General features: G+C 42.7%; 2 protein-coding genes across 2 annotated transcripts in view; one reads left to right on the forward strand and one right to left on the reverse strand.

Moving 5' to 3' along the window:
* Positions 1 to 21,191: 21,191 nt before the first annotated feature.
* On the reverse strand, positions 21,192 to 71,618 carry AMD1 (adenosylmethionine decarboxylase 1). The gene is made up of 9 exons (XM_050951426.1): positions 71,151 to 71,618; positions 39,112 to 39,198; positions 32,982 to 33,108; positions 29,750 to 29,852; positions 27,347 to 27,389; positions 27,105 to 27,249; positions 25,771 to 25,863; positions 25,519 to 25,674; positions 21,192 to 23,405 (listed from the first exon to the last, which is right to left on the reverse strand). The coding sequence occupies exons 1-9, from the start codon at positions 71,279 to 71,281 to the stop codon at positions 23,268 to 23,270; spliced, it is 1,023 nt and encodes a 340-aa protein (XP_050807383.1). The 5' UTR covers positions 71,282 to 71,618; the 3' UTR covers positions 21,192 to 23,267.
* A 35,228-nt stretch (positions 71,619 to 106,846) lies between these two features.
* The window catches only part of CDK19 (cyclin dependent kinase 19), a 188,012-nt gene continuing 155,202 nt past the window's right edge, over positions 106,847 to 139,656 (forward strand). The window contains exons 1-2 of the mRNA XM_050951418.1: positions 106,847 to 107,503; positions 115,648 to 115,666. Coding sequence (XP_050807375.1) covers positions 107,376 to 107,503; positions 115,648 to 115,666 — 147 coding nt within the window. The 5' untranslated portion in view covers positions 106,847 to 107,375. The remainder of the gene's footprint in view (positions 107,504 to 115,647; positions 115,667 to 139,656) is intronic.

The raw sequence follows: 139,656 nt of genomic DNA on the forward strand, positions 1-139,656 counted from the left end.
AAAGACACCTAATTCAACTCTTTGGAAGTTTTGCCTATGAGGGGACTGCAGGAGGATCACTAAGCTTTCAAGGATATTGGAAAAATAGTTTTGAGAATCATTTGCAATTTGCTGCTAATCAGTTCACAGGTTTATTAACAAAACATCTTGTTTCTGTTTCTAAGGACTGAAAACTTGTTCTTTAGTAGTGTTAAACAAAAAAGATGCTGAGGCAGGTTCATTCTCATGGTTAATCAAGTACTTTCAGCAGTTCCTGCTTCTCTGGGTATGTCTACACTACGGGATTATTCCGATTTTACATAAACCAGTTTTGTAAAACAGATTGTATAAAGTCGAGTGCACACGGCCACACTAAGCGCATTAATTCGGTGGTGTGCGTCCATGGTCTGAGGCTAGCGTCGATTTCTGGAGCGTTGCACTGTGAGTAGCTATCCCGTAGCTATCCCATAGTTCCCGCAGTCTCCCCCGCCCATTGGAATTCTGGGTTGAGACCCCAATGCATGATGGTGCAAAAACAGTGTCGTGGGTGATTCTGGGTAAATGTCGTCACTCATTCCTTCCTCCGTGAAAGCAACGGCAGACAATCATTTCGCGCCCTTTTCCTCTGGATTGCACTGGGAGACGCCATAGCACGGCAACCATGGAGCCCGTTCAGCTTTTTTTTTACTGTCACCGTATGTCTACTGGATGTTGCTAACAGACATGATACTGCAGCGCTACACAGCAGCATTCATTTGCCTTTGCAAGATACCAGAGACGGTTATCAGTTGTTCTGTACCATCTGCCATGCCACTGTAAATTGGTGATGAGATGGCGGTTATCAGTCGTTCTGTACTGTCTGCTGCTGTCATGGGTGCCCCTGGGTGAGGTCGGCTGGGGGCGCAAAGACAAAAATGGGAATGACTCCCTGAGTCAATCCCTCCTTTATGGTATCTAAAAATAGAGTCAGTCCTGCCTAGAATATGGGGCAAGTGTACTAGAGAACCAGTGTACCAGAGAACCAGAGAGCACAGCTGCTCCGTGTCAGATTCTGCAGAAATGATGAGCTACGTGCCATTCTAGGGGGTGCCCCTGCAAAAACCCCACCAGTTGCTCCCCCAGCCCTCCTGGGCTACCGTTGCAGTGTCCCCCCATTTGTGTGATGAAGTAATAAAGAATGCAGGAATAAGAAACACTGACTTAGTGAGATAAAATGAGGGGAGGCAGCCTCCAGCTGCTATGATAGTCCAGGCAGGACATTAAACAGTGCGGGGGAGAGGAGCCCAGGATCCTGCTGCTATGATAGTCCAGGCAGTACAGAATCTTTTCTTTACACATAAAAGGGAGGGGGCTGATGGAGTTCAGCCACCAATTGCTATGATGAAGACAGTTACCAGCCATTCTGTACCATCTACTGGGAATGACCGGGAATCATTCCTATTTTTACCCAGGCGCCCCTGGCCGACCTCACCTGAGGTCAGCCAGGAGCACTCACAGGATGATGACGAGGACTTCTACTAGTCCTACTGCACTGCACCGTCTGCCACCGGGGAGGGGAGGGGAGAGGATACTGCTGTTCACTGCTACAGCATTGCGTCTGCCAGCAGCATACAGTAGACATAGGGTGACATTGAAAAAAGTCAAGAAACAATTTTTTTCCCTTTTCTTTCACGGAGGGGGGAGGGGGGTAAATTAACGAGCTATACCCTGAACCATCCCGGACAATGTGTTTGACCCTACAGGCATTGGGAGCTCAGCCAAGAATGCAAATACTTTTCAGAGACTGCTGGGGACTGTGGGATAGCTGGCGTCCCTCTAGTCTATATAAGCTGAAGACCCTGTAAACATTTTCCATCCTAATTTTACAGAGATAATTTTTAATTTTTCTTTCTTTAATTAAAAGCTTTCTTTTTTAAGAACCTGATTGATTTTTTCCCCCTTGTTTAAGACCCAAGGGGATTGGGTCTGAACTCACTATTGGATTGGTGGGGGGAAAGGAGGTGGGGGGAAGGTTAATTTCTCTCTGTTTTAAGATCCAAGGAGCTTGGATCAGTGTAACTCTCAGGGTAACCCAGGGAGGGGAAAGTCTGGAAGGGGGAATGGTTTATTTCCCCTTGTTTTAAGATCCAAGGGGTTTGGGTCTTGGGTCCCCCAGGAAAGGTTTTGGGGGACAGGGAGTGTACCAGACACTGGAATTTCTGGTTGGTGGCAGCGCTATCAGATCTAAGCTAGAAATTAAGCTTAGAAGGGTACATGCAGGTCCCCACTTTCTGGACGCTAAAGTTCAAAGTGGGAAAGATACCTTGACAGAAGCAATCACCAGTGGCCTGGAAACAGCTCAGCACTGTGTTTACTATCATTTGGGTTTTGCCCTGGTATAGAATTCAGAAGGGTCTGATTCTGGACTCATGGGGTTTTCCTTTGCTCACTGAAGGATTTGTGTAATATATTAGATGGATTTTTAGGTAGTGCACTGATTTGATATATTCAGAATAGCAAAATCTAGCAGCTCAGCCTCTTCTGAACTTCATTATTTGCCTTCTCGGGGGTATACTGCTTACTTTTAGAATAATCTTTCACATCCAGCTGCAAGACTGATGACATTGTGCCTTCCAGGAAAGGATTTAATTCAGGAGTTTCTTTATCTGCTGTAGTCCTCAGAACCTGAATTTCTCTCTAGATTACCTGATTTCCAAAACAGCGATCTTGCATCGCTGTTCTTTATATAATCTCTAGTATAACATGACCAGCTTTGCAACATGCTGGTCCACTGACTTCATTCTGATGTCCACATTTTTTATGTTCTTATCTGACTTCTCCAAGTGAATTCCAGCTCAGTGACTATCTTTTTTGTTTGTTTTCCATCGAAGTGAGAATTCTTGTGATGGACATCTGACTTAGAAATAATTAGCACCAATCTGGTATGAATCAAACTTTCATCAGAATCAGAAGTGGAGGGAAAATTACATACGATGCATATTAAAATGGTGTAGCTTCTGTGAGATGTTTTTGAAGCACACTGTTGGAAAAAGTCTAATTGGATTTTGTTCTAGCCTTTTGGCATCTTGTCTCTGTGTGAGGATTAAAAAAAACAACCACCTTCTTCTTGGCCAATGTTTTTTCCAGTTGTAGAAACATCACCAGCTCTTTAAAATAAGGTATAAAAAGGATTAACTGTCTAAGTGTGTAGGAATTGTGTTGACACATGTTCTCAGGTTGTGGTGAGACTCCCCTTTTGTACATTCTTTTGTAACTAATTTTAACTCTGCTCATTGCAGTCTTTCCCATGTGAGCAGGTCATTTGTTGTAAATCATGCTGAATAAAGTATGGGGCATTTTGTGATACAAGTTACTGTTCTTCAAATGATTGCTCATGTATTCCACAATAGGTGTGTGTGCTCACCATGTGCACTGGTGCCGGAAGTTTCTCCCCTAGCAGTACCCGTAGGGGGGAGCACCCCTGCGACTCCTGGAGTGGCGCCTGCCTGGCGCGGTATAAGGGGATCTGCGCACTCCCCTCGCCCTCAGTTTCTTTTTGCTGCCAGTGAAGGTGCATCAGAACTGCTCTGCTCCAGCTTTGCTGTAGCTCGTCCCCAGAACTGTTCATTCGTTTAGTACCTGTAGTTAGTTTAGTTTAGTTAGTGATCTCAAGCCGGGGCATGCCCCGAGCCCTGGGATTTATGTCATGCAGTTCTTGCTGGCGTTCTATGCCAAGAAGCGACCCGCACACAGACTGTTTGCGCTGCTTGGGAAAAACCCATATCAGCAAGAGGTGCAAGATTTGCAAATCGGTTAAGCCTCGGACCAAAAGAGAAAGGGACATTAGGCTCCAAGCCATTCTGGTGGAATTGGTGCTGACCCTGACCCCAGCACTCCGCTCCAAGCCAGTACTGGGCACCATGGTGTCGGTACACGGCGATCCGCCAGTGCCATCGACCAGTTGGCACTGCTCCCCGTCCACAGAGCACACCAAGAGGGCCAAGAAGACTCCCTCTTTGCAGTGGCACTGAGGGAAGTCTGGGACAGAGGCTAGGTCCACATCGGGCAGTCCTTGATTCCCACCGGGCCATAGGCCTCCAACTCACGTAGAGCAGAGTAGCCCTTCGGAACAGGCCTCTCCAGATGCCATCCATGCCTGAAGCCCTCCAGGCAGCCCAGGGTGTCTTGTCCATGCCGGCTCCCAGAGCGCCGCCGATGTCAGCCCAGCGCTCCAGAGGCAAGCCACTGCTGGGATCTTCACAATTGCCCCCGGCTCAGTACTGTTCTTGGTCGAGGGAATGTTCCTGATGCCGATCACTGCTCAGTGTCCGCTCGGGGCAGGGGCCATGTGGATCGCCCTCGACACTGACCAGACTCTCGGGCTGGTTCTGTCTGGCCAGGACTCGCGGCATCTGTCCTCCTCAGAGAGTGGACATTGACGGGACCGCAGTGGACGTCGTCGTTGGTCCTAGTCCTGGAGAAGGTACCACAGTCGGTCACGGCACGGTCATTGATACCGTTCCCACTTGGGCTCTTGCTCCAAGTCTCCACCAAGGCACCGCAGCCCCGGGCGTCGACTGGTGACGCAGCTCTGCCCGCCAAGGCCATTCGCGGAGCACGTATTACCGTCGGTACCAGTCCTCCACATCAAGATCACGGTCCCATGACCGTTGCAGATCCCGGCACCGCCACTCCTATCAGTCGAGAGACAGCAGCGGATCCTACGCCAGCCCAGTTTCCATTCATAGCCATCCTTCGACAGGCCAGACCGGTCAACCCAGGCAGCCAGCCCTGCTGGTGCCACAGCAGGTGCAGTGGCACTGAGCGTTATGGCTGGCCCAGTGGTACCAATGGGCACTGTGGCCTCCGGTGCAGCCCCAGATGGGAGCTTGCATGGTGACTGGAGCTTTGGAAGCACTGTCAGCCTCCCCCTTCAGACCCCCGACAAAAGAGTCGGTGGGACACTCGTCCTCAGTACTGCGCCCGGAGTCCCATCAAGTGGTGGATCCTCCAGGGCTGGCCAACACCCAAACCACCGCACCGGCCTCTTTGCCCCCACCCTGAGGTGGCGATTGCAGCCCTGCCTCCCTCCATACTGCAGGAGGACTTCAGGGCCCACCAAGAGCTCTTAAAGAAGGTGGCAGCAAGCCTCCACCTCCAGACAGAGGAGATGGAGGAGCCCTCGGACTCCTTATTCAACGTGTTGTCCCCATCAGCAGCGGGTAGGGTGGCCTTGCCACTCCATGAAGGGGTGGCTAAAATTTCAAATGCCCTGTGGCAAACACCAGCCTCATTGGCCCCTATATCAAAAAAGGCAGAACGCAAGTCCTTTGTACTCACTAAAGGGTATGAGTACCTATATACCCACGCAGCGCCCAGCTCCCTGGTCGAGTCGGTCAACAATAGAGAACAACAGGATCAGCCAGCCCCAACCCCAAAGAACAAAGACTCTCGGAGACTGGACTCTTTCGGAAGAAAAATGGATTCATCTTTGAGCTTCCAGTTACGAGTGGCAAACTATCAAGCCCTCTTGGGTCGGTACGAATTTAATCTATAGGGCTCTCTGCCTAAATTTGAGGTCTCCCTCTAGGGATGCGATAAGAAGGAGTTCAGGGCGCTGGTGGAGGAAGAGGCAATGGCAGCTCGGGCTTCCCTGCAGGCTGCCTCGGATGCTGTGGACATGACTGCATGTTCAATGGCCTCCACGGTGTCCATGAGACAGGTGTCATGGCTCCTACTCTCTGGGCTCTCCAGCAAGGCGCAATCTTCCATGCAGGATCTCCTGTTTGATGGGAAAGCTCTGTTCATGGAGGAAACAGATACAAGGCTGCATGGCATGAAGGACTCCCACACAACCCTCCAGACTCTGGGTCTCTATGTTCCGGCTCCAGCACAACCTAAATTCAAGCCGCAGTAGACTCCGACCCCAGCTGCCCTCCCGAAATATGAAGCCACCCATAGGAAGCAACGGGACTATAAGAGATGCCCTCACAGGCAGTCTCAGCCTGCCCCCCAGCCTGAACCCTCCAAGGGCAAGCAGGCAGAGAAAAGGTGATTTTGACGGGATGCTCAGGGGCAACCCACCAGTCCTTGTCAGGGATCCAACCCCAGTAAAGCTTCCCTTCTCCAACCGGTTGTGTGCTTGCCTCCTGGAATGGTCTCAGCTCACTTCAGACCGATGGGTCCTCAACACCATCTCCCAAGGTTACACCCTCCAGTTTACCTCCTCCTTGCCCAACTACCCCCCGCCTCCATCCCTCCTGGGGGACCCCTCACATGAAGCTCTGCTTGAGCAGGAGGTGGGCCGGCTCCTAGGACTAGGAGCGATAGAGGAGGTACCCATGGAGTTCATGGGCAAGGAGTAGTACATTATTTCCTTATCCTGCAGGCCAAAGGGGGTCTCAGGCCCATACTGGACCTATGGGGTCTGAACCAGCACATGGTGATGCTCAAGTTCTGCATGGTCTCCCTGGCCTCCATCATCCCCTCCCTGGATCCTGGGGACTGGTATGCTGCCCTTGACCTACAGGACGCGTACTTCTACATCCATGTATTCGGGGGGCACAGGCGCTTCATCCATTTTGTGCTGGGACAAAATCATTACCAATTTACAGTCCTCCTGTTTGGGCTGTTCACTGCCCCCAGAGTGTTTACAAAATGTATGTCGGTAGTAGCAGCCTACATCAGATGGCGGGGGTGAAGATATTTCCCTATCTGGACGATTAGCTTGTCAAGGGCACCTCCCAGTCGCAGGTGAGGGATCACGGGGCACTCCTCTCGTCCATGTGCACCCCCTTGGGCCTACTGGTAAACAACACCAAGTCCATGTTAGTCTCGGTCCAATGCATAGAGTTTATCGGGGTGCTCCTGGATGCAGCATCAGCCAGGGCCTCCCTCCCGCCAGACAGATTTGAGACCCTGAAAGATCTCATCGACTTGGTCACAAGGTTCCCGGTAACAACAGCCAGGGTTTGGCTGCAGCTCTTGGGTCATATGTCAGTGTGCTCCTACGTGGTCTGTCATGCCAGACTCAGAATGAGGCTCCTCCAGCTCTGGTTGGCCTCAAATTTCTCCCAGGCCATGGACAGGATGGACAAGGTCCTCACCGGGCCGGACACTGTGATTACTTCCCTGTGATGGTGGTCCACCCCGAATAACATGCTCCAAGGGGTCCTGTTCAGGGACAGCGCCCTGTCGCTAGAGCAAGTGTCTGATGTGTCAGACCTGGGTTGGGAGGCCCATGTGGGGAGCTTTCAGACCCAAGGCCTGGGGTCAGCTCAGGACCTGACCCTACACATAAACATCAAAGAGCTCAGAGTGGTGCGGCTGGCGTGTATGGCCTTCCACTCGCACCTGGAGGGCAAGGTAGTCTGAGTCCTCACGAACAACATGCTCTCAATGTTCTATATCAACAGGCAAGGCAGGGCCCACTCCTCTGCCCTCTGCCTTGAAGCCCTCAGGCTGTGGGACTTCTGTATAGCCCATGACATCCACCTAAAGGCCTTCCACTTACTGGGTGCCCACAATGAGAGGGCGGATTTCTTGAGCAGGGACTTCTCCTCGCAACATGAGTGGTCCCTCCACCTGGAAGTGGCCCACTGGCTCTTCCGAAGGTGGAAACTCCCCAGATGAACCTATTTGCAACTCGGCTGAACCAGTGATGCCCCTGGTTCTGCTCCAGGGGTGCCTGGGGAGGGGTGCTATCTCCGATGCCTTTCTCCTGTCCTGGTCAGGCCGGCTTCTCTACGCCTTCCCCCCATTCCCTCTAATCAGCAGGGTCCTGGTGAAGATAAAGTTGGAAAAGGCCCAAGTCCTCCTGATGGCCCCGGCGTGGCCCAGGCAGTATTGGTACAGGACCCTCACAGACCTGGCAGTAGCTCCACCGTGGCCATTGCCACTTCACCCGGACCTGCTCTCCCAGGACCAGGGCTGCTTCCTCCAGCTTAACCTAGCGGCTCTTCACCTCACGGCGTGGCTGCTCAGTGATTAGGTAGAGAGGAAAGGATGTGCTCAGAGCAAGTTCAGCATGTCCTCCTTGAAAGTAGACGGCTCTCCACTTGCTGCACTTATTTGGCAAAGTGGTCCCGGTTTTCTAGGTAGGCAGCAGACCAGGGGGTCTCCCCGGTGACCACCCTAATCCAGCTTATCCTTGATTACCTCCTCTACCTGAGGGCCCAGGGCCTGGTGCCCTTGTCCGTCAAGGTACACCTAGTGGCCATATCGGCCTTCCATCCACCGATGCGAGGACACAGTGTTTTCCCATGCTATGACTGGCTGGTTCCTTAAGGGTCTAGACCATCTTTTCCTGTATTCTAGACCCTCAGTTCCACAGTGGGACCTAAACCTGGTGTTGGCTCGTCTCACGGGGCACCCGTGTGAACCACTGACCATGTGCTCCTGGTCTCACCTCATGTGGAAGGTGGTTGCTATCGTGTCAGCCAGGTGAGTCTCAGAGCTCAGGGCCCTGACCTCTGAACCGCCATACACGGTGTTTCATAAGGACAAGGTCCAGCTCTGCCCACACCCTGCGTTCTTCTCAAAGGTGGTCTCTGCCTACCAATCAGTCAGGACATTTTTCTACTGGTCCTCTGCCCCAAGCCTCATGCATCCAGTGAGGGATGCCATCTCCGCATGCTCAACATGCAGTAGGCTCTGGCTTTCTACCTTGAGCAGACTAAGCCGTTCAGAAAGTCCTCGCAACTGTTTGTTGCCTTCGCTGAGTGTGCGAGGGACCAGCGGATTTCCGCGCAGCGGCTTTCAAATTGGATCACTTCGTGCATCCATTCCTGTTATGAGCTGGTAGGCATTCCCCCACCCCCCATTGTGAAGGCACACTCAACCCAGGCACAGGCCTCATTGGCTGCCTTCGTGGCCCACGTCCCCATCCAGGACATTTGTAGAGCTGCCACGTGGTCATCGGTTCACATGTTCACCTTGCACGATGCGATCGTCTCCCAAACCAGGGATGACACCGGGTTCGGCAGGGCTGTCCTCCATCCTGGGAACTTGTGAATTCCTACCCACTTCCAACAGATATAGTTGGAATCACCTACTGTGGAATACATGAGCAATCACTTGAAGAAGAAAAGACAGTTACCTGTTCCAAAACTGGTGTTCTTCAAGATGTGTTGCTCATGTCTATTCCACATCCCGCCCTCCTTCCCCTCTGTTGGAGTTGTCTGGCAAGAAAGAACTGAGGATGGGGGGAGCACGCAGCTCTCCCTATACAGCGCCAAGCAGGTGCCATTCCAGGGGTCCCAGGGGCACTCCCCCTATCGGTACTGCTAGGGGAAAAACTTCTGGCACCAGTGCACGTGGCGAGCATGCACACCTATTGTGGAATAGACATGAGCAACACATCTCGAAGAACACCAGTTTCAGAAAAGGTAACTGTTTTTTCATTGAATGATGTGGCAGTTAAAAGCCACAGGACTCAGCTGGAAATGCTTTGAGTAGGATATTAAAAATGCAATGATGTGAACTATTTTATTCATCTGGGTTTTTGCACTCTATTGAATGCTGCAAAATTGTAATGCAAACTAGTAACCTCCACCTTTGAAGGGGAAAAGAAATTAGAAGACATGACTCCCAAGCTTAAACCACCAGATTTGTGTTTGGTTCTGATTTTGCTTTTTGAACCTGCTTGAAGGGATGCATCTGACATTGCAAATTTTGGGCTTGCAAGCCTTTAGTTAAGCCAAAACTATTCATTAATCGTGCTAGTCTAGATCAGTGATACTCAAACTGTGGTTCTCGGGCCACAAGTGGCTCTTTAATGTGTCTTCCGCAGTTCATTACAGCATGTGATATTAAAATACTGTATGATTAATTAACAAATCAAGATGCTTTTACTATGTTATTAATCAATTAGAGTTGCTAAAATAATACTTGATCAGTCATTTTGCTGTGAGATTAATAAGTGTAATGTCAATTTTGCCACAGTATTTTTATATATTTCCCGTCATATGGTTTAAAAATGAATATATAGTACTATAATAAATGAAACAACGAATTCACACTACAGTGGCTCTTTTGGCTATGTTTATTGCTAATTTGGCTACTGAACCACTGAGATCTGAGTATCATTGTTGTAGTCTGTCTAAAAGAAATTAGAATGTGTACCTACACAATTTAAAATATGATCTCAGATCTCCACTTTAGATTAAAACTGTTGACTTGCATTAGCTCAGATGTTTTGTAATAGTTGGGCCTACAAATTTACCCTAATTAGGAGCTCAACTGTGAAAAGTAAGTGAAAGTTCATGAAATGTCACAATAACCTGTAACAACAAATGTTGATGGGAAATGGTGCAGAAGGCAAACAAAGAGTGAACTAGTCCAAATAAAAAGACCTACTGATATAATTGAAGGACTGTGTTAAGATCATACCTGCTAAACAAGAATGGTGCGACACTGAAAAAAATCAATTAGCGAGAATTGGTGTGTCAGAAATAATGAGGGGATGGGCTATTTCACCTTTCAGGGTTCTTAAAAAAGAGAAACTTTCTGTGGAAAATAGACAATCAGATGGAGGCTGCCACTACACCAGCTGACTCAAAGAAAGGGAGTGAGTTTTGCAATCATGACTGCCACCTTGATCATCTCCTGGGACCCAGACCTTCTGTATTCCAATCCTGGGAGATGTCCTGATGGGGCCAGGCCAGAGAGAAGGAGCCAGATGACATCATCAGCTCCAGCTGAATCCTGAATGCTGCCTGGGATGTAAGACACTGTCTCCCCGCCACTTCCTACCAAATGTATCTTTCTTTCTTTCCTACCTTATTTCTTCTCTTTCTTATCCCTCTCCATTTTCCCTCCTGTCTAATAAGAGTCTGGTGTAGCTGGCCAAGACTGCATATTTTGCAACACTGCTGTAAGCCTGTGACCAGCAAGGGGCAATTAAAAGCAGTCCTGTGACCTAAACAGCCTGATGCTGGTACAAGCTTGCCATGTCTTGGAATGGCTAAGCGGTGTGCTGTGCCTGTGTTTTTCCAGCAATGAGGTTGCAATTGAAAGTCAACTCCAAAGACAGAATCTGCATTCTCTCTCTTTGCTATTCTTTTCTCTTCCCTTTTGTGCGTTTGTCATGTTTTGTCTTCTAGGGAACAGGACTGGACTTTAACAGCAGTCTCAATACTGGTCTCTTCTCCTTTCCCCCCAAAAGACAAGTATTTCTAGCTTTGATACCATCAAAAAGCCTGTTAAATAAGGGGCTCTTACCTTTTAAAAACTCCAGTTAAAGGGAAAGGGATCAACAAATGTTAAAATGAAAGTCTTAATATTTGACATTTCAAATACTTTTTGAAATTTCAAACTTTTTCATTTCTGTATTTTTAATAAAAGGTTTAAAAGGATCTTAACGGTGTGTGCACTATAGTACTAAGCAGGCTGAGGTCTCTGAATATCAAACCTTGTTTGCTGTTGGATGGTGCCTTTGGCCCATATATTCCATCTAAATGAATACAACAGGCGCTAGTCGAAATAGTGTTCATCAATTCATTTCATTTTAATATATTTTTCTCATAGTAATTTTTTTTAAATATTCAGAGAGTTTAACAAACCACTAAAATGTCTGAGATATATATTCTTTGATACTAACATAGCCTGTCCTTCCATCTTGAGTGTTTAGGCCAAATACAGAATACACCCATTCCACTCTATTAAAAGCTGTTTCTTCATCACAAACACAAGTTGCCCTTGTGCCGTACAAAATCAAGTACTTGCCTGCTTGTGTATGTGGGCAAGTTAGAACTCTCTTTGGATAAAGCCTGCTTGATTGGACTGAATAATACCAGGAAGCACAACATGTAATCTATTGGCCAGCACTTATGCCAAAGTTTTATAGTCAAGCTTGATTAATGAAAGAAGTTGAGAACAGACACAATGAGATGGTGCTTCTCCAGGTTTCAGAATAATCAGGATTAGAGCCAGTTAGATTTTGGTGGATGAATGTCCCTCTAATATGACAAATCTTTTATTACAAAACACAACACAATTAGCCTATCAAAGAGACATTACTTTTAATCCTGCATTTGTTTCAGTAGTTGGTTTTTCACTTGCATGCTGTGTGGTGGTGTGAGTGAGAGGAGCTGGAAAACAAAATAGAAATCAGTGTCTCTAAATGGTTGCCTATTGAGCCTTTCTGCTGGTCTGCATAACTTAAATATTTCAGGAACCAAGTTGTCACAGGTCATACCTGTGCCTACCCTGTAGCACCCACTCCTCACGTAGAGTGTCAGTGCAGGTACTTCCTTCCTCAGTTTCTCTTCTCTCTGGGCCTCTTAAGAACTGTACAGTGGAAAGAGACTGGGTCGGAGATGGTCAGGCCTAGTGATCAGAGCAGTAGTCAGGCCTTATGGTTGGAGCCTGACTGCTACAGCCAGGGGTCGATACAGGGCCAGAGCCAGGAATCAGAGTGGATGGTCAAAACCAAAGTCCAAATGCCAGAGCCAAGGGTCAAGACAGAGTTGGATTCTGGAATCAAAGATGAGGGTCAGAGCCAGATTACCAAGAGGGAAGGCAGGAGCAAGCCTGGGACAGGATGGGTACAAGGCTGGCTGGAGGGCAGAATCTGTGCTGGAGCAGTAGGGCCTGGCAAGAGAAGAGCGCAGAGTCTCCGTGGGCTTGTGTGTTGAGCAGCTATCGAGCTACTGCTGAGTTTAAGAACTAGCTTCCTCAACCAATCTGACAAGTAGCCTAGCTGGCTTGTACTGAACATGTGCAGCTCCAGGGCCTTACTCCTGGCATAGGCCAAAGGGAAGTGCAAATTTCCCCTATGTTATTAAATTCAAATAAACGTGAAATAAAGTCTTGCCCCTTGGCTCAGGGGTTGGACCGCCCTGCTTAGGACCTGTGGTCTGCTGGGAGCTCTTCTCCCTTAGTTGAGCTCCTCTTTCCGTAAGCACCTCCTTGGAGCTGAGACCTGAGAGCCTTTTATCAGGCCTCCAGGCTTGTTATTTAATTAACTTCCTGGATAGACTCCCTTCTCTTAAATTAGCTTGTTGTTGCTAGTAGCCAGTAATCCCATGACACGAGTATTAGGGGACTGGGATGTTAGGAGAGTAGATCTTTCTCTTATGTAATGGTCTATAGAATGAAAGAGTTCGAGATACAGATATCGATTGTTTCGCATCTCTGTTCATGTAACTTAATACAGAACAGCTGCAAATACAACTTTTTCCAAATCTTAATGACATAAACAGCATACAGTTACAGTGCCCTCCCAAAGTACGTTGAAGAAATTAAACACTAACACTTAAAAAAATAGCAGAAGTGTACTGTATGTTATGGTATTTGGCTGTTCACTTATTAATCTTCTACTACCTCTGCTTGCTTTAATTAGTACTACCAACATCCCACTCAGTCTCTTCACCAATTTCTAAATACTGTTGCTTCAGCTATTACAAAGCAATTGCAGCCACTCTGTATGTTGTCTTGCTCTTTGCGCCTGCCAGGTTTAGATTCAGGTGTGCACTATGTGAAACAGCATTTTTTCCAGACAGTTGGACAGGAGGAGCAATTTTTAAAATTTTATTTCATTATATTTTTTCTTCTACAATGTTAGAATATAATCTAAAATATGAGAATAAAAGACAATTATGTATATTTAAATCAGCAGCCTTTTTGAAGTCCCTTTATAGCTCAAAGTTCACTGAACTCTAGGCAAAAAAATTAAAACTGAAGATTAGCAACTACAGTTTGTTAGACCTTCAAATGAAAAGAACCACACTTTGTACAATACACCTCTACCCCGATATAATGGTGTCCTCGGGAGCCAAAAAATCTTACCACGTTATAGGTGAAACTGCGTTATATCGAACTTGCTTTGATCCGCCGGAGTGTGTAGCCCCACCCCGCCGGAGCACTGCTTTACCGCGTTATAGCCGAATTCATGTTATATCAGGTCGCGTTATATCGAGGGAGAGGTGTATTTGAATACACATATATGTCTTCCTTTTGGCATAAGGTGAAAAAATGTATGTTGAACATTTGCCTCTTCAGTCTCATCTCTTTAATTCTATTGTCTTCAATAAAACAACAGGTAGAACTGAGAACAGAATTTAGCCTTGCAACTGGACTTCACAATTTTGTTGATGATGCACAAGCCAGAATAGAATCCAGCTCACTGTTTTTAGTCCTATTGGCTGTGCAGCTCTAGCAAGTGTAAAACAAGCAGTAAATACTTATTTTTGTCACTAAAGTAAGAGGGTGTGATTCAGTACATACAGGGAGCAGATCAGATGAGTAAGCAGCTATTTTTAATGTTATTTGCAAAATCAAATCAAAGTTTTAAGTATTTCTGATGCAAAGATGCACATATTGATCAAGTCTGGAATAAAAGACCAGTGACCCTCTAGAGGTCACTTGTGCACTGAGTTCCATTTTGTTGTTAAATAAGGATGTAATCACTGAGTGTATGTAAACTAGGAAATAAAGTTTTCACAGAAATGTAAAGTATAGCATCCAACTAACTGTCTACTGTTTAAAAAGAGTATATACAATAATTTATTAAACATAACTTGTGTGGTGATCCTCACTATGCAAATAAGTGGTTGATTTAGATCTTAACAGTATAATGTACAGTATAATCATCTGTTTATTCAACCTAAATGCTTAAAATTCTTAACAGTAAAAAGCACTTCTGAGTTAATGTTGCTCACAATCATCTTGCTAAAAAAACATACTGTCATTTTTCACATTGACAGTATAGAAGCTTTATGTAAGGGTTGCTTGTCTGGGCCCCTCCAGGAAAGTGGGTCCTGATGGAGCATGGGTGGGGCAGGCCCTGACCTGGCTGATCAGGCCACTCCTCAGGGGCCAGAGTGATGCCCCTGCACTGGCAGCTCAGCCCGGCAGACACAGTCACCTCCCAGCAGGGCCAGTGAGTGGGGCTGGGAGACAGGGTGCATGGCAGTGGGTCTTTGTGTGTTGGGGCACGTGGGAGTGGGTGTTCTGTGTGGGGTGCTGGGAAGTTGTGGTGTTGTGCAAGGTGCTGTGCATTTGTGGGTCTGGCGGGGGCTTTGGCAACAGGGAATGGGAGGGTGTTCTGGTGTTGGCAGGTGGGCTATGTGGCACCGCATGGGCCCACCCAAAGGGAAGGGGCATGGTGGCAGCGCAGAGTCAGGTAGGCCATTGTGCGTCTGGCAACTGCCGGCCTGTAAATACACCTCTACCTCAATATAACGCTGTCCTCGGGAATCAAAAAATCTTACCACGTTATAGGTGAAACCACGTTATATTGAACATGCTTTGGCCTCAAACATTTCCATTATTAATAGTCAGCAAATCATTTTTGTTAGAACATGGTGTATGCAACATGCTGTGCCTCCCCAAACAGCCTAGCCCCATTCCCTAGCTGACCTCCACCTACTTCCTGCCCTGACTGACCCCTTAGAACCCCCATCCATCCAACCCCCGCTGCTCCTTATCCCAACTACCCATTCCAGAGATCCCCTCCTCAACCACCCTGCACAATTTTGTTCCCATAATTAATGTAGGTGCAAGTGATAGCTAATTGGACAGCTAAAAACCTTATTGTTCCCACAACTGGGGAGTTTGGCTAAATCCTCGTTTCCATCAGCATTTAACTGTAGACATACAATGTACCTACACCATTGGAAACCAGATTGCAGTCTAATAATTTAGCTTAATGCATCTTCATGTACAGCAGCAGCAAATGGACTCCTCCTAAAATAGTCCTATTAAAGAGAGGTGTCTACACCAGTACTCCCAAAATCAAATATGGAATGAAATGGAACAAGGTGAGAAAAGGATAACATGTTAGTAATCAACAATCTGAAAGTGGAATACAGCTGCCAAAAACCTGTTTTAGGAGTGGAACAGTATGTTTTATGAAGTGAATGGTGTATTTTATGGCCATGATAGCTCTCTGTAATAACTAATTAACTTTTTCCAAATAAGTCATTTCTCTGGGCCACTTCCACTGCAAACGGGCAAACATAGTGAAAGACAGATGCAAGTCTAGGATAGTTAAGAAGAATTATTTAAAAAGCACCCTACTGAAGACTGGATAAATACCTTTCTTGGGGGGAGGTTATAAAATCATGTCAGAGGTATTCAGCCATGATGTCTACTGCAGGACTGTTCCCTAAATTAGTTTCTCATTTTAAATTACTCAAATGATGAGAATTCCACAATTTCCCTAGGACTCATGGTCTAGTCCAGGGGTGGTCAGAGACCCCCTATGAAGCAGATGAAATCTGTTTGTTCAACCATTAACCTCTATCATATCCCTCAGATGCTTCCTTCTGTGCCCTCAAATACACCTTTTCCCATCTCTTCCTTATCACTCATTCTTTGATAGTAGAAGGGTAGAGGAAGTGGTCTCTAAGAGGGCCACACAGCTGTTTTAAATGTCTCCTCTTAGGAGCTGGCACATACAGTCAGAAGGAATGAATGGTAGCTTGCAAATCCTTCAATGTGTGTAGAAGCTCATCTCTTACAACTGAACAGCTCAGCTCCTTCAAAGGGCAAGTCCTCCACAGTCTTTTGGAATCCTGATCCTTGAAATCAGGATGCTAGTCACTTAACTGCTGCCAGATCCATGACAGCAGCAATGTCAGTCGCATCTAGTGCAACTTGTGGGCTTGTCCTAGATTGCCTAGGGAAGTTGTGGAATCTCCATCCTTGGAGATATTTAAGAGTAGATTAGATAAACGTCTATTAGGGATGGTCTAGACAGTATTTGGTCCTGCCATGACGGCAGGGGACAGGACTCGATGACCTCTCGAGGTCCCTTCCAGTCCTAGAGTCTATGAGTTCTGGTTACTAGCTAGTATACCACAATTTGTCAGTTTTGTTAGACAGGTTGTCTGCAAAGGCAAGCAGTCTCTTATGGGTGTGGAAATCATACTTGGCCAATACAGTATATGTTTGCTGAGAAGGCTTTCTGCCCAAATAAATCTAATTGTGGTGGGTTTCGTTCTCAAGTGTGGACTGGAGTTTGTTTGATCTTTTCGTTAGCTGCTCTGACTACATAGGAATATGGAATAGGGTGATAGTAAAAATGTCACATGCTTGGGAGGCACCTAATATTTCCCATCTACCTTGGGAGACATAGGCATATGCCACAGGGTTTTGTCTAGGTCCAAAATAGCCTTGTTGAGAGGGAGTAAGTTTTCTCACCGAAGCTTGGAAAATGTTCACTAACTTCTGAGTCTGTGCGCAGAGCCCCTCAATAGATTTGAAGGGCCAGATATTTTTTAAATTAAATCTTGGGAACCTTTGTAGGGGTGGTGGTCGAACTACAGCCTCAGAAAGGGACAGGGAGGACAGGATCACTAAGAAGTCACCCTCTGGTTTTTGTTTCTCTCTTCCTCTTGTACCTGTGGTTCTGGGAAGGACTGTGGGACCAGGACCATCAATGAAGCAACCCTGCTGGAGAAGTTAGTCCCTTAGGCTAAAGGTGGTCTAGGCAGAGCAGGATGGTCCCCCATAGGGTATGAGCCTGGGGGCCAGGATACTGGGACTCGTGGATCAGGGTTGCACAGGTCACAGTAGCTGTCCTGTGAAGACTGGCTGGACTTTCTGTATGACATGAAGGGTTATAGCAAAATTTTGCATGAGTAAAAACACAATTGGTATTTATCTTCCCCATCCTCTGACGTGGCAGAAGATGCTGAGGAGAATGTGTAACTCAGATCCAGTGTACCACAGGAAGGATATTGCTCTGGAGTGCGCTCTATTTTGGTCATCCAAAAATCTCTTTTTAAACATGCTAGCTTCAAGAATGTGTGGCAACAGCTCAAGAGCTGGTATAAAATTTCATTTACTTAAGTTAAAGATTCAGCCAGACTGATGTCATTTTTCATCTAAAATTACCTGTAACCAAACTTTTACATAATAAAAACCTTCTTTGGATACTAGGATCCATAAGATGAGTTTCACAAAGCTCAAGCTTAGTATGATATAAAAGAACCATTGTCAGGTTTCATTTTGAAACTGATCTTAAGCAATAGAGAATGAGGTTTAGGTTAGCAATACCAAACATTTGCGTAAGGGCTTTTTAAAGCAGCTTCCTAAAGCCTACTCTATCAGATTATCTAATCTAACATTCCCTTCCGTTGTTGGTTCCAATGGTTAATCAACCTTATTGTTAAATGTGTGCTTATTTCTTCCTTGAATATCTAGCTTTTACCTCCATCCATTGCTTTATACCTTTCTCTGCCAGACTAAAGAGCTCTTCAGTACCCAGTATTTTCTCCCTGTGAAAGTACTTACATACTGTAATCAAAGTCACCTCAATCTTTTCATATAACTCAATTATTTTAAGTCTCTCAGGGTAAGGGCATTTTCTCCAAGCCCTTAAGTTGTTGCAGCTGCTCTTCTACACCCTCTCCAATTTAAATTTTTTAAAAATATGGACACCAGAACTTTATGCAGTATTCTAATCAGGGCCAACAGCAGGAAAACAAAAAACCCACGATCAGCAGCAGCTTCACCGCACCGCTTTCTTCTTTGGCAGCAATTCAGTGGCAGGTCCTTCCCTCCAAGATGGACCCGCCCCTGAATTGCCTGACTTGCCGCCCCTTCCCCTTGGCCACCCCAAGCACCTGCTTGCTGAGCTAGTGCCTGGAGCTGGCCCTGATTCCAATATCACCAATGCTATACAGATGTAAAAGCACCTCTACTCCTACATTTCAAGGTGTGGTATTAGCTAACACATGGTAACAGTATTGTAGACAAGGTATACTACCTTTAATACAAACTAAACTAGCTGAGTTTAAACCTACCTTCTCCCTTAGGCAGATAATAGCTAAGATTAAAGCATCTAACACAATAAGGCCCCATTTCTGACTGGAACTGTTGTGCAATACAGCTTAGTGCTAATTAAGTCAATTGACCTGCAGTCCTATATGTTTTAGGGTGTACAAAGGCTTCAGGGACACCACCTCAAGGAAAAGAAAGAATGGGGACATTTTACTAGAATTGTAGGTAGTGGACCACACTGTGGCTGTGAAGTTCAGAAATGGATTAAATACTAAGTGTACAATCCTACTTTGCCAAACTCCTTCTGCCCTTTCCACACCAAAGAATGGAAATATGCATTTACCAGCCTGCAAGGTCTATCACTATTATCAATCCCTTGCATAGTGCACGCCAGTTTAGGAAACCATATAGATGAGTGCTTATACTTGACAAGGGTATGTTGCTTCAGATTCTGATCTGACTGGATAGGCCAGATTGCACAGTAGCTAGACACAATGAGGTTCATTACTGGGGCTCACAGACTAACTGAAAAGCTTACTATATTGTTTAAGACCTCCCACATACTGAAGATAAAGTTAAGGAATCAGAACAATCAGCTAAGTAACCATTGTGTATCCAGTTACATAACAAGTCTGGTTGAGCACAACTGAGCCACAGTCCCAATACTCATTTCTATTTGATTTATATGCAAAAATTAAGTTGCTATATAATAGCAGCAGTAGAGTATTACTATGAAAACTTCAGGCAAAAATTCTAATTTCAAGGTCAGTGGCTGGACAAACCAAATGGTTCACATTATCGATTCCTAGGATCTGTAAAATATGAAGCTTTTGGAATTAGATTTAAAATGTTATGAATGACAAGATGAAACATGTATGTATCAAATATTTAATAGGGTTAAAATTAGTTAAGTTTATGGAGGACAGATCCATCAATGGCTATTAGCCAAGATGGCCAGGGATAACCCCATGATCTGGGTGTCCCTAAACCTCTGCCAGAAAATGGGACTAGACGTCAGGCAATAATACTCGATAAATTGCCCCATTCTGTTCATTCCCTCTGAAGCATCTGGTAATGGCCCTTGTTGAAAGACATTATAAGGGGCAAGATAGACCATTGTTTTGACTCAGTATAGCCATTCTTATGTTATGTTCTTAAGTCCGCCAGAGGTAAAATATTTAGTGTTTTAACTGTAAACCTGTCAAATAAAATGGGTACATTTAATCTCAGATTGTAGTAAACTACAGAAGTGCCAAAGAGGAGAACATATTGCTTAGACGAGGTTACCCCAAGAATTCAGCTATCTTCAATATTTCTGAAGTTTTCAACAGTGGAAAACAGCTCAAAATGCTCAGATAATTTAGAGTGATATTCAGACCTCAATAGTTCAGGAGTCAAATTAGTGGTCAACATTACCCGAAAGAGCCACAGTGTGAATGACAGGGAAATATTTAGTTGTTGTATATATTATTCTTGCAGCAAAGTAGTTAATAACTTAGTGCCAGTTGATAACTTGGTTAACAGCATAGTTAAAGCATCCTGATTAGGTTAATTAAATCAGTGTTTTATTATGTGCTGCCAAGAGCCACAGAAGATACATTAAAGAGCCACAGTCTGAGTATCACTGATCTAGACTAGCACATGATTAATGATTAGTTCTGCTTTACTCACACAGTATAAACTCAAAAACTATTTAATGTTAACTTGTACAAAGAACATTTTAAAGACAGTTTAAAGATCCAAACCATTTCTATATGAAACATGATTAGCAAAAACTTTGACAGTAAAAATTTCATAGATACTCCTATTTAATCTTTGTAAGATGATGCTTTCGGGATTCACATTCCCTAGAGAGCTCTCCCATGGAGATTAATTGAAAGTTCAAACAAATGGCTTCAGGACTGTTCATAAGAAAGGTTAGACAATTTTATGTTTAAGTGTAGCAATAAGAGCAGCTGAAAACATGCTGAACACTACCCACTAATTTCTGCTCCTTAGGATTGTCCTGAAGAGGAGACTTGTCTGCATTACCTCAAGAGATAGTACACTAGATTTAAACTTTAGCCAGTAGTCTGCAAAGTCAGTCTGATGAGCATACTATTGAAACTATCATGAATGCTGAGGAGTTAACAAAATCTGCAACATTAAGGGGCTTGAATTCCAAATTATATTTCATGGCATGAACTTCCTAATGCTATCAAGCATATATGGATTGGACAATAGGGTAGACAGCAGAGGAGAAACTGATATTTGGTTAATGTGGTAAGTATTTATTTGGAAAGAATAGGTTAAACCTTTGTAACAGCAGCTTAACATCTCATTTGACTTGTTTTGGTGTACTGTCCCTTTAGGCTATAAGTATATATTCTGTTCAATGTATACAGTGCATTTCCCCAAGTAAATTCAAGCTAATAAATACATTAATCTGATTGATATTTCAGCTAAGCTCTACAAAAAAGCATAATAAGTGTGATTTGTAACATACTGGATCATCACTACAGACATTTTATTAAGCAAACTTTTATTGAAGCATTAAGTTTTGTGGTACAGATTATCAAAGTCTAACACCATAGAGAAATTATAAAACCATACTTCCCCCTCTCCTGATCACCAAAGATAGTTCATTAATAATCCATTCAACAGCTTTCATTTTCTATCTAAGGCGTGTTTATATAAATTTGCATTTTTTTCAACTTTACTCAAAGATTTTCGGTCTGTCTGTATTATAGGACCTCAAGCCAACAATGTCAAATCAGTTGGAACAATGTTCAAGAACAAAACCACTTAAAATATTGGTCCTCAAAATATAAAGCACCTAAAAAACACTGGGTGCCATCTACGGAAGAAAATTGTTAACATTGGTAGATAACTTCTTCAATGAAGTCTTCAATCATCAATATGGTTAAAATAAGTCAAAATAATGTTCCAGCCACTTGATTTCCAACCAAGCAGATTTTAGTTTAGAAACACTAAAAAGGTGCTTCATTTATAAATACAGAAGGAACAAAAAACATCACTGCGTCAATCCAGAAAGTCAAAACTATGTTGTGAGGACAAGAGGGAAGTCTCAAATTTGTAGTTATTAACTTGGTCTCATCTGCTAAAATCCCACAGTATTTGCAAACATATCTGAAAATATGCCAACTCTTGAAAGCCTGCATCTGTCAATAGACACTAAGTGACTGAATTACACATTTACTCATTTTCTATGAATAGCATTTTAATTTCACTGTGTCCAGGTGTCCCAGACAGTTCTTATTCTATGCATTCACTTAATGCCATCAAGTCATGGCCAAAGGAACCACCACATTAGTTAGGAGGAAAACAGGTGAAGTCACAACACTGTCGAATACAGTATTAGTCACATGCACAACGCCACAGGACTTTCAGTCACAAGATAAAGGCATTGATTTTGTTTGGAATGACAAAACAGACATTTAGACCAGTTTATAGCATATTTTCTCAAAACTGGAAATGAAAAAGTTTATGTTTATGTTTAACAGTTTATTGAGAATGACCCAAGCTTATTAGCATTGCTAGTCTGATAAATCCCACCATCTTTTTTGCTAGGTCCATCTGCAAACCAATTTGAGTGCACCAGCTTTAGTAAGTTAGTCTTAAAAACATGTAGCTTGAGTAGATTACAAAAGGTGAAAAATAAGCAACAGTAACAGCCTTGCAAAGCACCAGTTCAACTATGCTAAAGCATCTGTATCCTGACGAATTATTTCCTGGGCCTCCTCTGAATGTACACTACCCCACGAGCCAGTATCAACTTGGGCAGTAAATGGGATGAGACCAAACTTGACCTAAGCTAATATTTGAACCCAAGTCTCTAGAAGTGAAAGGCTAGTGCATTATCCCACAGTGCTTTAGCATATTGCCCTTTAGTCTTTCTTGAACAAAATCCTATGAGTTTAAAGGACTAAAGCTATGAATAAGAGTAATTTTTATTGTATCTCAAATAAGAAAACCACATCCCTATCAGTAGTAGTCTTTACTTCTTCTCAATCTTGCCAAATTTCTATCAAGTGCAAGAACTTTGATTCAACCATTGAAATGAGACTTAGAAATCAATTTCATTAGAGAACACACAAATTTGTCAAGAAATGGTCTAAAGATTGAAATTACAGCATAGATGAAAAAATCTGGCAGCAATTTAACAAAAAAACTGTCCAAGATGAGAAGGCTGAAGCCAATGTCTAATGAGGACGAAAGCCTTGTCTGTGGGGAATTTTTGGTGATACCTGGAGAAAAGCTATACTGTGTGAAATCCTAATTGAGTTGTTTTTACAAACTTTGTAAAGTCTCATACAGTAACATTTCTCTACATGCACTTCAATTTCACAGCAAGAGTGGCATAGAATACCTAAACACAGAAGTGAGCATTCATGCAAGATATCTAACTCCTTGATATAATAATGCATACAATTCAAAATGATTATACTATGATTACATCTAGGGCTTTCTGCAACTACAAGGTGGTAGTGGAAAGCATGGCCCCCTGAATCATTAACTAGAAAGCAGCCACCACCTTCTATAAGGGATCTCTTTTTGCGTTTTTTCTTCATTTTTCTTAATCAACTATGTTGCTGCTGCTTCTTGGCAAAACTGGTAAAAACAAAATTGTAATCATTGAACTGAGCAATCTGGCGATCAACACGTTTAAACCCTTCAATCTTCTGGGCAGAAGAAAACACTGTGCGACATTTAGAACTCTAGAAACAAAAAAAATTACATTCTTACATTTTCTGAATTTTCTTACTTAAATTAACATTCAGCAGATACAAACTTCTAAACTAGTTTGCGTCATGTTCTTGGGATGCAATTATCAATGTGGTTCTTTGAATGAGAGTGCTGCAGAAAGCCACTGCAGTCTCTTAAGAAACAATTCTGTTTCCTACCCAGCCCCGTAGGTCTTTCATATTGCTTCTGTAGCAGATATGCAGGTTAGATGACCTGATCAGCACTCAAAGGCAGTGCTTCTAGAACTGCCAGTTGTGACCAAGAATCAAGCTCTTATTTACCGTATATAATTGTTCATAAGCCAAATTTTTTTAGTAAAGGGAAGCACTAGAGAAGGGGGTCAGCTTATGAACAGGTATAGAGAGGGAGAGGTGGGACAGCCTCTCCCCCCCCAACAGAGGGAGCAAGAAGAGGCAGCAGAACTGAGTCTCTCCACTTCTGCTGCTCTGCCCCCAGCCTCTGAAGCAGCTGCAGCTCTGGGCCACCAGAGCAGGCTGCAGCCCTCCCCAGTTAAGGTGGGAAGGGATTTGATGGGGACAGCGTGAGGGCCCTGGGTTAGGGGTGGGGTCATGTGGGGGGTGGTCACAGGGGTTACTCCCCCAACTCCCAATTTCTCCCTCCCAAAAATTTCCCCACCAGTTGCTGTCCCCACCCCTCAGGGTAAGCAGCTGGTGCACCAGGACACTTTACTTAGGTTTACCTCTGTGCCTGCAGATGCTCGAGATAAACAAATCATCTCAGCCAACCAGCAGCTTATCCTGATGGCCTGAGAACCAAAAAGTTTGCTGACTCCTGAATTATAGGGACAGCTTATGGATGGGTTATAAAAAAAATTTCCATTTTTACTTATCCATCTTGGGGGTAGGGGGTTGGCTTATGATCGAGTACATACAATAGGTACACCTCTACCCCAATATAATGCGACCTGATATAACACGAATTCGGATATAACATGGTAAAGCAGCACTCATGGGGAGGGCCTGCACACTCTGGTAGATCAAAGCAAGTTCAATATAATGTGGTTTCACCTATAATGCAGTAAGATTTTTTGTCTCTTGAAGACAGCATTGTATAGGGGCAGCAGTGTATATCCACAATGTCTATTCAAAAATGACCAGAGAAAATTCTAAAGCTTGATTATTCCTGTATTTTAGCAATTTCTTAATGAAGATATATTAAGAGAGCGCTGGCTTGAAGTCCAGATTAACTGACTTCTAAGTTTTGTGTTTGATATACAGTAACTCCTCAGTCATCCTGCTTCATGTTGTTACATTGCCGATCAATTAGGGAACATACTAATTTAAAGTTGTGCAATGATCCACTCTTACATTGTTTGGCTGCCTGCTTTCTCCACAGCTGGCAGCCTCCCTATGACCCCCTCCCTGCAGCAGACCCCACAGATCAGTGCTTTCCTTTACAGCGTTTTGGAGGAAGGGAGAGGACTCAGCATGCAGGTGCCCCCTCCCTCCCTTGCCTCCCAAACACAGCAAGCCAGCTGATTGCCCCAGGCAGGAGGGAGGGGGGAGAAGCAAGGACTCTGCACACCTCCCCCCTCCCTTCCCTATATGGCAATCAGCTGTCTTGTGTTGTTTAGAGAGGAGGGGAGGGAGGAGCCAGGATGCAGCATGCAAAGTAAAGGGGGAGAAGGTGGGGGGTAGAAGAGGCAGGTCAAGGGTGGGAGTTTGGGGGAAGGGGTGGAGTGGGCAGGCTGAGGGTTGAGCCCCCCACCCCCGGTGCCTGCAGAGTAGTGGAAGCTGCCCTGGAACCTAAACCCTCCCCCTCCCACATTTACATTAATTCTTATGGGGCAATTGGATTCGCTTAACATCATTTCACTTAAAGTCTCATTTTTCAGGAACATAACGTTAAGTGGGGAGTTACTGTATGCCAAAATTATGAAGACTGGACCCCAACGATTGCTTCTTCTCTTTAGCCCAAAGCAGCTACTGTTCAAATTAATGTAAATGGAAATTATAGGAAATGGAGAAGGGAAATAAATGATTTTAAAGCAAGGAGATTTTATTTAGTTGGCATCTATGTCTAAAATTACCTTATTTAGTTGCCAGCTAGCGAAAGGAGACTTACCTGATTAACAAAAAGGGTGGTAACAAATTTTCCTGGCTTGAAAACATCTACAACCTTTCTAATCAGCTCATCATAGGATGTCTGACCAACGTTTGTTTCAAAACTAACGTAAGAAAACTCTGGTTCTGGAGTGATGTGAATAGTCCAATAAGTTCCCTGAGGAAGACAGAAAACGTTAATTAGAATCATTCATAGAAACCTAACAATGCTTTAGGTGTCAATACTCGATAGCAGAAAAAGTATGAAACTTACATCCGATTTCATCCCATTCATTGAATACCCACAAGGATTGAACATTGTAGCATCAATGACAGAACCTGGTATCAGGTCACGAATTCCACTCACCTGAAACGCAGAAGTAAAGTTATAAAGTGCAAAGTATGTACCAATGAACTTCCATACTTTGGTAACCAGATTTGTAGAATACAAAGTCAGTGAACTCCAATTTAAGAGACCAGGCTCAGAAGGGATGTCAGAATTCTTGCTCAGACATGGAAAGAAGAAATTTATCAACTAGAGGCCCATTATACAAAGACTTGCTTTCTTTCTAGCCCTAGTCCTGTAGGAACACCTGCCCCAGAAATCAAGGTGGCCTGACCCCTTTCCCTTAAATCTTTAATGTATTTTCATACTAATTCTTAGTGCCAGTTGCATGTTTCACTGAAAAGCAATTTAAGGATGAGGGTGTAATTGACAATTACAGCTATGACTGCAACAGATAAAAATGGAGTTTAATAGTCCCAGCAGTCCCAAAGTGGGTAATGAGGACTGTTTGGATTTGCTTTGAAATCTGAACAACATTCTCCCCTATTCGTGTTCTAAGGGAAGGGTTCTATTTCACTGAAAGTACAGGTCTCCCAGACAGTACTTGCACTATATAGTCATTCACTTAAAAGCCATCTGTTTAAAGTCCTATGAATATTTCAGTGAGAAGCAGTGACTGTCTTTTTACCAGAGTCAAAAATTTTAGGAGGGATGTAAGGGTCACAAAAGATGGAATTAATACCTAAATTTTGTTATCAGAAGGGGTAACTTCAACTTTCACCTTAAGAGGATTTTTTTTTTTTTTTAAACTTCCACAGTTCTAGGGGAGAAGTTTTGTCTGAGTTTTAGACTGACAGCCATATGGTTCAACTAAAATTAAACTACTGACTTATCCATTCTTTTTATTTTTGCCAGTCTCCATCTCTTCAGTTTTACGTTCTGTCTATTTCAGTCTCATTCAGTGGGTTCATATCCTTTTTCTCCTAAGGAACTCTTTCACCTCTTTTCCAGACCACCAGTAAGAGCTTGCCATCAGCAATTTCCAACAGATGGTACAATGCTTTCAGTGACCTGAAATAGGGACACTAGAGGGGAAAGGTGCTCTTCTGCAAAAATTAGTTGTCTCCAGAATTCAACTTCTTTTGGCTCTGGGAGAGAGAGTCTGAAGTATTTGTCTGCCATGGCATTTTCCCTATTAATCTTTCCCTACCACAGGGAGCAGATTATGAATCAGCAAGTGCTAGGTCAAGCTACAGTTGCTCGGTCAAGCTACAGTTGCTCAATTCTGACCATCCTATATAAAATTTAAACTCCAGACTTACACGAGTGACATCATTTGCAGTAACACCGTCTTTCATGTAGAACTGGTCCATAACTACTGGATCAAGCTCGCTCATCAGAATTTCCAGTGTCTGATCTGGCTGATTGGTTACCCGACTTTCTGGGAAATCCAGAGTGTACAAATACCTGTTTAAAATACAATCATTTCTGTATTATACTAGCAGCACTTCATACTGACCTGTACTTTAGAAAACAGATTTCAAAATCTTAAAAATATACCTACCAGCAATCAGAATTCATACGCCCCATGCAATAAGCTGCTCCATCTATTTGGGACAGAAGAAAAGTCTATTTATAATGCACCACAGCTGATTCCCTTCTCAGTGAAGGATTAACCTAATTTCTATTTTTAACAAGGACAATGCAATAATCATTTATGGGACATTTAAAATGGTCTATTACCCATCTATTTGGCACACTACACCTGTTCTTGTAATCCTATAGATAAGGCCACTCTACATATAGTATCAGAGGTAGTTGAGAGAGTTTATTTTTCTCTTTTCTAACAGACTGTCACACAAACCCATCATTTCTGTTTTAGGTCTAACCTTTCTGGAACATCTTTAGTACGTTTTATTTATAAGGGCAATGGGAATTAAAAACAGACCTGTGACCCATTAGGATACACAGTTACAGGCTATGTCTTTAAACAGCAGGCTCACAAGCTAGCTGTTCACTATAACAAAACATACCTGAAGTACACTAGCTCAGCAACTGAATACGTTAATATAAGGGTGTATAGTCTATCATTCAGGATCAATATATTAAAAAGTAAAAGGAGACTAGAAGTTAACTGAGAATATTTAAAGTATTTTCAAAGCATTTTGAATTTTGTAAGCTACCTAGCTTAGTACATCTGTGGTTCTACTTTGAACAGTGCAAAACTGGCACCTTTTACTCCCATTTGCTCCCTGGGTGCATTCAGAATGTCATCTAACATTAATAAGATTACACTGCTTTCTGTTTCTGAAACCTACAGAGCCACCACCACTAAACGTCAGCTCGATTCTATTCTATCTTTTAGGTCAAAAGCATTGTTTACTACTTCCCACTCAATTATTCTGCATACCTCACCTCACTCACGACAGTGGGGTGTTACAAGTTCCCAGCTGGACGTATTGTGGGCTATAGAAGCTTGCCAGTGGTGACAAAGAACCTAGCTCAATTATCAGATCCCAGGCTGAGTTTATGATGCCAGCATGTTCCACATCAAACATGTCATTAACAGACAGCATGGAACCTCACAATGAAAGATTTAGAGCCCCTTCAGTGTAAGACTAAACCTGAATGCTTTTTTTAAAAAGTTACTAGGACCTTAGAAATATACAGTAGTAGCCACCTTGCTGTAGTTATTAGGCCGGGTATCCTCAGTGGCCACTTGTTTGAGGAGCTCTAAGATTTTAACACTGATGGCTTAAGCATATCAAAACTCCACAAATCACAAACATAGGACTGGAAGGGACCTCAAAGGTCATCTAGTCCAGTCCCCAGCCCTGAAGCAGAACTATGCATTATCTAGACCACTAATGACAGGTGACTGTCTAACCTGTTCTTAAAAATCTGACAGATCCCACCACCTCTTAGTTACCTTGTTCCAGTTAGGAAGTTTTCCCAATATCTAGCCTAAATCTTCCTTGCTGAAGTTTAAGTCGCTTACTTCTTATCCTGTCCACAGCGAAGCAGCTATATTCCCAGCCAGTAGAGCAGCACTGTGGGTAGGCATGCCAAGGTCTTTAATCCTGAAGTACTACCAGTTCAAAGTTCAAATTTATGTTTTCTAGGTTATGCAATCCCTAATGTACCCTAGGCAGGAAATCAGCTGGTACAGTCTTTGGTTCAGAGGTGGAGCAGTCTGAGATAGCCTGTACTGACTGTGAAAAGCTACAACGGGGTGGGCAAACTACAGCCCGCCAGCCGTTTTAATCCGGCCCTTGAGTTTCTGCTGGGGAGCAGGGTTGGGGGACACTCCATGCAGCTCCTGGAAGCAGTGGTATGTCCCCCCCTGCAGCTCCTCACGTAGAGACAGCCAGGGGGCTCTGGTTTGCACACTGCCTGCACCCCAAGCACCGCTCCCACAGCTCCCATTGGCCAGGAACCACAACCAATGGGAGCTGAAAGGGTGATGCCTGCAGATGGGGCAGTGTGCAGATCCACCTAGCCATGCCTCCGCGTAGGAGCAGGCGGGGAGGGGGTACGGGATAGACACACAACATACCTCTGCTTCCAGGAGTCACTTGAGGTAAGCACCACCTGGAGCCTGCATCCCAAGCTTCCCTATATGCCTGAACCCCAGCCCTGATCCCCCTCCCACCCTCTGAATGCCTCAATCCCAGCTCAGAGCACCCTCCTGCACCCCAAGCCCCTCATCCCCAGTTGCACCCCAGACCCCAACTCCAATTTTGTGAGCATTCATGGCCTGCCATACAATTCCTATTCCCAGATGATGCCCTCGAGCCAAAAAGTTTGCCTACCCAAACTACAATAATGTTTTCACAACTTAGAGCCACTCAGCATGTGCAGGATGTCATGACTGCAACAGGAAGAATCGGTAATTTATTTGTCAGACTTAACTGAATACATAACATATGCTCTTAATACACAGACAATGACAATTCCATTAACTCACTTGGGAAAATTTCATTAAGGAACTCTACTTCTTCCTGGAAATTCCTATGTGGGTACTCCTGGTGGGAAGGCTTCATGAAATTCTTACGTGAGTAAAAGAAGCTCTGAAAAATAAAGTCAACTTTGATATTTAGTATGCCTGGGTACTATTCTAGAGATTTTTACATTCTAGTTGGACAGCAACTAAGAGGATAATTAGATGCAAAACGCTCACCATTACTAAACGAATCAGTAAAGAAGAGGTTATTCATCTTAGAGTAACTGCAGTCCCTTGAGATGTCCCCCCCCATGGGTGATCCACTTTAGGGTGTGCCTATGCCTCTCGAGCCCTTGAGCAGAGATTTTTCTGCCTGCAGTGCCCATCTGGCCTCTGCCCTATGCCTTCTCATGTCAGAGGCTATACAGAGATGTGCAGGCAAACTTCCTTCAGTTCCTTCTCCACCTGAAGGTCTCCACAGAGAACAAGCAAAGGGGAAAGCAGGGCAGGTAGTGGAGCATCCATAGATGCACACATCTTGAAGAACTGCAGTTACTGCACAAGATGAGTGACTATTACTTTGAGTACTGCTCCACTTCAGGTGACTTCTGAGCAGTTTCCCCCAAAGGGAGGGAGGCAGCTTTGGAACTAGATCCACAAGTAAAGATACTACTGCAATACCAAGAGCCACATCGCATCTGACAGCATGGACTAAACTGAAGCACAGTACTTCAAAAATGTTTGTACTGAAGCCCATGTAACAGCCCTACCTATCTCAGACACTTGTACATTCTTAAGCAATGCTGTGGATGTTTGCTTGTGACCTGGCAGAATGTGCTATCACCCCTTCAGAAGGATGAACATCTGCAGTTTAACAAGAGACAATACATCTAGATATCCATCCTGATAGATCCAAGGTATCCAGGATTTCTGCTCAGACTATTTGCAAAAGACATGAACAGCCTGAGTGACATTCAAAATTGCTTGGTCCTATCTAAGTGAAAGGACCAAGAGCCCTTCTAACATCCAGGGTATGGAAACAGGACTCCTGCAGAGAGTTGTGGCTTGAGGAAAAACATTTGTATATGAATAAATTGGTTATTAAATAAGGCAGAACTCAGAAATTTAGGTAAGAAAATAGGATGTGGGCATAAACAAACTGTATCCTTAAAGAATACTGTAAAGGGAGAAATCTCCCCAACTCTACAGGCTGACAAGATGGCTATTAAAGAGTCTTCGCAGACAAATGCAAGAGATCAGTTTGCCACAGGTTTGAATGGATGTTGCATAAGGCAGTTCACTACCAGGCTGAGGTCTCAGGTCGAGGTGAGGTCTCCGGTCTGGGGGTAGAGATTTGCCAAACCCTTATTAAACTTAGAGACGGAATGAGAAAATATAGAAAGCCCCTCAGCCAGATGCAAAGCTGATATTGTGGCCGAATGGACCTTAGTTGAGTTGAGCTAAAATGTAGTGAGTCCTGAAGTACAGGGGACAGTAGCAGTCTGGAGACTGAGGTTTCAGTATCAACAGACTCAGTACCCACAAGGAGCGGGGATTCCCGCTCATCTGTTATGGACAAGTCCCTCGCATATCTGAACTCCTGCAGGTCTGAGTAGGGAAAGGAGTACTGACACATTAGTGGAGGACATGGTAGCCAAAGCTGATGGTACTGCCAATGGTGGGCATACTGATGTAGGTGCTGATGGAGTCTGTTCCACTGCTTGCTTGGTACTGAGGGTGCAGAATGGGTAGATACCAATTGAAGGATGAATTTGATGGTACTAGACCAGGATATTTATGCTTGCCAACCTTGTCCCCAGAACAGAATACTGAAACCCTGTAAGAGCCATGTCTCCCACTAGAACTCCAGGGCTTTCAAACTCCTCTAGTACTGGAGGAGTCATCCTTCAATGGTACCAAATTGAGAGCTCAAGGATCTGGAGACCACAGATCTCACAGGGGACCTGAGCCTTTTGGAACAGGGTCCTTCAGATAAGAGTTGGTACTCCTCTCCTCTTTGGGGGCCCTCTCAGAATCATCCAATGACTCACTTCTTAGGGGAAGCCTGCTTTGGATCTGTCTGGAGACAGATGCATGGAGGGGAGGGATCTCCTGACCTGACTCAAGACAATGGTCAAAGTAACTGGCCTATCATTAACAGTCTGAGCTTAATCTCCCTGTTCTTTATCCTCAACTTGAGGGCTAGTGAGACACTGCACTTCCAGAACATGTGAGATTCCCTCAAGCAAGACACTTGGAGTGGCTGTCACTCAAAGATATAGCCTCTCAGCAAGAGAGACAGCATTTACATCTGGGAGCCAGGCATGCCTTGCCAGGAAGACAAGCTTCCCCAAGAGAACAGACTTTTTCTTCTAACACTTATTAACTAACTATAACCGCTAACAACTAACTCATCTTAACAAAACTATAAGAACACAAAATTGCTGAGGCACACTAGAGCTCCATTTCAGGCCAAGGTGGTAAAAGAACCGAGGGCAGTTTACCTGTGCATCCCTATGCAGCCTGATTGTCCAGCATAAGGAGGCATAAGGCACACATACAGGTCAAACAGACACTGCTAGTAGAAAAATCTTCAATGAAGACCTCAAGAGGCGTATGTGCCCCTGAAGTGGAGCACCCATTTGGAGCTAATTTATCAGGTTTCCTATACCAAATGAGGCAAAAGAGCATTCAGTCAATACAGATCTTTGAATAGCTACTTTATCTGTTAATTTTTTTAAATGTAAAAGGCTAAAGATTAGACTGATGGGCCTCAAGTTTTCACTTCTGCTTTCTTTTATTGTTTGCAAATTCCATGTGATTCCTCTACACACCCCCACTCTTAAAAGGAGGGAGAATCATGTAGAATCTAGAGTTTTCCTCAGAGCTAAATCCACATAAGCAACATCTTAGCTCTCACTAACAAATTTACAATAAAATCCAGTGAATACACAAGGGAAAATGTTTCTTAAAGACTAAAGAAGCAATCTTATTTCAAATTCTGAGTTACATTTGAGAAGTATTAAGATAATTTGACCATGTCCTTTTTAAAAAAAGGAACAAAGTTAAAAAGTACATACAGGATTTATGAATGCCATCTTGGTACAGAAAGGTATGAAAGTTATAGGAGAGGAGATCACATCATTAAAGGAAGTAGAGTTCATGGAAGTTGTGAAAGACTACATGTGAAAACGAATTCAAAGGTCTTTAGTACTACATTGCACCAAATCTGTTAGTTGTATTTCTGGCAGCTTACCTGAATTGAGTCAAACCCACTGTACTCCCTAGCAAGCTCCAACAGGGGAACCAGTGCTTGCAGTAAGAGGGTGGTACCACATGTCTTCAAAATGAAACGTCTCTTGGAGACAAACATGCTACTCTCACTGAAAAAAAGAAAATGTCTTATATTAAAAATGGATTGGTGGTTTAGATCTTTGTGCAGCACCTTCAACAAGGGTTACAGTAAATACACATTAAACTTATGTACAAAATAAACTTGTGGCAGGATTTGGAGAGCAATGATTAGACCAGGGGTGGGCAATAATTTTTGCAAGGGGCCACTCCATGAATTTTGGTAAGTTGTCACAGACCGCACATTACTACTATATTAACTGAGGGAGTACGGAGTCTGGCAGAGTTTGGTGTAGGAGGGGACTCCAGGCTCGGGCAGCAAATGGGGGTGCAGGGTCTAGGAGGGAGTTTGGATGCAGGAGGGGGTTCTGACCTGGGGAAGGGGTGTGGGCATGAGATGCAGGCTCTGGCCGCAAGGTGCTTACCACAGGCAGCTCCCAGCCGGTGGCGCAGCAGGTCTCAGGCAGGCTACCTGCCTGCTGTGGCCCATGCTGCTCCTGGAAGTGGCTGTGGCCGGCTACTGCTGGCACATCTCTGGGCACCCCTTGGAGGGGAGGGGGCCAGTGGGTCTGTGCACTGCCCACCCCCACAGCTCCCATTGGTCAGAAACTGGCCAATTGGACACGCAGAGATATGCCAGCAGCAGCCAACTGCTTCCGGGAGCAGTGTGCGGCCACAGCAGGCAGGCAGCCTGCCTCAGCACCCCTCTGTGCCGCAGGACTTTTAGCAGCCTGGACTCAGATCACAAAGGGGCAGAGGAGGCTGGACAGAAATGTTAGATGAGCTGGATCCAACCCATGGGCTGTATTTTGCCCACCCCTGGATTTTACTAATTCCATCACACTAGAGCCAAGCTTATCAATGCTAAGTAGGTAACTACAGTGTACAAAGCCAGCTGCTGCAATAGGTCTTTGCACCACATATGACAAATCAGAGAAAGATTTCAGCCAAGATTTCCAGATGTGGCTAGTTATTTTTGGGTGCTCAGACTTTCTAGAAAGGGCCTGATTTAATCAGAAAAATCAGGAACAATCTGAAAATCAGATTTATTCAAGATATCAACTTGAACATCCAAAAGTCAGTCACTTTTTGAAGTCTTGGCCTGAGATGTCGATAAGAAATCAAGATTCTTTAGTTCAAGTGTGTGGAATTTGCGTTCACAACTGTGAATAATAGTTATGCCTTTTCTGGATAAGCACGTACCAGATACAAGCAGCAGCTGGATAATTTACTGTTTACTTGCTGCAACTGCATATGAAAAAGCATTAACAAAAATAGGCAAGCATTTATGTACAATTCAGTATTTGAGCATTCCAAGACGCATAATATATACACAAATCTTGATTAGTAAATACAGCTATCAGAAAACAATGTCAGCATTCATGTAAGAAGGCACCAGTAAATCTCAGACTGTTCAATTTGACTAATCAGATCCATAATGCCCATGTTCTCAGTATTTGTTTCAGGTTATATTAGTTTGACCACTGTATCTAATTCATCTTTGGCTAAAAAAGTAACTTTCCTTGCCTGAAAATGCTTTGTTTCTTTAGGAAACATTTTTGGCTGGTTTCATTATTATTCACTATAACAGTGGGTGAAATGTCTTGCTACCCTAGAAGCTAAGACTACAGTACAAGCAGTCTATACATTTTCCCAGAAATTCCAAGTACGGAATTTGGACTACAGCTTTAATTAGTTACCGAAAGGCTTTCCTGAAACAAGAGCAATTCCATTTTAAGACTAATTAGCTTTATATACAGGCACTGAAGAAATGAAGTGGGCCAGAACAAAATCTCACTGCTTTTTATAAAAGTCTTAGATTCCAAAGCCAGAGGGATCATTGTGATTGACCTAATCTGCACAGGCCACAGAACTTGCCCAAAATTATTCCTGTTTGAACTGGAGCATGTATCTATCAAAAACATCCAATCTTTATTTCAAAATTGCGCTTGGTGGTAAATCCACTACAGCCCTCGATAAGTTGTTGCAACTGTTAATTACCCTGTTAAAAATTTACACCTTGTTTCCAGTCTGAATTTTGTCCACGTTCTTCCAACTATTGGATGTTCTTATACCTCTCTCTCCTACACTGAAGATCCCATCATCAAATATTTGTTTCCTTCTCTAAGGCATCTGGCATTTGCCACTGTTGGAAAATAGAATACTGGACTAAACAGACCACACTGGTCTATAATTTTTGAGAAGTCGTCTGCTTTAGACATAAAATGTGATATTTATTATGTATTTTGATGTGCTGAATTCAAATATGACAATTAAAACAACTGATTGGCTACTGTTTCTAAGATATTTAAGTTTTTACATTTTATGTCTATGTATATTGTGTAGATAGAGTTTTAATCATAAATTGTAAGCCTAGGTCTTTTCATGTGTTTATGGTTGCTTTACATGATAATTTCACCTGTCCTGTTTGTGTAACACTTTAAAAATCAGCAAAAGGGTTCTAAAAATAAAATTTATTATGAAACAAAAGGCAAAAAACTATTATGTACATAGTTTAGTCCTATTCAGTGTCTACTCAGCGTTTCTTGGCTTGTCTCTTGTATTCATTAAATGGAGCATCTCTTCTCACTGTCCAGCAATAGTCTGCAAGCATTGATGGGCTCCATTTGCCCTGATAGCCCGCCAGGAGATTCCACCGCTGTAGTCTGGAGTCCAACAGCTCTGCCTTACTCTTGGGTAGTTCCAAATCCCTGACAAGGTCATTCAGTTCACCTTGTGTTAGGAGGTGTGGTTCAGAGGAGGAGGATGGGAGAAAATGTGGGTCCTGTGACATTGATGGTTCAGGACCAGAAGTTTCATCCTCTTCCTTGTCTGACTCAAGTGAGAATGATTCTGGTGCATTAGGAACCGGCAGTCCTTCTCCATGGGGTATTGGGTGTATAGCTAATGGAATGTTTGGATAATGCACAGTCCACTTTTTCTTCTTTGACACACCTTTCCTAACTGGAGGCACCATGCAGAAGTAACAATGGCTGGGATGATCTGTTGGCTCTCTCCAAATCATTGGCACTGCAAAAGGCATAGATTTCCTTCTCCTGTTCAACCACTGGCGAAGATTTGTTGCACAAGTGTTGCAGCATATGTGTGGGGCCCACCTCTTGTCTTGATCTCCAGTTTTGCAGCCAAAATAAAGGCGATAGGCTCTCTTAACCATAGTGATTATACTGCGCTTTTGTGATGCAAAAGTCACTTCACCACAAACATAGCAGAAGTTATCTGCACTGTTCACACAAGTACGAGGCATCTCTGCTCACTTTGGCTAAACAAAAAACTGTCCCTTTGCAAAATCAAACCCTGACAAATAAGAGAGCACAACACTGATTTCTAGAGCTGATATAGGGCAATTTGTTGAGCAGAGTGATGAAAGCTTCGTTATGACTGCATCATCCATGACTTCTAGGAATAACATGATGCAATTTGTATAATGTATGACGCAATACCAGCTTCAGTTGCATCATTCATTGTTTTGCCTAAAAAGCAAGTACTGTCCAAACCCAGTCATAGATTTATTCATAGATCCAGTCAAAGATGTATTTTAGTCATTTCTGGTTTAAATTGAGATCCCTTCCCTTTATAACTCACTTATCCTCTGCCATTCCCAAGTCAAAGGTCATATATACCGACCCAATAGCATATCTTGAAAACTAGAGCCAATCAACAATTTTAAGCATCATTTTCGTTCAGTGACCCAGAATTAGTAAAGTTGGACTACATTTATTTCAGAAACATTTTGGCTGTAGAGCAGTGCCATTGGTCTGACCCAGTATGGCTATTCTTATGTTTATGTTCCTATATATGACTGCCCTATCCTCATTATTTACCACTTATAGGCTTATACAATTGGTAGGATTTCTTGTTTCCAATATACTTTAGAAACTCCTCACTGTCCCTAGCCCTTCCAACCATGGATTTTTCTCTGAAGACTAGCTTTTTATCAATATTATATACCTACCAATTGCTGCTTATTTCCCAAGCTAGATAGGAGGAAGTTTGTATCTAGAACAGTGCAGATATTTCTGTGAAGAACGCAGAGACTGCACAGCCACCAAAGAGAACAGACTGTATACTGTCTTCAAGGCATGGTTTGGGCAAACCTTGTATTTTCATTTACACTATGGTCTCCTTTAAACTGCTCTAGAAGTTCAAATGATGCCCCTTTAAGCAGCCACTTATACTCCTCTGGCACTCGTATACGTGACAATTTGGGCCCCACACATTTCAGCTGAAAAAGCAAATTAGTGAAAAATTAGATCAAGGAAAGCAGAGCAGCCTGGACAGAACTGTATTTTACGGTATCTGCCAGTGAATATATAGTAGCCAGAAGGCTATAGATTAGTGTCTGTCCATAGTGACATTCCAGAATTAGGAATATATACCTAAAGATCATCAATATACCTTTAAACAGAACCATGGGTTAAAGAAGCTGAATATGAAAACTAAATTGAGAACTGGACATTTGTCAGCCACAATGAAAGTTAGTTCAAATGGCATATACTAATGAGATGCTGCAGCCTTTAATCATGGATAAATTTACAGAAGTTTCAGTTACTAACCTGGTCTGATCCTTTGGATTTAAGATCACACTATCTGACAAATTAACCTTAGAAAAAAACTTGCAGAATCTGTTAGCCATGCTGAACAAGTAAGTTGCCCTTTCAAAGTAGTTTGCCAGTTCCAGAATTTGTTCTTGAGTTAAATACTATTTGGAGGCAGTCTTCTCCATTTCATAATCAATTAGTAAGAATTCAGATTGCCTCTTAATTTATGGCATGAGATGTGTTATGTAAGATGCCCACACAGCCAACATCTGTGTTTAAAGCCACATGTTCATTACAAATCAGTGACTACTGACAGACTTGAACTTCAGTGAGTCAGATACTCAAGTACACTGTTAGATGAACCAGGAGATATAGTGTTTAATACACATTGGCTATATGTTTATTACTCCCTTCTGCTGGTGCAATGTCAGACCTCTTCAAATATTTGTTCTCTGTGGATGGCTCACTTATGGAGAGTACTATTATTGTAGATTCATTTTTCCTTTAAGAGACAAAAGTAGGGGTTATGCTGTGTGCACAGTTTAGCTAGTTGTGTATTTTCTGCAGCCATGGATTCGTAACAGATTAAACAGCACTGAAGTACAAGACTGCAGATGCTGAAGGTTTTCTAATACAATTTCTTCAGGAGTTTTTCACAAGCTATTTTTTGATTAATATATTTATGAAAACTGAAACTTGTGTACTGTGAAGGACTGCCTCCAAGGTGCAGTTTGTGGTCCTTGTAGTGAAATGAAAGAGTGAAATCAACCTTTATTTCCACACCTTTCATTTGACTAAAAAATTTAAAAAAGTTAAAATCTAGAGTTATACACAAAACAGGCAGGCAAGTGTTTTTGCCTCTCACTTTTTGGAATGTGTGGCAGCAGCTGAAAGCAGAGAAAGTTCAGAAGATTTGTCTTAGTATAAGTCATTCAAGATTCATACAGCACAGCTGCAGAAACCAGGGGGGAGGAATTCCAGAGATTTCAGGGAATCTGAAGATTTGTTTACAGATGTCCTTAGTTCAGCAGCTATACTTGCTTTCCAGAGCAATTAGCCTGATTTCTATATTTCATGTAGATGCAATAAAGCTAGCTTTGAAATTAAGTTTTCAGTTAGTCTTCCCACACACTGCTGAACATAATCCTTGTACATGTTTCATGAACCCTTAATGTGGGAGATTTCTACTGATCCCAAGTCAATGTCTACTGATCAAGTAAATTCATCATAGAACTAGACAGATATAAAGCTAGTTCCTTAATCCTTTGAGATGCAGAACAAGACAAGCAGTAGTGCAAAACCTTTATAAAATGATTCATGATAATTGAGCACAAATGTGAAACATGTTTACAGTTGAGACACTGCAAGATGTAGACATCAGATAAAAATCTGGAGACTAGAACTAGGAATGACTACTTCTTAGAATATAATTATGTATATGCTTGTGTAAAACAGTTTGTTGGAATACTGGCTTACCTGAGTACATAAGCTTCCTGCTTGTCAGTTTTTGTCACACTTATGATCAAACAATGCACATTCTCCAAAAGTTTGTCCCACTCAAACCTATAAAAGAAATCAGTAAGTTAAATCTAATTTAAACACCAAGCGATTTCTGCCACAGAATTCAATTTAATTCTATAGTTAAGGTATGGTATCATTTTTATGATGAAGACTTTATATTAAAACGGTAAACCACAAGAAATATCACTTCTAACACCTTCACATTTAGTTTTGGTAAATGGTAGTTTACTGCCCCAGTTTGAGTTTACACATCAGCTAGCTGGTTTCCACCAGTTTTGTTTTTAAGTCTCCATGGCTTAATTGACACTGCATATGGATTTAAAGCAATCACAACGGCTTCTTCCTCTGGAGAAGTATACAGCCACACTTGGTTAATTAGTTGCTTCCATACTTGGCTAGAGGAGATTCATAAACCAATTCCCTTACATTTTTGCAGCAGGTACTCTTCAGCTCAGCTAACCACTCATTCCTCCACATCCAATGGCACTAGTTCCTTGTAATTTGTAGACAACACCCTCTGGCATTAACTGGTAGTCAGGAATCCTTTTCTCACCTGCTAATTCACCATGGCATGTCACAAACTAACAGCTTACACATCTGTTCAACAAGACAGTTTAGCTACCCAATTGTGGTTTCAAATATTAACACTTCAGACATTCTTGGAGATGAAAGATGAGGAGTATTTATTTGCTTGTGCACTGTAAATATTGACAATCCTTCCATTCCCATTTTACCAGGAAATAAGACAAGAAGCAACATCGAAAACGAACGTGTAAAAATACCTGCAATGTTTTTATGTTATAATTAAATTATAGAAACTTCCATTTATAGTCACAGCAACTACTTAGCAAACTTGACTAGTTTGATTAGAGATGGACAACCTGCATTTGAGCTACAGAAGTTTCAGTTAGAGCGCATTTCAAGCAATATTCTTCATACAAAGTTCCAGCTTCCTTGAGTGTGAACAAGTGCTATAAACTTCTGAAGAACCATGGTCTAGACTAGAGATAAAAAACCACTAGGTTGTTACTAAGAAAAACCAGCCATGTAACCTTGGGCAAGTCATTTAATCTGTGCCTCAGTTCCCCATTTCACAGAAAGGGGTATATTTCCTTTGTCTCAACTGTATGCTCTTTGGGGAAAGGACTGTTTATATATCTGGACAGAGCTTAGAACAATAGAACTCTGATCATCATTTCAAATGAGATTAACATCTAGTTTTAGTGACATGATCCGTGATAACTGGCATACAGGAGTAGTACAGGATGTTGTTGTCTAAATCTCTGTGAACAAGCCATTGGCTTTTTTTTTTTTTTTTTTAAATAAAAACCAATCCCCCCCCCACCTTGTCTTACCACAAATCAAGTTTTTTAGTGCCACTTTAAGCAGCTTCATGACATGAACATTAGTAACTTATTTAGGTTAACCTTCTGTGGGGCAGGATTAAAAAAAGTGTAATCCACATAGGATAAGCCACTGGATTATAATGCCCTGGTAACCACAGGATGATGCACTAGGACAGGTTGTGTCTCCACCCCAACACACTAACGAGTTTCAATGAATAAAGTGAACCCTGGTCAATTAAGACCGAAATTTAACTTATACACCATATTGCAGAGAATATTTACTATTAGAACACTATTTTTAAGCTTTAGCACAAAAAATATACTGGCCACTGGTACACATTGCTGATCTCTAAACAAAACGTCATACTAAAACTTTAGACTCCCAGAACTTCTCCTACATTTATCTCATGCGTAACTTCCATGGAAGTTGGATTTCAAATAATGCAAACCACAAAAAAAAAGGTGTTAAGATCCATAGCTACTGAAACTTGGTAAAGCTAAACATTTGATAGCTTCATCATAAAAAAGCTATGCATCCATATATATAAATCTCTTCTATAAGTGATCAGTGTTAACTACAGCCACCACTAAACACCAACTCGTTTCTTAATGAATGACAACATATAAAAATGTAACCGGCAAGCCACCACACACCATTTACTTCACCTGACCGTAACACTGAAAACTTGAATTTAATGGCAATAAATTGAGTAATCAGAGGATGGTGGCACACTGAAATAAAGTGTTTCACAACTATGAAATTAATGCCAAATTCCAGTTTAGCAGTAAAAACCCATTCATCTATGTATAATGCCAGTACAAAATTGAACTCAAATGAGAAAGAAGCAGGAAGTGTGCCACTGAAGAAAAATTAATTTGAGAATTAAACCTTTAAAGAAAAGAGCAGTAACTTTCAGTTGAACTCTGAACTCGGCACTAAACACTTCCAGCAACCCATTTTATGTAGTCTACCATCTATATTACTTCAGTCTTCTATAATCAATTATCTGAAATGAAGGAATCAAACGCACAGCAGGTGTTTATTTTTTTGTTTTTGTTTTTAAAGTCTAAGGTGATGAAATATCTATAAAAAACTAGAAAACAGACTTAATTTAGTTCCTCAACTGAATATATTAATCTGCATCTCCTGTCAGTTACTTATCTAACTGCCACTCTGTTCATTTTCTGGTCTAGGTGCCCCTTATTACCACTCAAGAGATCAGGCCTTGTGCCTTTACCTCTCTTGGGTGGATTTCTGCTGCACTCTCTCTCAGATCTGGTTGCAGTACCCTGTGTAACAGTGCTTACCCAGGTTCTGGCACCTGTAGTTCTTCCCTCAGGGAGTCTCACCAGTTGTGTAGAGTGACAAAACAGCCTTCTTGAAGAGAAAGTTATTCTGCAATAACACTTAAGGCATGAGGGAAAAGAGTTTTAAAACAAATGTTCTTCATGCATGTCCATTTTACACTAAAGACTAATCACCTGATGGTACCTTAACTTCTGACACTAGTAGGCGCTTGCCTCTTAGGCTAGGAGCACTACAGCAGCACCACTGTAAGTAAGCTCTGTAATGTAACCATTACCTAAGTCTGCTTGCTCCATATCTCCCCACTACCCAACACCAACAGTCTTACTTTGAAACAACTCTAGCAAATTTAAAAATTCCTATGTGCAGAGGACATTATGTCTTGGCACTGCCTCAATCTCCCTCAAATGTTCGTAGAGAAGGGGATTATCTAGGGTCATTCTTCCCTTCCTGCTTATTTTTCCTTACAAACTTCCTATTACACTTAACCAATATATTTATGCAGTAAACATCCCAACAACCAGAACACCATTCAGTATTTGTAAGTTTAAAAAAGCAGCTTCAATTCCATCAGTACTGCTTTAGGGCACATTTAAATTAAACAATTTATTAAGAAAATGCTACCCAATCTATAAAATTATGCTGGGCTTCTTGGTTAAACTATATCAAATTAAAATGCACATTTCTGAATATCCTTGTAGCTGCCAAGCACAAATTCTAGGAAGTCCATTACTGTCTGACAGGTAGTTTAGCTGACCAACTTCTCTCCCACCTCCCACTTTGCTCTAGACTGCTAAATCCTCACAGTTTAAGTTAACAAGCTTTGACAATCCATAAAATTGTTTTATGAACTTTTAAAACAATTATTTCTTGGTTAACCAATCTAAAGATATTCCTAAATCTCAGTGCATCTCATAGCAAGTTTTGAGTAGTGTATGCAGGGTGGATTTGGTTTAAATCAAACCAATTTAAATCACTAGTCAGGAAGACTCAATTTAATCACTGATTTCTACATAAGAATGCATTCCTGTTGGTTATTAACCTAGATACATTTCTTCACAACTCAGAGAGAGATGTAGGTTTCACTTTTAGAAGGTACACACTATACATTTTTTAAGTGATTGATTTTGAAAACTTTTCAGATTAGTTTTACAGCTATATCAGAAAATGAATGATTGGTTATTTCATTTACCAAAGTTAACTGAAGCAGATATTTATCAAGTCACTGGGAGGTGAACTTCTCCAATTCAATGGGTTAATCGTTAATATTTGCAGGACTATCTTGCCATGCTGTATTAGGAGAACATCACCAGACATTTAAAATATTTTATTTAACTAAAATGTTATGTATTTTACTTCTCTCTTCAACAGCAAAGATTTTAACAAAACAAGAATACGAATTTTTGAATTTAGTTAAATATTCAAATTTTTAACATCAGGTTAGTTTTAACAAACAAAAATAGTTAAACTAAATTTTTAAAAACAAATTAAATCGACTGTCAGTCAGGTCAACATTAGAAACTTCATATATTGGCTTCTGCAGCTAACTCAGTAATCTTTACCTTCATTTTCCTGTTTGTTTATAATCTGGAAAAGAAAAACAAGCTTTCCTGCTTTTTCAGGTCCAAAATGATCTCTGAATTTGGAATGAATTAGTCCAAAGGAAGAAAATATTTCTACACGAGCAGAAGAAGCTACTGCTGTTAAAAGTGAGAGTATCACTTAACCGTCTCTGAATTCAAGTGCTTAAGCGACTTCCACCAGTTCACTGGTGTGACTCTTTAAAATATCAGCAGCAAACATTTCTTGAATGGTTCTTATTCCCAAACTAGGTCTCTTTACAGCCTGCTGCCATTATAGGTTTTCCCTTCAGAGAATCCTATGGTAGATCTCAAATCAATGAAAGCTACACTCAGAAAGACTAAGATTTCTGAAACATGCTGCTCAAACAGTTTCACTTTTGTTTCTACTGCCAGTACCCCCTTCACATTTAACTCCAGACTACACCTCTACCCTGTTATAACGCCACCCGATATAACACGAATTTGGATGTAACAGGGTAAAGCAGCGCACGAGGGAGCGGGGCTGCACACTCCAGTGGATCAAATCAAGTTCGATATACTGTGGTTTCACCTATAACGCACTAAGATTTTTTTGGCTCCCAAGGACAGTGTTATATTGACATTTTTGCTGTAAGCATGCTATCTCCGGAGACAAATCCACAGTCTGAGAACTGCAAAACTAAGCATCTCTGACGGTATCTTCTAGACTAAGCACTGAGTTCCATTGGGTAGATAGAAAGATTAACCTAGATCTATACACAAGCCCCTGGGGCCCCAGAAAATTGGGTCCCTAATCCATGAACTATTGGAAATCATTTACAAAACTTCTTAAACATTACATGAATATATTCTCATTCTATAGAATTAGAATTTATAATCCCTATTCCATTATATGAATGAGATCTTTGAGCTACAATGCATCTTAATTAAAACTACCTTTAAGATGGATTTTTTCCTCAAAACACACTTTACCAAAAAATCAGATTTAAATAAAATCTATTGTTTTAAAAAAAATATTGATTTTTATCCACCCTGTATAGTAGTTGCTTGAATAAGAAATCCTGTACTATTAAGTTGGCTGTATGCCTACAGTATCTGCTGTGCTTACTTTTTTTGCTGTGTTCTTATACACTCAAAAGATAGCACAATCTCCTTCCACCTCTTAAGTTTACCAGGTTTTTCAGATTTAAAAAAGTAATATTGTTTCAACATGCTGTTTATATCATACTGTGATCAAATGCAAACAAACTGGCCTTGAGAAGACTTGATGCAACGAAATTTTAAGAGGAATAAAAAGATACCTGGGTATTTAATAAAATATTAAGATTCAGGAGTACACTGAAGACAGACTGCATCTTCCCCCTTTTGTGCAGTTCAAGTGACAAATGAGATTGGCTTTTGTATTCATCTATTTTACCCAAGTGAAGGATTTTTCCCTTGACTCCCAAAGTGGTATATTTAAAGGCTTTTTAAAAAAATCTAGGCAATCTATTCATTGCTGATCAGTGCCTACATTCTGATGCTAACAGTGTTAAGTGTTAAAATCATACATATATTTTCTGTTGGCTGAGTGAAGTGAAGCCTTACACTCCACTTGATGACTGATCAATTCTAAAGTTTCAGGAAACGTTCAGGGGAATGTTCAAAGCAAAACTACTGATTTAATTGAAAGCCTGACAGCCAGAAAAGCCTGGTTTTCATTAAGATCACTATATAGTCACTAGTACAGGGATGAGGCAATGATCTCAGTGTTAGAGAGAGCGACAACTGGCCTGCCTGGGTGTACAGCTCAGCTAAGCATGCAACCCTCTAGTAATTTAATACTTAAGTGACTACTGCTCCAAGAAAAAAGTTTCTGAATGTGGGTATAAAAAAGAAAATCTGGCTGTGGCTTAGCGAACAGGAGCTGCTAACAGGGAGTTTCGCAAGGGAGTTCTCCAGGTGAAGGAGGAGCACATACAGCATCTGTGGGGTAAGTGACTGTCTGCAGTGTGTGTGTTTGTGTTTGGGGGTTACTTGCTGTGTGCTGAGCTTGTGTTTGTCAGTCTGTTTGGTGGTTTGTTTGTTTGAAGGACTGTGTGCTGTAGCTGGCAGTTGGAGGCGGAGCTACCAAGGAAGGTTTGAAAGCTAGAAGCCTCTGGTAATTGACTGAGCCTTAACCAGTGGGCGGGGCATTCACTCAGGCCAGGGCTTCATAAAGCTGCGCACAAGTGACCAGGAGCTGCTAACAGGGAGTTTCGCAAGGGAGTTTGGAAGGGGAGTAGGAAGGGAGTGGGGGTCCCTTGTCGGTCTCATCTGTGACCCATTGGTCCCCTGAACCTATAAACCAAGCCACATCCAAAACCTTTCTGTTGAAAGCAGAGCAGAGCGGACAGGGAGCTGCAGATGGGAATTTTGAGAGAGTCTGACAGAGGGAGGCTTACGATGGTGAGGAGGACCCACAACACCTGTGGCAGCACTCCTTCTGTCTCCTCCACCTGTGCCTGTAGCCAGACAGAGCACCCAAGCATGGATGCTTTTACCCAGATTCTGGTGTGGGCTTGCAAAGACACTAACTTGCAATTTCCACTTACTGATATCCAGGCTGGGGGTGGCATCCAATGTGAAAGGTGCCTACTGGTGGAATCTCTCAGGCAGCAGGTGGGAGAGCTACAGGAGGAGGTGGCTAGGCTGAGGAACATCCGTATCCATCAGCAATTTCTGGACAGTATCCATGTGGAGACAGCTGACGTAGCTGTCCCAGTTCCCAGGACTACTGACACACCAGTGGAGGAGGAGATGGCTCAGGGTGTATCTGACACACCAGTGGAGGAGGAGATGGCTCAGGGTGGACACTGGCAGCTGGTTACTTCTGGCAGCAGGCAGTGCTGCACCCCTGCTGCAAACCCTCCTGTTGTGATAATAGATAACCGTTATGCTCTTCTTGATACAGGAGAGAAGGAATCACCCCCAACAATTAAGGAGGGGAAGCCTCGTAACCCTAAGGCTGGGAGGTCTGCTGCCACCACTGGTAATAAGAAACGTAGAGTAGTGGTGGTTGGAGACTCTCTGCTGAGGGGGACGGAGACACCCGTCTGTCGCCCTGACCGTTCATCCCGGGAGGTATGCTGCCTGCCAGGGGCCCATATCCAAGATGTTACAGAGGCATTGTCGAGAATTATCCGGCTTTCTGACTACTACCCCACGCTACTCATCCATGTGGGCACAAATGATACTGTGAGGTGTGACACTGAGCAGATCAAGAGTGACTACAGGGCTCTGGGAGTACGGGTTAAGGAGTTTGGAGCGCAGGTGGTATTCTCTTCGATTCTTCCTGTCGAAGGTAGGGGCCCGGGCAGAGACAGATGCATCGTGGAGGTGAATGCCTGGCTGTGAAGATGGTGTCGCCAGGAGGGCTTTGGCTTCCTCGACCACGGGATGCTATCTGAGGAAGGACTGCTAGGCACAGATGGCGTTCACCTTTCGAGAAGGGGAAAGGCCTTATTTGCTCACAGACTGGCTAACCTAGTAAGGAGGGCTTTAAACTAGGTTCAACGGGGACAGGTGAGCAAACCCCACAGGTAAGTGGGGAACAAGACCTGGGACATGAGTAGGAAACAGGAAGGAGCATGGGCTATAATGGCAGAGAGAAAGGAGGGTCAGGGCAAAGCTGGGAGGCAAGATCAAACCAGTATCTTAGATGCCTATATACAAATGCGAGAAGTATGGGTAATAAGCAGGAAGAACTGAAAGTGCTAATAAATAAATATAACTATGACATTGTTGGCATTACTGAAACTTGGTGGGATAATACACACGACTGGAATGTTGGTGTGGATGGCTATAGTTTGCTCAGGAAGGATAGACAGGGGAAAAAGGGAGGAGCTGTTGCCTTATATATTAAAAATGTACACACTTGGACTGAGGTGGAGATGGACATAGGAGATGGAAGTGTTGAGAGTCTCTGGGTTAGGCTAAAAGGGGTAAAAAACACGAGTGATGTTGTGCTGGGAGTCTACTACAGGCCACCTCATCAGGTGGAAGAGGTGGATGAGGCTTTTTTCAAACAACAAAATCATCCAAATCCCAAGACTTGGTGGTGATGGGGGACTACAACTATCCAGACATATGTTGGGAAAATAACACCGCGGGGCACAGACTATCCAATAAGTTCCTGGACTGCACTGCAGACAACTTTTTATTTCAGAAAGTTGAAAAAGCTACTTGGGGGGAAGCTGTTCTAGACTTGATTTTAACAAATAGGGAGGAACTCTTTGAGAATTTGAAAGTAGAAGGAAGCTTGGGTGAAAGTGATCATGAAATCAGAGTTTTCAATTCTAAGGAAGGGTAGAAGGGAGTACAGCAAAATAGAGACAATGGATTTCAGGAAGGCGGATTTTGGTAAGCGCAGAGAGCTGATAGGTAAGGTCCCACGGGAATCAAGACTGAGGGGAAAAACAACTGAGGAGAGTTGGCAGTTTTTCAAAGGGACGCTATTAAGGGCCCAAAGGCAAGCTATTCCGATGGTTAGGAAAGATAGAAAATGTGGCAAAAGACCACCTTGGCTTAACCACGAGATCTTGCGTGACCTACAAAATAAAAAGGCGTCATAAAAAATGGAAACTACGTCAGATCACAAAGGACGAATATAGGCAAATAACACAGGAATGCAGAGGCAAGATCAGAAAGGCAAAGGCACAAAATGAGCTCAAACTAGCTATGGGAATAAAGGGAAACAAGATGACTTTTTATCAATACATTAGAAGCAAGAGGAAGACCAAGGACAGGGTAGGCCCACTGCTCAGTGAGGAGGGGGAAGCAGTAACGGGAGACTTGGAAATGGCAGAGATGCTTAATGACTTCTTTGTTTCCGTCTTCACTGAGAAGTCTGAAGAAATGTCTAGTATAGTTAATGCTTACGGGAAGAGGGTAGGTTTAGAAGACAAAATAAACAGCAAGCAAAAAATCACTTAGAAAAGTTAGATGCCTGCAAGTCACCAGGGCCTGATGAAATGCATCCTAGAATACTCAAGGAGTTAATAGAGGAGGTATCTGAGCCTCTAGCTATTATCTTTGGGAAATCATGGGAGACGGGAGATTCCAGAAGACTGGAAGGGGGCAAATATAGTGCCCATCTATAAAAAGGGAAATAAAAACAACCCAGGAAACTACAGGCCAGTTAGTTTAACTTCTGTGCCAGGGAAGATAATGGAGCAGGTAATTAAAGAAATCATCTGCAAACACTTGGAAGGTGGTAAGGTGATAGGGAATAGCCAGCATGGATTTGTAAAGAACAAAACATGTCAAACTAATTGATAACATTCTTTGATAGGATAACGAGCCTTGTGGATAAGGGAGAAGTGGTGGATGTGATATACCTAGACTTTAGTAAGGCATTTGATACGGTCTCGCATGATATTCTTATAGATAAACTAGGAAAGTACAATTTAGATGGGGCTACTATAGGGTGGGTGCATAACTGGCTGGATAATCGTACTCAGAGTAGTTATTAATGGCTCCCAATCCTGCTGGAAAGGTATAACAAGTGGGGTTCCGCAGGGGTCTGTTTTGGGACCGGCTCTGTTCAATATCTTCATCAACGATTTAGATGTTGGCATAGAAAGTACGCTTATTAAGTTTGCGGGCGATAAACTGGGAGGGATTGCAACTGCTTTGGAGGACAGGGTCAAAATTCAAAATGATCTAGACAAATTGGAGAAATGGTCTGAGGTAAACAGGATGACGTTCAATAAAGATAAATGCAAAGTGCTCCACTTAGGAAGGAACAATCAGTTTCACACATACAGAATGGGAACAGACTGTCTAGGAAGGAGTATGGCAGAAAGATCTAGGGGTCATAGTAGACCACAAGCTTAATATGAGTCAACAGTGTGATACTGTTGCAAAAAAAGCCAACGTGATTCTGGGATGCATTAACAGGTGTGTTGTAAACAACACACGAGAAGTCATTCTTCCATTCTACTCTGTGCTGGTTAGGCCTCAGCTGGAGTATTGTGTCCAGTTCTAGGCACCACATTTCAAGAAAGATGTGGAGAAATTGGAGAGGGTCCAGAGAAGAGCAACGAGAATGATGAAAGGTTTTGAGAACATGACCTATGAAGGAAGGCTGAAGGAATTGGGTTTGTTTAGTTTCGAAAAGAGAAGAGAGGGGACATGATAGCAATTTTCAGGTATCTGAAAGGGTGTCATCAGGAGGAGGGAGAAAACTTGTTGACCTTAGCCTCCAATGATAGAACAAGAAGCAATGGGCTTAAACTGCAGCAAGGGAGATTTAGGTTGGACATTAGGAAAAAGTTCCTAACTGTCAGGGTAGTTAAACACTGGAATAGATTGCCTAGGGAAGTTGTGGAATCTCCATCTCTGGAGATATTTAAGAGTAGGTTAGAGAAATGTCTATTAGGGATGGTCTAGACAGTATTTGGTCCTGCCATGAGGGCAGGGGACTGGACTCGATGACCTCTCGAGGTCCCTTCCAGTCCTAGAGTCTATAAAACCAGGAAGTACTGGATCAAACTTATAGTTCATTTACTGAACGTTTTGGAAAACAGAAGAATGACTAGTAAATGAGCTGAGAGTCAACACCTGCTTACTTAAAATTGAAAGTAAGGCCATGTCTACACTACCACTTATGTCACCAACAGGGATGTAAAAAAACCTGGGTGACAAGTTTCACTGGCATAAGCGCTCGTGTGCACACTTATGTCGGGGGAGAAGCCAACATAGCTACTGCTGCTTATTGAAATGGTTTTATTATGTCAACAGGAGAGCTCTCTCCTGTTGGCACTGATCTGCTACAGCTGCACCTCTAAGTTCACTAGTGTAGACATGGACTATGTTGCTGAATACCATGCCTGCGGACATTGTAGAGATGTTTCACATTTTTTAGGTTAAATCAATGCAGTGATGCCGGTGTCAATCTGCAGATATACTGAAACTAGCTCAGAAGCATTAATTGCCCCCACTTACCTCATTCAAGGCCCTGTGAACATCAAGATTCTATGGCCAGGAAACCTGGCATTTTTGGTGGAAATGGCACACTTACCATGGGAGTCTATTTTTCTGCAGCCAAGTGCTCAGTATTATTTTTCACTTTTCTTCCTCCTCTCCAGTTTTCTCCTCAATGGAACCAGATGACATTATATTTTTCCTGCACTGTTCCATGAAGCCAAGCAGCAGAGCAGACCCAACAGTTCCTTTTCCCCCCATCATTTGTGGATCTGCTACTTAAAGCCTGACCTTCCTCTGCTGAGCCCAAATCAGAGCACATCAAAATGCTTGTCAGCTGCCATAATACTTCAGAGTTGTCAGAGCAGCCCATATAGGATTCTGGGACAGGCATATGGTTAAAAGGAAAGAACAAGCCACCTGGATCCTGCCACTCACCTTTGCAAAACAAAGCACTCTGAGCATTATATTATGTCACTGCAAACAGCCAAAGCTGTCTCAAGACTCAATTGGGGAAATCCTGATTGACACTTGAAATGCTGGGTGCAATGTTTTGTTGTGTTTTGTCAAAATAGTTTTCTTCCCAATGATGCAGGCAGCTGGTGATTGTTTTATTAAATAGCTGCAAAATGTTCAGCTCTTCAGAACTGCCAATGCTTTTCAATACAAAATGAATGAGACTCCAGTCCAGCAAGAGTGGGAGGTGTCCATATAGTATGGCTGCCAGTTTCATTGTCCCAACAGGACATGCAAAAGGGGAATACTCTGAAGGAGCCAAGAACAGAGGCAGTTAAGAGAATTTGAGGGTTGTAGCTGTGCTTGAAGGTAGCAAGACTTGGTGAGTGGTGCAGTTTTGTCTAGCTTTTCTGTCTGCAAGCTGCATAACTGGGCAGAGTGCCCCCATTTCAACAACTGAGACAGATCTGTTTGTTGGTGCCTTGGTAAGGGCTGGGAGGACTGGTTTACGCTACAGTTAGGCCAACATAATGCATCTCTACGCTACCAGATCTCTTCCGCCAACGTAACTTGCCTGCTACCTTGACTGACTTACTATAACTCCACAAGTTTAGCACTTGACATAATTAAGTCAACATAATGGCATTGTAGATACTGTCTTGCTTACATTGTTTTAACTGGCCTCCAGGAGGTATCCCACAATGCTCTACTGTGATCACTTTGGTCACTGTTCTCAACCCTGCTGTCCAGTAGCTAGGTACACAGGAAAGAGCTCCTTCCCGGTAAACTTCTGAATTTCCATTTGCATGGTGAGCTTGCCTGCCCAGCTGATCATGCCGGTTCCATGCTCCAAACATACTCCTGACCGGAGTATACAGAATTGGGGTATCTCCTGGGTCTGTGGGGAGCAAAGACTGTTCAGGCACAGCTCAGATCAAGCCACAGAAGTGTGGATATCTATGAGAACCTCTCTCACAGCATGAAGGAGAAGGGCTACCAAAGGGATCTGCAGCAGCGCCGTGTGAAAGCAAAGGAGCTGCAGCAAGCATAGCAGAAGGCAAGACAGGTGAACAGTCACTCTGGTTCAGCACTGCAGACATGCCACTTTTACAAGGAATTGCATGCTGTTCTTTCATGACCCCACCAAAAACCTCCAAGAGCAGCATGGATACCTCTGAGGAGTCAAGAGTCCCAGGCCACCGCAGACAACACTGAGAGACAGATGAGCAGGGGATCCACTGAATAAGAAGAGCCATCTTGGGTCTGATCAAAGATCCATTATCCCAGTATTCTGTCTTCTGACAGTGGCCAATGCCAGGTGCCCCAGAGCAAATGAGCACAACAGGTAATCAGATGATCCATCCCTGGTTATCCAGTTCCAGCTTCTGGCACACAGAGGCTAGGGTAGGGACACCATCCCTGCCCATCCTGCCTAATAGCCATGGATGTACCTACCTGCTATGAACTTATCTAGTGCTTTTTTGAACCCTGTTATATAGTCTTTACCTTCACAACATCCTCTGGCAGGGAGCTCCACCAAGTTGACTGTTGTGTGAAAAAGTACTTCCTTTTGTTTGTTTTAAACCTGCTGCCTATTAATTTGGTGACCCCTAGTTCTTGCATTATGAGCAGGCATAAATAAGACTTACTTGCTTTCTCCATACCAGTCATGATTTTATAGACCTCCATCTTATCCCCAGTAGTCTCTTTTCCAAGCTCAAAAGTCCCAGTCTTAATCTCTTCTCATATGGAAGCCATTTCATATGCAACATTTTTGTTGCCCTTTTCTGAACCTTTTCCAGTTCCAATACATTTTTTGAGATGGGGCAACCACATCTGCATGCAGTATTCCAGATGTGGGCATACCATAGATTTACGTAACAGCAATATGATATTTTCTGATATTTTGTCCTGGAGAGCCAGGAGCTGTTTACAACCCTAGAGAAGTCCAGACAAGTGCAGAGCAGCAGCATGGCTGCGCCTGATTCCAGGGAAAGAACCTCTGCTGAGTAAGCACTTACCATAAATATCGGGAGGGGGTGTCACATCTTATGTTTGTTTTTTTATTTAAAATCCAGTTGCGACAGAGTAGCTATGTGCTTCCCAGTGCCTGGACCAGCTAAGCAGAGGGTGCCCTCAAAACACTGTGTACAGAGGGATGTCCTGGGAATCCTCCATAGAGCTCTCCGGGAAACTATCATGCAGGTACTCTAATCCATTGTAGAAGGTTTCTGTGGAAGATCGCCGTATTTCTTCCACCATGGTACAACACTTTCGCATACCACTCCAGTATTAATTTAGCAAGCATCATCGCAGTACACAGCATAAGGACGCAGTCTGTACCTGGACACTTGCAACAGCAGCTGTTCCCTTGCAGCACGTGTTACTTTCAGGAGCATATCAGCTAGGGTTATCTATGAGAGACAGTGGTAGTGTTCACTTCAATTGCTTGACCCACAAACACTAGCCCCTGTGGACTTCCTTTTGTTTTTCCAACCCTTCCTCCATGCTTGACACTACATGGCTGTAGTATGGATGGTAGGGGTTGGCACTGCCCACACAAACTGTAAGCCTAGGGCAGACAGGGTGCGAGGACACAAGTCAAGGGCTGCTCTTGGGCACCCTGTCCCCCCGCGCGGGGCAGGTAGATGCTCCAGGCCTCCCTCTGTGTCCCCGGGCTACCCTGGGAGACTAACAGTGGCAGAGGAAGAAAAGGAAAATGTTTCAGTAGCCATAGGCCATCGCATCCAGACACATCCCACACCGCCTCCACTTGTAGTTTGGAAGGGAGAATGCCAGACCCTGACCTCCAGACAATGTTCATGTTAGAAAGAGAAGGTGGCATGGTCCCCGGGAACCTACAGTTCTGCTGTGGGTCACATCGTCCCCTCCCGGCCCCCCACCCACTGCAGATGGTCCAGCTCCCTTGCCCTACTCACCATGGCTAGGGCAGCAAACAAGTTCAATGAACACCTTGTAGAAATGGAAATGTTCTGTTTTACACTTGCATGGATTCAGGGAAAGGATTTTTTTATGGCAAGTTTGCACTGACAACGATCCCTTTGTGCTGTGCCTGTTTTACAGCTGAAAGTGTAGTCTTTACACTTCCTCCACACCAGCAGAGAGGGTCTCCCAGATAAGAAAGGCAAAAGAGAATGCATGACATTTAATGAAAGGAGTACTTCTGGGACAGTGGAAACTGAGCAGAGGGAATGGAGGATTGCTCTTGCAGAAAACATGGACACAGGCATGAGGAAAAAAGCCCGTAAGAATGAGCATGGCACAGAGAAGGTGATGATGGGGATTCTGAAGGAACAAAGACATGTTGGGTCATCTGATTGACCTACAGGAGAAACAGCTTAAGGCTTGACTCCCTCTGCAGCCCCTGTAGAACTGCATTCCAACATCACTCTACTTCCCCTCCACATTCCAGTAGCTGTCGGGGGCAAATGCAATATCCCTTCCCCTCAGCCTCAGGCAAGGATGCACAGAATCTCAGCCACACACATGGATTTTTGAAGAGATGAATGTGTGCCTCTCACCATTGTATTCCCATCTTTCCAAGGTTTAATTCTTTGTCAAATTTTTTTTTTGCACAGACAAACTAAAAGTTCAGGTCTTGAAAATGAATTATTAATTCAAAGTGTGGAGAGGCAGGGGGAAACTGAGGCACAGGAGTGAGAGTCCAACCTCAGACGCGGAGTGGTGGGTGGAAGCCAGGAGTCCTGGCTCCCATACCTTCCACACTCTAAGCAGCAGCCCACACTCCCCTCACTCATGGCAGCCACTGTTTCAGCCCCCAACCCAGATGAGTTGCTGGATCAATGCATATTTCCCAGGCATCAAGTACACCCCTCATTCACCAGCAGTACCTTTGGAAGGGCCAAGGCTGAATGGAATGTTTCCCCAGGGATGGTCTTCCAGCAGTAGGTCAGGAGGCAGTTCTAGTGGTGCTAGTGAGTGGGGGCTGCAAGTTATTTTCAGAGCAAAGCAACAGGTATTTTTTCCAAGATAACGTCACTACATACACAGCAGTCACAGCAAGGTTCAGACTACTGGTAGGCACAACACAGAAAAGCACCACGCATTATTGTGGTCATTGTAAAAGGTTGTGCTCACCACCATGGCGCTTCCTGCTGGTTTCTTTGGGAATTAGCTCTGTCCATCAGCAGGGAATCCTCCTCTTGTTGTGTCTCACTTTCCACCACTGCTTCTCCACCATCTCTGGGGACCCGCATTGTCCCAGACTACAGCATCCTCTTCAGGGCACGGCCCTCCGGCTGTGCCCCAACTCTGTTATCTCCCCCTTCCGGATAAACCAGCAGTCCTTCACCTGGTTTCTTGCTGCAGTGGCAAACTGCAGCCTCCTAGTCCAGCCCCTTGCTCGGGGCACACTGCAGTCCTTTGGCTGGCCACTTCCCTTGGTGGCCAGTGTGGCAAAGGGGGAGCAGGGGCCCGCTACTCTGGGCCCCAACCCAGGACCCTATAGCAGGTGCTCACTGCTTCTTCTCTGCTGCTATCTGCTTTCCCTGGGCCACTTCCCCATAGCCCCAGCACCTACTTGGCCCCTGTATCAAGCCCACAGTCTGGGAGCCAGCCACGACGGAGCTCTGCTTGCTCCCCTAACCCTGCCTAGCACTGCTGTGTCCCAGGTACTTCTCTCTACAGACAGCCAGTCCTTCTCCCTCAAGCTCTAGGGACACTCTTCCCTGCAGTCCTCCTTATAGGATCCAGACTGGCCCTGATTGGCTCCTTCTAAGCCTTCCTCTGGTTGGTTGGGTTTTGTACAGCTGCTCCAAGGGCTGCTATTAACCCTTTGCCAGACAATGAGGGGCACTGCCCCATCAAAGTCATTAATAGAATGGGTTTTCGAAGTCTGAGATACACTGCTTCATGTCAGCAACTCTTCAAATGGCCAAAGGGATATTCAACCATTCCGCACTTGCTGAGCCTATTGTTTAACCGCTCATTGCTACAGTCCAGATATCTGGTGTATGGCTTCATGAGCAATGGGAGTAAGGGGCAGGCTGGATCTCCCAGGATCACTATTGGCATTTCAACATCAAAGGTGATTTTGCAGTCTGGAAAACAAGTCCTTGCTTACAGCTTTCTGACTAGACCTGTGTTCTTAAAGATGCATGCGTTAGACATCTTCCCAGACCATCCCACGCTGTCTGTAAAACCTCCCTAGTGATCCACCAGTACCTGCACCACCATAGAAAAGTATCCTTTGCTCTTTATGTACTCTGTGGCAATGGTGGTCTGGTGACAATACGGATATGCATGCTATCACCCCACTGCAGCAAAACCATCCAGTATCTCCTGCACATTGCCCAGAGTGACAACGCTTCGTAGGAGAAGACTATTAACAGCCCTGCATACTTGGATCATAGCAACCTGCACAGTGGATTTCCCAACTACAAATTGATTCCCCACTGACCAGTAGCAATCTAGCATTACAAGCTTCCACACAGCAATTGCCACTCGCTTTTCCCACTATCAGAGCATGTCTCATTTTAGTGTTGCTACACTGCAGGGCTGGGGAGGGCTCAGTACACAGTTCCTGGAAAGTGGCCTTGTGTTTCAAAGTTCTGCAGCCACTGATCATCCCATACTTGCATAACAATACAATCCCACCAATCAGCTTGTTCCTCGGGAGCAGAATGGCACACCATTGTGTTCAGCTGCTGCACGACTACCAACAACCAGGAATTGTTTTGTTGCATGGCTTCCAGCAAGGCTACCTGAAGGACATTGCAGTGTTCCATGCAGCAGCTCCTCTCTGAAAATGGCAGTTTCCTGTAGATTTTTACTCTCGCCCAGGGCATACTAAGGCAGTGCCTCTTGGCAATGGACTTTGCTAAGTTAGTGGCGGGACTTTCCACTGCCCCCTCGGCCGGACAAAGACACCACCCCAGGGATGCATTCTTATACACATGTACAAACAAGTTACACATCACTTCTGACGTATGAGGTACAACCCCTCTACGTAGTAAGGTGCCGCCTCTCTCCTTGTACACGTTGGTTTGAACAAAACAACTTTATTCATCATATTACCCTTTTGCCCCTGTCATTGGGATGGGTTAGTTTGTTTCTTGTTATCTGTGTGGAGTGTACAAGTATGCGAATGTTCTGTTATCTGGCGTCCAGTACCTTTTAGCTATGTCTTTTTTTGCAGCATCAGCCCTTTCCTTGCCAGCTTCTGTGAGCAGGGCCTGCCTCTGGCTCACAGCTTAACTTTGCTTTATGTTAGCAAAGTCCTGACCATTATTTTAGTTCAGGCCTTAGGCCTCATACCAGGCCTCTGATACCAAGTTATCTCAGGGCCTCCTCTTACTACAGTGCCATGTTTTCTTTCCTGTCTGAAGTCAGAAGTAATTTCCTGTGCATGAAATGCAAGTTGGTAGCTGTGGTGGAGGAAGATTCTTAGATTAAGGGGCAAGTAGAGATGCTGAGGAGTTCCTAGACAGCCAGATACAGGAAACATCAGGTTCAAGAACAAAAGGAGCTGGCCACCAAAGAATCAGAGAAAGAGAAATCAGGGGAGACCTAACAGTGTGTAAGCATGAGAAGAGGTCACAGCGGTGCTCTACACAGCTGGGGACACATGAAGATGGGCAGGCTGTGGCTACCAGAGAAAAGAGGACCAGGAGGAATTCCACACAGCTAGCAGTTCCCAATCGATACCAGGTCCTCAACGTGAAAACTGTTGAATATCTCAAGATTCAACTGGTCTAAGGGAACGTACGGGACACCATCTAACCCTGAAGATGGTAGCTCAACTCAACCTGTAAAAAAAAAGCTTGCCTATGAAGAGTTCTCCAACTGTCTAAAGATGACAGACTATTCTTGTTGGGGATTCAATACTTGGAAGAATTGAAAAAACATTCTGCAGGGCACAGGACAACAGGATGGTATGCTGCCTTTCCAGAGCCAAAACATGAGCCATCACTCTAACAATGAATAGAATTCTCAAGTTAATGGGCCAGGATCTATTCATGATGGTTCATATCATGAATGACACTGCACTGTGGGATAATCACAGATCAGACAAGACTTCACGGTACTTGGAAGGGTGTTGAAAGAAAAGAACTTCCAAGTGATCACAGTTTCTTCCTGTTGTGTGGACAAAGGAAGACAAGGCAGAAGACTTTGGAAGTGAAGGACCAGCTAGGTAAGTGGTGTGGACGTTTGGTACTGTGGAACACCAAACACCTTCTATCGTAAAAGGAGACTGCATAGTTTAGATGACCTCCATCTCAGTAGAAAGGGAACCAATCTCCTAAGAACCAAGCTGGCCAGAGCAGGCAGGAGAGCACTAAACAAAACAAGTGTAAAAAGAGGGAAGATACAAGCACTCATTTAGCACATACCCATAAAATCAATCAATCAAGGAACCCAACGATATGAAGAAATTCTTCATTTGCCTATACGCCAATAGCAAGAGCATGGGCAACAAGAGGAATCGGAACTGCTCATTGAAGAACATAAATTCAACTTTAGTATTATTAAGACCTAAATGGGAAAGATCTCCATGACTAGATTATCGAAATCAATGGCTGTAACCTATTTAGAAAGGATCAAGTGGGCAAAAATGGGAATGGGAGTGGCATTCAGTCAAAAAATGTTTTGGGAGTCACTGATAACTTTGAAGAAAAATTTTTTGAAAGCTTGTGGATCAACATCCTATCAGATACAGCACAAGATGTGTATTAGTTGGCATCTGCTACAGACCACCAAAAAATGCCAGGGAAAAGGATGACTAACTTCTTACACAATTACCTATCATGTGTAGGGAAAAAAATCTGTTATCATGGAGGACTTCAAAACATATGCTAGATACCATGCTCTAGTACTACAACACCCACAGAATTTCTAAGTATTATAGATGACAATTTCCTAACTCAAAAAACATTGCCTCCAGCACAGGGGAAATTCTACACTAGACCTCATCTGAGGGATAAAGAGGAACTAATCACACAACTACGAGCAGCAAAGAGTCCTGTGGCACCTTATAGACTAACAGACATATTGGAGCATGAGCTTTCATGAGTGAATACCCACTCCGTCGTATTCACCCATGAAAGCTCATGCTCCAATATGTCTGTTAGTCTATAAGGTGCCACAGGACTCTCTCTGCTGCTTTTACAGATCCAGACTAACACGGCTACCCCTCTGATACTTGACAACTAAGAGCTAACTGTAGTTTAGTTACAAGTGATCATAACTTAATCACATTTATAAAATACAAACAGAATGAAGTCCAAACCAGTAAAATAAATATGGTTCTTGAAAATGTCAGCTTCACAAAACTGAAAACAACTGAGCCAAATTAGCTGAAACAATTTAATAGGAAAAATGTGAATGATAATTGCAAATTGTTTAAGGACTTTACTAGAGGTCCAAAAAGCCACTCAGGGAAGATTATATTGGTTAAAAACTTAGTTTAGAAAGGAAGGGAAGTGACCTATAAAAATAAAAATATAAAATAAATGGAAGAAATGGGAAGACAGCATAAATATAAATCAGAAAACAGGAATTGTTCGCAAATTAATCAGATAACCAAAGGGACAAGGAAAAGTCTATGGCCACCAGAGTTAAGGATAACAAGGAGTTTTACTTTTAAACAAAGAATCCTAACAGCATTGATACATTACTAGATGGAAATGGACCAATTATCAATACTGAAAAGTCAGAAGTGTTCAGTAAATTTGTTTTGTATTTGGGGAAAAAACATGACAGTCATATGCCAATGCTTTCATTCTACTAGCATCTCTGGAGGATGTTAAATAGCAGCAACTAAAATTAAAAATGTTTAAGTCAGTAGGTCCAGATAACTTGCATCCAACAGTTTTAAAAAAGCTGGCTGAGGAACTTGCTGGACCATAACGTTTACTTTCAACAGCTCCTGGAACACTGGGGAAGTTCCAAAGATAGCAAAAAAGGTAACTTTGTGCCATTATTTAAGAAGGGTAAAGGAAATGACCCAGGTAATTACAGGCTTCTCAGTCTAACACTGATCCCAGGTAAGATAATGGAATGACTTATACTAGATCTGATTAGTAATGAATTAAAGGAAGGTAATAAGTAATGCCAATCAACTTGGGTTTATAGAAGATGGATTGTTTCTAACTTGTTTTTTTAATGAGAATACAAGTTTGGTTAATAAAGGTTATAGTGTTGATATAATAAACAAACTTTTGTAAGGCATTTTACCTGGTACTACATGACATTTTGATTAAAAACTAGAATGATAAAATTAACAGGGAATTCATTAAAAGCTGGCAAATTGATAGGTCTCAAAACAGTTAGAAATGAGGAATCAGCATTTGGAGAGTGTTTCTAGAGGGGACCCACTGGGATCTGTTCTTGGTCCTACGCTATTTAACTTTTTATCAGTGACCTGGAAGAAAACCAAAATCCTTGCAAGTTTGCAAATGACAAATGTTAGGGGAATGGTAAATAAGAAAAGAGGACAGGTCACTGATACAGAGCAAGCTGGATTGGTTGGCCTCAAGCAAACTATGTTTTAATATGGCTAAACACATCTAGGAACAAAGAATGTAGGCCATATTTAAAAGATGGGGGACTCTATCCTGGGAAGCAGTGACTCTGAAAAATATTTAGAGGTCATGGAGAAGGATGAGCTTAACATGACTCCCAATGACAGACTGTTGCCAGAAGGGCTAATGCAAACCTTGGATCCATGAACACGGGAATCTCAGAGCAGAGTTTATTTTACCTCTATATTTGGTACTGCTGTGACCACTCCTGGAATACTATATCCAGTTCTGGTGTCTGTAACTTAAGGATGTTGATAAACTGGAGATAGTTCAGAGAAGAGGCATGAGGATGATTAAAGGATCAGAAAACGTGGCACAGACTGAGCTCCTTGCAGCTATCACTATATCTTAAAGAGAAGGTTAAGGGGTGATTTGGCTACAGTCTATAAGTACCTATAAGGACAAAAACTATTTGATAATGCGATCTTCAACCGAGCAAAGACAGATAAAATTCAATGACTGGAAGCTGAAGCTAGACAAATTCAGACTGGAAATAAAGCACCTATTTTTGACGGTGAGAATAATTAACCATTTAACAATTTACCAAGGGTCATGGTAGATTCTCCATCTCTGAATGTTTTCCTAAGAGATATGCTCTAGAACTTATTTTGGGGAAGATCTATGGCCTGGATTGTACAGATCAGGCTAGATGATCACAGTGGTCCCTTCTAGCCTTGAAATCTATGAAACAGTCTAATATTTGGGCTGGATTGGTATTTGCACTGATTGTGCCTGAGCAACACAGCAGCCTTGTGACTAGAATCAAGTCTACTGTACCACAAAAGCCATTTGGACTTGTCATTCAATTCACCAGAAAGCTTTGGCAGCAAGCAATGCCAGCAGAACTGACAAAGGTACTTGATAAGGCTTTGAAGTTTACAACTTTCATTAGGTAAATGCATGCTTCTTCTATTTTATGAAAAGAAATGGGTACTCAGAAGCAGCTCTTCTTCCACACTGGTACTTGCTGACTTTCACAAGGCAAGTTCTGAATGGTGTTTTTAAACTCAAAGAAACAAGGATTTTTCCTTGCTGAATGTAGCTCATCCCTTGCAGAATACTCATCAGTAAAGTACTACTTTATTCTGAAAGTTTATCTGCAGAGGCAGAATATGGCATGGGTTGTCAACCTGTGATTACAAACAGGTGTTTGAGTTGTGACCACCAAGCCATTTCTATATTGCTAACTGGGAAGGAGGAGGAGTCCAGGTATGGCAAAGGTTCAGAATGACCACACTAAGGTTCAGAACGACCACACAATATAACCGCCCCCCTCCCACTACTATACTGATGCAGTACAAAAGTGATTTACACCAATACAGATCAATTTGGAGGTAAGACACTGCCGCAGGTTGCTTTTTATTTACATTATTGTAACAAATTTATTGTAGGGAACGACAATGTGCAGAAGTCTGGTGTAGACAGACCCTATGATGAATCATATCCAGAAGACAAGTTTAAGACAATGTTTCTCAGAGTTTCATTCAACTCTGTTTGATTAACTCAACTAGGCAACTGATTTTTGCTTATCCTAAGGTAGCAACTTAAGATGGATTTCACTCCATTTCATACTCTGCCACAAAATCTTGTTTATTACAGGATACTCAAACCAGATCACTTGTATAAAGATACCCCAGCCCCTTCCAAAAGTATCTTCTGCCCATCCAGAACTATGTCTTAACTAGTTCACTAGCAGGTTAAGCATGGTTCACTGGGAGAATTCATATAGAAATGACTAGGGCAGTCAGGCTGTATTGCTTTGCATTAATTGCCTGTCAGATTATTACGCTAAGCATTCAGAAAGCAGGAACATTGAGGCTGGCTAAATGAACCTTGTCAGTAATCTGATAATAGGGACATTCATAGCCAGACATTTAAAATCCAAGGTGAAATGCTGTAATGCAGACCCAGCTATCTCTATTTTCCAGAATAATGCTCCATTTACAATTATATTTTTCAGTGTGTAAAAGCTAAAGGGACATCAACTTAGAAATACCTGTCTATTGTTTTCCTACTTGATTAAAAGTAATTATATGGGTTTTTTTTAATGCAGCAACAGGTGAGATTTTTAATGTGGAATAAAGGAAAAACTATCAGGCTTAGGAAGCCCAGAACATGTAGCTACTTTATCTTATTTTAAACTGACTAGATTTCAAATTGCATGCCCCATTGAATTGTTTGTTCTATATTTTACCCAATGTTTAAAAGTCAGTTCAATCTCAAGTACTTTTTAGTTTTTTCCTGAACATGAAGTCTTCTTAGTTGATGCACCAACGTGGTAGTGTGAAAAGTGGCTGTTTTTCTCTGCATCGAACAAATGTCTGAGTAAAATCTGAAACAGAATGATGGATTTAAATACAGTAAGAATCCAGACTTTCTTCCGATTTTTTGAAAGAAGAAAAGTTTGCATGGAAGCATGTTTTGAGCTTAAGTTGCTAAACTATTTGAATAAATGCTATTTCAAGACTGTGCTCCTTTGTGGCCTATAAATGCATATTGCTACTATAGAAGCTAATTATATAGAATATTACAGACCAGTCATAGTTAAATACAAACAGTACTTAAAATTCTACCTGTACTAAGTAGTATGGACTTGTGCACAATGTAGTTAAGTGTCTTATTGCTTCAACTATAGGTTACTAATAACTAAGATTTTCCAGTGGTGTCAGATTTTTATTCTAAACCCGCAACTATTAACTGTGAGGGCCCATACTGGAATTCCCACTCATGCGAGTGGTCTATTCATGCACAAGTACACCTCTACCTTGATAGAATGCTGTCCTCAGGAGCTAAAAAAAATCTTACCATGTTATAGGTGAAACCGCATTGTATCAAACTTGCTTTGATCCACCAGAGTGCGCAGCTCCGCCCCCCCGGAGCACTGCTTCACCATGTTTTAGCTGAATTCATGTTATATCAGGTTAGAAGTGTAGTTCCACTGAAGTCGAGGAGACAACTTTCATGAGTTATCACATTCAGACTTCCATTGCCCAGGAGAAACAGCATACCTATAACAAAACTGGATACCTGTAGTTGTTCCCCTATTTCATACGCAACTTGATGACAGCGTGGACTGATTTAAACCATAATTATTTAAATTACCAATTTTAATCATGATTTCAAACAGCAAGCAAGAAACCTTGATTTAAATGAATTTTAGTTGCGTTTTACAGTTGTTCTTCAGTTATTTTTCTGAAGAAAAGTTGATTCTCACCATTTGGTAATCTTTAAAACAGGTAAAAGCAACAAAGAGTCCTGTGGCACCTTATAGACTATAGGACTCTTTGCTGCTTTTACAGAGCCAGACTAACACAGCTACCCCTCTGATACTTGAAAACAGGTTTATCTGCAACTAAATACAGACTTTACACTAAACTTGACACACCTTGCTAACCAGGAGGATGCATTGTATCTACACATGTATTTAGACCATTCTATAACAATTTACATTTATTCAGATTCTTAATTTTTACCTTCTATTCCGTTAGAATATGGTGAATGACTTCCTAGGTTTTTTTTGTGATTTGTAAAAATTTTATTTGGATGGAAATTCAAATTTGATTAAAATACACAAAAATAGCATTTACTTTAAAGAAAACTACCTTAAATGTGCTGGATACATTTTAAAGTTTATCAAAATATGTTTTGCCTTTAAAACCGATGTATTAAAGTATTATCTGAACTTATTGTTTCTGGTCACCATGTCCTCCAAGATTTTACAATTAGTACATCTCATCCCCTCAAACCTGTTTTTTATTCCTAGATTGGAAAATAAAAAAACAATCCTTCTAGCTTTATCACTCAACTGATTTCTTAACTATGAATGAACTAGTAATTGAACCAAACTGAATAAACTGAAAAGAAAATATTCCCTCAACACCTGCAGAAGGGGCAGCTACTCTGCTGTCAAAAGCTGGTTCAGCATTTAAACTCTGGTTCCAGATGCTTAGCCAACAACTTCCATCAGCAGTTCAGTGGTATAACTTTAAAACATCAGCTACGAACATGTACTGCTTAATCATTTAAATTAAACACAAAAATAGATCATAGTAAGTTTAGGCCTTAAACTGGCAATTTCAAATTAAATTTGAAATGAGTTTATATTTAGTTGTTTTTTTTAAATCCACCATGTTTGGTGTAAACAGCGCTGTTTTTAGCCATTACAGATTTCAGGTTCAAACTGTTTCATATACTGATTCAGAACTTAATTTCTTCTATTACTGAATTTATGTAAATCAGTTATGTTTGCCTGGTAGTTCAAAGGGTACCTTAGTACATACTTTATGTTCCTTACACATTATCAGAATTTAAGTTCAGGCTACATCTGTAGAGAGTACAAGAGCATGCTATGACCAACAATTTAAATCTAGAAGCAAAGATTCACTCAATTCCTCAAGCTGAATGAAGTCCATCCAAAACATTAAATGGCAGCTAAGTAACTGCTTGCTTTAAGCAAGTGTGTGCAATGCAACTCTATGCCAATTATACTTTTACTTAAACGTTACTGTCACTACTACAACTACATCATGATTTATTCTGGTATGGTTTGCTTTTTAATTTTTATGCTAATTATTCAGCTCTTAAACTGAGTATAATGCATTACAGAAGTTCTTGGTGATCAGAGAGCTGACCAGTCATATGAAGCTAGCTATTCCTTATTTCAGTTGCTAAACTGATTTAAAATATAGCTGAAAACACAAGCTTTCCTAATACTACTTTTCCATATATGCAGTTATTGTAGTTGCCACAGATATGGTGCTATTTTGAATGCGAAGAGAGGTGGACCATCTGAAGGTAAGTATGGTCCACACTGACATTCCCATCTAGTCAGACTGCCAGCATTAGTGACTTGAGAAAGAAAGTAAACTTTTCCCAAGCACTCTCTACAAGAAAACTGACTTAATCTTTACCAAAGCTCTAGGACAATTCTAAAGATGAAGCACAAAGTTACATGGGAAGCAAACTGTGTTCACTGTATTTATATACATGAAGATTTTGTACATCTCCCAGTAATCTGACAGTTTCACTTTTAGTTTCAAACCAAGTAGTGAAGACCATCATGGAATTGTAAAGCAAGCTTAAAAGTGTAGCATCACCAATGGAAAAGATCTTTCTGCAGAGAACGGTGTTGAATGCCCCAAAGTTCTTACGATTCCTGCCTATTTTTGTCTTACAGTGTCCATCAGAGCGTGAAGGGGCCAGTTTACAGTTAGTCGTAAGCATATTATAAAGTAAGGTTTTAGTTATTTGCTTCCAATTAACAACTAAAAATGTTGATATTTAACTATCATTTTAATAGAAGAGCAATGCTAACTTGTGTAATATGGATGTTTGCAGAGAGTTTGATGTAAGCATTTCAGAAGTTTGTATTCACAAATTGCCTTCACCAATTTAGTTCACATATGAAGATTTACTTTAAGGAACAGCACTAATTGTAATAGTATTACAATTAAACGCTCAGTGATCTAAATATTAAGTATATAGATTTCTTCCATGAGGAAATTTTTATTTAACTTCTTTACATGATTTTGTTTGACAGAGGAATTGGTACATATTTGGGATGTGCCAACACAAACTTAAGTATAAGGAATTTTCAATTAGAGCAAACAGTATGCAGTACTGTTCAACGTAAGATTTTAACTTATTTTCTTCCAGATCTCATGGTAATTAAGATCCATGGATCAAAGCATAGGTGTTCTTAAATCTCTGATTACATTTTAAAAAGTGAGACAACTGAGTGGCTGTTCAAAATACAGTCAGTAGCTATGATTTCATAAGTAAAAATGAGCTTTAATAGGCTCTGAATTCCTTGAAAAGCAATGAACCATATTTAGAAATGACTTCCCAAAGTTATATGCATGAATATATCATTCTGCAATTAATAAAATAAACCTCAAAAATTATTCTGGATCACAGGGTTCCTCTGGATTCCAGGGTGGGTAGGAATGGTGTCCCTAGCCTCTGCTTCCCAGAAGCTAGGAATAAGCAACAGGAGAGGGATCACTTGATTACTTCTTCTGTTCATTCCCTCTGGTTTACCTGGCACTGGCCATTATCAGAAGACAGGATACTGGGCTAGATGGACCTTTGGTCTGACCCAGTGGGGCCATTCTTATGTTCTTATCTTTACTACTATAGGTTTATGGAGAAAAATGAAGAGTATAGTATGTACTTAAAATAGATTGCAGAGTAGGGTGGATAAAAACGTTTTTAAACAATAAAATCTTTATTTAAATTGGATTTCTTTGATAAAATGCTTTTTGAGGAAAAATCCATCTACAGATAGTTTTAATTAAGATACATTATAGCTCAAAGATCTCAAATTCATATAATGGAATAGGGATTATTAATTCTAATTCTATAGTATGAGACAATATATTCATGTAATGTTTAAGAAAAATTTTGTAAATGAGTTCCAATAGTTCATGGATTAGGGACCCAATCTTATGGGGGCTCCAGGGGCTTCTGTATAGATTATTTAGGTTAATTTTTCTATCTACGTGGGAGTCAGTGTTCAGTCTAGAAGATACCAGAGATGCTTAGTTTTGCAGTTCTCAAATTGTGGATTTGTCTTGAGATAACATGTTTGATAACAGCAAAAATGCGGGTGAGTTGATGGATGGATGAGAAACAACAGACCTCAACCCTATCGTCCCTCACAAATTTGCGTACAGAGTCAATCTCTTACTTCTCTATAGAAGTGCAAGATTGTTGGGGGTGGAATAAATCTGCACAAGAAGAAGTAGTCTGGAGATAATGTGAGAAAGGGGGAACAGGCAGCAGAAACAAAAGTAACTGAGCAGCATATTTCAAAAATCATCTTCTTTCTGAGTGTAGCCATCCTAGATCTGAGATCTACCATACCATACTCATTAGAAGGAAAAACCTATAATGGCAGCAGGCCATAAAAGAGACCCAGTTTGGGAATAAGAACTATTCAAGAAATATACATTTGCTGATGATGTTTTAAAGAAAGTCACACCAGTGAACTGGTGGAATTCACTTAAGCACTTGGATTTAGAGACCATTGAAGTGGTCTGCTGGTGTAGAAAGAATATTTTCTTCCTTTGGACTAATTCATTCCAAATTGAGAAATCATTTTGGACCTGAAAAAGCAGGAAAGCTTGTTTTTCTTTTTCAGGTTATGAACAGGAAAATGAAGGTGAAGACGACTGAGTTTCTCATGTTGACCTGGCTGACAGTCTCTAATTTTTTTTTAAATATTTCATTTAACTATTTCAGTTAACCATTAACAAAAACAAACCTGATTTTAAAAAATTTGAATGTTTAAACTCAAATGCATGCTTGTTTTGTTAAAATGTGCTTGCTGTTGAAGAAAAAATCCAAAATACATAATGTTATTCTAGTTAAATAAAACAATTTAAAAATCTGTCCAGTAATGTTCTCCTCCTAACAATAGCACAGAAAGAAAATTATCCAAATATTAATGATTAACCTGTTGAATTGGAGATAGTTCACCTCCCAGTGACTTCATAAATATCTGCTTCAATTACCCTTAGTAAATGAAATAACCTATTAGTTTTACAGCTATATCAGAAAATGAATCTGAAAAGTTTTCAAAGTAGATCACTTGAAAACCTATACTGTAGGTTTAATTTTAAAAGGTACACATCTGAGTTGTGAAGAATATGCATTAAGGTTTAACAATCAACAAGAATGCACTCTTATATAGAAATATCAGAGGGGTAGCCGTGTTATTCTGGATCTGTAAAAGCAGCAAAGAGTCCTGTGGCACCTTACAGACTAACAGACATATTGGAGCATAAGCTTTCGTGGGTGAATACCCACTTCGTTGGATGCATGCATCCGACAAAGTGGGTATTCACCCACGAAAGCTCATGCTCCAATATGTCTGTTAGTCTGTAAGGTGCCACAGGACTCTTTGCTGCTCTTAGGTAGAAATCCATGATTGAGTCTTCCTGACTAGTGATTTAAATCAAATTCACCCTGTTGCAGAGTGGCTATTGAACAGACAAGGAAAAGTCAGAATATAATTCCTCTCCATTTGATGCAACTGAAGAAAATAAACCATACAAATAAGTGTGCCTATTTTCTTAATAGTTTAAGTTTTAGGCCTCTGTCTCCATACTTCTAGAGCTATAGATCTGGCAAACAAGCCCTTCTCTACATACAACTTGCACTGGTTTAATTAGTTTTACTGTTCTATTTTAAAGGTGAGATTTTCCAAGGCACTAAGAGCACTTACATGCCCAGCTAGCACTGAAAGTCAGTACCCTTGCATGCCCCAAATGGACTATGAGGGACAGGACACAGAAACCTTGCCATGGAGTAAAGGGAACTGCAATTCAGGAAACCTTGTATCTTGCCAGAGGAAACCTAAAACCAACTCATTTGTGCATGTATGTTTACCTGCTTTAACCTAAGTTATTTCTTTTTCTTAGTTAATAACTATTCAAATAGTTGATTATATGATTGGCTACCAAGTGTTGTCTTTGGTATGAGGTCTAAGGTGCAACTGACCAAGGATGACTGATCCTTTGGGACTAGGAGCAACCTGAATATCGTGATTTTTGATGCAAGGGACCATCACAAAGTAAGTTTGCCTGGCTGGCAAAACAGACCAGAGTAGTCAAGGGGTCTGAGACTCCATGGTTCAGCTGCGTACTTGGGTTTCACCAAGTAAGTGCAAACTCAAGTATAGAACTCTCAACCAATTCGGTATTTTTGCCCTACTTCTTGACAGTCTGCCCTGTGGTAGGCACACTGACCTGTGAGCTACTCCAAAGAGCTTGATAGTATGTTTTCCAAATCAGAAGCTTTTCTGCACCCAGGATGCTAGCCTGGATACAATCAATCCAATTCTTCCAATACCATTTCTGCTGCCCTCTGAACATGGGATGCCTTTCCTGAGCTGATCTGCAATGCTTCCTGTGATTCAAATTATTAAGACCTGCTTCTACTGCAATATGAAAGAAATTTGCCAACCAATAATTGCTAGATGGAAAGGAAGTTAGGAAGATAGCCATAGAACTAAGGTGTGCCAGTTATCCTGACCACTCCGCTTTGATGCTTTATCCGCCTTTTCCCCTTAAGACCATAAGCACCTCAAAACAGGGATGGTTTACAGTATTCAATATATTTTGTGCCACTATTTAAATATATGTATAAACAACTTGGATATATTCAGAGATCTGGTGCACATGTAGCATTACTTCTCTTACTGTTTAGTTCAGGCAAATGGAGATGTGTATGTAAACTACATAGAAGCTTTTTTCCACGCTCATTCTACAGTACTAAACACAAGTTTGAAATTAAAAATACATATCTACAACTAAGATTCACAATTTTAATTTCCTTCTGACCTCCAGCATCTGAAGGCAACACTTCAGTGGAAGAGCCTTCTGCTAACCACCTTTACAGTCCAAGCACTCAAAGACTACAGATGTGCAACTCTTGGCAGACACCCCTCCCCAGGCAACACAACACTGCACTGGTGAGACAACCTAGAGTAGCAGAAACCTCCTGTCACACCCAACACTTTTTTAATCAAAGACCTGTGCCCCAGCAGGTTTGTCTTAGATACTGCACTAACAAAACAGAGCAGCCACAGCTCAGAGACGCCGTTCTTACCACGTCAGGCAGAGTAGTTAGAAGCACGTGCACAGGAGAGACCCAGCCTTCTCCTCCCCCCTGCATGAATGAGGGTGGAAGAAGCGCCAGCACATTCCTGAAATGCCCATTGGGCGACAGCCCCAGACCCAAACCTCATTGGCTTGAATTTGTCAATGGGATAGGAAAGGGAGTCCGATTGGGGGGGGGGAGGGGGGAAGAGGAGACATGGGGAAGGAAGAGCCAGGAAACTCACGTGTAATCGTGGTTCCAGCCACACTTCAGCATTGGAAGGGGGCTACTCCCTACCGCCTGCCAGACCGCCCCACTGCGCCACAACCACAGACAAGGGATCCCCACGGATTAATAGCTCGTGCGGGGGAGGGAGACTATCTGAATCCGCTCTACGCATTAGAGTTGGAGCTACTGCGATACCCATCATGAGGCAACCCCCAAGGCCTGCCTCCGCAGCAAAGGAAGACGACACGATCGCCCCCTCCCTACTGCAGGCTCTGTGGGCGGAGGAAAGTAGTGGATACGCACTCTTATGAGGGTCTGGACACAGGTGACAGCCCACGCCGGTCTACGGGTAGCTCACCCCTTACTCCTCAGTCCGGTCGCTTGGCAGCAGGGGACCCCGCCATAAAAGCGGCTCCCTCCTGGGTTTCGTTATCAGGGGAAGGGCTAGGCGCCGGCCGAATCCGGACTCAAACCGCGGGTGCGCACAGGGCAGCAGCCTCTGCAGCTGCGGCCCCTCCGCGTGAGCCGGGCCGCGGGCAGCACTGCGATACTTGCCCCCGCTACACCCCTGCCCCGTCGCCACATGTTGCCAGCAGGGCCCTACGGGCTCCACGCGGTGGAGGTGGGTGTCATGGCTCCTGCGCAGAGCCCGGTCACTGACTAACACCTTCGCCGGGCCCGGGGGCGCTCTCCTAGAGCCAGCGGGACCGCGCCGCGGGCAGGCTGCGAGCGAGGCGCTGCCCGGGGCCCCTGGAGGGCAGGGGAAGGTCACACTCCGCGTGAGGCCGGCCGTGGCTCGGAGCCAGGCCGGCACCCCGGGCACGCACAGGCCGCGCCTCAGGCCGGGGGACGGTTACAGCTCCCCGCCCTCCCCAGAGCCTCACCCGGAAAAGCGACAGGCGCGCCCCTCCCCCCAGCCCAACCGCACCCCGAAGCGGCTCGCGGCCCCCTCCGGTTCCCTTGCGCCCGTCCCCAGCGCGCCAACCTGGGGATGGTGCGGAGATCGCCGGACCCCTTGCTCTGGTGCGGCTCCTGCGGCGAGGGCTGCTCCCGGGCGAACCACACCTCCAGCAGCTTCTCGGTCCCTTCGAAGAAGTGTGCACCGTTCTCCTCCATGGCGCGACAACTCGGCAACCAACAACCACAGAAATTAACCCCAGCCCGGCGGCCGCCCCGGCGGCTGCTGCTGCTGCACGGGCCGCGCCGCCGCCGGGTCCCCGGCCGCGAGTCACCTTCCAGGAGATAACGTTATGTGACTCTTCAACAAAACCAACAGCAGCGAAACCGCCCGGGTGCGCGGCGGCTGCGGCGTGAGCGCAGGGGTTACAGTCCGGGCGGGCGGGCGCGGGGCAGGCGAGGCGGTTCGGTTCCTTGTATTCCGTGTGTTCCCCTGTTGCAGAGAAGAGCGTAGAGCGAGCGCTAGCTAATGTCGCCGGCCATACTGTGTAAGCGAGGGGGCGCCGCGCACGCAGCCGCCTTTATACCCGCACAGGTAACAGGGAACTGGCCGCCGAGCGCGGCTATTGGACAGGCGCCTCTCGGCCCCGCATTCTCCCAACTCCCATTGGATACCGTACCTGCCTGTCAACTCGTCTCGGCCTGTTCGACTCCACCCTCCAGAGCAGCCCGCCCAGAGAGAGCCGTGTGAGTGGGGAAACAGGCATGGGACTGCGAGCGAGAGCGACTCGGGGAAAGCAGAAGTGTGTGTGGTGTGAGGGGCATAAGGGGAACGAGCGGTGAGAAGGTGTTTAAGTGTGAAGTATGGGGCTAGGCATGTCTCTGTTCCTGAGATTGAGAAGGGAGGAGTGTGACACAAGCTACTTGTGTGAAAGGGGGTGAATAGGGGAGAAAGTGTAGTTTTTTTCAGCTTGGTGCAAACCCCAGTGTATTAAACTAAATCAACATTAGCCAGTTGTAAACAGATGTGAGCGTGTCCACAAAGGGGTGTGCACCAGTTTAACTAAAACAATGTAAGTATGTTTAATTTAAAAATTAATTTCGGTTAAAATGGTGCAACTTTTGTATTCAGACATGGCAGGGGTATAAGAAATAACCTGTGTGAGAGAGAGAAACAACAGCGATAGTGTAAGGGAAAACGTATGTGTGAAAGAAAAAGGGGCGATTGCATGTGTGTGAGGCCTTGTCTACATACAAAAGTAGTGCAGGCTTAACTAAATCTTTTTTTTTTAAATTGATAAAGTATCAACTTAAGGTAAATTGATATAAGTCACTCTTAAACTGATTAAGTGTCCATGCACCAAATTAATGAAAGCAGTTTCTAAACTAATGTAGTTACATGAGTACAATTTTTGCATGTAGACAGGGGTGGGAGAGTGAGTGAGCATAGTACAGTACAGAGATCATCAGATGATGGTGTTACTGAGGGTACAATATTTGCTTGTGATACGGCCATTTTATGCTGCTCTGTATGTGCAAAGGGGTTGTAAAGCCGTTGTATCTTGGCAGCTGGGATTTCCTCCTGTGAGAAAGTTCCCAGGAGGGGAACTTACAGTGCTACTGTAGTTCTATGCCAATCACCATTTTTCAGCTTTTTGATATAGGGAGCATGACCAAGGGAAAGGGTGCATCGTCAGAGTGGCTCCACATTCCAGCTATCCCTGCCTGCCAGAATATCACCTTGGGTTAATAGGCAGCTGGATGCTTGCAGTCACCAGCCCCAGAATACAAGGAACACAAAGGTAGCATAAAGCCACCTTTGTCCTTGCCCATTTCTGTCCCGTGCTGAGGATACCTTGATCAGAACGAAGAATCAGTTCCAAAGAGGGAGTGATGAAAGAATGTCTGTGTTTTAGTGTGAGCAAAAGAAAACGGACAAATTCCCCATACTGTTTCAGCCCCTTTACACCATTCTCGAAAAAATATAGGGGCTGTGTAGTATGTAGAATCAACCCCTGGAGAATATTCCTTTTGTACAGGGGTTTCTCATTTTGTGGATAGCTGGTTGAATGGCTATTTTTCAGCTGCTAAGAGAAATTGTGTATCTGTGGGAGGGAACAAAAAGGGTAATGTGTTGGGTGGACGGGTTCCTCTGCTAAACACAGTTCAGTCATACTGTTGACTGATTTGCTTATCACATATTTCCAAGGACACTTTAAAAGGATACAGATAGAAAAAAACTAGTTGCTGCTGATCTAGTCTGTGCACATAAAGAAGACTGTGCACTTTCAAGACATTTGACCAGTTTCTAGGCAAAAGTGTTCGTTGTTTTTATGTATCTGTACTACTCCCAGCCCAGTGCTGCCCTCCCACATTCATCTTGATTTAGCAGCCTTGATTCTCCCATTTCTACTTACATACAAGGCAGTAATATAAAAATGCAAGTGCATAATCAATATAAATAAAGGGCTAGTTTAGTTTGATTCATGAACCTTCGAATAACCTTTTTTTCAAAAGGCGTACAAAACAATGTTTTTGGCTTAGTATGTATCCTGTTATTCAGTTATTGAAATGTCCTCGATTTGGGGACAAGCTCCCAAGGATGAAGTAACAATGAAAGATTATGATGACCCAGACAAATATAATCAGGGTAAACAAAGAAAGTCCCCAAAATCCCACAAACCTCTGACAAATATTAAGATTGATAGTTTTGTTATTAATAATAAATAGATAAACAAGTTATATAATTTAGGGTGTAATATGGAATCTTGTATTTAGTCATAAAATATTATTATGTGACAAATAAGAGGAGAGTGGTGTTGATAAAAGTATGGTGTCATCTTGGGTATAAAAGCGTGTATGGAGATGTAAGTCTTTGCCTTTGTTTATGTACACCTTGTTCATACGTACAATCAAACCTATGCCTGATATACCTCAGTTAATCACTGGGGTGTGGCACTTTGTACCTATGCTGAAATAAACCTGTTCCTTGGATGTGAACTCAGGAATTAGCAGTGGTTTTGTATGCTACAGTAAGCAGTGGTTGTCTGTTTTGCTAGGTTTCTAAGGTACCTGTGGACCTGCTTGGTTGTCCAGAAAATATTCTTACAATAACTTGAATATTTAGCTATGCCTTGCAAAATTCTGTATTTGCTGAATAGCAAAGAGAAATAGTTCTTATGTAATAACTGGCCAGTATTGTGAAAATTATACCTTAATTTAAAAAAAAAAAGTTATTGTAACCTTCCCGCAATTTACTTAAAATGAATTTATTCAATAGCTAAAAAGAAAAAAATACATAAAATATTAAATAATCACTCAGTGAAGTTTTTTAAAGGTAAATTACATCCTCAGGCCAAGAATTTCAATTTTGATGCAAGTAATATGAACTAAAAAGCTAATGTAAAAGCTAATAGATGCCCAGATGCCACAGTAATGAGTTTTACAAACATTAATTTATTAATCCTCACAACATTACTGTGATGGGTAAGTTTTATTCCTGTTTCACAAGTGGAGCTATTAAGACAGAGGTTGGTGGTCTGAGTTTCATAGGAAGAGCTATTTAAGTGACTTGTTCAATGCCTCAGAGTGAGTGCGTGAGAAGCAAAAATAAGAACTTGTGTTCTTGACTAACAACTCTGTACTTCCTTCAGCTCATGTTGCCTCTAGAATAAAGAGTGTATATATGTAAAAAATGTTAATTAAAACAATATTCATCTATAAACCCCCCTCAGAAATGGAGATTTTTAATGTTACAATAATAATAGTATTTATATTTAAAATAAATAGTATATATTTTAAAATGATGTTTTCTTATTCATATAGCACAGTAAGTGAACATTGCACTTTTACGAAGATATCTTGTGACATCTTTGTAAGAAATGTATAATTCATAAGTAAATCTTAGTTATTCTTTATTTTTCAAATTAAATTTTTCACATTGATTCTCAGCTCATCTTTGTTTGGCAATGATTGTCAACTAGGTATTCATGCATATTTGATTAATATACTGTTTAGAATGATAAATTTAGGTTTTTTTCTTTTAGCTGAAACCACTGTTCAGGAACACTTAGCTGAATAGTTGTTGCAATGTGTTCTAGTTAATAACTTTTTTCTATATACTATAAATACAGTGGAAGATCTTGGCACTGTTAAGTTGTTTTATATTTGTATGTGTAATAAAAAATCTTTTTGTAGTATGTCTCACAATCGCTCAGTTTTCTGAAAGCCTCTTATGTCAGTTAACACATAAGTATGTCAAACTTCAGCTGGAAATTATTTTTGTTAAATTTGTGTGACTGAAAATAAAGGATTTGTTTTAAAACTCTTAAACTTAAATATAGGATCAGTAGTACTTTGATACCTCTGAGATAGTTATGACTTCTAGTGACTAATACTAAATAGGAAAATTACACAGTAGACACTCCATCTGCAAGGAGGCTACATCCCATTTGGATTTGCCGCAATGATGATGATGAAAAATGCCACCTTTTAATAAGGTATAAGTTAGTTACAAATCTTCAAAGGGGGAAAATTGGGCTCATTCCCCTTTTTGTTTCTTTATGATGTATAAGAATTTAAAGTGTTTGTTTCTTTTGTTTGGTTAAAAACATAGTTACAGTCTTGGTTTTTTACACTAGAAATTCAGATTATGTCTACTCTGAAAGACACTGGTGACTGAAGAACTAGAGAAACAGGCATAGTAAGAAACTGAAATCTGAGTAATTGAGAAGGGTTTTTAGACTTTTTAGAACTCTCCCCCCTTTTCCCCCCCATTAATGCCATTTTAATTAAATGCATTATGCGCACTTAGGAGGAAACCTTGTAAAAGTTTTCAGAATATACATCTAATGGAAAGGATGGCAAACTTTCATATCTTGAGATACCCCCTTGCCCCCCCATTCTTCAGCAAACCTAGTAAAGGCTAGACTTACATGCCTGATATTTCTAAAGGTAAAATACAAGGAATTTGTTTAAAAACTAAACACATCAGGCCTTCTTTATACACATAAAGCTGCAAGAAAAGACACAAACCCAAATTTTAAAGATCTTTTGTAGATCACATTTTGTAGATATCAAGAAAACTGGACAGTGCAATAGAAATTAATTAAAGGAATCAACCCCAGATGGATGGAATGTTAGCACTAGGGAAGTATTTTGTTTACAAAGAAGAGAAAAGCCATTCGAGAAAAGCCATTCTCTTCCTTTTAAGACCTCACAGACAAGAGCTATGGTCTAAATTAATTGAAAAGGCTTCTCATAGAGACAACAAAGAATAAACCATAAGCCTTTGCTTCAGCTAAACAGCACAAAGAGAGGAAAACCCACAGCTCAACTCCAGATAGTATTGTTTCCTCTTGTTCTGAATTACACACACCTTTGTAGGAGGTAGCACGTGTTGAGTTTTTTCCATAGAGTTCACTGAAGGAAGCTAGGTGATTAGAATGCTCCATTTTCCCATCATGGTGTTCGCTTGTGCAGAGACATGGGATTGTTTATGGTAGGTTTTAACCAACTTGATTTAAGGATAATTCATCACATCAATCACAACAATATTGTAGAAAGGCTATTTATATACGGTAAGTGAATACGTCAAATTATGATAATATTGCCAAAACTAAGCATTAAAAAAAAATCATGAGCCAGGCATCAAATTCATGAGGTTTGCTTGAGAGTAATGAGATTAAAAATAATAGGTTTGAATTTTTTTTTTGACTTCTGATGTTGAATTTTTGCAGTTCAACATTTTAAATTTTCTTTCTGCAACAATGAAGGATGGAAACTTACCTTATAAAAAAACAGATGAGAGTCCCACATAGTCACATGAATCCAGGAGCTGGGTGTAAGAAAAAGATTACATGTCACAAAATTTACAATACAATCATGAGACTTGGCAACATTATGATAAAAAATTAAAGTGTCTCTGCCATTATTTTATATATTGTACAATACTTCACCTATAAATTAAATTACAAGATATTTACCATACTGAAAAGGAGTAGAAGCTGTGTGGCTTAACTGCCTAGAACTCTACAAATGCATGTATAATTAGCTGGCTTACAACTGAAATAACCTATTATACTTTTTCAGTGGCAATGTGATTTAAGTTTTACTATACCAGCATTCACTGATGGCAATGCTATAACTAAGCTTGTGTCAGCATTTCCAAAATAAAACCTCCTTTTAAATACAGATCATGACTCAGCTCTGAAACTTGCTCTAGAATTAATCTTGACAGAGAGCTTGTTTTTGACAATACAAAAGTAATAATTTAACCATTTTGGGGATAGGAGGGCAACACTTTTTCCTAGAGTTGACAAAATTGGTTCTGATCATAGAGGTATAGGAGGTGTATACAGAACATATTCTTCCTTTTTTTTACCTGATTTTAAAATCAGCCTTTTTAAAATCAGCCAATTTCATCTGTTTTCCATTTAAGTGAGTTGCACTTTATGACCTTACCTTTGGTAAATATTTCGGTAGCAATATAATCTTAACCTTCCCTCTATGTTTTCTACATTTGTTTTATCTGAGAGACTCAGTCTCTATTTGTAGCTTTGAGTTTAAGCCCAAGCTAGGCTATTTGTATAGTATGCTACAAGACATTTTTTGTCTGGACTTTCCACTAACTGAAGGTTCTGGGATCTCCCTGTGCCACTGCGCAATGCAGAATTAATGTTACCTGCTGAATTCTATTTTTCCCCGCAGATCTGTGATTTCTAAGAAAATGCTTCTATCTGGTGAGAATAATAAATTCAGCCCCACGCTTGGCAGGGCTTGGTCTGTCAGCAGGAGGACCAGCCACATGGGGCTGTCAGTGGGAGCCCCACCATGCGCATGGCTGTCAGCTGGAGGCCCAACTGACTGGGGCTATCAGCATGAGTCCCAGCTGCGCAACATTTCCTGAATCTTTATTGTCTGTATTGTTTCAGACATACTTGCTGACAGGTATTTTGAAATAAATTACCAAATAATTGCAACTGGTGTGATTATTTTGTTATTTTGACAAATAAAATATGCAGAATTTTGGATAATTTTAAAATATTGTGCACAGAATTGTTAATTTTTTGGTGCAGAATTCCCGCAAGAGTAGTTAATTTACTGCTGGAGTTTCTGTTTATAGTGAGCTACTTTTGGATGGCAAGTGTGATGGATCATGAAATATATGCTTCCTGTTGTACAGAAAAGACATATTAAGGGACATAGTCAATTTAAAAACCATGCTTTTTAAAAAATGCACAATAGCTGCAAACAACACCTAAGATAATTATACCTGAAAAATTAAAATAAATAATTATTTACCCCCGTTTGTTTTGTACATGTGGCAATATATGCATTGCCAAACTTGTTCCTGGAAAGAAAGCCTTCTGCCCTTGTAATAAGAGTAACACACACAAGTGTATGTTGTGGCAGGAGACTGAACTTTATTTCTTGGCCTAAGTCATCTGATATAGGTAAGAGTTACAAAAGGTTAATATCTGGTAAAAATGACAAAACACAGAGAGAGTCATTTTGATCACTCCACTTAGAGCCAGAACAGTAGTTGCCAAGTCCATTTCCAATAACAGAATTGGGCTTGTTTTTTAAAAAGGCCTTTTAATGTTTTGAGAGACACGGGTTGCAGTTTTTGGGGATTATTTTATTTGGAAGTAGCTTATTTGGGCTTTTTTGTAATAGGTAACTTTAACACAAAATTATAGTTTAAAAATGGTTGTAGGAGTGGTTTTGCTAATTGACTGGTGTCATAGATGAACATCATTAGAATTTTAGAATCCTCCTACTTCACTCCAGTTCAATTAAGAAAACACACCCAAATTCATGAACTTTCTGGACCACCCACTTGACACAGCCCATGTTCCAATGTATTGTCCCACACCAGGATATGCTTTAATGGTTCAACACGGGAATGTTACCACATTCAGGCAAGAGAGACCATGGAGGACGGAGAGAGCAAGGATGACCTTTTTAAATAATGTAAGTACGCACATTTATTACTGTAATATTGTAATGTGTAACTTAATGTTGTATGCAGCAAAACTAGAACTACTAAAAAAAATAGAATTTGTATAAAAGACTCTCACTCCCAACCTTTGAAATGTGTTGGATTTGTTTTGGGCTTGTGCTCCTTTTTTTTTTTTTTCATGGAGTTCTTAGGAACCTCCTCTTTGTCCAGATCTACTGAATCAAGAAATGTCCTAATTCAGCACCCCAATATTTACCTTTTAATTTGGCTCCTTGAGCTGTGGGATTGTAATTGTTGTCTGACCTTACTTTTTTGAACATAGTATAGGATATACTTCATTCTAGAAAGCCGTCCACACTGAAATTCTGATCACAAAAGTGGAAAATATTCTCAGTATGTGCACTGGATAATTTCAAGTTTCCAAGTTCTTCCTTTGTTTTGTCTGTCCTGGATTACCTGCTTAAAGGCTGAGTCTTCCCTTGTAAGTGAATTCCTCTCAGAAGTGTCTGTGTACTATTAACTTGTGGGCCATTTTAACATGTTCAGTCACCCTATGGTAAAGAGATTCTTGAAAGGACTACTTAATGCTTTTCTTCAAAGACCCTATTCTAATATGGGATCTCAACTTAGTGCTTGCTTGGTTTTTAGAGGCACCCTTTGAGCTCTCGTGAGCTCTTTGTTTCACAGGGTCTATCCTCTTTCCTTATGTAAATTTGGTAAAGGGACTTGATCCTGCATGGGGATGTATGGTTTCGGGTGTGTTCAGAGTGAATGCACTGTCATTTGTCTATGGAAAGGAGATAGCCCTTCATCTGAGAAAGTGAGAGATGGCCTCTCCCCTAAGAGAGGGATGGTTAAGGGACAGAGGCAGGTAGCGGGGAAACTAAGAGAAAGTGAGAGAGCGGAACAGAGTCTGGGAGTAAATGAAGGGAAATGGAGAGACAGATAGCGGGGACAGAGGGAAACTGGGACTGAGAGTAAATTGAGACTGACTGAGATTGAGCTGAACAAACAGACACGCAGAAGAGGTCCCTTTAGTTTAAAGTCAAGTCACTCCATGTTTGATAACATATTCCTGAGCCTCAGATTCTGAGCATCAGTTCCAGTCATCTACTATCATTGATCCATGCAGTCCCTGAGATCCAGAACAGGAGAACTAAGGGTCCTTCAGATCCTGTAGGTCTCACCTAACATGTCCCCTGCAAGCAAGCATCACTGGAGTCAAGTCCATCTCTTCAGGAACTCATGAGAGGCACCTGAGGCTCAACGACTGACTTGGTGTTAGACAGAACCGAGTGAGATATCTGGGGAAAGGGGAATCTTGAACAAAATAATAATCATAATAACCTATAATAGCCTGTGCATTCAGGGATAGATATATTTTGAGGGTTATATTTAGTTAAGTACACCGAGTAATAAGTTATAGTGTATATATTTTCAAAGGGTTATACATTTTTTTATTATACATATTCTTCATCTGTTTAATGCTATTGTAGGTGGAATCCAATTCTGTTTGTTCCTGTTTAAATAAAATCTGTGGTGTTTTTTTTTTTTAACAACCAGTTATATTATTTTGGCTACCATTAAAAAACCTTTTTATCATGGTGTAATCCCCGAACCCTCCAGCTCTTCCCTGCCTGGTAAATTTTACCACCACTGTGATGGACCATTACTAAATCTTGTTCAGTGGTTTCGGAACAAAGTGATCTTCAGATGTATTTCAGATTAAAACACAGTAAAGCTTTTCTGAGAGGTCTATTTACACTTACGAGTGATTGCCATAAAGTAAGTGAATTGCTTCTTTTGTCAAATGATGCTTCTGACAGATGATCCTCCCTTCAGCCTTCCATAAGCAAAAAGTTGTGTTTCATCTTCCTTCCACATTTCTGCCCAAGGTCACGGTTTGATTCTATCTTATCCAGACCATTATTCTCATCAGGGAGAAATAAGGCTCTATCTCTGAGATGTAAAAATGGCACTGAACTGCTATTTAGGCAGGACTACAGCATTTAGGAGGCCCATTTCAGATAAGACCCTGTTTACAACTTTTTTATATATTATAAAGGGTAGCTGTTCCTACACAATCTTGTGTAAGTGATTAGGCTATTTACAGTGCAAGCATAGAAGTTTCAAGTTCCAGTACTAGAGGGAACTGTAACTCACTGCACTAGAATTTAGCCAGGATCTATGGCAGGCCTTTGTAACGTATCATGGTAATACACAGAGCTACTTCAAGTTTGGTTTACTTGTTTATTCATTCGTGCTTCCATGACTTGGCATCCAGAATGGATGCTCACTTGAGAAGGGCAACTCCATTATCTATTAATTTAGAATTCCTCAGCCCACTTCCCTGGGGCCTGTACTGCTTACTATTTACCCCACCCCCATGTGCACCATGACTGATAATACACAGAGGCCACCTTAGTTAAAAAGAGAGGTTACTTAACAAGTTACTGGAGTCCTCAGAAAGAGTTTTGTCCCTGCATAATCACAGGATCTGCCCACCTTCTCCTCTTCCTCAGGGTTATGGTCTAAATTTTGGACTCTGATGTTCAACAGAAGGAACTTAAGCAGTTGGTTGATGCACCTATCTAATACTGTATAACCTTGGCTCCACGCGCTTGGTACTACCCAGGCCCCTTTTCAGGTACGTAGTATACACAACTCCCCCTGCAGTTTCTAAAGTCCTGTACAGTCAGAAGGTGTATCCTACAAGGGAAAATATGCAGAGATAATTTCAAAGAAGAACCTGTTGATCTTATCTGAAATGGGCCTCCTATGAGCTCACAGAGATAGTGAGTCTGCAACAAATACCATAGCTCAGATAAGTGAAAGTGCTGATTATTTATCACTAGGTCTATGCTAGACTCCCTTCCTGAACTTTTCCATTGTTCATAACACTGTTGCAGCGCCACAGGTAGTAGCAATGGTAGAACTGCTAGTTAGGGTGACCAGACAGCAAGTGTGAAAAATTGGGACAGAGGGTGGGGGGTAATAGGAGCCTATATAAGAAAAAGACCCAAAAAGCAGGACTGTTCCTATAAAATTGGGATATCTGGTCACGCTACTGCTAGTATAGACAAGGTGTCAGTGACTGCTGCATTTTCAACACCAGAACACCTGTAGTGCCAGCAGCTTTTGGAAATTGACATGATTTCTTGACAACATTGTTCCTTTAATCAAACTACATAAAGGATGCCCAGATACTATAGTAATAGGCACGGTATATATGCATGTAATAATGTGCAAATCTGTATCTAGTCTCTCACTAAAATATGAGATTTATGACTTTCCCTTGTAGTAAACAGATGATAGCATAATAGGCTACTGAGAGATCCGAGCATGAGTTCCTAGCTACCCTCTTGCTTCCAAGGCCAGTAGGGACTTGGAGCTCTGGATATTCTTAGTCACTAGCTTGTTATTCTTGAGCAAGATCTGTCTGACACACAAAGAGACACTGACAATCTCTGAAGGGAGTCATGTCCAGCCCTCCCCCCTTAGGCCTGGTCTACACTACGCGTTTAAACTGAATTTAGCAGCGTTAAACCGATTTAACCCTGCACCCGACCACACAATGAAGCCCTTTATATCGATATAAAGGGCTCTTTAAACCGATTTCTGTGCTCCTCCCCGACGAGAGGAGTAGCGCTGAAATCGATATTGCCATGTTGGATTAGGTTTAGTGTGGCCGCAAATCGACGGTACTGGCCTCCAGGCGGTATCCCACAATGCACCATTGTGATCGCTCTGGAAAGCAATCTGAACTCGGATGCACTGGCCAGATAGACAGGAAAAGCCCTGCGAACTTTTCAATTTAATTTCCTGTTTGCCCAGCATGGAGCTCTGATCAGCACGGGTGGCGATGCAGTCCCAAATCCAAAAAGAGCTCCAGCATGGACTGTATGGGAGATACTGGATCTGATCGCTGTATGGGGAGACAAATCTGTTCTATCAGAGCTCCGTTACAGAAGATGAAATGCCAAAGCATTTGAAAAAAATCTCCAGGCAATGATACAGAGTCCACAGCACAGTGCTGTGTGACAAGTGTAACGGAAAGTCAAAGAATCAAATGGACGCTCATGGAGGGAGGGAGGGGGTACTGAGGACTCCAGCTATCCCACAGTCCCTGCAGTCTCCAAAAAGCATTTGCATTCTTGGCTGAGCTCCCAATGTCTGAAGGGTCAAAAACATTTTCCCAGGTGTTTCAGGGTATATGTCATCAATTTACACCCTTCCCCCAACCCTGAAAGAAAAGGGGAAAAAAAACATTTCTCGCCTTTTTTCAATGTCACCCTAGCTCTACTGCATGCTGCTGGTAGACGGGATGCTGCAGCGCTGAACACCAGCATCCCCTTCCTGGTGGCAGACGGTACAATATGATTGCTATCCATCGTCATCATCAGCCTGTGAGTGCTCCTGGCTGGCCTCGGTGAGGTCGGCCGGGGTCGCCTGGGTAAAAATGGGAATGATTCCCGGTCATTCCCGGCAGATGGTACAGAATGGTTGGTAACCGTCCTCATCGTAGCAACTGGAGGCTGAGCTCTATCAGCCCCCCCCTTCATGTCTAAAGAAAAGGTTCTGTACTGCCTGGACTATCATAGCAGTGGGAGGCTGCGCTCCTCTCCCCCGCCACACCGCACCCTTTAATGTCCTGTCTGGACTATCATAGCAGCTGGAGGCTTCCTCCCCCTCATTTTATCTCACTAAAAAGTCAGTGTTTCTTATTCCTGCATTCTTTATTACTTCATCACACAAATGTGGGGACACTGCCATGGTAGCCCAGGAGGGCTGCGGGAGGAGGGAAACAACGAGTGGGTTGTTGCAGGGGCACCCCCTAGAATGGCATGCAGCTCATCATTTCTGCGGGATCTCTGGGGCTCTGACACGGAGCAGCTGTGCTCTCTGGTTCTCTAGTACACTTGCCCCATATTCTAGGCAGGACTGACTCTATTTTTAGACAAAACATAAAGAAGGGAATGACCCGGGGAGTCAGTCCCATTTTTGTCTATGCGCCCCCGGCCGACCTCAGTGAGGCCAGCCAGGAGCACCCATGACAACAGCAGACGGTACAAAACGACTGATAACCGTCATCTCATCGCCAATTTACAATGGCAGACGGTGCAATAGGGATGGTGACCGTCTCTGCTACCTTGCAAAGGCAAATGAATGCTGCTGTGTAGCACTGCAGTACCGCATCTGTCAGCAGCATCCAGTACACATACGGTGACAGTGACAAGGCAAAACGGGCTCCATGGTTGCCATGCTATGGCATCTGCCAGGGCAATCCAGGGAAAAAGGGCGCGAAATGATTGTCTGCCATTGCTTTCATGGAGGAAGGATTGACTGATGACATTTACCCAGAATCACCCGCGACACTGTTTTTGCATTGGGATCTCAACCCAGAATTCCAATGGGCGGGGGAGACTGCCGGAACTATGGGATAGCTACCCACAGTGCAATGCTCCAGAAATCGACGTTAGCCTCGGTACGTGGACGCACACCGCCGAATTAATGTGCTTAGTGTGGCCGCGTGCACTCAACTTTATACAATCTGTTTTACAAAACCGGTTTATGTAAAATCAGAATAATCCTGTAGTGTAGACATACCCTTAGAGAAAAGGCTGCAATGGAATGGGGGCTTTTGAGGGTGAAAATTATACAGCGCTTATTTGACGATGATGCAGAGTATTGATTTTTGTTTTGAAGTTTCCTCACAGATCAGTACTTATGGTACAAGTAGCTATTTGCAGTTACCTTAAAAACATGTGTCTGTAGCAGCATTCTTCTAGTGTCCTGCACAATAGTCACTTCAGAGAAAAATCACTGGCATGTTAGAATTCAGAGAATCCAGAAAATCTGTCCTTTACGAACTAATTGCTAGTATGGAGGCATTCATAAACAAATGTGGCTAACCAAAAATTCTTGAAGTTATCAAGATTCCAAGGAGAATTAAAAAATTTGCTTGATGGCCAAAACACACACACTTGAAATGTCTGTTTCTTATTTTGAGTTTTGATCCTTCCCACAGACACACATCAGCGTAGAAGAGGGAAGAATTTAGTCCTCTAAAGAATACATTTTAAGGCCGAGGAGACCCCTATGATCATATAGTCTGTCCTCCTGCATAATATAGGCCACTGAATTTCATCCAGCGATTCCAGCAGTTGAAGTGTTTGTTCTTTGCTACTATGCAAGTAAATACTATCAAGCCCAGTGATTTGTGATTGAACTAGAACGTCTCTTTTAGAATGACATTCAATCTCAATTTAAAGACTTAAAGGAATAATAAATTTACCAATTCCTCAGTAAATTGTTCCAATGATAGATTACCCCCGTTGTTGAAGTACTTTCACTATTCTACAGTAAAATATAAAAAGTTATTTTGAGTATGTCCGACTCTTGCAGCACAGAATCTGAGATTGGGAGTTGGTGAAAGTAAATTAAGACTCAATCCAGATCAAACTGAAGTGATATTAGTTGGAAGAGAGTATCATATTGGAAAAACAGGTAGTAGTTGAGTCTCTCTCTTCTGTTAACAGAGATATCTTCCCTTTGCCAAGATAATTCACAAACTTCGATCTTACTAAAACCATCTCTACTTCATGAGTTTCAGATAGCATTGGTGTGCAAAGGTCTGGACCCGCGGTACCTAAAAGGCCACTTGAAGCTCAAGAATGAAGACTGTGGTCAACAACTCAGCTCCTCAGACACAAGACAGCTAGCTACTGCAAAGGTTAAGCTTGTTTATGCAGGAAACAGAGGTCTCAGGGGCCATCCAAGACTGAAAAGCTCTTGTAGGATCTAAGGAACACCTCAGTCATCATTGCTCCCATTCAAAGGGCAAGGCACACTCCTTTGACCTTACCTTAATAAATGCACACAACATCCATAAAATAAAAAACAAACAAAAAGCAAATCTTTGGAGAGGAAGACGGCAGAAGAGGAGACTCACATGACAAGGGCTAGTCATTTTGCTTAATGCACTTCTAGAAGATGCTCAGATGCTACAGTGATGAGGACAGTATAAGAAAATGAATAGCATAAAATTCCAAGTTCACTTAAAGTGAGGCATGAAGAGGTTAAATTACTTGTTTAAAGTCCTCTTCAATGGATGTTTCAGAGGCAGGAAGAGCACCCTGGGTCCTGCTACAGATTAATTGCAGACTTAGGCCCCAGTTCTGCAACAGACTCTGCATAGATGCGAGGACACGTTTGAGTGGAACCAATAGCAGGATTAGGGCTTTCAGGACTAAATTTGTCTCTGATCTTCACTCAGAAAAACCCAAATGATTTCAGAGGGTGTTCTTTCTATAGTAATGTTAGGATTGACACAAGCACAACGTAACTCTAAACCACAATATTATTATAGCTATTAAACAACTGTGTTATTCAGACCATTTAAAAATAAGATAACCTAACTCCGAATGTTTTGAATATTTTAGAACCTTCTAGAAGACTATGGAAAGTATAGAAGGAGCTCACTCAGTCCAGCATTAGACCCTACTACTTCCCAGGGAATCAAACTTCACACTGCAGGAGTTTTAACAATGAACCTCCTCTTCTAGGAATCTGATTTATTGAACACAAACCACAAATCTAATCAGCCTCCTGCTTAGGGTTGCCAACTTTCTAATTGCACAAAACCGAATACCTTTGCTCCACCCCCTTCTCTGCCCTTTCCCCAGGGCCCCTGCCTTTCCCCTTCTCTGAGGCCCCGCCCCCACTCACTCCAACCCCCCTTCCCCCCATCACTCGCTCTCCCCTCACTTTCACTGGGCTGGGGCAGGGAGTTGGAGTGCGGGAGGGGGTAAGGGCTCTGCTTGGGGGTGCAGACTTTGAAGTGGAGCTGGGGATGAGAGGTTTGAGGTGTAGGAGGGGGCTCTGGGCTGGGTCCAAGGAGTTTGGAATGCGGGAGGGGGCTCAGAACTGGGGCTGGGGGTTGGAGTGCAGCAGAGGGTTCGGGGTGCAGGCTTCAGGACAGAGTTTGGGTGCAGGAGGATCTCAGGGCTGGGGTAGGGGGTTGGGGCGCAGGAGAGGATGTGGGCTCTAGGAGGGGGTTCAGGACTGGGGCAGAGGGTTAGGGTGCAGGAGGGGGCATGGGGTGCGGGCTTTGGCAGGGAGTTAGGGTGTGGGAGCGGGTTCTGACCAAGGGCAGGGGGGTTGGGGTGCGGGCTCCGGCCAGGCGGCACTTACTTCAGGTGTCTCCCGGTCAGCGGCGCAGCGGAGCTAAGGCAGGCTCTCCGCCTCTGCACTGCTCTGGAAGCAGCTGGCACGTCTGGCCCCTAGGTGGAGGTGTGGCCAGGCATCTCTGCATGGTGCGCGCTGCTCGTGCCCACAGGCACTGCCCCTGTAGCTCCCATTGGCTGCAGTTCCTGGCCAGTGGGAGCTGCGGAGCTGGTGCTCAGGGTGAGGGCAGCGCGCAGAGCTTCCCTAGCTGCCCGTGTGCCTAGGGACCACAGGGACATGCTGGCCGCTTTCAGGAGCTGTGCAGAGCCAGGGCAAGCAGGAAGCCTGCCATAGCCCCATTGCTCTGCCGACCGGACTTTTACCGGCCCAGTCAGCAGCCACCAGGGGCCCTTTTTGATCGGGCATTCCAGTCAAAAAACGGATGCCTGGCAACCCTACTCCTGCTAGGTCACAAACTTTGGTGTAGAGTACTAGCCTTGTCCCTGCTGAGGCTTTCCTCCCAGCAGACTTGATACCTCATAGCCTTCCTAGCTGGTTTCTGCTCCTTACAAATTTACACTTCCCAAGTCTCTGTTAGGAAGCTCTAGGAAGACATTATTTTCTTACACCAAAAAGCAACCCTAACTGAATGTGTCTATAGGCACCTTATAAACTGTAGCTTTGTGAAACAGTGGCTGTTCTCAGTTCCATCACTTGTGCTAAACCAATGCACTAAAGGACCTGCCTTGGAACAGGTGCCCTGGGCATATGCCTAGAGATCAATCCTCAGTTATAGATAGGTTAATGTTTCAGTTGTTGTGGAAGATCTATATTTTCATTACAACATATAAAGAATAAGAACTGAGTGTTATAGTATAGTCTGTGCAATCTGCCTCCTATGTACTTGTATCTATGGTATAAGAAATTACAAGCAGGGCTGTATGATGATTGATTAAGTTTACTTTTCTGGGGCCTAAGGATAGATTGTAAGCTCTGCTGGGTGAGAATTGTCCCTCTTCTGTATTTACACAGTACCCAGCACACTAGGGTCTCAGTACCAATTGGGGTCTTTGGTGCTACTATAATATACAAGTTTACTAGAAATACAAATAATATTTGGCTCTCAGAAACAAAGCACACACGTAACAGTGACCTGAACAAGGAGCATGCTGTTTCTTTTCAATCGTGCTGAAAGCTTTAAAAAACATTGGGCCCAATTCAGTAATATGCCAAGTGCCATTAATTACATGACATTGAGAACCTTTGACATTTAGACCCCAGAAAAATAAAATTTACTAGTTATCATATGACCCCTTGCATGTAATATCTTACGCTGGTGCTATGTGAGAGGCAGGTTGTAGAGAATATAATATGGCTCTGAACTTTCAAAATGACACAAATTAGATTAAAGAGAAATAGACAACATTAAAAATATGTAAAAGCAGCAAAGAATCCTGTGGCACCTTATAGACTAACAGACGTTTTGGAGCATGAGCTTTCATGGGTGAATACCCACTTCCTCAGATGCATGCATCTGAGGAAGTGGGTATTCACCCACGAAAGCTCATGCTCCAAAACGTCTGTTAGTCTATAAGGTGCCACAGGATTCTTTGCTGCTTTTACAGATCCAGACTAACACGGCTACCCTCTGATATTAAAAATATGCTTCTTTCTGAAATGATACAGCACTTCAGATTACGAGAACTGAAAGAAATGAGAAAAAAATCAGTTTGTTTAATGTATGTATTTAGAAGCACTTTGCATATAGTCATTTCTCCTGTTTTTGTGGGTCCTCACATACCAACAGGTACAAGGATTTTTTTTTAAATACGAGAACATAATTGTAGAACTGTAAACCTTCTCAGTTCCTCATCAATTTTTAAAACCAGAAGCAACTTTAAACTATTTTTTTAAATTATGTTTCAAGTTATGTCCCTTTAAACACTGAAATAAATCACTCAGTTTTGTCTGACTTTTCATCATAATTTGGAGAATAAGGATCTTCTACAAACACTAAGGCTTCGTCTACACCAGGGGTCGACAACCTTTCAGCAGTGGTGTGCCAAGTCTTCATGTATACACTCTAATTTAAGGCTTCGCATGCCGGTAATACCTTTTAATGTTTTTTAGAAGGTCTCTCTATAAGTCTATAATATATAACCAAACTACTGTTATATGTAAAGTAAATAAGGTTTTCAAAATGTTTCAGAAGCTTTATTTAAAATTACATTAAATTGCAGATCTTATTAGTTTAATGTGATCCTTGCTCTTGCTTTTCCTTGATAAGTTTTCCAATGTCTGGTGGCATGTATTTGATCCTTTAAACTGCACACAGGCTTCTGAGTGATCAGTTGTTAACCGTCTGGAATCCCAGATTGGCAGCGGTGAGTGGAGCTGGTGGCTGGTAGGGCTGAGCAGGGCCGGAGGTCTGGACCCTGTCTGGCAGGGGGCTTGTGCTGGAACTCCAACCAGAAGCAAGTTGAGTAGCGCTGCGGCAGGGACCCTGTGTAATAACATTTCTTCCCAGATCTGGACCTTAGCGTCCAAAATATGGGTGTTAGCATGAAAACCTCCAAGCTTAGTTACCAGCTTGGACCTGGTAATTGCTGCCACCAGCTAGGAATTATACAGTGCCTAGCTCACTGTGGTCTCCCCAAAACCTTCCCTGGGGGACCCCCAGACTCAGATGCCTTGAGTCTTACAACAAAGGGAAATAAACCCCTCCCCTTGTTTCCTTGTTACTTCCTCCCAGGCTCCCCTCCCTGGACAACCCTAGGAGATTCCCTGCTTCCAGTCCTGGAAACACAAGTACCAAGAGATCTAATCTCTCTTTCCCCTCACCCAGAGGGTATGCAAAGTCAGGCTTAGTAAATCTAACACAAAGAGATTTTCCCCCTGACTTCTTCCTCCCACCAATTCCCTGGTGAGCTGCAGACTCAATTCCCTGGAGTCCCCACTAAAGAAAAACTCCAACAGGTCTTAAAAAGAAAGCTTTATATAAAAAAGAAAGAAAAAGACATTAAATATAGTCTCTGTATTAAGGTAACAATATACAGGGTCAATTGCTTAAAGGAAAAAAATGAATAAACAGCCTTATCCAAAAATAATACAATTTAAAACATTCCAGCAACTACACACATGTAAGTACAAAAGAAAACAATATAAACCTATTGTCTTACTATCCTTGTACTTACAACTTGGAAACAGAAGATTAGAAAGCCTGGAGACAGAAAGATCACTCTCAGAGCCGAGAGAAGAACAGACCAAGAACAAAGGACAAAGAACTCACATCCAAAACTTCCCTCCACCCAGATTTGAAAAAGTCTTGTTTCCTGATTGGTCCTCTGGTCAGGTGTTTGGTTCCCTGTGTTAACCATTTACAGGTAAAAGAACATTAACCCTTAGCTATCAGTTATGACACCCTGGTTGGCAAAGGGCCAGCAGCCGGAACCCCAGAGTGGCGGTGGGCTGAGCAGGTCAGCCTGCCCAGCTCTGGGGTTTCGGCGGTGGGCTGAGCATCTCCACCCGCCCCTGCTCTGGGGTTTCAGCCGCCGGCTCCTGCCAGCCAGGGTCTCAGTGCGCTGCCAGCCTGGGGGAAGGAACTCCAGGCCAGCAGCAGGTGCTGAGTGGGACCAGTGGTGGGACCCCGGCTGGCAGGAGCTGGCGGTGGAAACCCCAGAGCGGCAGTGGGCTGAGCGGCTCAGCCCGCCCCGCTCTGGGGTTTCGGCTGCTGGCTCCTGCCATCCGGGGTCTCAGCCCACTGCCAGCTTAGGGTTCCTTCACCCAAGCCAGCAGCGGGTGCTGAGTGGGACCAGCAGCGGGACCCTGCCTGGCAAGGGGCCAGCAGCGGGAACCCCGCCCCGAATGCCATCAAAAATCGGCTCGCGTGCCACTTTTGGCATGTGTGGTGTAGGTTGCCAACCCCTGGTCTACACACAAGTGTCAATTTAACTGAAAGTGTTATTTTATATCAGTTTAGTCAAACTATTGCAACTTTGTGTATGGACACTCGTAGGGGCTAGTCTATAAACAGTTTTTGTATCACTATAACTCTCTTGGTTTAGAAACCAATATAGTTAAAGCAGCACAACTTCCTACTGCTTAATTAGTTATAGCGGGAAGGGAGGAAGCAGTAAATGTGATATACAGTATCTTGATTTTAATAAGGCTTTTGACACAGTCCCACATGACATTCTCATAAGCAAACTAAGGAAACATGTCTAGATGACATTATGATAAGGTGGACACATAACTGTTTAAAAATATACTCAAAGAGTAGTTATCAGTAGTTTGCTGTCAAACTGGAAAGACATCAAGTAGGGTCCCACAGGGTCTGTCCCAGTTCTGGGACTATTCAATATTTTCATTAATGGCTTGGAGGATGGAGTAGAGACTACACATAAAATTTGCAGATGACACCAACTGGGATGGGCTGCAAGCACCTTGGAGGATAGGATTAGAATTCAAAATACTGTTCATAAATTGGAGAACAGGTCTGAAATAAAAAAAAGATTAATTCAATTAAGACAAGTGCAAAGTATTTCACTTAGCAGTGAAAAATCAAATGCACAACTACAAAATCAGGAAAAACTGGATAGGCAGTGGTACTGCAGAAAAGGTGTGATGCTGTATGAAACATGGGAGACATTTTATGATATTGTTCATACCAATATTATAAAATTGCAAGAAATCTGACCAGATATGCCATGTAAGGTATCTGTGAAAATGTTATGATTTGCCAAGCATGATAATCTTGTTTATATGTTTGTATCATCTTTGTATTGTGAATTATAGATATGTATAATATATCTGTATTTCAAAACTTGTACTGTGTTTCTGGGTGACATCCCCAGACAGATTGGCATCAGTGCTGAGACTGTTCAATGGCCCAGCAAGGGTCATCAGCTGTTCAAAGAACCCAGGGGCTATACCTTATGAGTCAGCAGGATTTGTAGAGGCAGGCCTATGGACAGGAGACTCCAAGGTTTTTCCATGCCATGTGCTATGAAGCTTGTGTTTGGGACACAGGAAGTACAAGCCACATGGCAAAAGCAATATAAAGGTCAGCTGCATCTTCTCCATTTTGTCTTCATTCCCGCTTCTTACCTCTGGAGTAACTTTTCTACAAAGGCCTGACCAAAGGACTGAATGACCCATCCAAGCTTTGGATATGTTCCAGAGGGACTTTCAAGCTAGCAAACTCACCAATACTGCTAAGAACGTGATATATGGACTTTGAAGTCTGTAGGTATCCGATTGCTTTACCATTTAACAACTCTCTTCATGTTCTCTCTTTTTTCCTTAGAATAAACCTTTAGTTTTAGACACTAAAGGATTGACCGGCACCATGGTATTTTAGGTAACATCCAAATTAATATTGACCTGGTGACGTGGCTGACCCTTTGGGATCAGAAGAGCATTTTGTATAGTGAGCAGAGTTTTTAAATAACTTCTCACTGTACTGGACCTAGGTGCTGATTGGGAGCCAGAGAATTGGAATGCAATAAAGGGGGCTGTGTGATTTCTTTTTTCACTTCTCAATAACTTGTGGAGGGAATCAGAAGTACAGTTTGTGACTGGTTGGCAAGTTTAACTTCAGTATTAACCACCAGTTTTGGGAGTGTCTGCTCTCCTTTGCAGCCTGCCCTGACTGTGGCATTTTTAGTGAGGGCTGCCCCACGCACAACGGGTCACAAAAAGATCTGGGAATAATGGTAGATTACAAATTGAATATGAGTCAACAATCTGATACTATTGTGAAAGAGACAAATGTAATTCTGAGGTGTATTAACAGGAGTGTTGTATGTAAAACTCTGGAGGTAACTGTTCAGCTCTACTCAGCAATAGTGAAGCTTCAGCTGAAGTACTGTTTCCAGTTTGGGGCACCACACTTTAAGAATGATGTGAACAAAATGGAGAGAGTCATGAGGAGAGAAAAAAAACTCACAACCTATGAAAAAAGATTTGATATGTTTATTCTAGAGAATTGAGGGCAGAAGGAGGACATAATTTTCAAATATATAAAAGGTTATTATGAGGAGAAAGGTGATCAATTGTTTTCCAAGTCCACTGAGGGTAGGACAAGAAGTAATTGGCTTAGTTTGCAGCAAAGGTGATTTTGGCTGGATATTAGGAAAAACTTTCTAATGTTAAAGATAATTAAGTACTGGAACAGGTTATTTAGGGCTCTTGTAAAATCCTCATCACTGGTCATTTTCAAGCATAGATTAGACAAACATCTGTCAGGGTTAGTGTAGGTATACTTAATCCTGCCTCAGCACTGTGGAGGAGGAAGAGAAAGACTTGATGATCTCTTGAGGCTCCTTCCAGATCTATATTTCTATGATTCTATACCAGTATAAAAATGCTTACATTGATATAGCTAAGGTTATGGTAATAAGCTATACCAGGCGTGGCCAAACCACAGCTCATGAGCCACATGTGGCTCTTTTATAAAGTGCAGCTTGCAGAGCTTCCCTCCCCATTCTCTACCTACCAGACTTGGGGAGGGGGGAGCTCAGGGTTTCTGCCCTGCAGCAGGGTGGTGGGGCTAAGGGCTTCTGCCAGAAACAAATGGTGCCTGCTGAGAGTGGGTGGGGCACAATTTATAGGTCCCCTCCCCCAACAGCTTGAGTCATGCACCCCATTACCCTCAGTCATTCTCCTTGCAGCTCCGAGCTACTTGCTGCTGCCTTTCCCCATGGCCATAGCTTCCAGCTTTCTAGGTCCAACAGCTGCCATGCAGGGAGGGGGCCTGGTAGCACCATGTGACCAAGCACAGCCAGCAAATCCTGGCAAAAATCTGGTGGGGACATGTGACCCCCATGTGCCCCTTGTGCATTGCCTCTGGCTTCTGCCCAGCAGGGAGGCGGGGGCGCTTGGGGCTACAACCCCATAGGGCATGCCTACCGGGGCTTAGGGCTTCAGCAGGAGTGGGGCTGAAGTCCCAAGCCCAGACAGGTGCCTCCCATGGGGCTGAAGCCCCAAAACCCCCCTCCCCGCAGGGCTGAAGCCCTGAGCCTGCCTACCCTTGGGGCTAAAGCCCTGAGACCCACCATCGCGCCACAAGGCTGAAGCCCCAAGTCCCACCACCCCACTGCAGGGCTGAAGCCAAGACCCAGCAGGCGCGCCCCATCTCTTGAACTTCTGAAGATTGTTGTATGCAGCTCAGAGGGTCAGTAAGTTTGGCCACTCCTGAGCTATACTGATAAATGTACCTTTATAGTACTATAACTGTGTCAACAGCAGGAGATTGCACCACTTTTACTATATAGCTTTCTAAATCAATATAGTAGTGATACAAAACTTGTGTGTAGATAAGCCTTTACTCTGGTTTAGCTTGTGTCAGTAAACAGGCACATGCTAAACGGATATAACCAGTGTTAATTTGACACAAGAGAGTCCACACACAAAAACTACAATGGTTTAACTAACCTGACTTAAGTTAAACCAGTGCTATTTCTATGTGTAGACAAGCTCTCATTTTTGTCACTTTACAAGATTGGAGCCACTAATTTATTTCTGCCCTGGTAAATGCATGCACCTTAGTTGGGAGCTGCTTGCTTCCTATGGGCTCTTTTCTCTTCATGCTGTAGGAGCCAGCTTCTCTCATGGACTTTGATACCCTGATGGATATGGTGGCACCACTTGTTATGATCACTTGCCAAGATTTCCCATTGGTCAGGATCAATTCCAAATTCCTTCATATCTCGCTTGCATGTGTTTTTATAGTGAAGCTTGGGACGTCCTGTTTTTCTTATTCCCTCTGATAGCTCTCCATACAGCATGTCCTTGGGTATGCATCTGTCTTCCAATCTACTCAGATGGCCCAGCCAGTGCAGTCATCTTTGCTTGAGCAGGGCTATCACACTAGGTAAATTTGCCCTTTGAAGAACCTCTGCTTTGGTGACTTTATCTTGCCATTTGGTGTTGAGTATGTGGCGTAAATAACATAGGTAGAAACTGTTTAACCTTTCTCTTGATGAGCATAAGTTGTCCATGTTTCCCCAGTATACATGAGAGTGCTGAGGACGCAAGCTTCGTACACTAGCATTTTGGTCTTGATGGTAAGGTTTGAGCTGTTCTATGCTCTTTTAATTAGTCCGCTGAAGGTGGTGGCAGCCTTTCCAATGCGAACATTTAGTTCTTCATTCAGTGAGAAGTTGGTGGTCACTGTAAAACCTAAATAGCTGAACTTTTGGACTACTTCTATCTGGTTTGTTTTTAAGGTAACTGAAGGATCTTGTGGAACCTCATGTCCTAATACAACTGTTTTTTTTATGCTGATGGTGAGAGCAAATGCCTGACAGGCAATTGAAAGGGGGTCCATGAGTTCTTGTAGTAGATATTAATTGTGGACTATGAGGGCAACATCATCAGCAAATAGAAGTTTGCTGATTAGCACCTTTTTTACTTTGGTCTTTGACTTAATTTGGGACAGGTTGAAGAATTTCCCATCTGATTTTGTGTGGGGATACACTCCATCTTTCATGTCCTTAAATGCACAGTTCAAGAGTACCGAGAAGAAGATTCCAAAGAGTGTAGGGGCAAGAACACATCCTTGCTTCACTCCACTTTTCATCTCAAAGCTGTGTGAAGTGGACCCGGCAAACTGGACAGTTGCTTTCATGTTGTTGTGGAATGAACACATAAGACTTAACAGAGTTGGTGGTCATCCTATCTTTTCTAGTATTGCAAATAGACCTGCTCTGCTAACTGTGTTGAATGCCTTGGTTAAGTCCATAAAGGCGATGTACAATGGTCAGTTTTACTCTCTACACTTTTCTTGGAGTTGATGCAGAGAAAATATCATGTCTATAGTTGATCTTCCAAACCTGAATCCACACTGTGATTCAGGGTAGACATGATTCGCCAGCTGTTGTAGGTACACTAAGATGACTTTTGTGAAAGCTTTTCCTGCTACACTTAGGAGCAAGATACCTCCATAGTTATTGCAGTCTCCCTTTTCGCCTTTGTTTTTATACAAAGTGATGATGTTTGCATCATGCATCTCTTGTGGTATCTCATCCTCTTTCCAGCATTTAAGTAGCAGCTGATGAAGGTAATAGGTTGTCTTTCCAGCACTTGAGGATTTCTGCTTGGATTCCATCTTTTCCAGGAGCCATGCCACTTGACAGCAAATCTATTACCTTGCTTAGCTCTTCTATAATGGGCTCCACATCTAGCTCTGGCATGATCAGTAGAGTTGGTATTTGGTCCAGTGATTCGCTGGTGATATTTCTTTCCTGTGTGTATAGCTCTGAATAGTGTTCAACCCAACGAGACAACTGCTTGCTTTTATCTGTAATGATTCCGACGTAACTTTACTGTGCCCCACTATTTCCATAACTGGATATTTAACTCTTTCCTCTTGTGGCGGGTTTTGTACCTTGTCAACCCCTTTGATTCAGGGAGGGGGTGAGGTTAACCACACCTCCCTGCATCTACGTTAGTCTTGGTAGTCAGGGCTGTATGGCCCAATGGCTAGGGTCCCTCAAATCTGCCTCACTGGATGGGATAGCATGGCCTAGCGGCCGGAGTCTCTATAGTGCACTCCTAAGGCGCCATGGCCTAATGGCCAGAGTCTCTCAACCTCCTCTTCTCCTAGTGAGATAGCGCCATCTAGCTGCTGGAGTTTCTATAGTGTGCTCCTAAGGCAGTGTGGCCTAATGGCCAGAGTCTCTCTAAATTCTTCTTCCCTCGGGGGATAGCGTGGCCCAGCGGCCGGAGTCTGTCTACCTTCTTTGGGGGCGAGAGTGAGAGGGGTTGGTGAACTATGTCATCCCCCAAAAGGGGGGGGGTGTTAGAGATCCCTGGTAGGGGAGCCTGGGCCCACCCGCCTTCACTGGGTTCCGACCCAGGGCCCTGTTAGTGACGGTGTGATCCGCCACGGGTCAGCATGGAATCCTATCGCAACACACTGTTCTCAGAGTGGTGGGAGATACTACTCCCATCCCTTCCCTGGGTCACTTCCTACCAGTCCTGCAAATGTAGCAGTCCTTGTGGCATCAGGGTCTCCAGGTTCCTCAGCATCCAATGCTCACTGGGGTTCCCACAGCTGCCAATCTCTGGGCCTGCTTCCTGGGTCCTCAGCTCCCTCCTGTAAGGGTTGCAACTGCTCCTGGGCTGGGGCTTCTGCTGGGCATCCTCCTTCCTCAGCCACCAGTCCTGACTGAGCAGTTCTGCAGGCTTTTATGCTTTACTCCCGGTTGGAGCATGCCCAGCAGGGCCTCAGGGCCGTGGCTTCCTCTGCCAGCAGGGAAGGGTTAACTCTCTCAGTCCCAGTGCGGGGCCAGTCTGCCCCATCACACATCTGATTTACCATGTCTTTTTGATTTGTCTTTTAGCCTCAGCTTTTTGTTAGTCCAGGGACAAGGAATATTTTGCCTACAAAATCCTTGTGCTCTTTTGTGAGGTAACACTTTGTTTTTCTTACCCCCAGAATAAAGAAGTTGGCCAAAGGCAGAACCTCCTATGTTCAGGCCAGAGTACTGGATCATTCCCCAGAAAAACAGCACAAAGTTTCTATTTTGATTATGATACTTAGAACAATAAGTGAATTAAAAGCCAATGTAGGTCAGTGGATAGATCATGGGAGCAGAAGTCAAGACTCCTGGGTTCCATTCCTAGTGTGCACTCTCATTGTAAGATCCTTGGCAAGTCACTTAAATTCTGTGCTTCACTTTCCATACCTATAAAATGAGGCTCTAATACACTTTTCTACATCACAAGGGTATTTTGAGGTTAAATTAGTTAATGGCTGTAAGGGACATAGAGAGACCCTTGGATGGAAGATGCTACAGAAGTGAAATTTTTTTTATTAAAAACATTACTGTTAAAACTCACTGACACAAACTAGTTTTTCCTTTGTAACGCTGACAAGTTTACAATTTAAATAAGACATCTGAACTTATGCCACCTGATTCTGCTTTACTCCCCTTTCAGATTTTGAAGCTGATGTAAGTATGGGCAGTATTTAATTTGTAATGAAAGAGGTGAAGATGCTCAAGCAATTAGAAGATAGGGCTCAAGCAATTTTTTACTTTTTTAACAGACACAGCAAGCCCAGAGGTGCCACCAGGGCTATGAACTGCCAAGCTTTGAAGTGCTGGACCTGGAATAGATTAAAAAATCTCTTGAAAAACCTATGCTATGATGCCCCACCTCATTGCAGAGACTCCTGAAGCTTTCAGGCAAGCACCCATGAAGACCTCAGATATATTTATTATACCTCTCAGCAAAAATTTCCAATGTGTTTATATGATTTTGTTTCTTAAGTGAACCTCTATATGCTTTAGCAGCACTTCTATTTGAAGACATACACCTGCAGAGACCTCTTATAAACTCCTCCTCCTGTGAGATTTCTTCCTCCTCTATGGTTTCCATCATATATGCCAGCTTCCTTAAACTGCAAGAGATTAATCTTTTTCTACTCTTCAGGAGAGGCAGCCTCATTTTGAGTCTAACTGAAGTAAACTTTTAAAATAAGTATTTTATATAACCAATGCAATGCCCTGTCAGGTTTAGCAAAGTTGCTGGGAAAAGGCTGCTTCTGGCACTTTAAGAGTCGTAAGAGAAACTGCTCCCTTGCTGAACCTAATAGGCAAATGAATGCTTCATTTAGGTATCAGCCAGCTAAGAGTGATGCAACAGAGATGATGCAGCCTCCATTTGTGAGAGACTGTGGGTTAAGGAAGGTTAAAGAAGAGATCAGAACTTTTTGCTCTTCCCTGATAATTATATAGAAACAGAGTATAACATTTGAGAAATTTATCTAGACAACAAGGGATGGAAGGAAGTTAGAGCAAACTGCAAAGAAAAAGTTAGCATATTATAAAGGCAGCCTGCAAAGAGGAATGATTTGGCTTATGTCCTTTTCTCCTCATGTTGCATAAACAAGGTCTAAAAATTTTTAAAAGGCAGCTTTAGTCTTTACCTTAGAAATACATGCCTTGTCTGCCTTGGAAAACTATGATGAGTAAAGAATAGTGAAATCACCAAGAGAATGAAAGCTGAGCAATTGAGAAAGAAAGGGGTTTATAGTGAGACTGTTTAATACTTTTTGTGTTTAGCTTCTGTGACTTAACACTTCATTAAAAATGAATTATTTATTCCAAAGCAACATCTTTGCATCCCCAGTAAAGATGTTAGAGTGTATAACAAATATTTCTGAAGTCGGCCAATTTGGCATTCCTGATCTAAATGAATTCCTGAGGTAAGAAATAAGAAGAAAAAATGCTCTGGTGGTTTTGTGTGACTTTTAGGCCACCTTTATACATTAACAGAAGGAAAAAGAAAAGAACAGTATTTTAAAAATATTAAAGCCATTTCACTTCTAACTGGCTTAGAAAACATTGAAATAGACCCAGTTGAGACAGAAAGCATAGAGAAAATACCAATTTAGTAAAATTGAGAAACTTCTAAGAGCTGCGTGTTACTAGCATATTCCTAGAATGAAAAAGCATTGGAAATAATATTGCCCCAGAACACAAGTCCTTCAATAGTCTTCCTTCCATTCCCATTGGTTATCACTCAGAGATTCTCCAGCTTGTGTAAAACTGCTTGTGCAGCTTCCCCTCTAGGCAGGGCCGGCTCCAGGCACCAGCATTCCAAGCTGGTGCTTGGGGCGGCAATCTGCAAGGGGTGGCAGTCCCTGTTGTTTTGCCCCCAAGCAGCGCGCCGAATTGCTGCCGCAGATGGCGGGGGCAGTCCGTGTGCCCTTAGGGTGGCATGCGCGTTTCCACCGTGGTGGCAATTCAGAAGCAGCTTCTATGTTTAGCTGTCCGCAGCGGCTTCAGCTAAACATAGAAGCTGCCGCTGAATTGCCGCGGCAGCGGAAACGTGCCTGCCACCCTAAGGGCACACAGACTGCCCCCGCCGCCCATGGTGGCAATTCGGTGTGCTGCTTGGGGCGGCGAAAACTGTAGAGCCGGCCCTGCCCTTAGGAGTAAAGAGGAACAAATAGGGTCCCTTGCGGCTTATCTCTAGCTGCCCAAACCTATCTGTATTCATCCAAATGGATAACTTTTCTTCCTTTTCCCTGCCCTCAACAACTTTTCGCCAGTCAGACAGGCTAAGATAAACTCCTCTAAATATTTCCATTTTTATGGGAGAGCAGAAAATGCTAACTCATACCCCCACATCAGGAGTTGGAGGAGGAGGGGTTTTGTTGTGTTTTTTTTTTGCACCAAGTGGGAATTGAACCTCTGAAAATCATCCTTATTGGCCCTAGGGCTGCGTTAATCCCAGGAACACTTAGCCTCACATGGTAAGGCTAGAGCAGCGGTAGGTATCCGATGGCATGTGTGCTGAAGACGGCAGACAAGCTGATTTTCAGTGGCACTCACACTGCCCGGGTCCTGGCCACCGGTCTGGGGGCCTCTGTATTTTAATTTAATTTTAAATGAAGCTTCTTAAACATTTAAAAAACCTTATTTACTTTACATACAACAATAGTTTACTTATATATTAGAGACTTTTAGAAAGAGACCTTCTAAAAATGTTAAAATGGATTACTGGCACGCGAAACCTTAAATTAGAGTGAATAAATGAAGACTTGGCACACCACTTCTGAAAGGTTGCTGACCCCTGGGCTAGAAGTGGGTAGAAGCAGGAGAGCAATAGGAATTCACAGGCTTACCACAGTTATATTAAAACTCAGCTTAGTATCAGGTAGGACAGCCAGCATCATCATAGTACAACAGTTATCATGGCCACTTCCCTTTTTTTTTTTTGCTTCTCCTTGAGTTCTTAGGCATTAGGACACTCACATTTAAAGTGAGTTAACATACATTTCCTTACCTGTTACTTATACTCCAGGTTATTAAAACAAATTTAAAATATCACTTACTTTTCACTTCTTTTCTTTCTGTATCTTACTCAGTTTGGACAATGAAAAAAACTAGGCAGTTTCATTTCTATTTCTAATTGGCTTCATTTACTGTTTCTAATGCACCACCACAACGCTGCCAAAGAATGGCTTAAATTTTGAAAAAACTGCTTTCGTTTAAAACTGTAATGAAAACACTTTTATTAATACTAAGTTTTGTAACAGTTTCCTCTCAAAACATGTTGGGCAAACTGCCTGGTGAGCGTCCCTTTTAATCTGTAGACTACATTTGTAAAAAGAGTGAACAGAGGTGAAGGTCCAGAGAGAGAGTGAGCCAGCTCTGGAATGTTAATGCCTTTCCCATCACTTGTAGAGCTATTGCCTGGGAGAGCAGCCCTTTTACATGTAGGACACTACTCAAAGTTACAGCTTTACTTAAGAGTACCAGTAGGTGATCTGAAATGCTTTTAAAAATTGATTTATGATCCAAGTTCAACAGAATACATGTATATTAGGCTCACAAATTTCAAATGTAGTGTTATTAACTGAGCCTTTTTACCTGCCAGGACCTGAGGTAAAGATACTGGCTCTTCAAGAGTCCAGGAGATCATATGCTTTAAGATTTTGTTGCAGGAAAACAATGCACCCAGATCTTAGGTCTTGGCAGCTAAGTAAAGAACTGGATTTTTGTTTAAAAATTTGCAAGTAAATATAGTAGGTCTTCACATAGCTTCTTAATGATTTGGAGTCTTAAACAGGTTCTTGGCTTTCTTAGACATTTTAATTCACCTTTTAAAAACTCTTACACTTTAAAAGTTTTAGTCTTGTCTGGTTCTAGCCTCATCTATTTAATTACCCGTATTTCAAAGGTATGATTTTATTTCTGTTCCAACATTAAAGATTTTAAATCATTCCTCCTTTCATAGGATTGGCAGATACGATCAATTCTTTTCCTGAAGGGAATGGAAGGAAGTTAAGATGCAAGGAGGGCCTTGAAAATGAAGAATAGTTTGTTTGATGCAACAGGGAAAGGGGAACCAGTGTAGCGATGCAAAGAGGGATGACAAGCGAGGGAAGTGATCTCTGCAGCAACATCTGGAACGGATATAGCTAAGGCAAGCCCTCATTTGTGAAGGCCAGAGAAAAGGACATTGTGGTAACTAAGGCTATGTCTACACTACAAATTACTTCGGTCTAATTTACGTCACTTGGGGTGTGAATAATGCACATCCATGAGTGATGTAAGTTATATCAACCTAAACGCCAGTGTGGAAAGCTCTGTCATCAGGGGAGCTTCTCCCACCAACATAGCTACCTCCTCTCATGGAGGCAGGAGTTATTAAGCCTACGGGAGAGCTCTCTTCTGTCAGCTTAGAACGTCTTTATCAAAAGCGCTACAGCAGCATCAGTGCAGCTGTGTCCATGGGTGGCAGATAATAGAGGCGGGGGGAGGGGCTAAGCCTCCTGAAACCTCCACTAATACTCCTTGCCACAGCCCTGTGGGGCTCCTCCAGACTGCTCTTGGTGCCAGTGGGCCAGTCCAGGTTCAGGGCTGATCTGGGCGCCAGCTGGGGTGTGGGGCTGCGCCAGCAGGCTAACTGGTGAGAGCAGGGGGGAGGGGTAAAAGGGGGAGAGGGGCCTTGGGTGGAAGTGGCAGGGCAGGGGCCTACCCTCCCTGAATGGGGGGTGCCCATGCTGCCCATGGCTGTGCCACTGTAGCTGCTGTAGTGTAGATATAGCCTGAGATAATGACAGTTTCAGTTGTGTGGGTGGATAGGAAAGGCAGTATTTTAGAATTTTTTAGATTGACACAACCATGATGTAAAGATTTAGAAAGAATGCAAAGTTGAATGTTCTAGGTCTGAGAGACCGGGAGGATGGAAGTGTTGTACATTTCCTGAGAAAAGAGAGATTGGAGGACTAGGAGATCTGTTTTGATCATGCTGGGTATAACCTAATGGCTGCGTATGCACAAGGAAATGTCACAGACAGGCTGAGGCTTCAGTTTCGATAGAAAAAGACAGGTATAGAAAAGAAGTGGATCTGTGCGCTCTCAGCATAGCGATGAGTTGAATTTGTGTTTGCAGATTAGTTTATGCAGACATAAAGCATAGAGGGAAAAGAGAAGGAGATCCATAGTGAAGCCTTCTCCCCCCCCGAATGTTGGAGTGGGGAGTCAAGAGGATCCTCTGAAGAACATGCTGAAGAAGTGATTAGAGATGCAGGAGGAGGACCAGGAGAGGACAGATTCATGGAAGCCAAGGGAGAATAAGATATCAAAAGAGTACTATCAGTGGTGTCAAAGACAGCTGACAGGTTGAGGTGAGTGAAAATGGAGTACTGGTTCTGAGTTTAAAAGCTTTAGTGAGGCATTTCATTGGAGTGCAAGGGGTAAAGACTAGATTGGAAAGGGTCTAGGATGGATTTGGAGAGAAATTCCAGACAGCTATCATAGACAGTACATTTAATGAGGCAACAGATAAAAGGGAGAGGGATGTCAGTTGGAGAGAAAAATGGGTCAAGGGTGAGATGATTTAAAATGGGAGAGACTGAAGCATGCTTGTATTATGAGGAGAGAGAACTGGGGAAGAGCGAGAGGTTAAGGAGAAGGATAAAGGAGGAGATGAGAGTGGGTGCAACAGAGATCAGGAGGTGGGATGGGGTCAATGAAGATGCTAGCAGTACGAGCAGACAAACTTCTGTATCAGTGACAAGGAAAAATGAGTTGTAGGAGGGGAAGGAAAGGTGAGAAAAAGGTGAAGGTCTTGTTGCATTTTTGTCAATTTTTCTCAGAAGAAACTAGTGAAATACTGTCAGAGAAAAGTGGAGGCAGGAGGAGCTGGGGAGTGTTTGGAAAGGGAAACAAAGATGATAAAAAAGACAGCTGGGATTTCAGATAGGAGATAAATTATAGTGGAGAAGTTGGAGTTGCTTAGTTAGGAAGATGACAGAAGTTTAGGATGGGGGAAAAATGTGAGAAATGGGAAACACTGAAGCATTATTTTGACCACAGAGGATAACTCTGCAGTGGTTTTATTTTTATTAACACTTCTAAAGTATGTGATTTTATTTAATTATATTGGTTAATATTGGATTGATACCTCTCATTGGGCTAAATAGCAATGTAGCAGCTCAAGATCAGGCCTTATGGATTTTCATTTACCAGTATCTGCAAATAAATCCCTGCTTAGGATAGCATCCACCATTAGAGAAGTGTGCATAGTGAGAAGGCAGGCTATCAGATAATTCTGACTCACAAGTACTTGGAGCTATGGCAGAAGGAAAGCTGACTCACCTACCTTTCTTAAAAAAAAAATTATCATGTCAAAATAACTATGGTCTCCCTTTGCCACTTCAGATACAAGCTTCTTGTCATGACTTTTATAGCCCATTATGTTTTCCCGGCCATACCAGTCAGATGCAGGATTTGAATACAAACACTAACCACTATACAAAATTTGATTTAGAGGTTCCAATTAAGTCAAATTTCTTCTACTTACCTTTGCCCCAAACACTAAGTCATGGAGGCCTCCAAACAAGAGAAAGAAGCTTGAAAATAAGCAGAACAACATTTCAAAAATTAATAAAGTATTTAAAATATTTGAGAGCTCAAAGTAATTTACTCTCTAGAACTTCAACATTTAGTCTTCATGGTGTCTGTTTGAGGATTCCTTTGTAGGCCCAATATATTTAGGACTGATATTGGCCTGGGTATGAAGTTACGTTTTCACATTGTTTAGAATTCATTGACATTATAAAAGCACCAAAAAGCCCACATCAAGACTCGGGTCCATATCTTGCTACAGTCCCTGACCAGTGAACTCAGTCTTTGTTTATAATAAGAAGCAACAAGTAGATTCATTGAACAACGGATATTTCTGGGATGACAAGGTAAAAGTACAACAAGCATGTTTTGCATATTAGCCAATAATTTGAATTTACCACTGGCCATGCCTAGCCAATGTCAGTGTTTTGTAGGTGTCATGGCAAAAGTGAGTTGAGGATAAGGAGGTAGTTTTATGGATTTGATGGGGAGTTTTTTCCATGCATAATGGGAGAATTGATGATAGAGGTTGACATTGTTGACAGAGCAAAGTCCTTATGGCATTGATTTTCAGTTAAAAAATAAAGCCAAAATGGGGTCTCCTTTTAAAAAAGATGGTTATATGTGGCCGTATACCACTAATCTTCTGAGAACAGCTTGAGACATGGTAGTGCTGTAGGACCAAGATTCAACCTAAAACCTAGGATAAAACCCAGTTCGGAACATTTCAAACCATCCCTCGTTTCAGCCTGAAATGATAAATTTATACTAAATATCAATTTCAAAATAGAATTGGGAATTGAAAATATGTCTACCTTATGGAGCCTGTATCGGTATAACTAGTGCCCTACCAAATTCACGGTGCATTTTGGTCAATTTCACAGTCATAGGATTTTAAACATAATAAATTTCATGATTTCAGATATTTAAATCTGAAATTTCATGGTGTTGTTATTGTAGGTATCCTGATGCAAAAAGGGATAGTGGGAGTGTGTTCACAGGGTTATTGTAGGGGGATCATGGTATTGCAACCCTTACTTCTGCGCTGTCACTGGCCATGGCATTGCCGTCTGAGTTCGGTGGCCGGAGAGCAGCAGCTGCTATCCAGAAGCCCAGCTCGGAAGGCAATGCCACTGCCAGCAGCAGTGCAAAAGTAAGGATGGCATGGGATGGTATTGCTATCCTTACTTCTGTTCTGCTGCCTTCAGAGCTGGGTACCTAGCCAGCAGCCACCGCTCTCTAGCCACCCAGCTTTGAAGGCAGTTCAGAAGTAAGAATGGCAATACCACGACCCTCCTACAATAACTTTGCAATCCTGTGCAACCGGCTTTTGGGTCAGGACTCCCAGTTTGAGAAACACTTGTGTCCCCTGTGAAGTCTTTACTGTATAGGGTAAAAGCACACAAAAGATCAGACTGAATTGTCTGTGATGGATTTTTCATGGCCAAGAATTTGATAGGGCCCTAGGTAACTATGCTAACATAGCTCTGCTGTGTAGATGCAGCCTATAACAACAGATTTGTTGTAGGAACACCATGTCCCTGAATGACACTGGTTATTTCGACAGACGCCATCTTCTGTCAACATAGTTGTGCCTACACTGGGGTTTTGTCAGCATAGCTATGGCTATCAGGGGTGTATTTTTTCACACCCCTAACTGAAGTAGCTATTCCAACGCAATTTAAATGTACACTAAGCCTAGGACAGAAGGATGTAACTCTTCTCTTGATAAGCATGCTTGAGACTGAGTTATGACTAGATGTTTCCTCTTACAGTGCAGTAGCCTCCTGGGAATGTTGTCAGGGCGATGGTGAATCAGGCGTGCGCATGTCGTCTCTCACTCCCACCACCATGGGCTGGCCGGCAATCTAGGTTCACCTCTGTGCAACGACGTCTGGGCAAGCCTTTCGCTTTGCGACACTCCCTGAAGCCATGGTTGTGCCCTAGCACAATATCAGAGTGCAATGCAGGATTTACGTGCACACCTTGCCGGGTAGGAAAGGCAACCAAAGCGCTACCCTCTTCTGCCCGCACCTTATTGGGGGCCGAGGATGACTCATGCCCTCGCAACACTGATTGCAACTCCCGCTCCACGCTGCCCCGGCCCCCGACCCCGCTGTCCATGGACAGCTCCGCCCCAACAGCGCGTGCCAGGGCCGCTGACTGACAAGCAGGACAGCCACTCCCGCCTACGGCCGTGACAAAGAAACCAATGGGCGGGATTAGCCTTGGCCAATTGGGAAAAACAGTGTGAAGGGGGCGGGGCCAACCTTTGAGTGGCAGCTCAAGAAATAAACAAGTTCCAGGCAGCACCAGCATCCCTCCCCTGCACCCCCATAGCCGAAGGGTTGAGGCGGTAGCTGCGGCGCAGGTATGGCACACGGTCTCCCTACGACCCCTCACCCCATGCAGCCGCTGCTCCCCCTTCACCCAGGCAAAGTGAAGAGTCAGCAACTTCCCAGCGCCCGCTAAAACGCTCAGCAGCCGAGGAAGCGCAGAGCGCAGGCGCTGACAAGGACTGGGTGTTACGGGGCATCCTGGGAAATGTAGTTCGCACACTGCTGCCTGCCGAAGGGGGCCCTTGGACCCCAGCCGCCAGCTGCACTACCAGTCCCGGAATGCCCCGCGCGACGTTGCGAGCCGCCCCAGTTGAAGCGGGTGGCGGCGGAGGGGACCCAAAAAAACAAAACACAAACAAACACAAAAAACAAAAAACCACACCGCAACCCAAAACAAGGAAATGGTGCAGGGAGGGGGTTCCGGGCGCTGGGGGCGCTGATCCCGCCGCGCCCCCCTCCCCCATGGGTGAGCCATGGACTACGAGTTCAAATCCAAGCTGGCGGCCGAGCGCGAGCGGGTGGAGGATCTGTTCGAGTACGAGGGCTGCAAAGTGGGGAGAGGCACCTACGGGCATGTCTACAAAGCGCGGCGCAAGGACGGGTAAGAGGGGAGGCGGCGCTGGTGCGGGGCTCGGGGTCGGTTCCCCAGCTCTGTTGGGGCGATTGGGAGCCGGGGGCGGCAGCGGTGCCGTGAGTCCCTGCGTGTCCCTCCAGCTCCCCTGATGCGCGGCCGCAGATTCCTGGGGCACCATCTCGACCCTGCAGCTTCGCGCCGCGGGGCGGCGGCGGTTGTCTGTGGCCCCTGGGGGCAGGGGTTGGCGGTGACAGCGGGGCTGGGCGGCGCTGGCTGCCGCGCCCCCTGCCTGTGTGAATGCCCAGAAATCCCCCAACACACAGACATACACTGGGGAGCGCGGCTTGGGGGAAAGGGGCAGTTGTGGGGCGAGCCCGGGTGCGAAGGGGGAGCTGGCCATGACTCCCTGTTTGTGTGGGGGTTGGGGGGGAAAGAGGTAGGACAGGTGAGGTGTGAAGGTGAGGTTGGTTGTGTGTGGGGGGCAGTGGGAGGGAGAGAGCCAGGCTGTGGGTCAGTGGGAGGGAAGAAGAGAGAGGATAGTCCTCGGCTGATGTTGGAGTTTGATTGTGGGGGGCAGCCCTGGTGTGAAAGTGGGGAGTGTGTGTGTTGGGGGAAATTGGGGACATCCCTTGGGCATGTGTGTGGGGGGTGGTAGAAGGGAGAGTCAGGGTTTGGGGGTTGGGGTAAGGGCTTGAGGATGACCTGTGGTAGCCTTGGTATTGCTACCCTTACTTCTGTTCTGCTGCCTTCAGAGCTGGGTACCCAGCTAGCAGCCACCGCTGCTTGGTGGGTAAAGTGTGTGTGTGTGTGTGTGTGTCTCAGTGGCCCTTTCTCCCTGCAGAAGATGGGCACCAACAATTTTCCTCCCTATTCTCCACCCAGTAACTTTACTGTTTCACTTGAAGTCATGAAGGATGGTGAGGCAAAGGAAAAAATAGGCTAAAGAATCTAACTCTTGAAAAAGTTTTGTAAACTTTGTACTAAAGTACAAAATGCAGCTTTCAAAAAATGTATTTACCAAACATGACTTTGTGTTGAGGTGGGGGTGGGGAGATGCAGGTGCAACTCCACTGACTGGTACATCCGGGCTTCATATAGCTCATAAATGTGCTAATTAAGCACTTATGTTTAGGGCCCCAAGCAGGCCCTGAGTATTTTAGCAAAAATAGACAAAACTAACAAACAATGTCCTTCCACACAAATAAACCAAATTAAAGCATATTCTGAGTATATTGATGCTAGCCCAGTGTGTTCTTAGTGGAGGTCTCTCTCAAGTGGTGCTTCAAATGTCTTATTTTGTTTTTGAAAAATGTTTTCATCCCCAACCCCAGAATTGTTAAGGCTGTGAAATTTGTTAGCCGCTCAGTAATTTGGTGGTGGTTAGTGTCCCTTATGCATTTTGTGATACATTTAATAGCACAGTCTAGTAAAAATTGAGTGAGGTGGTGCTAAAAAGTTAGGTTTTCTTGTTGTCCTAGTGAGGTAATTCAGTATGTCTACTAAATGTGTGAGGTTTTTAAGTATGGAAAATCCTCTAGGGGTATTGTGTGCTTCCTGAAGCATTGGCACCTCCAGAGTTCATCAAAATTATTTTTAAAATCCAAAAGAATGACCGGCTGTGCTTGCTTCGACTTTTCCTGTCTCTGCTATGTAGTATTTTACTGTAGTTTTTAATAAGTTTGGTAATTGTTAGATGTGTATGACTTCATAGTAGCTGATGGCTAGGCCGAGAATGAGATGTGCTGCTTTCCTTCCTATGATGCTGCACAGGTGGGATGGTAGTGCCCTAGCCAGCTGTTACTATTCCTTGCTTGTCTCATTTAATTATATTGCAATTCTGTGATTAAAACTTAACTATATCTTAAGGTTTTAAAAAAAATCAAATGTTGATCTGTACTTCACACAGCATGTATATTTGCTGGAGAATATAATAATTCCAAACACCTCTTATTCAAATCAGTCAGATTATAGGAACATAGGATAGTGTTCGGTGTTTTTTTTTTTAAACAGAACTATTATGTACTCCTTATGGTGTGTGTGTGTCTGTAAGGGTGCATTTACAGAGCTGCTCTGTACATATTCAGTTTTTAAAGACACTTGTAAGTTCTTATCGTTCCACAGACTAAATCTATGTAGACTTCCATCAGTATAGTCAAGTGGAGTTTTGGAAAAGCAAAAGGATGTTAGAAATAAAAATTTATTATCTTTTAAATTTCATTATTGCTATACAAAGGAATGATTGTGAACGGTGGTTAGAGTTCTGTGCAGTGCAGTGCTGCAGAGGGCAGTCAGTTTTGGGTTCAGTTTAAACACGTTCCTCTGTGATCTCCTGGTACAGGTAAATTGCTTATTAGAGTAACCTAAATTTGCAAGACATATTAAGGCTACATCTACACTACAGAGCTTACAGTGGCACCAGTGCAGCTGCGCCACTGTAAGATCTCTCGTGTAGCTGCTTTGTGCCTACAGGAGAGAGGTCTTCTGTTGACATAATCAAACCACCTCCAGTGAGCAGCGGTAGGTATGTCAGTGGGAGAAGCTCTCCTACTGACATAGAGCTGTGCACACTGCCAGTTACGGTGGCAAAACTTGTGTCGCGCAGAGTGATGTTGGTGTTTTGTTCACACCTCTGAGTGGAGCGGTATAAATTTTGCCAACATAAGTGGTAGTGTAGACATGGCCTAAGTTAATAGGGTATAATACTGAGGCTAGACTAATAGTTGAGACAGAGGACTGGTCCAAGTACAGGACTGGGAGTCAGGAAATCTGATTCGAGCTCCAAAGCTGGCTGCTGCCTTCAGCATAAAGTCTAGTTAACTTCAAAAAGAGAATTTAAAGGAGGTTCCAGGTACTCCAGGTGACCCTGAGATCCCCTGATAATTCTGGTGATTTTACAATTACATTTTCCTTTTTTATGGCTCTTCTCATCCTTGTTACTGCGTGAAAGATCTTTGAAAACAATAAGAAATAATAGTTAAAATGACTATAAAATGACAGCGCTGTGAAACACATCATGTAAACTGAAAACATCTCTGTTATAGTAATCCTTGGAGTTACTTATAAGAATTGGTTTCCCCTCTCCCCCAAAGTATAATTTTTCTGTCTGAAACTTAAAAGTTGATTGCACACCCTCAGTTTTTCCATTTGTAAAATGGGGATATTGCTCATATACTGTAAATGGGTGTTGGAAGGATTATAAGGGACTTGTACCTAAAGCCATTAAAATGTTAGAAATGTTGGCAGGAAATAAAAATGAGACTGAACTTGGAACAATGGTAGCTAATACATCTGTGTGAGAAATGATCCAAAAACTACACTGGACGTGAGAAAGAGGAACTGGAAAGAGGTGAAGATGAAAAGGACGTAAAGGTGATAGTGGACAGTAATATGATGCCAGAAATGGCAGTATCACTTCTGGGCTGCATATCCAGAAGCTTCACTTCATGGAGCATGAAGGTGATTGTTAACCCTTTCTGTATGGTACTGGTCAGTGAGTCCACAACAGGAATGTGTTGTACAGTTTTAAGGTACCTCAGTACTAGAGATGTCAGCTGATGATCAAAAGTAATTTGAAGAGCAACCAAAATGACTATGGGGCTGGAATGACTGATTTATGGACAAAACTAACTAAAATATCTTCATAGAGAGAATGTACTCATTGCAACTAGATGTAGAGTCCTCTTGTCTAGCTACAGAAGGAGGGGTCTCCTTAAAGACGTGTGAGGAGGGAGAAGGGGAACTCCCCTTGGCACCATCCATTTTGTTCAGTGAAGTGGCAGGTCCAGGTAGGTGGAAACCCTAGCCTTACATGTGCCTTGGGTGGTGTGGGATTTATATCCTGTGTACTGCAGAAGGAACGTTTTCTATCTCAGACCAGCAACAGGCGGTCTGTGCCCATACTCATTACAGAAGAAAGATGGTTCAGGGGTAAACAGGAGTTGAAACAGATTTTTGTGGGAGGCACCTGTAGGGATCGGTCCTGGCTGGCAAACCACCAGATGATTGTTCCTTACATAAACCCTTTTTTTGATTAGTACAGCACGTTTTATGCTTATGCCGCGGAGTGTGGGAAACAAAGGGGAGAGTTTCAAGGCCACCAATAGGAAAATAATAAACAGAGTTGTTGATCATGCTAATGCTGTAACTGAAGCTAATAAAAGGGCTGCCACGCGTGACGACGGGGCGCCTTCCTGAGCAAACAAGCTGTCTGTGTCTCGTTCCTTCCCGCAGGCACCCCCTAAGGAAGTTGGGGGAAAGGGGCTTAGGACTCTTATCATCTGGTTGTGAGAATCCCCAGGGTTTGAACAGCTGTGTTCCCTCAGTTCTCCAATCTGGGGTGCTGGGACAATGATCACTCCTGGCCTGATCTCACTATTGCTTCAGCATGCAAATTACTCCCAGCTATACTGCACAGGTGCTACAGCCAGCCACCCTTGAATTACACTGCAAAGGAACATCTGCAAATTTGCAGACCCAGACTTCCCCCAGAAATGTGTGTTGTATACTGCTGAGCCCTCTCTTGGACAATACAAGCACCTATAAAGACTATCATTTTTTTAATAGAAAATGATATGCATAAATCGTGTTGTTTTAAGTGGAATTTCCCAAACACTTCAGTCCAAGCACACTGATTTAGATAAAACAGTGAAACAAGTTTACTAAATATAAGAAGATAGATTTTAAGTTATTACAAATAAAGAGGCATAAAAGTCAGAATTGGTTACAAAGAAATAAAAGGTAAAACTCAGCTAACGCCTAATCTAACAAGCTAAATGCATTCAAAGCAAAAATCTCTCAGTACATGTTCTAGCAGTCTTACTGGCTGAATTCCTTTCTGCCAGGATCCCTCCCCAGTCCAGGGATGTTTCCTTTATCCTTCAGGTGTTGTCCATGCCATGAGTAGAGATGAAGGGAGAGATGATTTGGGGCATCTGTTCTCTATTATTTATACTCTTTGAGATGAGGTTCAGGAGACAGAAGGTCCAGGAGTACAGGAACATCCAGCTGTTTCTTTGCCAAAATGTAGATTTCTCTGACACACCCTTTTTCCTGGCAAAGAATAGCCTCTTAACCAGGTGATAATTCATTTGATTTTGTTGACCCCTGGCAGAGGCATCAGTTTGGCTTTTGTCTTTTAGGAACTGGTTTGTTCCTGCTTTTCTAAACTTGGAACATGTCTCAGTAATGTTATACAGTAGTATCTTATAAGTGGACATACAGTGTTGCCACACATTTTACTAAAACAATAATGATAGCAAATCATGAGTTTTCAAATGATACCTTACAAGGCATACTTTGTAGAAAATTTATCACAGTCTTGTAAAAAGGGTGAACACAGGGATATAGACTCACACTGGTACAGTGGGGAGACAATCCTCACCTTTTCCCCAGCCCCTCCCCATAAGCCTCAGACAAACGGAGCGTGGCAGCATCCCAGCAGTGCCTGCTGGGACCTGGCTCGAAAGTGGGAGGACTGACAGCAGCCGTCCAAATAAATGACGAAGGAAATAAGGACAACCTGCATGGTATGATTTATTGCTGGATATAGTGCCGACTTTCTCCTTTCCGTGTGGGTGCTCTGCCTGAGGCCCCACCCCTACTCTGCCCCTTCCCCCATGACCCCAACCTCACTCGGTCTCCTTCAGCTCCACTCTGCTTCCTTCCCCCGTAGCTGATTGGCAGGTGGTTGGTAGGTGCTGAGCACCCACTATTTTTTCTATGAGTGTTCCAACCCTGGAGCATTCACTGCTTCCTGCAGCTCCCATTGGCTGGGAACGGCGAACTGTGGCCACCGGGAGCAGTGGGTGGCTGTGCCTGCAGATGGTCAATGTAAACACTGTCTTGCGGCCCGCCAGCAGGTTACCCTGATGGGCCACAGGTTGCCCAGCACTGCTCAAGAGGCTGAACATGTTCAATACTCTGTAGCTCTGCAAACATTCTACACAGAGTTTGTCATTTTGTTTCATGAGATGTATAAATCAGATTTTTGAAACAGTAAAATGTTATATGGCACTTGTCAAGCTGTTCCATAAAGTGCTTGTAAAAGTGGCTGCATTGCTCTGATTTTGATCTACTGGGACATGAAAGGATTCTAGACAGGGCATTTACTGTGTTTGACTTCTTCAGTACGTGGTGGCATGTCTCTAGTGACTTCATCATTTTCTGGAGAAGTTAAGCTTTAATAGGAAAAAAAGAGGGCCAAAATCATTAAACATAGGTGCCTAAATATGTATTTAATGAAAATGGGCTTATTTTTAAAGGTGTAGAGCACCAGCAATTCCCATTTACTTCAGTAGGATTTGTGTGGCCTTCAGCACCTTTAGAAAAAACATGTCACTTATTAGTTGCCTAAATATGCATTTGCCTAAAGTTAAGCCAGAATTGTCCAAATGTAGGTACTGAAGTCTCTTAGGCTGTGAAGGCAACCATCTTTATCTGACGTGATGCAGTACGTTCTTTCGAAGTCTGCACACTAAGTGAACCGATAGCTCAGAAGGATAATCCAGATGTTGATAGGTCTGAAATCTGATTATTACAATTTAAATGTCAATATTAACTTTAATTTTCCAATCACATTAATGGAAACATCCAGTAACTGGGAGTTTGACTAGAGCTCCGCTATGACACCATCACTTTCTTCTAATTGTGACCCCTTAACAATTCCTTTTCTCCATGAAGACCTCTCTTCTCAAATGCTTATTAATTTGTGCCGCAGCTGAGAGACCCCGTTTAAAATGGCTTGTTCACATTTGTCCAATAAGAAATAGATTATATTTGTTGAACACTTCCCAACCACACATACAAAGGTGTGACTAGTACACTTTGTCTTGCACTGATTTTTTTTGCTTCCATTTTCTTGTTAAATTCCTTGCAATGTCTTGATGAGACTGTGAGCAACAGTGGTGTGCTTAACTGTTGTGAGCTTCATAAATAAGGCTTCCCTCATAACAGGGGAGAAAACTTTCAGGATGTAATAAGAATTTGGATTTCTAGTTTCATCATATGACTGAAAAGACTATTATTTTACACTTCAAGAAAGATCAATTTAAAGCCTTTGTTAGTATGGGTAAATATAGAGTGCTTCTATTCCTTTCATGTGGTTTGTCTAGCTCCCTTTGTATGGTCAAACCTATCACCTAGAACAGGGGTGGGCAAACTTTTTGGCTTGAGGGACACATCTGGGTATAGAAATTGAATGGTGGCCCATGAATACTCATGAAATTGAGGTTGGGGTGCGGGAGGCGGTGCGGGCTCTAGGGTGGGGCCAGAAATAAGGAGTTCAGGGTTCAGGAGGGGGCTCTGGGCTGGGGTGTGGTGGTGAGAGCGCTGGCTGGGGGTGCAGGTTCTGGGTTGAGTCTGTGGATGAGGGCCTTGGGGTGCAGGAGTGTGCTCCAGGCTGGGACCAAGAGGTTTGGAAGGTGGCAGAGATCAGGGCTGAGGCAGGGAGTTGGGGCATGGGGGATGGCTCAGGGGTGCGGGCTCTGGGTGGGTCTTACCTCAAGCAGCTGCCGGAAGCAACAGCATGTCCCTTCTCCGGCTCCTATGTGGAGGCACGTCTAGGCAGCTCTGCTGGGCACTGCCCCATCTGCAGGTGCTGCCCCTGCAGCTCCCATTGGCTATGGTTCCCAGCCAATGGGAGCTGCGGGAGCGTAACTTGGGGCTGAGACAGCATTCGGAGTGGAGCCCCGTGACTGCCCCTATGCGTAGGAGCCAGAGGGGGGATATGCCGCTGCTTCTGGGAGCTGCGTGGAGCAGCACTGACCCTGCTTCCTGGCTGGAGTGCTGGAGCACGGAAAGCTTCAAACCCTGCTCCCCAGCAGGACCTTGAGGGCCGGATTCGGGGGCCATAGTTTGCCCACCCTTGTCTTAGAAAGATACTGTTGTTAATCCTTGGACCAATCAAGACAACAGGAGGAACAATGGGATTCACAAATCAAATAGACACAGTCCATGCCGTTTTTAGCTTTGTAGTAGAAGTAGCAACTACAAAAGCAGAAATTGATGCTGAGGATTTCAAATAAATGTAATCTTTCTAATCATGGTCAGTTCTGATCACCTTTACCCAAACCCAGTGTCTTGAACTGGCTTGCTCTCTCCGAAGCTGTGATGATGTTGCATGTTCTGAAGTACTTTGCTTGGTTGCTCATTAACTGCCTTTGAACAACTTCTAGCAAAGATAATAGTGATTTTGTTTTTATCAAATAGTAATTACTCTTTACTTAGCATTTTTACACAAAAGGTCTCAGAGCACTCTATAAAGGTGAGTATGTACATTATTCCCATGTGATTGTGACTTGCCAGAATGGATTTAAACTACCAAGTGGAAAGCCTTGATTTAAATAATTTTCTATTTTAACTTTTCTATTTGTACTTCAGGTATTTTCTAAAAAAAGGTGCATTGGTTGGCATAACCATAAAATATGTTAATTTACAACTAAATAGCGCCTTTACACTAGATTTGGAGGGTATACTAACTATATACATTTATTTAAGCAATTGTGTAGCTTAATATTTTCAGACTCTTATTAATTGTACATTTTTAGTGTTGGGAAGTGGTGAATGATATTGCTCATTTACTAGATAATTTACTGTTTGCTTATGGTTTGTGTCAAGCTGCATTAGGACAGTAACTAGAATTTACTTAAACATGCAGCAGCAGATTTTTTATTTAAATGTTTTAACACATTGTAAGAAGTTTAGGCCTTACCATATTTTGTATTAAATTCAGATATCATTTTAAACAGGTTTATTTAAAAAAGAAAAACGTATTGTAATTTAAATAATTAAAAAATCCAATTTAAATAAAAATAATATTCTTTTTTCAAAAAATCATTGATTTTTATCCACGTTGTGACTTGCCTAGGGTTGCCAACTTCCTAATTGCACAAAAATCTACACCCCTGCCCCTCTCCCTCTGAGGTCCCACCCTCCACTCCAGCCTCCCTCCCTCTGTTGCTTGCCCTCCCGCACCCTCACTCACTTTCACTGGGCTGGGGCAGGGGGTTGGGATGTGGGAGGGGTGAGGGCTCCAGCTGGGGGTGTGGGCTCTGGCGTGGGGCCAGAAATGAGGGGTTCAGGGTGCAGCAGGGAGCTCTGGGTTGCGGTATGGGCTTCGGGGCAGGGCTTCGGGCTGGGGCAGGAGGTTGGGTTGCAGGCTGTGGGAGCCCGTTTGAGTATGGGAGAGGGTTCCGACTGGGGGTTGGGATGTGGGTGGGCGGGCATGCGAGGTGCAAGGTCTGGGAGGGAGTTAGGGTGCAGGAGGGGGTTCCGACCTGGAGCAGGGGGTTTGGGGTGCGGACTCTGGCCGGGTGGCGCTCCCTACCTGTCCTGCCCCTCCCCGCTGCTCCTGGAAGCGGCCAGCGTATCCAGCCCCTAGGCAGAGGCATGGCCAGGCAGCTCTTTACAATGTACACTGCAGGGGCCGCCCCTGCAGCTAGAGTGACCCGACAGCAAGTGTGAAAAATCAGGATGGGGTGGGGGTAATAGGCATCTATAGAAGACAAAGTCCCTAATATCGGGACTGTCCCTATAGTATTGGGACATCTGGTCACCCTACCTGCAGCTCACATTGGCTGCGGTTTCCAGACAGTGGCAGCTGCGGGGGGTGGGGGGTGCTCGGCATGAGGGCAGTGTTGGGGAACTTCCCTGATCGCACTTGGATCTAGGGGCCACAGGGACATGCTGGTCACTTCTGGGAGCTGCGTGGTGTCAGGGCAAGCAGGGAGTCTACCTTAGCCCCGCTGCGCCGCTGACCAGTGCTGACTGGAGCCGTCAGGGTACCATTTCGAGCGGGTGTTTTGGTGAAAAAAAAAAAAATTGGACACCTGGCAACCCTAGACTTGTCTAAAGTCATACCCCAAGTTACAGAAGAGCTGGGAATAAATTCAGACTGCACAACTCACCCACATACTGAACGGCTTGTGCTGTTTGTCTTCTGATGTGTTGAATGTGCAATGCCATGTACTTTATAATAGTAAATTTCTTGTTGCTGCACGAAGTATATAAGTTTACATAGCATGATAAGTGTGGAGCACTACTGTTGGTTTCTTAGCCTGAAGCAGAACCTGAAAATTTGTCACTATAGTTTGTGTAATTAAAAAGAAAAAAAAATCCATATACCCCGATAATAAAATGAATTTGTACAACTTGCTAGTTGCAAAACACACTGAAAAATCATGAAATAGGAATTAGATAGTTAGTGTTGTCATGATTGACAACTGTGAATGAAATGACATGACAGAGCTGGATATGATGATGCAGCTCTACTTTCCAGCAGGACAAAGTGAATGGTGATGGACACTTGCTGCTCTTTCCTTAAGACATTCATGTGCAGAGTTTTTCAGAGATCTATCATGCCTCCTCCTTCTTCAGTGTCTGAGACCTCTTAAAGACATGAGATGCTCTGGACTCTGTTGCCCACACTATGCAAATAGCACACCATTATATATGAGTGAAGGGTTTTTGTCAGGGGAGTAGAGAAAACTGGACTGACTGCATAAGAGGACCAATTTTCATAACCTAATGAGAAAAAACTGGCAAGATTTAGTGATTGACTTACTGAAGAGAGAGAATGGGAGCTCACAAGGAATGGATAAGTTGCCATCCCATTGCACAAGGAGGACAGTGGATGTTAGAGAAGGGAGAAAGAGAAGAGTGTTTGGGAGGAAAAATGAGTTCATTTTTGCTGTAAGTTTTAAACCTGTGACAAGTGGATATCAGGAAAGGTGTTTGAGAAGCGGGACTGACCTGGGGGTTGTCAGGAGCTGAATAGTCTTTCCATAACCGCTCTCCCTTCCTCCCTCAATTATAACTCAAACACTGAATGGGAAAATGAATCATGTAAAAAAATAACAATTGTAAACTTTGCTTTCTACTTCCCAAAGATGTATCTTCTTTTGACCTTGCTTGCTAACATTCAGGAATTCAAACAAAACCTGCATTTTTTTTTAATATCTCAGATTTCACCTTGGATGAAACAAAGTAGTAATTGACCTAAAAAGATTGTTTCAATAGTCATGTATTTGACTGAAAGAATGCTGAATCCACTTCAGGACAGTTGTTTTCACAAAAGAATTAGCAAACAGAAGGAGGGTAGTGTGGATACCAACAGCTGAGTTAATTACTGACGTGGCTGTAGGTTGACCTAAACTAAGTCAACCTACTTTTATAGTATAGACAAGTCTTAAGCCATCCTTACAAATTTACTTCTGGTTGTATACTTACCTCTGATAAGTTAAAAGGATACTATTAATGGCAATCTAATAATTTTTTAAAATTTATAGTAATTTTAGGTAATACACCTGATCCTAAGTCCCTCTCCCAACTCCTATGATTTTAAAATGTCATCTTATTTTTTTTTAAAACTTTTCTCTCATATTGGTGTGTGAAATATACCAGGGGTGAATAGTGAAGTTGAGTATCTACAGTAGGGGTGGGCAAAGTTTTTGGGCCGAGGGCCACATCTGGGTGGGGAAATTGTATGCAGGGCCGGGGCAGGGGGTTGGGGTGTGGGAGGGTGTGCAGGAAGGGGCTCAGGCAAGGGATTGGGGCAGAGGAGGGGTGTGGGGTGTATGAAGGGGCTCAGGACCGGGGTGCAGGAGTGGTGCGGATTGCTGGAGGGGGCTCAAGGCAGGGGTTTGGGGTGCAGGAGGGATGTGGGGTGCAGCGGGGGCTCAGGGCAAGGGGTTGGGGTGTGCAGGGTGCAGCAGGGGGCTCAGGGCAGGGGGTTGGGGTGTGAGGTCTATGAGGGGGCTCAGGGCAGGGAGTTAGGGTGCAGGAGGGGTGTGGCAGGGGGTTCAGGGCAGAGGGTTGGGGTGCACAGGGATGCAGGGTGCAACAGGGAGCTCAGAGCAGGGAGTTGGGGTGCAGGAGAGGTGTGAGGTGCAGGTAGGGGGCTTAGGGCAGGGAGTTGGGGGACAGGATGCAGGAGGAGTTCAGGCTCTGGCCCAGTGCCACTTACCTAAAGCGGCTCTGGGGTGGCAGTGGCGTGCACCAGGGCCAGGGCAGGCTCCCTGCATGCCTGCTCTGGCCCCACGCTGCACCGCTCCATGAAGCACTGTGGCCACTGGGGAAAGGGGGGGGTGCAGGGCTCTGCATGTGCTGCCCTTGCCATGCCTCCAGGTACCTCCCCTGAAGCTCCCATTGGCCGCGGCTTGCCCACCCCGATCTACAAAGTGTTGTTAAATGAAAAGTAAATAAATTGAAAACTAAAGATTTTAAAAGATTGGAGAAATAAACTTTGTGTTTCTAAAGATAGTAGGCAAAATTTTCTCAGGCAAGGTCTTCAATACAGACTTGTATCAGTAAAACTAAATTGCTCAGTGGTGTGAAAATCCACACTCAAGCAACCTTAATTCTGCCCCATAGGGAAACCATGGGAGAAAAGTTTTAATGTTTTTAAAAATCAGTTTAATCCATTATGGGACAACAAGCAGTTATATGATTCAGTTATATAATTTGGGATAATTGCAACATATTCTTCAATATTTGTATCCTAAATCGTAATATATACTCTTAACCTTAACTCCATATTAATATAGTTTTTCATCTGGGCATTTAGGAATGAAAGTAAAAGGATTTTAAATTGTGTACTGTACAAGTATAGTATCATAGTCTTTTGATAGTGCATGATAATGATGTGTCAATTGCATACATCAATAATAATTTCTAACTGTAGCATGCTTAGTTATCTACCTTAATATGCTCACTCCCTTTCTTGCATTCTCCCTTTTCATGCTGCTCTGACAGGTTGCATAGGCTGACAGACAAAGCAGAAATTGAGTTCTGAAAGTGGATCTACAGCTCATCATATTGAAATGCAGATACACTTTTATAAGAGATCTTGGTTGATCAGCTTAAAAGTTGAGGAACTGCTTAATTCCAAGTACTTAGTTCTAAACTTTAGCATCTAAAATACTGATCATAAAAAGAGCAATGCTGGTGGATTTCCTAAAATAGTACCCTTTGCTTAACTGGTGCAGGCAAAGAACAAAGAGCTCAGATCAGCTTACATGTTCTGTGGGCAATAATTTGGCTTCAATGGTAAATAATAGGAATACTGCAAAGCACAACGTTGATATGATTCTAGTGTTTTGTTGTCCAGAATGCTAGTGTAATAGGCCAAAAATATTACTCTGAGTGTTGGTGTTTAGAATATAGCACTTACTCTGAATGAGTAGTTCATGTAAATAGAATAGTTTTAGCTAATATTGGAGACTAATAATGGCATGTTACTGTGCATGAAGACTTGTGTTAACTGTGTATTAGATGGACTTTAGACCAGACTAGTGAATTATTTTTATACCTGTTCAGTTGGCTGTGCAATGCAAACTAAACGTGCTGCAATCAGGGATACTGTAACTGCATTGCAAAAGACCTTAGTGTGATCTTGAATCAAGGCTCTTATTTTTCAAGAAGAATGAAGGAAAGTTACAGCCGTGGCTGAGTTCTTCCTTGTCATCTGACACCAGGCTGTTGTCTTGGAACCAAGCTTAGGATCCTGTGTGCTTCACGCCTCCTGAGTCTGAGTAGCATCTGAGGCTAGACTACAAGACAGACACACTCCTGGGGTTACAGACTCCTGCCTAGTACCCATTCTTAGGATGTGGGGTCCAGTTGACCTAAGCCACAAGATCAGTGCCTAGTTGCTTAAGACCACAAGACCCCCAAGTCTCCCAATAGTGTAAGCATGCCCTCCCCGGAGCATCACCCTCATGAGTGCTCTAGTGTCTAGTTTATGATTTAACTCATCAGACTACTTGACAGTTAAAGCAAGGGACATGCAGACTTTGCAAAAGAATATCTTAACTATACACACTTTCCTCATAGAAATGTACAAGAGTTAGCTCCCCTTTCCCTCTTACAGGCTTCTGGCATAGATGGTTATTTTATCTAATAAAGCATTAACCAGTCAGTAGTCCTGGTAGCCTCCGTTGTTCTGCTAGGGCAAGGCTATTCAATTGTTGATAGTCCTTGATGTTCCTGTTTCAGTTTCTTAGACATTGTCTGATTCCACCATGTTCAGTTTAGAGTTGTCAGTTATTGTTCACTTTTCATATTGGATGCAGTCAGTATCCAGGATAACTGCTTGTAAACTTCACTTGAACTTTTAGGAAAGGATGGGTTCATAATCTGATTACTAAGAAAAATCTTGCATGTATCTCTTTGAAATGGAGAAACCATTGGGCTTTTTGGTGCTAGTGCCATGAGACTCTTGGGTGTGAAGTCCCACTCTTGAATTGGTCTGATACCTGGTGATGACCAGGAGGGAACTAAGCAGTGGCTTAGAAGAAATGATATTGTAGCAACAGGACACTGAGCAGCAGCACTAGCTGGAGGAGCTCCTGCAGGATAAATGAGAGAAAGAAGGGTATCACCGCATGAGAAAGATCTTGTGTATATTAGAGAATTTTGCAGGTCTGAGAATAATTTCCCCTTCTTCTCCCCCTTCCCCAATTGAAATGCACCTTGTGACCCAAACTAGTGCTTCAGTGGATTGTCAGGGACTAAGTAATGTCCTTGTAGCCTTTGATGTTGTTTAAGGCTCAATCATTACTTAGTCTTGATGAATTTGGCACCAGTCATTTGCTGGCACAATTGTTTGAAATAGTCATCCAACCACAGGAGGAAGTGGAGTTACCAGTTTTTCTTTATACTGTCTCATCTAGTGAGCATCCTAGAATTCCCTCTCTGCTCTTTTCGATATCCTGTCTTTCATATTCCCTCCCAGCCTTCACTAGTGCTCCTGGCTCACTTCATAAATGAGCAAAACAAGTGTGGTTTGCTGGCTGCAGGTCCCAGTCTGGCAAACTATAGGTAGACCAAATACTTCTTGACACCCATTCCTTGAACATTGCTGTCTGTTTCAATCTTCTGCTAATTTGACCTAGATAATATGAGCCTTATCAGAGGGAAGGTAGGTTTTACCAGAAACCTCAGATATTTTAATCATGACCAGTTGCTGGTAGCTACATGCCTCCCATGGGCCTACATACATTCCCAAAGTAAAATTGCATGTATTTAGGGGTGAACCCCTGATTTGATGTCTCAGACTTGCCATGGCCTGCCTTCGAGAGCAGAGAGGTCAAAACTTTCCCACTCCCTTGGAGTCTTTGTTTCTCTTAGTGTCCCCTGTTTAACTTCTCCAGGTTTTTAGTTATGGAGACATACATCCTTCAAGTTCTAATTAATGCATCATATTTGGCAGTATCAGACTCCTCTCAACGTTTATTTAAAAAAAAATCTGGGTGCTCGTTTAGAATAGCTTGTATTTTCAACTGTGTGTGATGCAGGACGTATTATTGCTTTCCTTGTTAGATGGGGCATCTCATGAGCTACTCTACTCTCCCTGACTGAGATGCTTGTGATGATATCTTTAAAGGCAGAAAAACTACTTGCTTTGTAGTTCTGTTTCTTTGAAGATATAATCTTGCAGAATTCTCTCTGTTGCCCAAGTCCGATCAGGAATTCTCTTTTGAGGTTATCTTTAGAGTTCTGCATAGTGAATGTTTTTCTTCAGCGAAAAGAACTGACAGTTGAGGGCACTAATGAGTTGTACAATTTGCAGTGCATAGCTGAAATGTTTTGTTTAGATGGGGTTGAGGACAGGGAAGGAAGGGAGGTGGGATTTGCAGCTTTTCTAAACTCTTTAGGTTTCGGTGTTCCTCGCCAGTCTTTCTCTAGAGGTTTGAGATTAGAATCCTGAGAGTTCGTCAAAGAAGTAGACTATCAAGGGAAGTAATTATCCATTGTGCGATACCTTTTGAAATTCCTTATAGAGAAAATATTCAATATGTTGGGAAGTAAATTGGAGTTTTCTTTCCCAAATTGAGAGGTACAATACTGTCCGTGTTTGGCAGTTTTTCATGCCCAAATACTTGTATTTAATAAAGTGCGGTTATTTTTTATTTATTCTGGAGGGCAGGGATTATTGTAATCTAGAATGAGAACTACACATGTAAGGGAAATTCTGGATAGTTCTGGTTTACTAACTTTTTTTTTTTTGAAACCTTCAATAACTTCTTGACCCATTCCTTGCTTCAAGTAAAACTCTAGACATGAATATGCTCTAAAAATTGTATACCTGTTGTCTATCGTCAAAACTTGTTTCTATGTTCTACTTATGGTAACAAGTATGTAGCTTGGCTGCTGCTAAATAGTATGTTATGAGGTTGGGAACACCCACAACCAACCTTTCAGATGCAACTGTGGAGGAGCTAGACATGCTGATGGCCCATTAAAGGGAATCCACGCTCTTACAGATTATCCCAGGAACTGTATACAATGGAGACTTCTCACAGATAACACATAGGCAATGGAGACTGCTTGACATGTGTCATAGCAAAGGATCTTTCCAGCAAGCTGGAAGAAACTATAAAAGAGGAGAAGAGACATCATCATTTGGCCTCTCTCCCTCCACAACTCAACACCTGGAAACTCATCTGGAGGACAAAGATTGAATGGAGGAAGGTGATCCTGGGCTGGAGGAGAGTTCCAGCTTGTATATTGAAGATCTGTAACCTGCTTGTACTATCTATCAGGGTGAAACACTGCTTGATTCAAATCCTGTTTAGTTTATAGAATTTAGACTGAAGTTTTTTTTTAATTTCTTAGGTAACCAGCTTTCATCTCTATGCTCACTACTTATAATCACTTAAAATCTATCTTTCTGTAGTTAATAAATATGTTTTATATTTTACCTGAAGCAATGTGTTTTGGTTGCAGTGCTTGGGAAATATGCTTAGGTTACAAAGGGTGGTGCACGTCCACTTTCCTTTATAGAAATGGTGAATTTAATTAACTTACACTGATACAAGTGCAAGGTGGTACAGTTCTGGGGTGCAAGGCTGGGGAGATGGGGGGAATTGGATGGAGCCTTTCTGTAGTTGATTCATGAGTGGCTGGGAGAAGCATTTATGCAATGCAATTGGGTGTGTCCCTGCCTGTGGGTGTCTGTGTAAATTCAGTACCTGACTTGTGGCTTAACAACAGCATCACAGTGTGAGAGGGAGCTGAGGTTGGTGGGACAGAAGGCTCAGCAGTAACCCAGTTATAGGTTACACTGTGGGAACCCTGTCACATTCACTTGCTTCTGAACTGGTCTTTTAAGGCTGTGCAGTTTCCTGCCTTATTCTGTGATATTCCCAGCAATCCAGTCTGCCTAAAAGTCAGTGCCTGTGTTTTGCTTTCTCTCCAAGGGCTCTGATCAGCATGTCACCAGCAGTTATAAGTTACCACACAGCTCCTTCTAAGTAAGCATATTTATTCTTAAGGTAAAAGCTTTATAGAGAAAGCATATAAAACAATAAAAGAATCTACACACATGCTCAGAAGTACACTCCCAGAATACATCCCCAGATCCAGAATAGGGCACTAGTAGGTATCAGTCCTTCAAAGTCCACAATTGCGTTTTCCCTATGGTTAGAAGTTCTTGGCAGTCTTTAGATTGGAAACCAGAACAAAGATCCTGAGTCACTTTAAGCTCAGGCTATTTAGCCAAAAGTTCTTTCTTTGTTAGTTGGTTTCTGGATAGTCCAGTTTGAACCAGAATATGTGAGCCTCTCTGGGAGATGGTACATCTCTGGAGGTTCAGTAACCTGGGTGATTTGCCTTAATCATCTCCCATTGTTTTCACTTCCTGGAGAAGCTGTGGTAACCTTCCCCTATGGAGTGCATATATTCGCTGGTCCACAATGATACATAAACAATTCATACACTAAATACAATGTGATCTGGTCTCCCAAGTATATTGCAGGAATTTGCCATATTTGTCACATCCTCCACATCTGATAGTCTCCAAGCCAGAAACTCCCCCAAGGATCTTTGATTTTGATTGGTCAGCTGATTGATAGAGTTGAGCATAATATATGCATAGCATTCCTGGCACTTGCAATAGTCCCAGAATTGAACTTTGGTTTCCCACATGGCTATGTAGAGCAATAACACTGACACTCAGGTCAATCTCTGTGCTTTATTTTAAATTTTAAGTACAGCTTAACTTTATAATTAAGATTGATCTTATTTAACTATGAATTGTTTGGGTTACTTGTGCTGTTTGCAGATCAGAGTAATTGGGCTGAATTCATTAGTTGCAGCAGGGATGGATTTGGTCTAGCGCAGGGTTGGGCAAATCTGGATATGGAAATTGTATGGTGAGCCATGAATGCTAACAAAATTGGGGGCTGGGATGAGGGAGGCATGAGGGCTCTGGCTGGGGGTGTGGTCTCTGGGGTGGGGCCAGAAATGAGGAGTTCAGGGCGTGGGAGGGGGTGAGAGCTCCGGCTGGGTGTGTGGGCTCTGTGGTGGGGCTGGGTATGAGGGGTTGGGGGTGCTGCGGACTGGGAACAAGGGATTTGGAGGGCGGGAGGGGGATTAGGGCTGTGGCAGGAGGTTGGAGTGTAGAAGTGGGCCAGGGGTGCAGGCTCTTGGCAGCGCTTACCTCAAGCAGCTCCCAGAAGTAGCAGCATGTTCTTTCTCTGGCTCCTATGCGGAGACACAGCCAGGTGGCTCTGCATGCTGCCCCATCTGCAGGCACTGCCCCTGCAGCTCCGATTGCTGGTGGTTCCTGGCCAATGGGAGCAGTGTTTGGGGCAGGGGCAGTGTGCAGAGCCCCCTGCCTGCCCCTATCCATAGGAGCCTGCTGGGGGACCTGATGCTGCTTCTGGGAGCCGTGCGGAGTGGGACAAGCCCCTGACCCAGCTCTCAGGCTGGAGCACCGGAGAGGGGCAAGTCCCAGACTCTGCTTCCTGGCGGGAACTTGAGGACCGGATTAAAATGTCTGAAGAGCTGGATGTGGCCGTAGTTTTCCCACCCCTGATCTAGTGCTTAACTTTGTACAAAAATATACATGAATAATAATGAACATAGTTCTGTATTTTGTCTAGAAGCTTGTTCACTTTTTTAAATATCATTTTAAACTAAGACTCTAACTCCTACTGTGTTTTTTTTTATGAAACCCTGTTAGCTTTTTTGAGGGCAAATCTATCAGACAAGCTAAATTTATAAAATAAATTAGTCTGTTCCTTTTTAAACTTGCTCAACCAAATATTAACTGTCTGTTCTTGTCAGTGCGATCAAGTGATGTAAAAAGTGATCAAGTGATGGGGATTGGTCCTGCTTTGAGCAGGGGGTTGGACTAGATGACCTTCTGAGCTCCCTTCCAACCCTAATCTTCTGTGAAATCTTCTATGAAAATATTTGAACACCTTATCAGACAATAGTTTGGAAAAACATACTTAATATTATAAACATCTTGATTCTGCTAATTCTGAATCATAGTGAAGAAGTTTGGTATTCAGTAACACACAGAAGAGAGTTCAAGAAGCAAGTGTGATTGAATCATTAATTAATGAATCTGCATTTAGCTAATCAACACCACTGAGCAGCCTTTCTCAACTCTCAGGCAAATACATAGATGAGAGCTGTAATGAGGTCACATGTTAGCAAGTTCTTAAAGTGAACTAAGAAAATCCATTTATTTATGTCTGAATATGACATAAAATGACAACATATCAGAATTATCTAAAGTGATAGTTCATGAAGACTAACTTGGAGCACTCAGTAGGTAATCTGCTGCACACCATCCATCCATCTCATCATAGGTCATCCCCTACTGTGATGATCCTCCACCATTTCTTCCATAATGACTTTCTCAGGGTTATTTCCATCTCTGTGCCTCATGTGACTAAAGTACATAAGTTTTAGCATTTGATTTCTGACATCAGGGTCTGCTGCTCTCCAGTAATATTTCTAACATGGGCATTGGTCTTTTTTCTATTTTTGCACCTGGGATATACGTGTCTTGGCCTTCACCACATTTCAAAAGCTCCAGTTCTTGTCAGCAGCATTAACTTTCCATGATTCACATCTTGAAATTGCTATGGAAAAAAATAGGATTTTTACCAGTTGCACCTTCATGCATTTTGAGATGCCATGTTTTTTTCCACCTTTTTTTAAAGGTGGCCATATCTGAGTGAGCCATCCCTAGTAGTCTTCCAGTTTATTGAGAACAGCCTCCTTGGTTATATGTAAATGATCCCAGATAATTAAATTCATCTACTGCTTCTACAGTTTGTCCATTAATCAGTGGAGCATGTGATCAGTGCATGATTGTACTCTCCACACTTTTCAGTGATGTGACTTGGTTACATGTGCCTTGGCCCTCTCTGAAACCAGCTTGTTGTGGTGATAGTTCTGTTTCTGTCCTTCATTTCATACAGTCCTGGATTATGTAGAGCATAACTTTGTTTTCATGAGATATCAGGGAAATGGTATAATAGTTACTACACTCTATGATGTTTCCCTTCTTTGATAAGGGCAGAAATATCCCCTTCATCCAGTTCTCTTGCCAATTTCTAGTCATCCATACATCCTTACAAAATTTCCATATACAAACAATTTTGTGATCTATTTCTCGTGCTTTCTCAGGCTTCATTTTCATAATAGTATGTACCACTTTCATTCACAAGATTTAGGGCTTTGGCTCTGTACTCTCGTCTGTCATCTTGAGGTATCCAGATTAGCACAGTAATCTCTTCCCCCTGCATTTACTATAACCACCCTCAGTGAGGACTCTGCAATAGTGAACTTTTATTATGTTTGATTGTGGGTAAAACCTTTCAGTAAGAAGTCTGACTGTTGTGAACATACCTTTTGTATTACACTCATTATAATTCTCAGGTTCCATACATTTTTCTCTTGTATATTTGCTCTTGTCTTATCCAGTCTGCTCTGAATCTGTCTGCTCAGTTACTTATATTCTCTTCTACAGTCTTCTGCCTCCAAGCTTTTATTTCACTGTGAGCTTGAGGAAAATGACAAACAGCTCAGTTAACCATGGTTTAATCCTACACTGACAAAGGGTGAAGAAGGGCAGGCAGTCCCCTGGTGGGACAGTAAAGAAGTTGGGGGAGTAAAGGATTTGGCGGTGCTGGTGTCTGGGCAGGGCTCTGCCCTGCAGCTGGGCTCTGGGGGAAGGGGTTGTGGGTGTCTGGGCTGGGGGATGCCTGCAGCTAGGCTCTGGGAGAATGGGAGTGCAGGTGTCTGGGCTCGAGCCCCACACAGCCCCCTCTAACTGGAACTGGTTGTTGTAGGGGGTTTCTTTAACTCTCTCTATTCCTGGGGGAATCCTTTTTGCTGCTGTTTGTATTGTTGACATACTTGTTGACAGATATTTTGAAATAAATTATCAAAATAGTTGAAACTGGAATGATTATATTGTATTCTTTTGACAAATAAAATATGCAGAATTTTAAAATATTCCTTGCAGAATGTTTAATTTTTTGGCACAGAATTCCCCCAGGAGTAACCCTTTAACTCCTAGTGTGGGGTTTATACAAAAGGTGGGCCCTCAGACTATTAAGGTTGCTTTATTATATTAAAGGTCTATTTAATCAACCAAAAGATCTATTAGAAGTTGAATGTAACTTGATCTATTGTCAACATATAAATTCTGTGGATAAAATCTTAGAATCTTAATATGAGACTTTACACATATTATGCTTCTGAACTATTAAAAAATACAAAAGCCTACCACACCCTTCTATAAGGAAAAGGTCAAAAGGACTTTCCAGTGCAGCTACACAAGGATCTCCTTCAGAGCTTGGCTTTGTTAGTATGAACAGCATACCTGACAAGGGACCTTTTGCACCCAGTTGGGAAGGAACAAAATTTGTCCCTAAAGTCTGTGACCATACCACAAAAGGTTACTGCCGTGTTCTTATGGCTTTTCCTGTTACTATAGAAAATGCATAATTTAAATTTTTCACAGAATTTGGCCAGTGTAATTTAATATTAACAATTGTACAAATGTTTAGCCAGCAACTTATTATATTCCACCAGCTTCAAATGTATCTACCTATACTGTAAAATGTAGAATGCCTATTGACTATCAACAAAACAGAAAATCATATAAATATTCTATGGCATGTACAACATTTTGTATGATGTACATCAGCTTTTAAGATTGAGAATTTTGGTGGTGACTTTGTTAGCTTAAAATAAGGTAAGGCTTTCAGGGAGGAAAGTGTTGTTGATAAGCGATTGGTAAACTTGTTCTCTGCAGAAATGAGACCTTTATTCTCTTTAAATGAAAAAGGTAAAGCTTTTAATGTTTGGTGCAGTGCATAAAAGATTAACTCTTTATAATTTGAAATTAAACCTATCATTGTTGAGAGTGGGGATGTGAATTGTCTTTTCAAGAACATGTTATGCTTAAAAACATAATTCTTTTAAGAGTATTTAATAACTTACTGGTTTATCATATGTTCCAGGAAATCTACTTAAAATCTTGATATTGACATTAAAATACATGGTAACTATGTGAGTTGTGAAAACCTGACATGCAATTCAATAAACATTGAGACAAAGAGTCTTCCATTCTATTTTAATATGACTCAAATACATATAGCATATAGGAGGGATGTCACTTGTTATCTGAGAGCAAGTTGAAGAATAACAAATTTATTTTTATAGTAAAATAAAATCTAAATGTGTGGTTTTAGTTTTGTTACTCATGCTGACTCAACTGTTCTAACATGTTGTGTATTTGTAATTTACAAGCCTGACACCTTAATGATTTAAATTCTTAATCTTTGTATATATTAAAAAAAATCAAATCTGGAGCATGTATTAGCAATGATGGCTGGTCTTCCAAATTGCAGTGAGTGAAATTAGACCTGACCAAGCATCTATCTTCCATTCCAGTCTCTGCCTAAGGGTGTTTTTTAGATAAGACAAACATGCAGTCTGTCTGACTCTGGCTCTGAGATTGCCTGGCCTTGCTGCCTCCTCGTCAGTGAAATTGCAACCTGAAGTCAGCAGTTTCTATACTTAAAATCTAGTTTACCCACAAACTGCCTATATGTATACCCTTTATTAAAGCTAGCTAAAGACTGTAGAACAGGGGTCGGCAACGTTTCAGAAGTGGTGTGCTGAGTCTTCTTTTATTCACTCTAATTTACAGTTTTGTGTGCCAGTAATACATTTTAATGTTTTTAGAAAGTCTCTTTCTATAAGCCAGTAATATAGAACTAAACTATTGTTGTATGTAAAGTAAATAAGGTTTTTAAAATGTTTTAAGAAGCTTCATTTAAAATTAAATTAAAATGCAGAGCCCCCCGGACTGGTGGCTAGGACCTGGGCAGTGTGAGTGCCACCAAAAATCAGCTCATGTGCTGCCTTTGGCACATGTGACATAGGTTGCCTACCCTTGCTGTAGAAGGTAAGTCAGCTGAGCTGGAGAGGCCTGGGATGGGAATATCAGTAGCTCCCCAACATGCTTCCTGTAGACCTCTGGCATCTCTAACAGGCTTGGAGGATTCTCCTCCTGTTTCATGTGTGCCATAAGGGGAATGTTATTGACCGCTGTAGAGTTTCATGGGTTCTTCCTTCCAGTGAGCTTTAGTGCCAAAGTCCTTTTTTTCCCCTTACTCTGTTACAAATTGAATGAAAGTGGGGATGTTATGATCTTTATAATGGTTTAGAGAAGAATCTGCATTCAGAATATTCCACACACTTGTGGTCCTTGTTAAGCAGAAGAATAAGCAGTACAGGCTCCCTAATAAGATCAGTATAGACCTAATATTTAGTGTTCCTAGAAAATTATCTTCTATCCTTTCTGTAGTCAAGTAATAGGGGGATATTAGACTGGAAAAGATAGTATGCAGACTAAGCTAGTCATAGCTGAACTCGCTGTTACAACACAGTAATGTTATTTCCAGGAGCTGTATTTACAGAATTGGAAAAAAACAGGCAGCTAAAGATATTGGTATTGTTGTTCCTAAATAATTTGGTAAACTAGTCTTTATTGTTTAATTAAGAAAATTATTACACAGGATTCCATGAAACTGGTGGCAAATGCAGTGAGCTTCTCTGACAGTCTGAAGAGCCTTACTGCTGTGCCCTGATGTATAATTCACAGATAAATAGAAGTGCATCACTCCTTTTTTTAGGTAGTGGAGTCCTTAATGATAGTCTGATTTAACATCATTGGAGTATAAATTTTTCTTCTGACCACTTAATGCCTAATATATTTGGTTCAGCAATAATATTTCCCTTCCCCCCACCTCCTTATCTTTGGATAATTCTTTGTCTTGTGCTGTTTGCTTCTCCGGAAAGGAAAGCTTTCAGGTGTGTATGCTCTTAGTGCACTAGAGTTGAAGACTTTTCTGCTCCACTCCCTCCTCAGTTCCTTTTTACTACCCAGGATCAGTAGTGGAAGTTGATCAGCTTGCTACTATAAATTTTCTCTCACTCCAGGGGATTGATTTTCCTTCTGTAAATAGTAGTATTTGTTAGAGTAGCTTTTCTTTGTTATTTCTATTACAACTTTGAGTGTCAGGTTCCTACTATACAAGAGGGACTGTTGACCTCTACTGGGGTATGCCTTGGTCTCCAGCCTTTTAAGCCTTATGCCAGCTGCAAAAAGTCTGTTGATGAGTGATCTTCATTCCAGGTACATAAAGTGCACACAGGGTCACTTCCAAGACCATCGCCAGATCTGCAGGTACTTCAAGTCCCAGAGAAAAATGATAGAGAAGTGAGACTGTATCACCTCCTCAGGGAGGTCGCCCTGTGTCTACCTTTTGAAACTTCTGCTTGGGCTGGGCATCAAGGAATTCTACCTTGGGTGATTGCTTCACTGGATATTGTGGAAAGTTGAAAGGAGGAGCGTGTGGTGTCTGGGGATTCTTTGTCTGTCCAGAGTGACTACAGGGCCTACTAAGAGTAACTAAAGAGAGTAGCTCCTGAACCACCTCAACCTGAATATCAAGTGTGGCAGAGTCCCCACAGGCTGGTAGGCATACTACATATATATGGTAGGATCTTCTTGAGTGGCGCTGCCTATAAATTAAAAGCAGCAAAGAATCCTGTGGCACCTTATAGACTAACAGACGTTTTGGAGCATGAGCTCCATTCGTAAGTCATTCTAGAGTGCACAAAATCTTTGTGGCAAATGCCATCTTCTCTGCCTCCAACAGCGAAGAGGACTGAGGGAATCTACCATGTCCCTTCTCAGGGCTATGAATGTTTTTAAACCTGCCAGGTTCCTTAACTGTCTCAGCAGTGAATGAAAGAAAGATCAGGGACAGTCTTCTTCTACCCCAGAAGACAAAGACAGAAAGAGACGCTACCTTTTTGGTAGAAAGATTTATTTCACAGCTGGTTTACAATATTGTATCTTTCTAACCAACAAGTCTTACTGGCCAGATACGAATTCTCCCTTTCTGGCAATGTATTGAAGTGCTCAGACAAGTTGCTGGAGGAGGCCAGGCAGGAGCTGCAGGCCATCTTAGAATAGGGCAAACTGATGGCTAGGACCTTTCCGTGGGCTGCCTTAGATGGTGCAGATTTGGCAGCCAGAGCCAAGGCACCTGCAGTAAATGAAGCCATGGACATCTGTGCATAATCATTGGCTTTCCTGAAGGAGGTCCAGTCCAGTAGACTATCCAGCAACTTCACTTTTGAAGGTCCTACTCTCTTCTCACAGAAGACTGATCAGAAACTCTATAGTCTGAAGTATTCAAGGGCCACACTGAAACGTTGGGAATTTATGTTCCTTTCCCTATAGGAAAGCAATTCTTTGTACAGTGTCTCCAGAGATACCAGCTCTTCCTACCAAGGCAGCCTTGAAAACTCTAAGAAAAGCAGTGGGGGGGACCACCACAGGAAGAGACTTCCACTTCCTCAGTTTTCTCCCATGGTAGGTTCTTTGAGACAGTCTGGAAATCCAGGCAGCCTGTTTGACTGTTTTACTGAGGACAGTGTCAAATCATTATGTCCCAGTTTCTCCCTTCCCTGTTGTTCCAACAGGTCATCTCACTCCTATTTGCGTGGGCCCATATCATGATAGATCGATTGGGTGCTAAGTACTGTGGAACAGGGATTTATTTCCATCCTCCTTCAACATCTCTTTTCAGGGACCACTCTCAAGAGGTTGTCCTCTTCCAGGAGGTCCAGTCTCACCTTCGTTTGGGAGCTATAGAAGAGGTTCCCTTCTTCACATGACTTCTTGATCTCAAAGGAGGTCTCAGACCCACCGTAGACCTCTAAAATATGAACAAATGTATAAGAAAACAAGGGTTTGTATGAGCACCCTAACCTCCATCATACCCTTCCTGGATCCTGGTGACTTAAAGGATGCATATTTCTATGTGGCTATCCATCAAAGCCGCAGGAAATTGCTAAGATTTCTGGTCAACACAACCTGTTATTAGTTTGCAGTCCTGCCCTTTGCCCTGTTTTCTGCCCTGCAAGTATTTACAAAAAGACATGGCACAGTGGCTGCATCTTTAAGAAAATCCGGAGTGCAAGTATTTCCTTACCTGAATGACTGGCTGGTATGAGGTAGATACAGACTCCAAGTAGAACTCAGTTTATGCAGGATCCAGTCCCTCTTATTGATCAAGAAGGACAAGTCAGTCTTCTCCCCAGTTCAGAGAACAAAATGTATATGGGCGATCCTAGATTCTACAGTAACCAAAGTGTTCCTACATCAAGCCAAATTCCAGAGAATGTTTAACATTTCCACAGATCTCAAAGCCCATCTAATCACAAGAGTAAGAAACTGCCTCAGATTACTGGGGCATATGGCCTCCTGCACATATGTGGTTTGGCATGCTGGACTTTTGTCTCAGGAAATTGCATAATTGGTCAAAGACTGGGTATTCTCTGGCTCATCACCACTGGACATGCTGATTTGAGTTCCTGCATGAGTACTAGTCTCAAGAGGTCATCTAGTCCAGTCACCTGCACTCATGGCAAGACTAAGTATTATCTAGACCAGTGGCTCTCAACCTTTCTAGACTACTGTATCCCTTTCAGGAGTCTGGTTTGTCTTGTGTACCACCAAGTTTCACCTTCTTTAAAAACTACCTCCTTACAAAATCAGACACAAAAATACACAAGTGTCACAGCACACTATTACTGAAAAATTGTTTACTTTCTCATTTTTATCATATAATTATAAAATAAATCAGTTGGAATATAAATATTATACTTACATTTCAGTGTATAGAGCAGTATAAACAAGTTATATGAAATTTGTATTGACTTCGCTAGTGTCTTTTGTGTAGTCTGTTGTAAAACTAGGCAAATATCTAGATGAGGTGCTGTACCCATAGGAAGACCCCTGTGTATTCCCTGGTTGAGAACCACTGATCTAGACTATCCCTGACTGGTGTTTGTCTAACCTGCTCTTACAAATCTCCAGTGACGGAGATTCCACAACCTCCCAAGCAATTTATTCCAGTGTTTAACCATCCTGACAGTTAGGAAGCTTTTCCTAATGTCCAACCTGAGCCACCCTGGCTGCAATTTAAATTGCTTCTTGCCCTATCTTCCAGGGTTAAGGAGAACATTTTTTCCCTTCCTCCTTGTAACAGCCTTTTCTGAACTTGAAAATTGTTATCATGTCACCTCTCAGTCTTCTCTTCTCCAGACTTGACTTAACCCATTTTTTTCAATCTTCCCTCATAGGTCATGGTTGTTTTTTTTTTGTTTTTTTTTTTTTTTAGACCTTAAATCATTTTTGTTTCTCTTTTCTGGAGTTTCTCCAGTTTGTCCACATCTTTCCTGAAATGTGGTGTCCAGAAGTGGACACAGTACTCCTATTGAGACCTAATCAGTGCGGAGTAGAGTGGAAAAATTACTTCTTGTGTCTTGCTTACAACGACTCCTGCTAATACAGCCCAGAATGATGTTTGCTTTTTTTGCAACAGTGTTACACTGTTGACTCATATTTAACTTGTGACCCAGTATGACCCCCAGATCCCTTTCTACAGTATTCCTTCCTAGGCTATCATTTCCCATTTTGTATGTATGCAACTGATTGTTCCTTCGTAAATGGAATACTTTACATGTTTCTGTATTGAATTTCATTCAGTTTACTTCAGGCTGTTTCTCCAGTTCTTCCAGATCAGTTTGAATTTTAATCCTATCCTCTAAAGCACTTGCAACCCCTCCAGCTTGGTATCGTCCGCAAACTTTGTAAGCGTACTCTTTATGCCATTGTCTAAATCATTGATGAAGGTATTGAACAGATCTGGACTCAGAACTGATCCCTGCGGGACCCCACTTGATATGCCCTTCCAGCTTGACTGTGAACCACTGATAACTAGTCTCTGGGAATAGTTTTCCAACCAGTTACCCACCCACCTTATAGTAGCTCCATCTAGGTTGTATTTCCCTAGTTTATTTATGAGACGGTCATGTAAGACCATATCAAAAGCCTTACTGAAGTGAAGATATACCACATCTACGCTTTCCTCCTATGCACAGGGCTGGTTAACCTGTCAGATAAAGCTATTAGGTTTGTCGTCTTGGACTAATGGATGCATTTGGCCAATGAGAGTATGGAAGAGAGTTCACTTTGGCTCTCTCTTACCCACACTGGCTCTAGTTAAGGATGTTTCTTCTCTAGGCTGGGGAGCTCACCTACAAAACCTACCTACTCAAAGTCTGTGATCTCATGAAGATTTGGCTGTCCACATAAATGTGTGGACGTGTGGGCTGTTCATCTCGCCTGTTGGGCTTTTCTCCCATCACGGTGGAGAGACTACATGTTCTCATGGACAACACTGTGGCAATATTCTAAATGAATATGTAGGAAGGGGCTGTATCAGACCATCTCTATCAAGAGGCAATACATCTTTGGGAGTTTGGTATTGCCTGTGCAATACATCTCAAAGCCTCCCACCTTCTTTGTGTTCTTAGTATCTTGGTGGATCGCTTGAGCAGATCATTCAACAGAGATTATGAGTGGCCTCTTAGTTCAGATAACGTGAGATTCATTTTTCAAACTTGAGGGCGGGGAGTTACTCACATAGACCTGTTTTCTATTTGCCTCAAAAGAAAGTGCCAAGTTTCTTGTTCCAGAGTAGGGTGACCAGATGTCCCGATTTTATAGGGACAGTCCCGATATTTGGGGCTTATTTTTATATGGGTTCCTATTACCTCCCCACCCCGTCCCAATTTTTCACACTTGCTATCTGGTCACTCTATTCCAGAGGAGCTCACAATCCGGGATTTCTGATTGATGCTTTTGTACTTTCTATGAAAGATAAACTGGTGTATGCCTGTCCTCCCAGTCTACTCCTTCCCATGGGGGTGTTCAGGTTTAATTTAGATCATGCTTGCATCATCTTTATATTACCAGCTTGGCCTTAACAACATTGGTTCTCCAGTCTGCTGAGCCTCTCTGCTAGGACTCTTTTGACACTACCTCCAGAACTCAAGCTGAGCTCCCAGGACCATGGTCACTTGCTATATCCCAACCCAGTTGCTCTCCATCTGATGGCCTGGATGCTCTATGGTTAACACCTCAAGAGTGAAATGTTCAGAGAATGTGCGGAACATTCACCTGAACAGTAGGGAGCCAACTACTAGATACATTTACCCATTGAAATAGAACTGATTCTCCTTTATGGTGAAAACAATGGTGATTTTCACCACTCCTGGCCTCTCCAATATATTTTGAACTGTTTGTTCCACCTGAAACAACAAGACCTATTGATTTAGTTCTGTCAGAGTTCAGCTGGTAGCTGTGTCCAGCCATCAATTGCAGGCTGCTTAGTATTTTTGAATGTTGTGTCAGTCAGATTCTTAAAGCATTTGGTCAGAGGTTCTCTCCATGTGATGGATCCCATTCCTCCTTGGCACTTAGATCTGGTGCAACAAGTTTTGATGGTTCTGTCCTTTGAACTGATGGCTGCAGGCTCTTTAATGCAACTTTCTCTGAACAAAGTATTTTTACCTCCAGAAGAAGGGTGGTGGAGTATGAGCATTGGTAGCTGACTCTCTTTGTGCATTTTTTTTTGTATGGATGAGGTATGTGTACCTCTACATCTGAAATTCCTGACTATAGTAGTATTGGAATTCTACCCCAATCAAGCCATATACTTAATGACTTTCTTTCCTAAGTCCCATTCTCATCAGAATGAGGAGAGGCTCCATACCTTAAATATTAGAAGGGCAATGGCTTTTTACTTGGACAGGACTAGATAGTCTTTTAGATAAACAGCTGGGATGACTGTCTGTTGTGGGCAGGATGAAAAGTCTTTCAGTCTCAAAGCAGAGGATTGCATCCTGGATTTTGTCCTGCATATGCCTGTGCTATGATATTGCCAATGTACCCTCTCCATGCAGGGTGGTAGCATGCTCTATGAGATCTCAAGTAACTATAGCCGACATTTGTAGAGCTGCAATTAATAGTCATCGGTACATACTTTTACTACTCATGACATTATATCTCAGTATTCTGAAAATGCCACATTTGGATGAGTAGTTCTTCAGTCCTTGTTCAGGTAGACTGTGAAACAGACCTCTGGTTTGAACTGCTTGTGAGTTACCTGAAGTGGATGGATATGTGCAATCAATTGAAGGAAAACACGCTTACTGACCCTGTTCTGTTACTGTTTTTTTAGATGTATTATATGTGTCTGTTCTATGACCCACCGTCCTATCTGTCAGAGTCTGTTCGATCAGAGGGAACTGAGAAGGAAGTCTGAGGTGGCACCCCACTTTATACCATCATGCAGCAGCATGAGGAAGTGCCACTCTGACAGGTATCGGGGAAGGGAAAAAAGAATCTGACTCTGCAGTTGGCATGCACACACCTGAAATGGAATGGGCATGTGTAACACATTTGGAAAGACAACAGTTACAGAACAGCTTAGTAACTTTTTTTTTTTACCAGTCAGTTATGTCAGATTTTGAAGAAACAACAATATACGTACAGTTCTAGTAAAGGTGGCAAGAACTTATCTGGACCTAGAACTAAAGTAGATCAATTTTTAGCAGTTCAGAATTATTTAACATGGGGACTTTTGCTGTTACATTATAAGCAGACTGTCAAACTTAGTATCCATAGCCTTGGAAGAAACTTACCTGCATATATTGTAGTTCCTATTCACTAGTGGTACTGTGGAGTCGGCCTAATTTTAGCAGTGGTGACAGTTCTTTACCTTGGATATTTCTATGAACCTTCATCAAGAGGGTTGGTAGTAGCAGAGGCAGTCTCTGGGTGGAAAGGAGAGTGAATTGCCAAAGAAGAGATTTTTCTTTTGTGTCCTACAATAGGGTTAGAAAAACTGCAGCTAATAAACTCTTTCTAATTAGCAAGTAGAAACCCTAAAAACTTGCTGGAATTGCTGATTGTATAGTAGTCTGAGGCTTTTACAATCAATTAGGAGTTATCTCTGATTCTCCTAGTTTAGGAGTTACTGGAGAGAAGGAAGAGAACTCAGAAAAGACCTGATTCATGAATGTCTCCTGCATTGCCTGCAAGGTTCTTTTTGCACAAATACCAGTGAAAGACCTTCTCTGAGAAAGTGCCTGTCTCCATCCTGGCTCAGGTTATGGTCAAGCTCATGGGTAGGCTTTATTAAATCCAGAGTATTCATCATAAACATACGGATTCACCGTTATCTTGGTTAAATCACTTAACCTCTTTTGTTTCCCCACATGTAAAATGTAGATAAATACATCTATCATGGGTGCTCTGAGGCTTGCTTAGCTTTTGCAATACTCTTTCAGGTCTTATGGTAGGTTCTCTAGAAATGCAAAGTAGAAGAACATATAAATATGGCATTTTAAAGCATGAATTTTGCAGCACTGGGCCGTGAATTTGATTTATTTCTTAAGCTGTAAACACCTTCTGAGTTCATAGACCCTGATGTACAGAGAGACAAATAAACAGAAAAGCAGCTACGTTCATAGTGTCTATTCTAATAATGCAGCTGAATATATTTACCAAATGAAGGGTAAAATCAGGCTATATTTATGTTTCTAATAGTATCTTATAATAAAAGCTTGTTTATAATTCTTATCTAGTTTGCTGTCCTGTAAGTTTCCTGTATCTTATTATTTTAGTGTAACATTTATTAAACTAGACTACTTAAAAAAAATCTGATCTGTCCAATCATTTGTCCTGTGGTTTAGATTGGCTCCTCTGATTAAATAAATATACAATTTTTAAAAATTACTGTCTGTGTGCAGCATATGTAGAAATAGTACTTCTAATAGAATGGAGAATTGAGAACTTTCCCTTTACTAATTTTTTAAAAACAAAATGTAGACTCAGATTACATTTTGGATGCTGAATCCTAATAATTGCTTTGTTTTGGGCATTCATGTATGTAAATATAGTACATTGACAAGTCTGTAAACAAAGTAATAATAAACAA

The sequence above is a fragment of the Gopherus flavomarginatus genome, chromosome 4, assembly GCF_025201925.1.
Source record: "Gopherus flavomarginatus isolate rGopFla2 chromosome 4, rGopFla2.mat.asm, whole genome shotgun sequence".
Classification (NCBI taxonomy): domain Eukaryota; kingdom Metazoa; phylum Chordata; order Testudines; family Testudinidae; genus Gopherus; species Gopherus flavomarginatus.

Bases quoted from the DNA above. Each gene is read 5' to 3' on its own strand.
- AMD1 (XM_050951426.1), bottom strand. From the start codon at position 71,281: ATGGAGGAGAACGGTGCACACTTCTTCGAAGGGACCGAGAAGCTGCTG. The intron at 33,109-39,111 runs GTAAGCCAGTAT...TCTTTTTTTCAG, and splicing joins CAGGAAGCTTATGTACTCAG to TGAGAGTAGCATGTTTGTCT. The intron at 29,853-32,981 runs GTAAGCTGCCAG...TTTATTTTTCAG, and splicing joins GTGGGTTTGACTCAATTCAG to AGCTTCTTTTACTCACGTAA.